The sequence below is a fragment of the Cololabis saira genome, chromosome 5 (genome assembly GCF_033807715.1).
Source record: "Cololabis saira isolate AMF1-May2022 chromosome 5, fColSai1.1, whole genome shotgun sequence".
NCBI classification, from domain to species: Eukaryota; Metazoa; Chordata; class Actinopteri; order Beloniformes; family Belonidae; genus Cololabis; species Cololabis saira.
Genome location: NC_084591.1, coordinates 29,409,331 through 29,527,910, shown reverse-complemented (window position 1 = coordinate 29,527,910; position 118,580 = coordinate 29,409,331). Strand labels below are relative to the sequence as shown.

General features: G+C 40.9%; 4 protein-coding genes across 6 annotated transcripts; 2 read left to right on the top strand and 2 right to left on the bottom strand.

Annotated features, from left to right (window-relative positions):
- The first annotated feature begins 6,918 nt into the window (after positions 1–6,918).
- On the top strand, positions 6,919–20,923 carry cd44b (CD44 molecule (Indian blood group) b). Its single transcript, XM_061721498.1, has 8 exons — positions 6,919–7,293; positions 13,578–13,743; positions 14,032–14,174; positions 14,317–14,376; positions 16,848–17,231; positions 18,635–18,706; positions 18,843–18,921; positions 19,044–20,923. Exons 1-8 carry the CDS (start codon positions 7,227–7,229, stop codon positions 19,252–19,254), a joined length of 1,182 nt encoding a protein of 393 aa, XP_061577482.1. The 5' UTR covers positions 6,919–7,226; the 3' UTR covers positions 19,255–20,923.
- A 3,522-nt stretch (positions 20,924–24,445) lies between these two features.
- On the bottom strand, positions 24,446–53,341 carry slc1a2b (solute carrier family 1 member 2b). Of its 3 annotated transcripts, none has more exons than XM_061721497.1 (11): positions 37,775–38,043; positions 35,306–35,445; positions 33,536–33,688; positions 33,123–33,373; positions 32,803–32,950; positions 32,256–32,382; positions 31,810–32,043; positions 31,525–31,719; positions 30,922–31,056; positions 30,513–30,774; positions 24,446–28,396 (listed from the first exon to the last, which is right to left on the bottom strand). In XM_061721497.1, the coding sequence occupies exons 1-11, from the start codon at positions 37,810–37,812 to the stop codon at positions 28,325–28,327; spliced, it is 1,755 nt and encodes a 584-aa protein (XP_061577481.1). In that variant the 5' UTR covers positions 37,813–38,043; the 3' UTR covers positions 24,446–28,324. The 3 variants fall into 3 exon arrangements, with proteins under 3 accessions (XP_061577481.1, XP_061577479.1, XP_061577480.1); XM_061721495.1 differs by having other exon boundaries at positions 30,589–30,774; XM_061721496.1 differs by lacking the exon at positions 37,775–38,043 and adding an exon at positions 53,126–53,341 and having other exon boundaries at positions 24,447–28,396; positions 30,589–30,774.
- A 13,503-nt stretch (positions 53,342–66,844) lies between these two features.
- pamr1b (peptidase domain containing associated with muscle regeneration 1b) lies at positions 66,845–89,243 on the bottom strand. Its single transcript, XM_061721493.1, has 14 exons — positions 89,042–89,243; positions 80,268–80,444; positions 78,989–79,114; positions 78,405–78,519; positions 76,014–76,231; positions 75,188–75,295; positions 72,636–72,806; positions 72,308–72,499; positions 71,287–72,162; positions 71,022–71,198; positions 70,649–70,715; positions 70,244–70,473; positions 68,830–69,188; positions 66,845–67,828 (listed from the first exon to the last, which is right to left on the bottom strand). Exons 1-14 carry the CDS (start codon positions 89,196–89,198, stop codon positions 67,262–67,264), a joined length of 3,540 nt encoding a protein of 1,179 aa, XP_061577477.1. The 5' UTR covers positions 89,199–89,243; the 3' UTR covers positions 66,845–67,261.
- An 18,681-nt stretch (positions 89,244–107,924) lies between these two features.
- fjx1 (four-jointed box kinase 1) lies at positions 107,925–110,786 on the top strand. The gene has a single exon (XM_061721492.1). It carries the CDS (start codon positions 108,268–108,270, stop codon positions 109,501–109,503), a length of 1,236 nt encoding a protein of 411 aa, XP_061577476.1. The 5' UTR covers positions 107,925–108,267; the 3' UTR covers positions 109,504–110,786.
- Positions 110,787–118,580: the final 7,794 nt, after the last annotated feature.

Sequence of the window (118,580 nt, the reverse complement as noted above, 5' to 3'; positions counted from 1 at the left end):
ACAAACTGTTCTGAGTACATGTTTTTTTAGAATCTTCAACATGGTTGTGTTGTTAAGTAAACCGGGTCAGATTATCAAATGACTGTGTCATCATAGACCCGGAGAAGAGTTGAGTTATCAAGCTTCCCCATCTTTAACCTCTCAACTTGAAACTGACACGTCAGAAGCTGGTGGTGGCCCAAAGTGGCCACACCAGTTTCACAGTCACACCCAACAGAAGCGAGAGTGGAGCAGAGGTGTGAACTTCTGCTCTTGAATCTGTGATGTAAAGATTTAAAAGTTAACTTTATTTTGTTTGGCTCAAGTATTCCCACCAAAGAACATGTCTGATATTTTACTATATGGCTGCCTTCACACTGATTATCACCCCCTCATTGTTTCAAGTTTGAGGAAAACAGCCCATAACCATCGGAGGACACGTTTGTTTTGAGCCTGAGATAAACTAATCTTCATCTCCATTTAACTCTTCCTCATTGAGGATGAATGTGTTATTGCTCTGTGAGCTGGCTTGTAATCCACCGGTGGATGAGCATTCAGTTTGGTGCACCATCAGTCGGGAGGTGATGGAGTGGTTCTGCAGATCAACCTGGGATCAAATCGGATTCAGAAACTGCCACAGCTGCTTGAGATGGTTAAACCAGTGCAGGAGCTGCTATGAAAACACCTGGAAAGTCAGAAAGTGAACAAAATTTTTGTTTAATTTAGCTAATATCAGATCCAGAAGTCTGATATGGTGCACAGGGCCGCCCCTCCCTAAACGCAGAACACGTGCTGTGGCCCCCTCATCTTCCAACGGGGGACACTTTTTGCGCGAGGGGATGCATTTGCATGGTAGCGCATATGTGCAATGGATGCGCATATGAGGGGGAGGAGAGAAAAGAGACCTTTAATCTGACCGAGCAATGGTGTGACTCGGATTTGTTTATTTATTTCAAGTTTTTTATTCAATATTTATTTATTATTTCAGGTTAAGGTTTTTTGTTTTAATATTAATTTATTTATTTCAGGTAGATTTTTTTATTAAATGAATCAAACAGTCAAACTACTGTATCTATACATACAGTAGCCTACATTTGTTATATATATATATTATATATATATATATTGTCAAGTTAAATAGCATGTGGTCATACGGTCATTTTCTACCTATGATACATTTGGGATGGGGAGAGGTGTGATGGTGGGGGGGGCATCCACATAACATTTCGCTCAGGGCCCCAATTCGGTCAGTCCTCTGAGTTCTGATGAACGCGTGTAAATTCTTAGACATGTTATTTTCAGCCACTCGGCTAAACTGATGTGTGTGTCCTTTGTGTTATTGCTATGCAATATCCCTTAGGCAGAAACTGTTTCAATAGACTTTTAACAGTTTTAAATCTCAGGGCAGTAGACTGATTTCTTTATTTCTTTTTTCCGTGATATCACATTTTGCTCTCCGATTGACGACTCCTTCATCTCTGAGAGCAGCTCGACAATGCCTTTCCAAATATTGCCCCAGCAAACGCAGCAAAATAGATTTTTGGCATTTCCCTTGCTTCTCTGTCACAGTGTGGCATTCACGCCCTATGGCCACATGCCGATCTCTGCCCAACAATCTTGTTACATGTAACAGCAGGAGCAGAGAGCTGCCTGATAGAAAGAGTCCGATTCGCTCCCGCCAGGGTTTTGATGAGCAGCATGCCGAGTGTTCACGGTGAAGCCGGTGCTCAGGCGGGCGTGTAGGTAGGCCTACCGGACACACAGCAGGGTGCGCAGAGATGGAGGCTGTTGCTATGGAGACCAAATGGGATGAATGTGTACCCCAGCTGTGTATGTCCTTCAGACTCGTAGTCTGGTGAATATGTCGGTCAAATAGCAGAAGTGGGACACATGACTAAATTCTGTGTTAATGGGTTTTTTTCGATTGCAAAACGGGCTCGCCCCCGTGGCCAAAAATGATCACAGGATGAACATATGCGATCCAGTTCTCCAGTCTGCCATCCATCACAACTCTACTCTTGTCAAGTCTCTAATTCGTCAACTGTAATACAGCCGACAAACACGTTTCTGCATTTCGGAGGCTGCAGTATTTTCAAGGACACAACAAGAACAAATGTAACTGAGCTCATTTCTCAACAAAGAAATTGGTTGTTGCTTTCATTGCTTCTCAGAAGTCCCTTCTTCCCCCCGGTGTCTCCAACACAGGGACATAAACTGTACAGTACGTCCCTGTGCGAGCAGGCTTTGTGAATGATGGGCCAGTGTTGCTGAGAGGCCTGTTACCATCCACACTGTCTCACGCTCAAGTTTGTTCAACCATTGTTGACAGGATTTCCTCTGCTCTGCTATTTTTCCCTCACTGCCAGCACTTTTCCATTCAGACACCTTTTAAACGAGCTTTCATTATTTACCCGGTTGCTGCTATTGTTCCTTAAACGTAAAGAGGGAATGCTTTCTTAGTTACGTTACATTCAGACGTCATTCAGATATCATTTCTCAGAAGGGTTTTCTTTGCTGCTCGACGGGAGGCATCCTGTATAAGTTCTCTAAAAGAAAGAAACGACCCAGAAAGCGAGCAGCATCTGCTCCCACTTCACCTGCGTGACCGTCATGCAAAACTTGGACTACAGATGACACAGGACATTCCATTTAGCTATACAGCACACTGTGACACTCTGTCCAAACACGCTCTCCCTGCTCTCCCAGCACCCAAACAGAAGGGAGGCCCTTGCTTTGTTGTTGTTGCAAAGCCCAGCCTTTTGAAGGAGTCCAGTCATGCTCCCATGACGGCGGGATGGCTCATTCAGCCCGAGACACAGCAGGGTGAGGCAGAGCTGGCCCAAAAGTACACAACCAGGACACGGCCCTAACAACGTCCCTCACCTCGGAGACCTCCGGCCGAGCCAGAAGCAAAAGACGCTCAGGCTTCTGGTGAAGTTCAGTAAACAGGAAGTGGTGAGAGGAAGCTCAAGAATCAGATGCATAAAAACATAATGAATACTAAAATCTATAGTGCTTTACTTCAGATGTATCAGGAAAACTTATTTACAAAAACGGATATTTCCCCCTCTAAAAAATCCTCGTTTACACGAAGCGGCATGAAAACGCTGTTAAGGTGCTATGAGCAGCCAAACCTGCAGGGGGCAGTACGGAGCGCGTCGCCGCGTACCCTACGCCGTAGGCTCTGCGTTGGTGTAACGCGGAACCATAAATCAGCCTTGACTGCCAGTTACTTCCAAGACTGAACGAGAGTCTTTCGTTTGGAGTGACAGAGAAGTGGAGTTAGACCCCGTCCACACGTAGCCGGGTATCTGCTAAACCGAAGATATTAAGATATTAACGTGGCAGCTCCGTGGCGGCTGGGACACGGGGGGAATCGGGCTCGTTAACTGCGGCTTACAGAGAAGGAGACGCAGATGATCTACAGGTTTAGAATGCTTATGAATGTGGTCAAAAACGCAGATCTTCGGTTATGTTTGGAAGGGTTTTTTTTTTTTAAAACGATGTAATGTGGATACAAATTATTTTATAAACGGAGGGGGGGAAATATTTGGTTTTAAAAATACCCGGCTGTGTGGACGGGGTCTTACTTTTTAAGTGTGACTTTAGAATATAAAATACAAGAAAATATTGATGGTGGCCAAACAAATTGTAAACACAGGTCGCACAAATGATGCTGGTGATGTTTCTGTGACGTTCTGAGCCTAAATCTCCATTTTCCTCCGTTTTCCTCTGTTTAGACGCAAACGTGAAAACTGAGTTTTTGAAAATCTCCACTTTGGCCGGCGTTTTCAGAAATGATCGTTTTTGGGGGCTTTGAGCTCCGTTTTCGTGTAAATGAATGGCCAAAACGCATGAAAACGCCTCAGTTTTTGCTCCGTGTAAACGGGGCCTTACACAAATGGTTGCCATGGAAATGGAAGCTTGTTGATAACCGCAGGCACCTGTGGGTTTTGGAAGCAGTGGTCAGCTTTGATTTTTTTTATTGGCTTATTGGCTATAGCCCATCAGGGAACCTGCACAGTCGGAGAAGACATCCACCCAACACAGCAACAACACAACAAACCCCGGAGGAGGCTCCGCAGCAACCACACTGTGCACCCTGCGCTTTCCATCATTAGCCTGCCCTGCACTTCGCACACACATTCGCTGCATGTTTATTGTTAGATTACAAAGCGCTGCCCTGCACATATAAAGACAATTCATCTTCTCCCTTTGCTATTACCTCACCAGTCAGAGGGAAAGGAGCATGTTGCCTGGGAGGAATGCTGAGGGGGTATCCTTAGTAGGCCATGACCACAAGGATTCCCGACCACAATGACGTCTGACGAAAGTGTTAATGGGTGTTTCCACTGAGCATCCACCATGGAAATGCCTTTTTTTTTTGTGGACTCAGCACTATGATATTTAATTTAGCCCACAGTCATCGGGAGTATACAGCTGTTTGCCTCCTGTGTTATTTGTTTTTGTGCTGATGTGGCATCATTCAGCAGAGCTACCCAGATATTAACCATGGAGCCATGGTTGTTTTTCAAACCATCATTTAGCCTCGTCTGTCTACAAATGGGCTTAATCCGTCTTATCTGTTTTACAATGTCTCCCTCTGAACTTCTCCAAACTGCTTTATGACTCAGTTAGTCATTACACTACATTCGTGTTCATGCAAGCTCCGAACAGCGCGGGTTCAACCAGGGCGAACGTTTATTTTACTCGGAGGTAGTCAGTGTTGACCAAGCTGCTGTCTGGACTAGAAGAGTGATTCACCAGATGAGGAGAAACACATTTGTTACCAGAGGCTCACTGATGTCCTGGAATAGTTGTTTCTTTCTTCCATCCCTTTGGGATTTCATTATATTCTCTGTCCGGTTTTAATCCTCACATTCCTCCTTTTTAAGAATGATCCATATTTCTTTTTCATATTGCCATATTTAGATTGACCTTTATGCTTCAGAAAATGTGTGAATCTACCCTGAAAAGAAGACTAAGCGTCACTTACGTTGCACATTTGTGGAAAGGGGAACAAAAAACTGTGTCATAAAAGTGGCTGTTTGTTGTATTTGTTTCTATGGTAACACTATGGTAACAATTTAAACAGGAAGTGACTTCTACCTGCAAATTAGGAGGTGTTAAACACTTGATGTAAATTTCAACTTCCCTTTTTTTCTTTTTTTCTTTTTAAAATCATGATTATGCAACCTTAACCAAATCACAATTCACACCATAAGTCTAACCTTAACCAGGACCCCAGTAATGACATCCTGCCTCGTTAGGACCGGGCTTTGGTCCTCACGAGGATAACCAGTTCCAATAAGGTCAGTAAAGCCCTGTTTGGACCATAAACTCTTTCCAACAACTGACTTGTACAACAGGAAAACGATCCCAGGCCTACCCACAGATCTAGAAGCAGAATGACGGAGAAAGACAATAAACTAATGCCAAGTTCAAGTTTATTTCATTATCACTGTTAAGAGTAAGTAACCCCATGGATCAAGAAGTGTTTTTAGTTCTTCATCTTTATTTTGGCTTTTTTGTTGAACAAATAATCACAGTAAAATACACCTTGGGTTGTTGTTAATTTAGCATCGCATTTATCTAATTTTAGACATTTACCATGTCCTAATACTTAAAACTCACCGCATACATATAATATAATATAATCATGTAAAGTAAGTTCCCCTGTGCTTTTATGAGATTTGGTCAGGGAGTTGTGACTTTCCCATCAGATGATACGTTAATCATACCAGCCTTGGAAAGAAAAGGTTCAAGATGGTATTTGTTACCAGGAATCTGTCTCTTATCAGTTAAACAAATAAACCACTTCGAACTAAATGCTGCAAGCGTCAGTTCAATAGGGGTGAGGGAACCCACTACAAATATTTAAAATGCAATCAAGCCTTTAAGTTGTTTGTTCTGATGATGTTGCACTTGCCACACAAATTATTGAAATACTAGAAACATGTATGACGAGAAATTAGCATGAAATTAGCCCCCATTTGTCATGCAGCTGCCCCCCACCTGCCCTTAATTCAAATGTACCTGTATATCAAAATGTCATATCAATAATATGCTCAACTTAAATGAGTGGCTAGGCCACTTGTTATTTGAGTGCCGTTCCCATGACTACAGTGATACAGGCTCCGCTTAGATCATCTTTGTGGCTGTTGGAGGGGAAGTCACAGGATTTCAGGGTAATAGTCTCACTTTCAGATTCAGATTTTTTTTGTTTTTATCTTTATTTTGTCAGATATTGCATGATCACAAACAGCACAAGATCTGTCGTCACTGGGGAGATTCCAGAAACCCAATGAGACCCCATCCATGAAAATTCAACCCAGAGTAAGAACTGAGGGAGGTTTTCCATAATGGAAGTGGAAACTGTGGTTGTTATATTTGAGATAGCATTAGAGCAAACCTCCAGAGCCGGGGAAGTCCCTGTAACAGGTTTTCATCAGAAAATGTCCATTTCCAATGAAAGCAAATACACTGGAATTAAACAACCTTTTACAGTTGGCTGATTTTGTGGCGTACTTCAGTTTCAGTTGGCAAGCATTCTGAGTTGTACATTTTTTGGACTGCTAAGCTTTGAAACCGTGAGCTATATTCTTGAGAAATTGATGAAACAGACATAAAATAAAAAAAGAGAGCAAAAATAAAAAAAAATCAGCCAAACTGACAACAGAGAGGAGACTGAACAAAAGACCACGTGGCCCACTGCTCACCGCAGGAACTAAGGAAGTGGGGTGGCATGCGACGGAGTAGAAACATATCTGGGATGGAAGGAGACATCACCGTCCTCTCAACCACTACATTGGCTACTGTAGACAGGAAGCGAGGGAGAGAAAGTGCATGAGAGGAAAAAAAAAAAAGCAGTCTGTGAGGTGGGGCGGGAGGGGAGGTGGGGCAAGTGTGGGAGAGGCAGAAGGGTGTGTGCTCACATGAACCACTCTTCCCCCTCCATGTGTGTGCCACTAGCCTCTGTGTCTCTCTAGCAGAGAATAGAAAAGTTGGGACAAAATCTGAAGCAGCTACAGGAGCTTCCAGGCAGCCAGAGCAACTCCTGATTTCCCTCTTTTTGGACTTCTCCCTCACCCATTTACTCTTTCTATTATTTTTTTTCTATTTTTTTTACACACACACACATACACACAGCAGCAGCTGTCACTCCTGCTACTAAACCAGGGGGAAACTGTTCCACACTTCTGCTTCCAGCTGCTCACCCCAGACCATCACCAGACGCTTTCCCCAGGATGTGGACTTTTCTCTTGGGGGTCATCTTTGGATTACTGGCCTCCTGCAGGTCGGATCAACTTCAAGGTGAGGATAGAGTGTGGATGGCTCTTTGTAAGAATTCCTTTTCTTTTCTTTCTTTTTTTTTTTAAAATGTGATTTTAGGAGCAGACGGTATCTTTCTTTTCCCTGGTGAGCATTGTTAAGCACCAGTGGGTGCTCGTGTAAAGAGAAACCGGTGAAAGAAAGAGGCTGCTCTCTGCTGAGGTTGCTGCTTGTAGAATGGATGAGTGGATGCCGGCGAGAGAGCATGTGCTGCGCCAGCCCAGACAGGCTTACGTCTGGCAGTCTGAGACGCCTGATAGACACAAAGAGCACAGGTGCTCTTTCTCACTCCGTTTTTCGTGCACGTTCTGGCAAATGAGCCTCATCTACTGAGGTTTTGATTGATATGCGTGCTTTTCTGGCTCAATTTGGAAGCAGAAATGAAGCGTTTTGTTCTCTTTTTGTTCTGTTCTGCCATGCTTAATGCTGTATTCTTTGACACAAAGGATGTTCCTCAGTCGCTCTGGCTCCCCCCCATTCATGTCTCTCTCCTACTCTTTGTCTCTTTTTTTTTTTCCTGATATTATTTTTAATTGAGCTTTTGATTGGATTTGTTGCTTGGAGCAGTGAGTCTCTGGAGGTGAACGGTTCTGAATCAGACAGGTCTGAGGTCTGTCTGGCTTGCCCCCTGAGAAGCCGGTGGTCAGATTGTTGATAAAGATTCCCTCTGGCACTGCGCCAAAGACAAATCAGCATCATGCTGTAAAATTAAAAGGCAAAAAAAGAGAGAATCTGGACAGCTCAGGTGCAGACTCTGTGGGAGAGAGGAGGGGGAGGATGTGGAGCCACTTTCACCCTGAATGTTTGAGTCTGTGTTTACCCCTTATAAGCTCCTTCTCCAGTGATCAGTGTGAGTGTTTACAGTAATTGGTGTCTAGCGACTGAAGTGTTCCTCAGAGGTTACTGCTCATCCAGGTTCAGACGTAGGTGTGGTTTACCTGAAGCACATCATTAAGAGCACAACTTGTGATCAGGTCAGACGTCCATGTAAACCAAAAGGAGATTCATAGAAATACATGGGCAATCTTTTTGTCTGGGGGACAAGAAAAAAAGAAAAGATGAACCCACATATGCATGGTATGTTTTTTAATGGTTGTGGAGCCTAAAACCACAGACGGCATTCACATAAATTATTTTCCACCAATTAATTAAATAGATTTCTGCTATTTTTGATAAATATGTTGATGGAAAAGCTTTACAAGAGATGGATTAAAGGCCTTATGGTCTAGGTGAAATTAGTTTTATAACAAAACCCTCTCGATTTAGCCATTTGTAAATGGTTTAAGTTTATCATTAGGAGCATCATCAGATGATATGATATGTAAAGCTCTCAATTCATCCGAAACTCTCAGTAAGTATATCAGAGGCGTACATCTGTGCTATTTTAATCTTTAAAGTTTCCTGTGTGATAAAAGATTAACCATGAATTTGAGGGTATTCTCTGTCTTTTATGTACGCATATGTGGAGCAACAGAAATACACATCATGTAAATGTTGTGTTATTAGCGTCCTTGCATGCCCCCGTGTCACGTTTTAAGTTGATGGGGGGTCAAAGGCTCCCCACAGACTCCCCTTGTACAGATAAAAAGCATGAAGTAAGATATGACGTTATTGTTGACTCATATTAACGAAAATGGTCATAAAAACCTCTGTTCTAATGGTCCTGCAGGTCAAGTTTAAAAATGAGAGAGTGTCATTTCCACTACGCTGCTTGGTCTTTATTTTCAGATTGAAATGTACTGAGAGGAAAAGTGTGGTTCCTTATCACAGATCATAAGTCCAGGCAAGTTAAAAACCTGTTATTTGAACCACTAGAGATGACATTCTGCTGTGGTGAAAAACCTCGCCTGCTGTCAAAAATGAACAGTGGGCGGAGGTGTTGAAAAAAAGGTGGTGACAAAGGAAGTTTAGAGAAAAAAACTCAGTTAGCCAGTGTCCTTGTGTGCCCTTCAAGGGTTTTGTTCTTGTGTTTGCAAGTGTGTGTATGTGTGCACAAATATTTTTTCCCCAGCTCTTATGTTGCGCCGGTCCCACTGGCCCAGTACACCTTTGTTGTGACCACTGGAGGGAAAAAGATGTGTCTGCTGACTGGACAAGTTCACTCAAGTGTGCTAATGCAGGACACTGAGCCATTGTAGGAGTTATGACTAAAAGTTCTTTACCAAACCAGCTGATGAACTATGACAAACAAGATGCTACAGTTGCGGTGGGACATAAACAGTGGGCTCTCTGTTGGAGCATGACATCTTTAACCCATGGCATTTTCAGAAGGCTTAAGTGAGAACATTTTCAGTAAACTATGTCTGGGAAAGATAAGAAAGAATGGAGATGGAGGGACTTCAAAACATTAGAAAAAAAATAGAAAGCCAGAGCTGTGTTTGATATTAATGTTGACATCAAGATGCTGCTGCTTGTTGTCCCGCTCTGCATGCTGGGGCACGTCTTTACAAAGCCGCAGAGAAATTATCAGCCAATCTCGTGTTTTTGTGAGCATGTGCTTCGATGAGCTGTCTTTCTCTTTGTGCACATGTGCGCAGGGGGTAAATGATACTTTATTGCTGGCACGGAATACACAAACAGAGAGTAATGAGAAAAAAACAAAATGAAAGACTGAGGGGAAAAGAGGTGAAGTAAGAACGACTAGTCCAGCTCGCCAGTTGCTTCCAGTACAGCTGGAGGTTTTTGGCACAATGCGGCGTTAAAGCTCCTTTTCTGCTCACGGTCTCCTTGGTTTCAACTCCATATGACAATAGAGCTTTTGGGAGAATCACTGCCTTGGCATAACGGGCTTCTGAACTCAATAAAGACACTCATGATCAATCCCTCTGCATACTAATGAATACTTCTCAGATTCATGTCAGCCTTCTTTTCAGCCCATTGATGGCGAGCTGTGCTCCCTTTGATCTCCCCGGGGCAGGTTTTCTAAGGCCAAGACTCTTGTCTGTTTTATTCCCCTTGCTCTGTCAGGGACAAAGTCCCAATGTGGCAACATGTGAGGTTCTTTCAGGTGTGTGCACCCGCCTGTGTGGTGTGGATAGGAAGAGTGAAAGAGACGGAAAAAAAGAAATGAAACTGCTTTGCAATACCTTTACTGGAAATGCCTGCTGTTGCCCAACCAGCGCAAACAGAAAAGAGCTTAACTTCCTGCAGTGTGCTGGGAGGGTTTTTGATCATATCTCCTGTTTGAGAAGTCGGCTTCATAGTCAGAAAAACAAAATGAAAAATCCTAGCTAAGCAAATGATTCATTTCTGAAATATTTCAGTGCATCCACCGAACACTCTGTTTGTATTCTAATACAAGATACGAGAATTGTATTCTGAGCTGAGGATGCAGTTTGAGAAATTTTAGCAGTGTTTTTGGTTTGTTTTAAGTAAATAAATCACGTTTATCTAAAACTCCTGCCTTTCCTGCATCTGGGTCCTACTCAGCCTCTCCGCTATGGGTTTAAAAAAAAAAAAAAACTAACTTCAAAACCACACAAAAGGTCTTGTGCAGTGCTTCCTCCCCCGATGTTGCAAAGTTAACTGCAAAATGATCTCTATAGAGAAAAATGTGAAGTTTCCATGTGTTAAGCGGCAAATGTGCCCACGAACAGCTGCCAACTCATCTGCTTGCCTCATGAGCAAATTTTGCATTTATATTTACATTTCCATATTCTGAAGGATCTAAGGCAAACTTAAACAAATGGGTTCACATGCCACTGTCAGTATGAGGCAATCTGTGCAGGAGGGAGCACAATGTATTTTGCTTATCTAATGTTACTTTAAGCAGCATGGTGACCAGGTGACCCACGGATGAGCTCCAGTAACGGCATGAAATGTTTGTACGAAAGACTAAAATTACTAAACTACATTTAAGAAAGGCATATCAAAGCCAGTTAACACTATATAAAGTGAGTCAGGACATTGATTTCTCACACCCAGTGTGGTTCCTTTAGCTATGCTTCTTAATGACTCCATAAATGACCCAAAACAATTTGTTGCAAGTTTGAAATATGACTTATTATAATGGGCTATTGTTGGCTGTCAACAGCTCAAGTTTACTTTGTTAGCTTTTCACACAAACAAACAGTCAGCACATGTTCAGACACTAATTAACCTCCGTTTCAACAAACCGCTAATGTTGTCCACCAGGGAAAAAAAGAAACTAAACTTGAAGCTAGACCCCGTTAAGTCAGTTAAGTGCTTTTACGTGGGCTTTGGTTCAGTAAATCAGCCGTTCATATGATGCAGATGTTCTGAACAGACTACAGTGAGATGCTTTCATTGCTGCCAGTCTGGGTCCATTTCTGAAAATTATGATCACTAAAGAGTCTTAGTCTTAGTGAATATATTGGTAGAAGGATGCTGAGTTTTGAACTGGCAGGCAGGAGGCTCAGAGGAACCAAAGAGGAGGTTTATAGATGTAGTGAAAGAGGACATGAAGGTAGCAGGGTTATAATAGTTTTGAATTTTTCACTTTAGTTTAGTTTTATTTCGTTTTGACTTTTTCTCCTCCAATTCAGTTAGTTTTAATTCGTTTTTAGTGTGGGTTTGCTAGTTTTTATTAGTTTTTATATTTTCAAAAATGCTTAGTTTTAGTTTAGTTTTTATTAGTTTTAGTTTTAGTTTTGACGTCACGGACCTGGAGGCGTTAAGGTGCCACAGCTGCCAGTTGGAGATAAACGACCAGAGCGGAATAAATTGATCATACCAAGAGGCTTATATTGACAGGGACGAAAACGGAAGACATATCTATGATTTCAGTTCGTTTTAGTTAGTTTTCTAAACACGCAATATAGTTTCAGTTAGTTATCGTTTTTGTCTTTTAATTTTCGTTTTTATTTAGTTCAGTTAACGAAATTGTTTTTTCAATTTTAGTTTTCGTTATTTCGTTAGTTTTCGTGAACAATAATAACTCTGGAAGGTAGTTGGGGTAAGAGAAGAGGATGCAGAAGACAGGCTGAGATAGAGGCAACTGATTCGCTGTGGCGACCCCTGAAGGGAAAAGCAGAAAGGAGAATAAGATGATCACTAAAGAGTCTTGATTATAACTTGTCTTCTTTGATAAATGTCAGACACTTCATTTCCAGGGGTAGATTTTACAATCGCTCTTTACAGTATAATTCACTGTTAAACACACTTCTGTGCTGATAACCACATGAATGAAGGATACACATAATTAGGATCATATACCTCACAGCTCAAATCATATTGGAGTTTTTGAGCCAGGGATCAGGTATTTTTCAGTAAATAAATCAGTCAAGTTTAACAACAGAAAAAAGGAGGGAAATTTAGAGCAAAAGAAAAAAAATACCTGAAGCGAGGAGCATAATTTCAACAGGTCAAATATTTAAATAATCTTGAAACAAAACAATCCCAAGTGCAAAAGATGTGTTAAAGATATATAGTACCTGCTTAAATTTGAACATTTTCAAACTTTGTTATCTCTTGATTTAAAACCTTGATTGTAAACAAAAAAAGTGCAATAAAAGTGCAACAAAGAGGCATTACACCTGCTTTCCATAGCGTTTCTTAACCACACTTAAGGAACATGTATTCATGACCATGGCTTTTCTTAAATTCCATCACATACCTACATAAAAGGTTGTTCTCTCCTGAATTGCACAGTCAGACAATTTCCTTTCATATCTCTCATCAAGCTCAACATATTGCCATGGTAATATGGGTCCCTTATCAATACGATGGTATGTTGGCAATACCAATTTTCCATCACCCTTAAATAAAACATTAGCCACCTAAGAGGGGATTTATGCACAATCCACTCTGCTTTGCCAAATCTTTTCTTCTTTTTTTTAGTAAAATATACTATGGAGTGATCCTGCACAATCAGCAGATCATATGAAACTGAATTAAGGAGACTGTTATTTTATTTTTATTTATTTATTTTTTTTTGGGGGGGGGCATTGTTGGTCTTTATCAACCCAAAAGCATATCAGTCAGAGAGATGCAGATATTGAGTACGGAACATTTTTGGTCCAGACATGCATGGCACCCGAGGAAAAGCTATGATACCTGCTCATTCAGACACAAAGTGTTAGTTGGAATTTTTTTACATCATTATCTAGTCAAGGTTTTCCTTTGTTGTGCTATATCTCAGCACCGTTACGCTGCCATCTTCAGATCAATATTTCAATTATTTAAAATCTTTCATTTATGATTAAATATTTTCAAAAGTTGAGCCTCATCATCAGCTGAGCAGTTTAGGTGCTGCAGTGTTCACAGTCACTGCTCATATTCCATATTTCTGTCTGTTTCATGTGCAGTGAATTCCCGAGGCTGCACCTTTGCTGGAGTGTTCAAGGCTGAGGGAGCAGACCGTCATTCTTTGAACTTCAGCATGGCGGAAAAGGTGTGTGAACAGCTGGACAGCGTCATGGCAAGTCAAGAGCAACTGCAGGAAGCTTATGACAACAAGATGGAAACCTGCAGGTGAAGTTACAACACTGTCTTGTCATCTTAACATGTAACTGAAAACATTTCTATCTTTTTATGGTGTTTTTGGAAACCACTGCCCACCCCGCCAAGCTAAATCCCTGTCAATGATAACACATATTTTATAAATGATGAAATAAATAATAATATGCTAAAACATAACATAAGCTATAATGATTTCAACTATTTCTACTTGACTGTGCAGGATTACTTCAGTCTCTTAAAGAGAAACAGCATTTAGATTCAAGAAATGTTTCTAAAAATGGCATTGTTGCTTCCTCTCAGGAATGGCTGGTTCAGCAATAAGAGCATAGCCATCCTCAGACACAGCCATCATGAAAGGTGTGCAAGGAACGCGACTGGATTCCTTATTTTTTCAAATGTATACCTCAGTGAGACCTTTGACGTCTACTGTTATGATAGCGAAGGTGACTATCATTTTACACTTTCTCTGTTCAAATATTTGGTGATGCATAAATTGTTATATGAAAGTACAGTTGGTACCGTATAAAACTTTTGATTTGCTTCTGCATGTTGGTAACGTCCTCTTCTTTGTTCTTTATGAGCCAGCTGGCCTTGAGAAGAACTGCACGAAATTCTTCACTTTGTTGCCTCCCTCACCTTCTCCAGGTCAGTACACCCATCCCCCTCCATTGCTTGTTGCTTGTTCGCAACAACAAAGTTAAAAAGAAAAAGAAATGTGTCTTACGCAGTTGCCCTTATAATTGGAATTAAACTTTTGTACCTCCTCTCAGTACATGATCATGAATAAAAAAGAGGAACTTTCTGAAAACGAAATGATTCCAACTCATGGGAAACAGTGTTCAGGCATTTACCACGTTGCTCAAGTTTAGTGTTTATGAGGAAATCTGCATGGCAGATCCTGGTGTAGTATTGCATATTTATTTTTGATCAGCAGTAAGTTTGAAAAACAAGAGCAAACCTACTTTCTTTCACCAGTATTATGACTCATCTTGTATTTGATACTGCATTCTGTTTGGTATGATGGTCTTTATTGTACAACTATTGGCCAACAGCAGGGCAGATATATCTAATTATTTATGTAGTGTTACTCAAATGTTACTCAAATCAATTTTCTGCTATCTGAGGCTGTTATAGGGTCAGCGGTTTGAGTGGAAATCCTCAAACTGTACTTGCACTGGAAATATCCTCCTGCTCTTCCTGGGGAACACTGAGGTGTTCCCAAGATTGATTGATTGATTGATTGATTGATTGATTGATTGATTGATTGATTGATTGAATTGTTTATTTCGAACACAAGGAAAAAAAATATAATAAAAAAAGCAACAACAACAAAAACGTAATACAAACAGGGAAAAAAAAACAGTGTCCGAAAAGGAGCAGGTAGAAGTAAAACGTATTTAACCCTGCCCCTTTGTTACCTTTATTATAAATTAAACATAAATATTAATAATAAATAGCTGCTAATTTACCTATTAGGCTACATATTTTCCCATTGGTTGTGCCTTTGCACCTAACCAGCTAACAAACACAATATTTCCTTAACATAACTCCTCCTCAATCAAATAACTTCCCAGAACTTCCTTTTTGTACCATTTTTTAAATTGATTTATATTTGTACATTGCTTCAACCCATCACCCAACCCATTCCATAGATCCACTCCAACAACTGAGATACACATGCTTTTCCTTTTAGAATGAACACATTGTTTTTTGAAATTACATTTTCCTCTTAAATTATAACTCCCCTCCCTCACAAAAACATTTTCTGTAAATTGCCTGGAAGTGAATCAGTTCTCGCTTTGAATATGATTTGTAGAGTTTTTAGTTTGACAATGTCCCAGAATTTCAACACATGCGACTTTAAAAACAGACCATAGAAACCTTTAACAATGCATCAGCAGCTAAAAATGCACTCACCTGGTGGCAGAAAATCTGAATTATCTCCCAACATTTGACAGTTTTTTAAATTGATTTATATTTGTACATTGCTTCATAGCAAGATAGCAGAGAGATACAATTTCTTCACTGAGAGGCACATTTTTTTTCTTTACAAGAAAATTGACATGTGTTGGGCAAACACTTTATTCTCTTTGCCTTCCGTACAACTTTGTACAATTACGTTAACAAACACAGATCAATATTCAGATTCTTAAACGACTGGGTGAATCTATGATCCTTCAGAGCCTTGCCATCACATAGTTGCATAAACTGCATGGGGAGTTCACCTATAATGAAAGGATAGTGTTGACAGTTTTGGTCTAACACCAATACCTTTTCCTGAGCTGATGGTGTGCCAGAATCGTTTGGGGGACAGATAAACTCATGCTCCATGAACACCAACCCACCAACAGGCTCATGGCTGCACCTACAGTACACACGTCCGACTTTGAGCTCAATGTTCTCAGTTGCCATAAGAATGTTACAAAAGATTAGTCAGAGATGAAAATTATATTAAATGGAAGATCTGCCAAATAATTCTGTCAAATCTATACAAAATGGTTGAGCGCATTAAGTTTTTCTATCATCCTCACCCAGCATGTGTGCCAGCTTATGATTCGCTAACCCTTCAGATCGTCCTTCAAAAAGCATCCATGACGTACTGTATGGTCGCAAATTTGATAGAGTCTCGAGGAGGTGCCCCACCTCTCACTCAGGTAGCACAACTCCAGGTAACTGGTTATCAAGCATCTCCCTACAGGCCTTGCTCCTAGGTGAAGCCCAAGGTTTCTGCATCTTGAGAATTAAAAAAAAAAAAAACTGGACTCTGACCTAGGATCAATTCACTTTTAGAAACCTTGCCAAGAGTATAACACCCATCAGAGCATAACTAGCGGAATCATTGGGTGCTCAAACCACTACACCAGAGTCAGATGGCAGTTAAGGGTGGGATACCGGTCAGATGCATTTATTGTTACCATCAATTAACATCCTCGATGAAAGATGGCTTATTCACTTAGGAATATTGTCATGTCCAGTAATGAAAAGTAATGCAATCACTATTGTGACTTTAGTTTGTTAAGAAGATTACATAACTATATAAAAAAATAATATCAAGATGTTTAAGAAAGTAACTCCTACAAAATATATCAAATGAATCCTTTGTGTTTTCCTGACAGGTGAGGAACAACCACAGTCTGATGAAGAGCCAGGGATGGCAATAACACCTGATGATGCTATTTATGGTGGGGCAGGTGTCTCCACGGTAGCCGGGGAGAAAGATGATCTGGAGGAGATGAATACATTTGCAACTATTTTTCATGCATCGCTGACTACAGTGGACCCAGAAGCTACGAATGAGGGTCCTGAAAGGAATGGTACCGGCAGTGGAGGTTCCAATTTCACTTTTGAATCCCTCGACTCAGCTCCTGGATCTGGGATGCCACCAAATTCCATTGAGGATGAAAGAGGTTCCCTAGTGACCCCTTTCGGTGTGCTGGAGAAAACACAGCCGCCCACAGAAGGGGGAAGTACTGGCAAACCAATAGAAGACAACATCAAACGTAAGGAAACCTCACAACTGTTTTCAGGATTATATTATACTAATATAAGAGAATATATGAAAGATAATCAGTGTGAATTAACTTTACAGTCAAACTGCATCAGATTTTAGATTGCTTGTCGTTTGGTCCCAGATCCACCTACTTGTGGGAAAAGCTATGTTAATAACTGTAAATATCTGTAAATATTTGTATCTATATGGCATGAAAACCTGCTTTAACAATAACAGCACATAGTGACATCACATGCAACAAGTTTCAGAGGATCTGAATTTTTAAGAACATAGGATGCCCTCTTGTGTCAGTTGAATGTTTTTAGATTTCAGAGTAAATTCAAAAATGAACCTTTTTATAAAACCAGATGGAGCAGTAAATTCCCCATTATCTAGTCCGTTACAGTCACTGTGACAGTCAGGTCCAGAAGTATCGGGACAGTGACAGGGTTTTTACTAGTTTTGCTCTTATACACCACCACCAGAGATTTGAAATTAAACCATCAAAATTGATCAAAGTGTTAAGTTTCAGCTTTAATTTAAGAGCATACTAAAAAAACATTTGCCGTTTAGTAATTACAGTTATTCTAATACCTAATACCTGGAAGAATCCTTTCATCCTTTCAAGGAGTGTCTGACCTAGACAGGTTTCCTCCCTGGACGAACGTAACTGTGGGCCTTTCTGCCGTCAGGTTTGTCTTCAGGAACTGAAAAGCTCGTCCTATTAGGCTGAGATCAGATGGCTGACTTGGCCACTGCAAAATATTTTCTTTGCTTTCAAAATCCTTAAGTTGCATTTGCTGTTTATTTAGGTTTATTATGTAGCATATGGCTGAATGTGAATAGAAATTATACAGCTACGCACGTTAAAATTCCTTTCACTTCATCTGTCAGCAATCACATCATCAATAAAGTTTAATTCAGCTTTATGTAATGTATATAGCGCCAAAACTGTAATCTCCAGCCACTTCAACAGCACAGTTCAACTCATTCCAAAAGAGTCCAATTAATACAAATCCAATAAAAAAAAGATAAATATTGCCTCACTTTGAAGTAAAGGTGATTTGAACGTGTTTTTTCTCACCAAGGGAAGGACTATTTAACACCTGAAGATGTGTCCAGTAATAAGTAATGAGGGAATGGACCATACCTGGCCAACTTATAATTTAGTCAACTGTCCAAATAGTTTTGAGCCCCTGAAAACAAAGTATTTTTCTTAAAATATCTTTTTCGTCAGCAATGAAATGTGTTTTTTGAAAGCTGGAAGACTACACTCGCATCTTAATTGCTTTGGGGATAAACACAAAGTTGAGAGGGAGATAACGTCTGGATTGAATATATTGGTGACTGGCCTTTATTTGGGGGATTTAAATGGACATATTTCTTCTTTTTTTTTTTTAAATTATTATGCAGTTGCACCACAAGGACCTAATGGGAAGGGACAGGCCCGGGCTCGGGATGATCCAGAAGACAACGGCAGTTCCAGTGAGTCACCCTTTCACATTTACTGCTTAAAAAGGAAACAATAGCAGCTTTTAGGAAGTACAGTTAAAAAGTTAAAAGTTCAAAAAGCATTTATTTCTTACAAATCCTGTCCTTATGTCCTTATTTCTCCTTCTAGACTGGCTGGTAGTCATCGGAGTGATTGTAGCAGTTGCTGCTATTCTTTTCGTATGCGCAGTTGTCGCCAAAAGAAAAAGGTGTGGATTCATACATGAGGTCCTTTTATGGCTGATGGTGCTCCAGTTTTCACGTGTCATATTGTGCTGAAGATTGAAGAATGGGAAACGCTAAAGTGATATGTCTAAATGTGCTTTTGCAGCTGGTGTGGCAGGCAAAAGACCCTGGTCATCACATCCAAAGAGGGAAGTGGTGGCAATGGGGCAGCGGCGGCTTCCAGCTCCCACAACCAGGACACGGAGCAGGAAATGGTCACCCTCATGAACAAGGAGAATATCCAGGAAAACGGCAACACTGAGGAGTTCACCGTCATCGCATTAGAGGAGTCACCAGATAAAGACCAGCAGGCGTGAGCTTCAGGTGCAGAAGAACATGGCGAGTGGCGGAGACAGTGTTGGGACGGTAGACGAGTTGCAGGCGGAGCGCTAAACGCTGGGTTTGTACACTGTTTTTGGTGGCCAGCATGGAGAGGACACTGAATAAGCGTGATTAAGTGTGTTTCTTTCCACAATCTTATCCTGAAGCGATTGCTTCTCGGTGGAACAAGCTTTTTCGAATCAGCATGTGCAGCATTTTGTTTGTCTAATGTGTGATTGTACTTAGGACTGAAATGTGTCCATTTATGCATTTCCTTGGTGGTTTGGCTGCGTAGTTGCAGACTTTAAGGGTGGGTGAGGGTTGATTCATGAAGAAAGTACCGGTTACAGATATACATATTTCCCATCCTTTATACTTTGATGGAATCTAAAACATTGGCTTGTTTATCCTATTTGGGAAATAATAGATCAACAATGATATTTTTTTCCCTTGGGTATATTTTGAGAGCAAGGCTTGGTGTTTCAATTTCAATCCCATTTGAGTTTGTCTAGCACAATTTTTACAAGAAAGGTCATCTCAAGGCAGTTTTCACAGGTTTTTTTCTGTGTTATTTGTATTAGATTATTGTTGTTGCGTCTGAATATTTCAGCCATCGCCTGCAGACTGAGTTTTGGACTTTCCATTTTGAAGAAAACTAGGGATGTAACTCTTAAATTATGACTCTTTCTTGTTGAACTCTGTACATAAAGCATATCTTTGAAAATAAAAAAGCTTCTTTTTGATATTTAGTAGGACGGGGCTTCGGTCCCCTCAATTGAAGGAATGCATCTAGCTTTGAGTCTTATTTAATTTTGACTTTTGAACTTTCAACTTTACCTCGGTGGTAAATGTTTCTGAAAGGATTTTGCAATAGTAAAAGTGAAGTGTATATAGTATGAATCAACTTCTTGTACAGTTTTCAAAATTGTGCAATTTGTGCACCACTGAAACTGGTTAATATTTTATTGGGTTGAGATATGATAATATATTGATGTTATCCTGAGGATAAAAACAATTATAACGATAATGTATACCTATGATATGCACGACTGTATACACTGAATAGTAAAAAAGAAGAAAGATAGAAAGGAAGAACTCAAACATTGATCATTTCTGAAAGCAAGCTAATGAATGACTGAGCTGTAGATACCAGAAGCATAACTGTAAATGTAAAGTAATGTCAAAAGCTTCTTCATGGGAAAAGAGACTTCGACAACACTGTCTGTATACTCACCGAGGGGCGGGGATGTAGTGAATGAAGCTCGTGTGCTTTGCATCTTGTGTATGAGCTGCTCTTGACATTCAAACATGTACAAAAATTGCTCCTGTTTATTTTTGGGTTGTTTTTTGTTGTTGTTTTTTTTTTGTACTGACTTTATCTTAGGTTGACTTTTCATTGCTTGTGTCATATCAATATTATTCCCTTTGTGTGAGTAATTTGACAACTTTATTTTATTTCTTTTGCATGATTCAGTGTTAAGCAGAATAATATAAAACAATTGCAAACACAGTTGTTTTTCTTTTTAACTTGTTCCTACCCCCATCTGCTCTGCTTTGAGGATAGTAGCAGCTGTACTAGTGTAGACTGGTTTGAAGATACATTAACAAATAACGTTGCTAAAAAGATTTGTGAAGTCATGACTGAAATAAATGTGTATAAACATTCTGGAGCATGGTGTGGTCTCAGTAATTACTCTGAAAATGTGAAGAAAAACTGGGATGAAATAAGTGACCTGACAGGAAATGCAAGTGGTGACGTTGCTCCCACAGCGAGAGGGAGTGAGGTTTCCATGGCAGTGGGGTCCGGATAGAAGAACACGTTTACACAGGAAACAGAATGAGATAAAGACAACCATTGTGTAAGACACAGACGGTACTTTTCAGTCATTAAGATGCACGCAATGACACCATCAAACTACCTAAAGATATCAACTGCTGCTATTATTATTATCATTATCATAGCCATTTATGATTTGAAAAAAAGTATTTCTATCATTCTTTTTACCTGTCCCTAAAGCTACATTAATCTGGGGACACAGGGGTCAGTTGGGATCTTCCAGAGTACAATTTGTATGTTCCAAGGTGTTCCACTCTCCTCCTGCACGTCTAACAACATACATGGTAAAAATACTGGTGTTTCTAAATGTGTTGTAGGTTTGAATTTGCAGGGTGGTTATATGTCTTTTCGTTTGTGACATGTAGGGCAGACAAGCCACCCAGTACACACTACAAAAGCTCATAAAGCAAAGTAAAAAGTATTTAGCTAGTTTTAAGAATTTTAGTCAAGATTATTTTTCTTACACCTTTGGTATACATACGTATATTGGCTTAAATTGAGATACGTTTGACCAGCTTTATGGATTGTTAGGCTTATTCATAGAGTTACTGTGTTTGCAGTGTGCTGAGTCATCCCCAACACCAATATGGATAGGCCTCAGCACCTCACAGAGCTTTGCTGGATAGATTGATTAATGCATGGATGGAAATCTTCTGTCTTCTCAATCTTTTCAGTACCATTTCCTCTGCCTCAGAAGTTATCTATGTCAGTAATAACTGGGAGATTTTAAAATAGGCCATGGCCAGCAAACAGTGAACGCACTAATGGAGCTTTGTAAAAGTAATCCATGATATCAAAAGTCCGGAATAAAAGGGCTCCCTCTTGAGAGAGAGCACCACGGTGTGGTTAGTCTGACTCCTTCACCGTCTCATCATCACAACGGACCAAAGAAGATGCCTACCCTCCGCAAACACAAGTCTGCCAGAAAAATTTGTTCAGTGGTAGAAGCCTGAGATTTCTTTCTGTTATGAATTGACTCTACGGATAAACTTAAAAGTATTTAAATAAAATATATTATTTATCTTCAGCGTTATAGTATTATATTATATAAAAAATGAAAGTAGTTTATGGGTCTAAAATGTGAAACAGAAGATAAAGCACATTAAACAGCCATAAGCAGCTGCCCCCAACATCTATACCTCCAGCAGACACACAGATAATTAGGGAGATATTAGGCCTCTAACATAAGTATTTGGTCCAATCAGGTTTCACATATTGCTCTACAGCCTCACCTGCCCTTGTGAAAACATGGTGAGTCCTAAAACTTCAAGGCAGCGACAGCCAAAGACTTCAAAACTGTTTCTACGTGGGCGATGTCACAGGCGCTGCCTTCACTTCTATAAACACTCGATAGGTCTTTTTAAATTGTCCAGTTTATGCATCCCCTTCTCTTCTGGTCTCCATCTTCCTGGCCATGACCCACAAACACTCAGGAAAATATTTCATCAGATGTCTCAAGTCCTAAAGTCACCTGGGGGTGAGCGGGGATAAAAGCAAGAATACATTAGTCCTTTCTGGAAGAAATTAGGAATATGCATATAAGTTAAAAAAGTAATGTTTATCTGATAAAAATTATAAAATCCAACAATACATGGTGGTTCGATGGAGTTGTGTCACACATAACATTTATGTTGGATTAAAATGAGCTATAATGCCAACAATGTATCAATTTTTGATGGGTTATTGGAGTTATTTGAACATTTATCAACATCTGTCCCTGAGGTATACAGGGAATTCTGCCAAATAGCACATACAATATTTGCATCTGTAAATCTAAATATAAGAGTTATAGGTAAAACCCTGAATGGTCAACTCTAGAAGACAGAACAGCCAGTCTCCATGGTTCTGCTTGTCTTTCTTCTTCCCTTATTTTGGCTTTAATTGTATAGGTTCCTGTACATTTTTACTTCCCATTATTTTTTTTAATTCTGTTGAGTTTTGCTTCCTGGGTCAAATTCCCACTTGGTGTCAGTTGTTAATGTTTTAAATTTGGAATTAGTTTTCTTCTGTAAATTAGCTGCGTGATTTGATGAATGTTTCATATCTGTGACGTGCCACCCAGGTCATCATCTCCATCATCTAACACTTCTTGCCTGTCCATTTGAATGAATGTTTGTACTTTTATATTGCTGTGGTGATGTTTGAAGATCTTTCTAGTGCAGCTGAAAACAGTAGCCAGAATGTTGGGAGATAATTCAGATTTTCTGCCACCAGTTGACTGCATTTTTAGCTGCTGATGCATTTTTAAAGGTTTCTATTGTCTTTTTGACGATATAATCGTGGGTTTATTCCAGAGACTGTTCAGTTCATGCAATCACAGACCAGCTGCTCCTTGGTGCAGCTCACACATCTCTTCACTACTTGCATAGAGCGGCCTGTGTGTAGCCTTATGCAAACATGTTCCACGTTCATCTGCCCTAACGTGAAGAGCTTTTTCAATTATCTTGCCACCTAGAGAAATTCACTAAGATTTGATTACTGCTCACTCCAAAAGCAAACATTGTTGATTTGTCTTCATTCACTTCTGACATCACCACAGCTGGCACAAGTCTTCAAGGGTCTGAACCAAATTTTGTTGGGGGGAGGGGCATCTCATCAATTCCATATACATTGCCAAATGCATCAGCACACCGACCGTAAGTTTTACATATTTATTTTCTTGTCTGTCATGACAAATATTATTTTAAATCTATGAGTGAGAACTTGGTATTTTAAGTAAATTACAATCTACAGGTGAAGTCTGATTAAGGAGTGGCCACAGAAGCTCATAAGAGTCACAAACTGCAGAAAATGTTGCAGCTATTATTTGGTGAGTCGCTCCCCTAGTGGCCACACAGAGAAACAGTACGTGAACTTTTTGGCTTCAGCGTAACCTTACCTAGGTCATTCTGTCTTCACCTGTTCCTCCTCTACTTGTTAGTAATTAGTTAATGGCAGCTGGTGTAGTGTTTTGTTTTCCCTTTTTTTTTTATTACTCACTACTACACATCTTTTATGAGTCTGTACTTGTAGGAAACGGCCTCAGGTGGCAAGGGATGAGCTCGGAGCCTGCGCACCATATTATATATATATATATATATATATATATATATATATATATATATATATATATATATATATATATATATATATATATATATATATATATACATTCCATATATATATATTCCTCATTGTGCAAGTTGACTGACACGGTGTACTACAGACAAATGTCCGAGCAGGTGGAGCCTCCACTTCTGTTCGTTTATTAACACCCTAACAGCAAACGTGATAAAAACTAACTTGGAGTGCAAATCTTTCCAAAACAAAACAAACAAAAAAAACTATCAGCCAGTATTTAGTTATGAATCAACATTTATTAGTTATATTTGTATATGTACACCAAAGGTACAACACTTATTGATATGTAGAAACAGATTTTTATGTATATGCCATAGACCAAAGACAGAATGTTTTTTCTCTTCTTTTCTTTCAGTAGTGTATTTTCCCACACAAACACACACACACAGGTTCTGCCCTTACATCAGGGTGACGACAGCTTTACTAGCAGGGCAGGTATAGAAAAGAAAGATCTAGAAAATACATAGTAGGCAGGCGTGAGGCAGGCTATCAGCTCTGTTCAGGAGTTTGATCAGTAAGACACGTTTCAGTAGAAAAGGACAAGCTTGAAGATATGCTGGCTCTTTGTTGTGTCAGTTTCCATGTCATCAGTACCATTTAGCTGAGCACTCTTCAGGTGCCTGTGTGTGCATATGGTTTCTGTGTACAAAGCAAAAAAAAGGCAAGTGGAGAAAAAGGCAGTTTACCAAGCGGGATGTCAACAGACCTCTTTTGATGTTGATGGCACAGCAGAGGTGGAATGTGTGAAGACGTGGCGTTTTGACAGGCTGACATGGATACTAGCAGTTCTAGATATCCACGTCTTGCAGCTTTAAATGCGCACGCACTGGGTAAACGAAGATGCCTGAGACTAAAGCCAGTTTTCGCCTTTGAAAAATGTTTCATGCGAGTCACCTGAGGATTGTTGCTCTATACTGTAATAGGCATCGTAACACCACAGATGCTTGTTCTTTCACTCATTTGAACTACTTGGTTTTGTTTGATTCCATACTCTATTATCCACACGGGGCAAATTTGACTTTTTTCCTCTATCACTCTTTCCAGTAGCATTTTAAACACTAATTGCGACCTAAAGTTGGCCTCCTTTTAAAACAAGAAACTTCCCCTTACTCTTTTAATTCCCATTCTTTCTCACCCTCTTTTCTTCCCCTCTTATTCATGCAAGCAGTGATGGTTTCAGGATCACTGTAATTTCAGGAAATTCTGCATTGCCACAGAACAGAACAATTATATATTTATGTATATACAATGACGATGAATTCACACTGATTATATCTTCATGGAGCAAACATTTAAACACTTACATTAGATACAAAAAAGATATTTATATATTGGTGTGTGACAGGTAAGTAAAATGACTAGTTAAGAGCAATTAGAAAATAAAGCATTTCATTACACAGGTTCCTCTATACATTTTGTCTAATCTAATTGTACTCAAGACATAGATATTTTTTCCCTAGAGAATTACATTAAAAATGTCACAGCAATGAGACTATATTCCTACATACCATTTCAATACCCCGTACCCCCAAAAGAAACCAACAAAAAAACATCTGTTACCTACAATATATACACAAAGTGCAAGGAGGCACTTCAGAATATCATGCTTTTAATATAGTGGTGCAAAAAAATAATTATAATTTCATTTAATTCATGCATCTAAAGTGGTGAGTTTGAACGTAATGGTGGTCCAACACTCAATTCCCATCGGTGACACCACGAACTCCATTGTCTCCTCGCGGAACAGATTTTTTTCATTTTTTTAATTTATGTTGTTTTCCTGAAAATCACGAAGGGTAAAAATGGGGCTCAAATAGCCTGCTAGGGTTCCAGTGCTGTGCTCTGCAGCTCACCAATTATCATTATAACTGTAGTAATCTTTGACATTTAAAAGTGTTTAATATGTGTATTTTGTTGCGAGTGAATGTCAGTTTTTCCGCTGTGTTCGGCAGAACACAAAGTGTGCACAATGATGTGTGAAAGCACACTTTCAGCACACCATCGGCTGAGCTTTAAAAGAAAAGATCTGCAAGTGTGTCGGGAGCTAAAGGACAGTGTGACTCTAAGTGCTGAGTTAGGTTTTTCTACTGTTACTTTAAATGGCATCTGTTTGAAGTGAACACCTTCAAGGCGATGTTTTCATTCAGCACAAATGAAAAGACACAGGAGAGGAGAAAAGGATGCAATGCAAAAGAAACCAAACACACAACCACATCGCAGCGGTCTCAGCCCTAGCTTGCGCAGCTTTAATGAGTAACATTATGTGTTTGCGCTCCTTGTAAGTCATTTTCTAACACAGGCAGATATTTATAATTTTACCTGATGGTTGAGCTCATCTTGGCGTCATGTGGAGTTGCTCATGGTTTTGTTCTGAGCCCCCTAAACTTCCCTCCCACTAACATGGACACACAGCTGCAGCATCTCTAGGGTTTGTAGAAACAGTCTTGAGCTATGGTGGTGAAAATAAATTATTTTCCGTTTAATGTCTGGCATCAACTTTCTTTAGTACCTTTTTTTTTTTGCTATTAAATGTTTGCGCTGCTTTTAAATGTGTGCTCCATCACTGTTATAAAACAATCACCTTTTCAGGTCGTACATTGGGAACATTCAACCACCGAGATACCTGTTTGTGCTCACTTCTTGTGCTGGGAGACCTCTGATTTCCATTATAAAGGCTTCCTTTCAGGAAGAACTATGCAGTAAACTGTCACCATTTTTCAGGGAGAAAACTTTCAAAAGTTGTGCTGTTCATAGACAATGATCATGAACTGGAATGCTCAAGTGAGAACGTAAACATTTTGGGGATTTAACAAGAAAGTTCATGTAAAAGAGTAAACATACAAGCCTGAGTCTCTGAAAAACTGAGAGAGAATTTACCTTGCAGGCATTTTGGCTTCATGTGTGCTTTCTTGCTCAATCTCTACATTTTATTCAGGAATCCCACATTTTTCACGAATTTTATTTTGAAAAACAAAAAAAAAACTTAATTTCATTGGCATCGAAAGGTTACTTTGGGGGGAAAAAAGAGAAAAAGTGCTCTGTGAAGTTTAATATTTAGGGAAATAATTTTCTGTGCATTCAATTTTAAGTGATCAGCTGTTGTGCTTGCCAGCTACAGCCGGACAATTTATCAAAACGTGAGCGTTTGTCACAGATCGGAGGCAGTTCAAAAGCCTCCCAGTTGATTGATTTTCTGCCTGTTTGGTCCCTATAGTTGGCTTGGTCATGTTTGAAAATCTATATCTCTCTATGTCTTACTCTGTCGAGCAAATAAATAACTTTTAAATCTCTTTCAACAAGTAAAATTAAGAAGAAAAAAAATCTTTCTTTCACAACAAAGAAAAAAAAGAAAAGAAAAAAGGGCCCCTTGGAGCAATTTGTGCTTCATAATTCCACTTTGACTGTGCTTGTAGGTTTCGAGGCTCAGTGTGGTCCTGACTACCATTCTTTGATCGCTTTGCTAGACCTCAGAGATAGCTGGCAATGCTTGACAATTTGCAAACAGGCGTAGTTTACAGACAGTCACGACTTCAGATGAGAGACTTGGCCTAAAAAAGGGAAATGGCCTCGCGCACATGTCGTAGTGGTGCTGACAAAGATGTAAAGCCAGGATGTGCAGTACAGATTGCATTGGAGTCATGATAAATGCGCTGATTCCCTCTTATCCTCTGATATTAATAAATCACCTTTATGAGACTTGGAGGAGGGTCTCAGTGCATCCGCGTTACACATCAACTTCGTCTCTCATCATATAACTGGGATGTAAGAATAGCTTATCTAACAATTATTCTCTCTTTCTTCTCTCCCTCTCCAGGCCTTGAAGTATGTTGTGCAAGTATTTGCTATGTAGGATATAACTGCGCTCTAACAGGTGAGGTATACCTCTGTTATCAGTTCACGGTTAAGTGAATTAGTATTACATATCAGTCAGATAGACAGTTACAAAAATCTTTAAAGGGACTAATTAAAAAAAAAGAAAAAAAAAGAAAACATAACTACATAAAAAAAACAATTAGTAGTTCTGTTCATGTGACTTTTCATTCACGTTTTTTCTATCACCAGATAGGAAAGCTTGTGGAGCCCAGGAGCAAGGGATCTCTGTGCTGCCATTATTCATGTTTCCATGGTTCCTCCTCGACAAGCGTGCACTCCGCAGCAGAGCCGTTAGTGGCTGAGGTTACCTGCAAGCAGTTAGCAGCGACATCTTAACAACAGATCCAAAGGCAAAACACACGTAAAAACACACACATCATTACACTTACAATGAAAAAAAACTCAAAATGAAAGTCAGTGTTTCCATTTCTTTCGACTAATGAACATTTCTGCCAAAGAATCTGATTGGTCAGTGGGATTTGAAAAGCTTCGAAAGCATGGTTGGTCATGGCTTATTTTTTGCTGTAAGAAAAGCGTCTTTACTCGTCTATCCTGCTGTACCGTTTTTTTCATGTATTGAGGTAAATATTTGATGATTCTAAATTCTAAATTTGATTATGAAAAACTCACTACAGCAACTATATAAAGGAGGCATTTTTACATTCTAGTGCAATGAAAGCTGATTTAAATAAGATGCTGCTGTCTCTGAACTATAATTTTGGTCAATTAACACAATATTAGGCTACTTAGAATTTTGCCATGACTCTTGTTACGAATTATGTCAGATCATCTCATCTCTTTTTCTCATAAGAGCAAAGATGAATGTAGGCCGTAACTGCCCTGAACTACCTTCCTGGTAAATGATTCTTGGACGGATCCCCGTTCCGGTGGGACGAGGGCAGCTGCCGCTCCCAAACCCACCTTCAGTCAAGTAGCATTTTCATCAAGAAAACATGTCCGTAAATGTAAAACCAACTTTAACAGCACATTGTGTCTTTATTAACTGCCCCCAAATCTATTTACTTTGTCCCTGAACTGTCCGAGTCGTTACTTTTAATCAGGGATAGTCTGTTATTCTGGTTCTCTGAGGTAGTCTGCATGCATTTGTTTTTCTTAAAAAAAAATTTAAGAAATTAAATCAACATCAACTTTTGAGCTGCTTTGGTATTTAAACTGAAGCGGAACCTGTTATCAGGTTGCAACGCCAAATGGAAATCCTGGAAAATCAGCAATGACCACTCATGCTTGTGGTAGTCCGAATGTGGGCTATGACCACTAATTTATGATGGCCACATATGTAAAACAAAAAAAAACAATGAATGACTTATAAATACAATACACACACACACACACACACACACACACACACACACACCCCGTTTAAAACTCAGTACATACAGAATATTACAAAATGAATGTATTGTTATATTATAGTTTCTTTTTGCAAGTCTTCTACAGAAGTTTGTAACTAAAAGGGGTTAAAAAGTTGCAAGTTACAGTATTTACATGCAAACAGAGTATAAAAGAAAACAAACATAAGCCAGTGTTAAATCTGGCAGTAGCAAGCCTGTGTGTCACATTTATTCATGCCCATGAATAAATGGAGATTAAAAGGGAGGATATAACTTCTTACTATGGACAGATTGCTTAAGTGAAGGGTGTCAGTGTTGCTAGGCAACACCCTTCACCCTTTAATAAATGAATAGGCTCATCAGCAGACCTTTTCCCCCCGGATGTGTGTGTCAAAGAACAGGGCTTTTGAGCCCTCACATAATCATACTATTAAAACCTGGAATGGATTCAGTTTTAGGATCCAAGATGCTTTTTGTTGTACATTATTGGAGATACTTTGCTGATCTTGATTTGACAGCATAATTCTTCCAGTGGGGAGAGACAGATGGTGTCAGATATAAAAAACCCAGAGGGGAATAACGCAGAGACACTGCGGTATAGAATACTGTGCAAGGAAACCATGAAGCACTAATTATCGGTAACTCTATATATCTGCAATCCTGAAGCAAATCCTATCATAAAACATAATAATTATAGAATTGTCTTGTTGGAAAGGCTTAGTTTTTCATATGTGGGGGGGTTGTTCAAATGTTCAAATACAATTCCAAAATATTAGTCATCAAATTGGTTTAACCTTAAGCGAACATTCTTGTTATATTTTAATCCATAGATGGTCAGGATGTTCATATGACACTGAAGCTGCTATTCCAAAGGGGTGAATACATACTGTACATGCACATGCAACTGGGGTTCTCTCACTTCACCTGTGACATAAACAGTGGGTGCATATACATCATTCTGTACAAAGGTGAAACGAAAAAACGAACAGAGTCAAGCAAATGTGCAGGGTGAGCATGCAACAGAGAGAAATAGTTATATAGAAGTCTCTACGGCTGAAAGTATTAATTGTACCTTGCACTCATCTACTAAGACAGAATTGTTAGCAGTGGTGGTAGCGGTAGTGGAAGCGGTCGGAGTTAAGACGCACTGGTTGGAATTGTTTTCGTGGTGGTTCTTCATGTCGTCGTAATAAGACTGGGTCTTTGTCATCTCAATGTCGTCAGATTTGGCCGCGTGCGCATCCAGCTCTTCCAACTCCGCCTTCGACAGGTGGTAGACAATGCCCGCACCGTAGGAGTCCCCAACCACATTCACAGAGGTCCTGAATCGATCCCTGGAGAGTGAAACCGGGCAACAGCGGTGGGTTTGTTGAACTTTTTCAGCAATGAGAACATTGTACTTTCTAGATGCTTAAAAATGAAGACCCCGATGCAGCAGCAGAGGGGAACCACAATGAACATTTTCCTCTTGTCAAACTCACAGCAGCCAGTCGACAGCAACCAGCAGACTGATATCTTGGGTCGGCAGGCCGACAGCAGTCAAGATCAACAGCATAGTTACCAGGCCAGCACTGGGAATACTGGCTGCCCCGACGCTGGCCAAGGTGGCGGTCAGACTGGAGGTTGAAAGAGAACAGAAGCAGTCCATCACATACTTCAGACACACTACACGTTACCTCAAATCCCTCAAAATGCCAGCCCTCTCAACACTACGACTTTTCAGCTACTAATGAACATTTCACAGGCGTATCGCACAGCTACAAATGATCTTCACTCGGTGGTGCTTATGTAAAAGGGAAGGGTTGAAGAGCACCAGAGTGGGCCCTTCACCATGAGAGATAGGATGTTGAATTTGAGAGTTCATGCACATATTGTGGTATAAAACTGTCACCTCAACCCATGCTATTATGAGAAGAGCAATGAGAAGGACTGTGGTGTAGCAACGGAATTGCAGTTGTGGACATCAAGGACATCAAGGTGACATTAAAAGTGTGTCCTTAGCTTACAGCCATCAGGTTTTAACTGTACAACCTGTGGAATCCTATACAGTACATTCTTGCTCCAAGTACAAGTGCTTTTCTTACCTGACTGTGACAATCTGACCAGGGTCAAGGTGAATTCCGTTCATTTGGGCAATGAAGATGGCAGCCACCGCTTCATACAGAGCAGTTCCATCCATGTTGATGGTGGCGCCGACTGGGAGCACGAAGCGGGTGACTCTTTTGTCAATCCCCAAATTCTCCTCCAGACAACGGAAGGTGACAGGCAGTGTGCCGGCACTGGAGCAAAAAGCAAAATGAAAAAGTATGATAAACTTTACGTGATATAATCGTCTGTATGAACTCCCATCCATTCACCCCGATGCTGACCTGGAGGCTGTCCCCAGAGCAGTGATCCAGGCCTGGAAGATGCCCAAAAAGAACTTGAAGGGGTTTTTCCTTGTGATGGCAAAGTAAATGCTGGGCAGGAAGATTGCTCCGTGGATGATGAGGCCAACAATCACAGTCACCATGTACATGCCAAGCTGCTTGCCTACCACCTCCAAGTCCTTGATGGAGATGATCTTGCCACAAATTAAACATGCAATACCGAAGGGAGAGTACCTGATGGGTTGAAAAGCTGTGTGTTAATCCATTCCACTTAAAATGCAAAAGAGTTCTCACTAAGACTCTGAAAGATTGAGTTTATTATAATCTTTTAAAATGTTATTATGGTTTGAGAAATAACTTTGCATCAAAAGAAAAAAGTTATTTCTAATTCAAATGACCTAAATGGGTTTTAAAATGAGTCAATGGGAATCATGAGTGATACTAACCACATGATCATGATGACAAGTTTCATCACAATCTCATTGAGGATATTGAAGAATTCAAGCATGAGTCTGGCCTTCTCGCCCATCTTTCCCATGCAGATGCCAAATGCAATAAAGAAACCAATCAGACCTGTGGCAAAAAAAAAATCATAAATGCATCAAACTAATAGCAGCGCTGAACGGCGAGTTGAGCTCAGCATGAAGGTTATGAAAGCAGCACGGCTCCAAGGTAGAGCTGAAATATTCCAAGCCTTTTAGACAAATTATTTCAGAAGCCAAGAAGATGGATCCTAATGAATTTGATGGCTACCTGACTTATTTTATTCAATGGAAATGTCTCAACAGCTAGAAACGTGGTGCATTTCCATCAGCACAAATCGTGCCTGAACGCTCTGTACGAGTAAGCAAATGAAAGAGAACCCAGAAGAGGACGAGGATTCTAAAAATATGAACTGTACCTGCAACTGGAACAGCAATCTAGAGTTTTTATTGCACAAGAATGTGCCAATAGTACAGATGTGGACTAATTATTTAATAAAGCATCACATACCCAAAACATTCATGCCACTTTTGAATTGGAGTGACTTTTTCATGATGTACTGAGGCTCCTTTGTGATATTAGCCACTAAACCCTCCATGGTGGTGGCATTGAGATCCTCTTCAACAGCTACTTCCACTTTCTTTGTGACCGTTTGGATCTAAAGGAAACAATAGTAATGATAAGCTGAAAAACCAATAAGAGGTCAGGCGGTGATCTACTGCCTCTTCACTGTGAACAACTCTGTTTGTTCTTCATTTTTTTGATGCATCTTATAATTTAACTCACTGACATGGCTTATATCAACTTTTGATGACCGTCCCCCCCATTACCTGTTGGAAACAAGCCTGCACCAGATTCTCTGGGAACAGGTTTCTGATCAGATCAAAGAAGGCGTCCAAGCTGGACACATCATCGTTTTTCTCGCCCTCGCCCAGATTTTGCTTCAGTTTGGGATTGCCAGGGTGGATAACTAAGACCAGGATGACTCCCAGGATAGCAGCGATAATAGTGGTGGTCATGTAGTAGACCATAGCTCTGGTGCCGAGGCGACCGCTGGATTTAGCATCAAGACCGGCCAGACCTGCACACAAAACCCCTAGTATTTACTTAATGAACAGAAGATGCTGACTCAATACTGTGGGGAATGAGAGATGAATGCAAAGATCATTAAAGGTTATGCAAGGATCCTCAGTTTACTTCTCCTCTTCCTCGATTGTGTAGATACAAAACACTCTCACTGCACCTGTGATTAAACTGGAGATGATGAGTGGCAGAATCAACATCTTCAGCATTCTCATCAGGATATCTCCAGGAAAAGCAATCACCATGACAATATCTGGGTGGATAGGCGAAGCAACACGAAGCAACATCCCTGCTACAGCTCCCAAGATCACACCTGAAGTGAAAGAAGTTAGAATGAGTTGAACAACAACATCAACAACAAGAAAAACAACATCTTATTTCACAAAATTGAAGCTCAGCTGGAATTAAATTATGGAATGGAATTAAAAGATCTGAATCATTTTGTGCTGGATCAACTGGAATTCCAGCTGTGAAGAACACTCAAAGACTCTCAAAGACTTCTGACAGCATCTCCTGCATGTTGTAAAGATAAAACCAAAACCTAAGATCAACTAAAACTCAGAGAGGATTTAGATTAAGATTATACTTCTTTGAAACAAGGCAGCTGGTTGGATCCCCTGGTGAAGCGCCTCTAATCTTGTTACACTTAAATGGTTTTTGAAGATTTATTTCACTTTCTCTTTGAGACCAGTAAAGTATATATTAAAAAAAAAGAAGAAAAATCGTTTTATGCCCACTTTGTACCTTGTTGGGCTATTTCAGCTCCTCCCACAAAACTCATATTGACCCCTGGAGACAAACGCCTCTTTAAACTAGCTGCTCTCTTCCTGCAGCAAGCTGTTATTGCCAGAAAATGAAGCTGACCTCTGTGTGCTCTGACCCCCCGTCTGACAGGCCCAGCGGTTGGCCTCTGTGTCTAAGTCCAGACAAAGCTCCAACATCTCCCTGGGGCTATACTTCCTCTGCCAAGGATAACACAGCCTAATATGTTGTTCATAACACACACACTAGTACCAAAAGCACTTTTCTGGAGACAAAGTTGTCGTCTGTATTCATTCTGTCCTTAAGTCCACCAACTTCCTGTGGATTCTGCACACCAAATGGTTTTGGATGCCACTCGACTTCCTGTGCCTTCTCTTTGGCCTGGATTTGACTTCCCTCAAACCCTTATCTGCCAAGTGACAGATGATTATTGATTATGCTGGCTTGCTCACTTAGAGAGGGCGCTGCCAACTAGTGTGAGATGTTGAAAACACATCCATATAAGAAGCAGCACACACAGGAATTAGAATAAGTTAAACATGCAGATGTAGGGGCGGATCGAATCTGCTAACAGTTTTCTGACTCAGAGAGAACACTTTGCTCTCAGACACAACAAATATAAAAATAGATGAGGCTAAAGAAGCCTAATTTAGGATCTAACCATAAATTGCATCACTATATTCATGCCTTTCGCTTTTCGTCATTAAACCTCCACCTGCAGCGCAGTGAGTCTACACTTTTTCATGCATCACCAGGGGCTTATTTGGTGTCCAAGGCTCAGCACAGAGCGTTTGATAGCAACAGGTGGCATGTGCTGGGGAAGGTCAGAACACCCAGTCATTCTTCTGCCTGGTACACTGAGCACAGATGGCATCTCCTCCTCGTGTTACAAGTAGGATGCAGGACGACGAAGGACTGAGCTAAATGTTTGTCACTGTCCATCTTTATCTTTATCTTTATATTACAGGGCAGCTGTGGCTACGAAACGTAGCTTACCACCACCAGTGAGAATGTGTATGAATGAATAATGGTCTAAGTGTAGCACTTTGAGATTCATTGAATGGAAAGTGCGTTACAAGTTAAATGCATTATTATTATTATTATTATCTCACAGCCCTGCCATTTGTGGAGACTTTGGGCCGGGGGGAGTGATGGTGCGAATACTTACCGAGGACGGTGAGTGTGAGCAGAAGGTTTTTGAACAGTTTGGAGCATATTTTGGCACATTTTGACTGGGGCCTGGCCTCAATGGGCTCCAGGTGGCTCTCGTGCATCCTCACCTCCACTTGTTTAGGCATACTGTTGGCACTGTGACAGAGAGAGATGACAAATAAGGATGACTGAGTAAATCAAAAACACAAAGTCCATTTGAAACACACCCATGGCCATCCAGAGTATGTGCCATTGTGCCATGTGTCATTATTATAATGTAATGTGTTTTAAAACAATGTAGAGCTAAACACAAAACAGCCCAAGATGAAAAGTGTGAAGCATTCAAGTGTCGCCGAGCTGTCACTCCATCTCTGTTCATGGCTGGAGCAGTGCAGCGTCACACAGATGGAAACTGACGGCAAGCTGCTGCTTGAAAACTGCAACCCTTTGAGATGATACTTCAGACATTTAGCATCTCAAGGCTGTTCATTAAAAGCTCTTTCACAAAGAATATTTTAACACATGTGGGAAGAGGTGCTCCATACGAGGAGGCGTTTATAGGTAGATGTCAGAGGCACTGCAGCACTACACAGATGAAGGAACAGTGGGACCGAAAAAGTGTTATGGTACAGACGTTTAATAAACAACAACAGAGGCAGGACATTCTGAATAAACATTTAACTCACTGATATCAAACAGTATTACATACAACCATGTCAATGTATTGTGTATAATTTAAAATGGTCGCACCATGACTGTGGTTAAATATCACTTCAGATGAATATCTGCATTCAGACCCCAGGTATGAAAAGGAAAAACTGGCAGAAAAAGTGCCAAATTCGCAAAGGTTTGATGAAACAAGTGAGCAAAATCTTTATCACAGATAAAAAATAATTGACAGAATCATGTAAAACATGACATTAAGCTGTAGGAAGAGGAACCATGGTATATTTAAGTGATTACACGCCACTTACAGGCAACAGAAAGCGCCACAGCAGCACCACTGAGGTGTGGATGAGTTGACAAAAGGGAACTGTGTCTGTCACTGTCAGTTAGACAGATGAGTCAGAAAATAACAGACAACGACAATAAAAAGAGGAAGTATAATTTTGTGTTTGCTAGAGGAAAGCCTCAACGTCCTCCTGGATGGGTCAGCTATGAATTGAAAACACAAATCAAGTATTTTGTTGTTTTTTTTTTGTTCTTTTGAGACTTGATCAAAGACAAGAGAGGGAGCTCAAATGAAAACATATTCTCATAACCAAAGGTTCTTTGTAGTTGTATCACTGTTCTTAAAGAGGTCACTGAGATTTCCGCAGCAAATGCACATTTTCACACTTATTCACACTTTCGCCAGCTTTGCGTATCACTGCGGTGAGAGCTATAGGAAGACCACCTGGCCAGCCTCCAGGCACACAGATGGACCAGCACTCCTATTTATTCCTATTAATTTCAGAGCATGGTGTGAAATACAGAAAATAGATGCAACCAGCAGTCAAATCCTGACATTCTACCTCGGCTATTTCATATTTCACACCAAAGCTGGAGGAATTTGTACAAAGCCCAGAAATAAAACACAGAAAAATATGCCTGTCAAAGAATCCCTACTCAATGCAGCAAGAGTGGTGAGAACTGTTAAATTATTGTCCCTTTTTGCTCTCCCCTTCGGTATTTTTAGCTCTAAGAGAGGAAACGGGCGATATTCTGTCATAATCCTCTCATTAGCACCTCTCTAAAGTCAGAGAAAGATGAGAAAGCAGGTCTGAACTGAAGAACATGAAAAATTACAGTCATTAGCTCCAGCAGTTGCTGCATTATTTAGCATCACTTCCCAACAGAGCGAAATAGTAATGTGTTTTTTTTTATTTTTTATGTTGTAGCAGAATTCAACATGCTGTACATAATTTTAGCTTTGATTAACATTTCACAAGCTGAGAACTTCTCCCCTAACAAGTCATTCAATGAAGCCTCTGGGTCTTGGCTGGGGCTTTTAGAAAGTGTGAATTGAAAAAGAAAGAAAACATGTCTTTGAGCTGTTAAAAGCTCTTAAAGTACAGTTCTTTGACTATAATTGGATTTGACAAAAATGTTCAACAAGAAATCATAATTCTGGGCATTTACAGTATTTTTTCTGCTGTTGCTTCTGACTGTAATGGGATCATCTTTTCAAACCGATTAACCCTGGCCAAGGGCTTAGTCAGATTAATTGTATTACAGGGCTTTAACACCATGCTGAATTAAAACAAAACTAATCCTAGTAAACCAAATTTAACATAAATATAAAAAATATGTTAAAATTCTCCAAAGTTATACATTTCTATGAATACGTAAAGTAACATATATTTTTTCTTATACAAACCTATTTTGCATAGAGAAGTGATATTTAGTCCTTAAGGTGATTGAAATAAATGACAAAAAAAAATAAAAAATCATTCAAGAAAGTATATTGTGTCTAAAACTGCTAACTGCTTCTAAAAGTACTTACTTCATTTCTGGGTAAGATGAGGTAAGTTCTATATACATTGACCAGAATCAGATCTCCAGACTTTGGTATTTAGGAGGAAAATCGCACGAGAAAGTTTCAGCAGGATCCAAACTGCTCCATGGGAAAACGTTGCCAGGTGTCAGCAGATAAGGTCCCGGGTACTGGAGACACCAGACTTCTGCTGACAGCTAGCTGCTTTCAGCCGCCCAACAACTTGTCCAAAGCATCCAGAGATGAGAGAGTCAGCGTAGTCCAGACAACAGCCAAAGCCGCTGCAACCCGAATAGCCTCATCCTGATGTCCACCAAGTCAGCCCCCCCTCCCTCCAACCACCCACCCAACTCCAAGCCCCCACCTTCTGACTCCAACTAGCCCACGCATACACTCAGACACAACCACACGCACACACATCCAATAAACCTATAAGTAAATGAATAACTTAAAGTAGAAATAAATGGAGGGGTTAGTATATGACCTTAATTGTGAAATCCCTCACGGACCCTCCAATGCCTGGGTTGTGTAATCTCCTAGAGAGCCCACTTCCCAACTCTCACTGCTTCTATGGATAGGATTGAGAGCAGCCAGGTTGCTGGAGATGAGCATGATAATCACTAATGGCACAGTGTGGACAGCAGTGCTTTTCAAGTAATGATTTCGCTGAGATGGGAATAAACAACAAAGGAATGATGGACAGAAGATTTGACATCCATAATCTGTCCAGGGCTTTGAGGTCCTGATGGACAACACATAAAAAGGTTAATGTTGGCTCTTCTCTAGACTAAAGAGAGCAGATATTAGGAAGAATATATACGTGAGCACACAGTAAAACCTTCCCGCGCATATATTTAAGACACATGCACGCTCTAGCATATAGCTTTATGTAATCTTACCATTCAATAAAACTTCCCAACTGCACTAATGCCCAAGAACGGACCGATGTGATTCATGTGAGGGTGGTGTCACGTTGATTTCCCACTAGTCTCCAAACAGCATGGGACTTCACATCGTATTGAGCACTATCACATTATTCTAATTAGGGAAATGTGTTGGAAAGCTATTTCCTCTTCAAACAAATGACCGGTCGCACAACAGAGGCCCAAGGAATGCCATCTCGGCCTGGAAAGTTGTCTCAAAAATCCCTTATCCTAAATCCCTTGACATGTCATACTTATTAAAAGGGCTCTCTGAGGGAAAGGGGTGCAATCGAGATGAGAGCGAGAGACATGGGACGGAGAAAAAGGGGTTAAGGGAGGGAGTAAGAGGGACACTAGCGAATAAGGGGTACTGGGGTCACCAGCACCTCTCAGCCAAAAAAGGGGCCTGATAGGGGGAAGGGTGAGGCAGCCATCACTGCTCTTGGCTGGTACCATGTGAAGCTCTCTGCTTCCTCTCTCTTCCTTCTGAGGGGCTTTGTTTCACATGCAAACAGTGGCAGTGGCCCCAACTCGTCCGGCCAAGTGCTGCATCCAAACTGGCAGCAGCAAGAAAAGACGGGAGGGGGGGGTTCAGACGGGAGGGGGAGCAAGGGCATAGCGAAGGGGTAGGGGGCAGTGGGCATATCCAGAATCCCAGATCTTTCAGGCCCCTGATGTCATGCCTGTGCCCACCGTGGGAGAGCGGCGAAGGGACCAAGGCGCCCCTTTCTCTTTCCCCCCTCCTCGGTCTTTTTTTTTTCCAGGATGAATGAATCTTTCAGAAGCGGCAGCCCATTGTCTCCCATAATCGACAGCGATTATCCCGATTTTATGGAGCCTTCCCAGAGCGAGGAGGTTCCCTGAGTGCTGGCATTCAGGGCCACTGCGAGGCAGCAAGGACCACGAGGGGTTGCCTTAGCAACGCTCTGTGGCTTAAAGAGAAGGGGAAAGAGGAAGCCTGCAGCCACACACATATCCAACACAAAAAACACTTACACATGATATATGGCTTGACAGATAGGCAAACAGTTACAATTCATCTTTACCACAATAGAGATTTTTTTATTAAATGGACAAGTTAGACAGAGCATTTAAACCATTTTACAAACCCTGCAAGGCAGGCTTTGATGTTGTGTTGCAGCATAATTAATGAGCTACTGTCATAAACTGTCTTTAATCACTGAACTATTCCCAACATTTGTTTACACAATAATCAACAAGTCGGAGTTAGTGGCCAGTTGTGTGTATTGACTTCAAATTCAATATTTTGTTGTCTATGCAATAATACAGGAGGACATGTTAATGACGATACAAAAATCCCATCGGTCTCTCGAGGGGCCCAATCCCAGTTCTCATGATTGGTGCATCACAGTATAATGTGAGGTAAAGACAACTGGATGTGAGCCAGGTTCCGGATATATCTGGCCCCTTTGGGCCTCACAGCCACTTGCATTACAGTGGGAAGAAATGGGCTCACACATACTAGCTACCCAGGAGCTGTGAGCAATCCCCTCTTCCCATCTCCACCACCACCATCACACATGAAAACAAAGCTCTCAGCAAACACTTCAGATGGTGCGGTGCATAGGAAGTGGCAGATAAATTCCAGCATCCAAAGAAAGGGATTTTTTGTCACTCTACACCCTCAATCCGGGTATCCCTTTGATGGTTGTTGAGACAAATGCATTCAGTCATAGACAGAGAGGTATCTAGAGCAAAAACTTGACCATAGGGGGATGTGAACTCAAAACTTTGTGTAGACTCAACACGAACACTTGCTCTTTCCCTACAACCATTAGATAAGCTCCTATGTGGTCACATGTAGTCTTCGACCTTCATGTGAATGTTTTCTTACATCTAAATTCATCCATTTCCTACACCAGCTACTGCAAGAAGCATTACCCATTCTAAACTTTTATCCTCTCGATTTGGTTAATTTAAGAGTGGCTGCACAGAGATACTCAGTGGTCCACTTTAAAGCTCTCTTGAACCATTTCCAAGTGGACCCTGGAGTGAGAGTAAAATCTGATCAAAGACTGGCTTGGGGCCAGGGAAACCGTACTCTGAATGAAGCAGATTTTTTCCTGATAAACATCCAAGTCAGTTTCATACCGACACTCATTGTTTTCAGAGAGAATTCAATGACCAACCAATGAATGGAGAGCAAGTGACACATTCCGAGGGACGTGAACAACCAACACTATGTCATTTCATGGTCCAAGGTTGCTGTGTTTAACAAAGCACTTACACACATCACATTATTATCTCACTGGCTGGACTTAAACTTAAAATTGAATATCATGTATTTAGCAGGAAATCACATTTTAAGCCATATTTTGCTTCCTTTTACTTTGTTAGTGCCTCATCACTGGGTCAGCTGCTAAGTCTTCTACTGTTTTTGACTTTATTCTGGAACATGTTGCTATGGTCGATGAATCATGTTTCACATATCAAGTTGCCATGGGTTTTACGTCCGGGGATTTAGTGCCCTTCCTGACACAGTCTTTGCTATTTATCCAGGTTTGGGACCAGCATCATAAAGAATACTGACTTGTAACTCCTCAGTGACTGGGTTTTTGCACTGTGGTTCGGTGTCCAACCCAAGGAAACACAAATATATGGTAAAATACCTAAACAGTTTGATTTGCTAGTTGATTTTCTGAGTGAGAAGCATTTGAAATATCTCCTAAACATATTTTTAGCTAATCTGCCTTTTCAGTAAGGTGGTTAACATAACTGTTACTGAGCATGTGTTGTTAACAGAATGGCATCAAAGCTAATCTTAAGGCAACCATGTGTTTTACTATGTTCTATTTTGCTTTGAGGTTGAAAAAAAGACTTCTTTTCAGGTTCTGACTCCCAACTTTTGGAGTAAATAGCATTAGAACAGATCAGACAGACTCTTTTAAGCACTGACAGTGCTGCTTTGTACATGGCAGACTGTGATAGTGACATGTGAGATCACTTCCAGCAATGCAGCTAACAGACTACCTTACAACTCATACACAGAAACGTTGCTTTATAGTGTTGCTTAATAAATGGTAGAAGTATGAAGTCGTCACATACTCGTAGAGCCCTTATTATCTTTAGGCCTCTGTGTGTTATTTGTAACAATTCATTTAATAGAAACCAATCTATTACTCTGTCACTTTCCTCACTGAGCCATACAATACAAAATAATTACTTTGTATGAAATAGCAGTGCCGTACAAACTTCAGTTTTCTTCATCTGGAAACCTTTCCCAAAATATTTAAGTCAGGGTGCATCACTATCCTGACAGTGAATAAATGAGCCATACGGGCCCATCTTTCAGCATCCCCCTAGATTTCCTTTTGTTTAGCACAACTCTTTGTGTCTATAATGAGGCAATCATTAGAGAGAGCCTCTGTGAGTCCTGAGGCGAGTGTGGTGGTCTGCATAGGTCTCTCAGATGTGACCAGTCCCATTGTAATTACATGCTAACAGCCTATTATGATGAGAAGTTTTCAAGGGACCGAATGAGATAATCCAAATTAATCTGGATAATTTCTCAGACATTTCTCATCAGCTTTTATAACTCTTATCTACAACATATTCGAAGAGTCTTAACTGCCCCTGCCCCTGCCCCCATCACTTCAGACAGCTCCTGAGACAAAAGGTCAGAAGAGAATTGATGATCAAACACGTGAGATTTTCCCATTGTACCATTATCAAACATTCTCCGTAAAATGGTGGGTTACACACCCGCTGCAGACACATTTATACCCCCTCTTTCTCCTCCTATAGCTTCTCTGATGTTCATGCTTGCTGCATTTGAAGCAACTATCATTAGCAAAGGCACATATGTTGTTTAACAGAACTTGCTATGTAGCAGCACACAGCTTTTGATGGCTTCAGTCCGAACCCCATAGGAGCTCATTAAATCAGCTAGTAAGGCAGAACCACCCCACCCCCTACAACAAATATCAATATTATACAGTGTGCCTACAATGTGGCTGAGAGCGGGTGACAAGGAAGGCTGTGAACAGTAAAATGGCAAGAAAGCAATATAGGGATACATATGGGGGAAGGGGGAAGGGAAAGGAAAGAAATGGTGATGGAAATGAATTAAACAGCACACAAATTAGGTTATAAGTGAAGGTGATCTGAAGGGATTAGAAAAAGGTCAGATGCTGGGGCTCAGTATTGTCAGTGTCAGGTAATCTGTGGATACATGAAAAGATGGCATCTGTGTTGGGCAGCTGGCCCTATAAAATGGGATTACAGCAGAAATCATATTTCATACATCACTTAACTCACCTGATGCACTCTCAAATTTAAATGCATGTAGATGATACAACACACTTCTTGTCCAAGTGTATACCCCCTTCTCACCCCAAATTCACCATCCTCGCATTTGTGTACAAATAAATGCAAATGCAGCCAAATAAAATATTACACCGTGAAGTTTGACTGTAAATATCGGCCTTATGGTATCTGAAGCAGGGTGGTGGAGGTAAAGTACCGGTACACTAAGAATTGTTGTTCAGCAGGAGGAAGGGCCATAAATGTTGTTTCTCTAATTAAATGCTATAGGGACAGACTACAGACATAGCCAGTGTCCGTGCCCTGCTTTCTGCACGCCACCCTAGAATGTTGACAGGAGCATTCCTGTAAACACTCATACAGCCCATTAGATCAGCCAGCTAAGCCTTCTAAACACACACACACACACACACACACACACACACACACACACACACACACACACACACACACACACACACACACACACACACACACACACACACACACGTGCAAATACAGGTCACGCAAACCTAAATGTGCTCCAGTTATGATAAGATATTTGATTATAGAACAAGGGAAGTCAAATCTGTTATTGAGGTTGAATATTAATATTAAAGCACAATTATTTCAATAATGATGAAACTAGTTCACACATGCAATGACATTATGCCAGAAACGATGAAGCAACTCAAGAAAGTAATAACAAAAGAGAAAACAAGAGAGTGACAAGCAAGAGACTGAACAAAGACATATATTGGACAGCATTGTAAAATACACTTAACCTCTACATCTACAGAGGGAGCCTCATGCCACCAAAAGTTACTTTAGATGATTTAAAATGTGTGAAATAGTAATGACATAATTCTAACATATGAATTTTCCTCTATACATTGCAGGTTCACTTTAGACAAACAAACATCAAGTTTAGCATCTACACATATCAGACAATCTCTTACCAATCTCAGCTATTCTACAGTTCTTGTTCAGAACTGTTTCGGGTCACATTTGAATAGACTTCAGACTATTTCTTATTTTCTACATGTTCCATGGTAAACGCCTGGCAAAACAAAAGCCGAACGAACACTCCTGACCACTCCTGACTAACTATGACAACAAGGAAAGTGGAAAGAAACTTGATGAATTTTAACATCAAAATTGTATTTTTTTTAATTATATTCCTTAACCATTCTGAAAATGATTCTAAAATGGAGACATGTGTGATAGTCTGAAAACCCATCCCGGGTGCACTGCTGTTTTTCGCCTGAAGAGAGCTGGGATAGGCTCCTGTACAGGGGTTTGCAACGGTGGTCCTCGTGGGCCACTGTTCTGCGTGTTTTAGATGTTTCCCTGCATCAGCACACCTTCGAATTAATGGATCATCATCAGCGTGTCATCAAGGTCTGCACAAGCCTATTAATGACATTGGCCCGGTTTCCCAGATCAGTTAAGTAGTTCTTAACAGCGAAAGACTTCTTTCACAGGCTCTTTAAGAAGGTTTGAAAGAAGTCTTTCGCTGTTAAGAACTACTTAACTGATCTGGGAAACCGGGCCATTGTCTTTTGTATCAGGGTGTGCTGAAGTTGGGAAACATTTAAAACATGCAGACCAGCGGCACTTGAGGTCTAGGGTTGTCTTCCCCCACTCCAGCAGATCCCAGGACCCTAAGTAGGAAAAAGGATGGACGGACGGATGGATAGATGAATGGATGGAGACTTATTGTATCACAAGGAGAATGTCTGGCTCATGAACCAATATAAAATACGTGGCATCTCGGGCAGCCGTCCATTGGCATCACTTAGAACAAAATGTTCTTATGCGTCTGCGTCTTAAACGTATCACATAATATCTACCAGCTGACATGCCATCTTTATTACTGGAAATGCAGCATGAAACATACGTAGATATGTCCAATATAATGGCAGTAACATGCAGAATTTTCTATGAGACGTGGCTTTTTTTTTCTTCTTTTGATTGAAAAGCTGTTGGTTTGGATTTTTTTTTTCAGTTAGATCTTTCCTAGTGTTTGTATCTGAGCTGAGGAAAGCACAGATCATCTGACCAGGGTAGCTACAATATGGAAGTATATCAGGAAGGCACGGAGGTGTGGCAGAGTTTTCAGTCTCTCATTTTCACCATCTCTTTTTTCTACAGAATGCACTTCTGTTTCTCATCACACTGTTCTCTCACACACACCGTCTTTCCTTCATTTCGTCTCTGCTTGGCTTTGCCCTTCTCTTTTTCACATCCATATCTGGCATATTGTTTCTAAATTACCCTGGTACATCATTGACAAGAACAACCTTTGTTTGCAATTCCGAAAGATGTTTGATTTTGCAATAGAAAAGTATCTAGTCATGTTTGGGCCTGTTTCTGGCAATTCAACACTTAGGATAAACAAACAGAACTAAGACTGATGATGCTGACAATAAAGCTCCAAAAGATATAGACTAAAAGATTTCTTAAAAATGTTTTAAATGTACGTGTGACTTAAGGTCTGAACCCTGCAAGGCTGTTCTCCTAAAAATAAGACTTCACAAACATCTACAGAAAAAGCAACATAAACAAGTATTTATCTCATATTCCTTAAATTCCCGTGAAATAACATGTGACTTTTTTCTATTACACACTATTATTATGAGAGTTGCCAAAGGAATAGCTCTGTCGCACCTCAATTCAATGTTTAACTTTCCACATAATTATTCGCTGAGCACTTTGTCAAACTATGTTACTGTAATATCCCTCAGTCACAGGCAGCACAGTAAGAGCGAGCAGAGAATGAACATGCCCACATCGGCTTGTTCTAATGCCTAATTATGTCAATCTGCATATGTTCACAATCATTAGCAGAAGCTCTTGGCAAAAGCATTTTCAGCGCGTTTCCACCGTTTGATCCCAGTCGCAGCAAAATCCCCGGAGCACACACATCGAGCATGGTAAACCTTCTTCAATCAAGGTTGAAGACGTAGAAAAACCCACAAAATCTTTGATAGCTGAAATCCATACACACATAAAGGATCCCTTTGATTCCCACTGAATGTATTTGTGCTGGCAGGATTGTGTGACAAATGAAAAATAAACCGATGGATGGATGGATGGATGGATGGATGGATGGATGGATGGATGGATGGATGGATGGATGGATGGATGGATGGATGGATGGATGGATGGATGGATGGATGGATGGATGGATGGGTGGTAGGAATGGGTGATATTTTACCGTTCACGATATACCGTCAAAAAAATTCCTCACGATAAGAATTTGTCATGTCGGTAAAAACGATAAATTCCCGTTGATGACGTTTTTGTGTAAAGCAGAAGGAAGGAAGGAAGGAAGGAAGGAAGGAAGGAAGGAAGGAAGGAAGGAAGGAAGGAAGGAAGGAAGGAAGGAAGGAAGGAAGGAAGGAAGGAAGGAAGGAAGGAAATGAGCCAGAAAGAAAGAAAGAAGGATAAATTCCCGTTGATGAGGTTTTTGTGTAACAAACATGGCAGATCTGAGAGCGAGATAGATTTATAGTTACAAAGGTGGAGTTAAATTGGTATTTTTTTTATCGTCATTTTTATCGTTATCGGGATAAGTGCCAGAAATTATCGTGATACATTTTTTAGTCCATACCGCCCATCCCTAATGGATGGATGGATGGATGGATGGATGGATGGATGGATGGATGGATGGATGGATGGATGGATGGATGGATGGATGGATGGATGGATGGATGGATGGATGGATGGATGGATGGATGGATGGATGGATAGATAGATAGATAGATAGATAGATAGATAGATAGATAGATAGATAGATAGATAGATAGATAGATAGATAGATAGATAGATAGATAGATAGATAGATAGATAGATAGATAGATAGATAGATAGATAGATAGATAGATAGATAGATAGATAGATAGAGCTCCTAATTAACCAGTGCATTATGTGGTGAGCCAAAAGCTCCTAACAAACCCCTCTCTGTGTTCATCGGCCATTGAGCAAGCCGCTCTTGGAACACGCCACCCCTACTAGAATAATGGGCCACTTTACAGGCCTCCAAGTTAGTTCACAGAATCTAGAGCTGGGAAATCGCTAGCATGGGGTTCATAGGGAGGAGGGGAAACTTAATTGTTTCCTCCCTTTTTGTTTTTGAACCCCATCCCTCCTCCTCTCTTTCTCTTCTTTTAGTTCTGAAAGGGGGACTGACAAACAGGCAATGAACAGGATTGTTGTGAGTTCCGCTGGACAAGTGGGTGAGGTAAACAAATCCACACTGTAGGGCCTATCAACTGGAGCGTCGTGATGCGATAGGCTGAGCCGTGGGGAGCAGTGCCCGTGCAAAGGGAGGATTGGTCAGGGATCTGTGTGAGTAGAAGGGGTGAGAGTCACTGCCGGTTTTTTAGAGGGAAAGTGGGTAGAAGGGGTGAGGGAGAAAGGTCCCCAGAGAATCAGAGGAAAGAGAGAGAGCGAGAGAGAGGAAAAAGGTTTATTCTGGAGGTGGACATGGGTGCTGAGGTCACTCCTCCAAGTGTGGGTATTGTATTGGGTGCTGAAGTTCTCATGCATGCCCTGTTTTGGCTTCCTAAAATGTCTGAAAGTGATGGAGTTCTCCGTGATTAAGCGGGCAATTGACAGCTCTGCTTTGCACTCCCACAGCTCAGGCTATTTACATACTCAAGAGGAACATTAATGCCGGTCGGTCCCCCAAGGCCAAACAAAGAAGCACACAAACTTGCCTCTGAGGCCCATTACGCACTTAATTGAGGATTTGTGGAATAGTAAAAAGGGAAAAAGGAAGAGGAAGGTGCGTGAGACTGGAGGGAGTGGGTGAAATGGGGAAAAAAAAAGTTTGATATCATTTTTGTTTCAACTTTATGCTTTCTCTGTGCCAACTTTCCTCCTTATTTATATATTTTACTTTTCCTGCCATCGTCTTCACAAGGAACCCGTAATAAAAGCACGACTCTAGAGAGATGCAGACAGCAGCTCTCTCAGAATACAGTTATATTACTTGATGTTTTAAACATCCTTTTACCTTTCTACAATATAGAGTGGGCCTGATTCTCGGATTGTTATGTATTTAGATTTCCATTAAATAGCTCTGTTGTTTGCAGTGAAAGTTAGGTAATTAACCACATGTTTAGATATCATTCTCTGCGTGACACATACGAACGTCAGACTTAAAGCTCACGGAGCCGTAGCATAAACAATAGTCTCCATCTGATAATCAGCATGCACCTGTCAAACTGAATCTTGTGACAATTGTTCACATGAAGTTTTCTGTTGGTTTCAAACAAATCTCTTAATGTGCTCTGATTATGATTACATTGTTGCTGTACAATGGGCTGATTATTCACAGTGGCATGGTCTTTGGTGCCAGGGGACAAAAACAAAAAAACGAGACCCCCCCCTTGAACCCCCGATTCTGCCTCATCTTCACTTTACCAATCTCTTCTGGAGCAATTCCGTGACTCCCCCTGTTGACCTGATTTACAGTGTGGCATGTGCCAATAGGATGTGGGTGGTTTGGTGATTTTAAGGGGGGGAAGGACAGTGGCGGTGGCAGAGGGGTGGGTGGGACAAGGCGCCCACTATACCAGTAAATACTGACTCAGTCCCCTCGGAGGCCCCCTTACAAGTCTGCAAATGCTTAATACAACTTATCAAAATCTTAAGAATCCGAGTAAGGGTGAAAATGGGACGTAAATACCATATATAGACTAACTCATTTAAGTTTGAGCAGAAATAAATATCCATGTTAAACCAGGTGGAACTTGTATGAACTCTCAGTACTGTGTGTTGGCCTACTTTGGTGGAAACCCTTCCAGCCTGCTGATTTAGCGGGTTTTTGTACACGTGCGGTTTACTTTGACAGTGACATTTGACCTGTATTGCCCATATGTGACCAAACAACAGAATTCCCACACGGGTTACCTACAAAAACATGCCTTGGAAAGCTCTACTCAAGTTTTATGCATGATTTAGGATTGCAAAATAATGATTTTCGTTTTCTTATTCACAGTTCTGTAACTGCAAAGCAATGTAACATCTTACAAGGAAAAAAAGCAGTACAAGATTTAAGTTAATATTCCCTACTTATTGTAATAGAACAACTTAGACTTGTTTATATTCAATTATTATGAACGACAGATGGCTTATTTTACCTGCTCAGTGATAACAGGGGGGCATTGACCACACTCCATAGTTATTCTCAGACTAAAGTGGGCTACAATATGTCATACAGAATACATTTTTCTTTATACACAGATTTTAACACTTGCACTTAAACTGAGTCCACACTGATTCCCCAACTCATTCATGCTGACTGTATAGGCTGTTCGGCCTCATCGCTGAACTGAAGAGGAGCTTCAACTGCGGCCAGACAAGATCTATCATTTTGCCGCCCAGCAGCAGTCTTGCTGGTAAATTCCTATGTTTCTGTTCCTGTGCAGTCATACAGAAGTGAAGGGAGCCAGGCTCTTTGTTTGGTCAGTCCATGGGAAAGGCTTCAATCTGTTCAGCTCTCTGAGAAACGAAACACTGATTCTATAGGCAGGACTAGAAGAGCATGAATCCCTTCATTGCAATGGGAAGATTCACAACCAGAATACACCGATGAGGAGGAGACCCGTCACAATCCACGGCCCTGAATGAATACGGGGGAAATAAAGAAACTGGATGATATTGATGTACAAAAAAGGAATAAAATGAGAGGAGGAGAGCGAAAAGAGGTGTTCTGAGAAAACGCAAAAAAAGTAAGATAGAGATTCAAAGATAGACAAGCATGAGGGCAGTAAAGAGTGAAAAGAGGAGCTGGATGATACTTTGGCAGCTTCTGTGTGTTCCCAGGAGGATTACTCAAACACTGGATGCCAAAGACTGCCTGCAAGACCACAGAGGATCTCCACGAATGGGCACGCATAACCACACACATGCACACAAACACGCATCTCTGTGGATGTCCAGTGTGTTTTCACCAGTCCTACTGTCCTATTCTACTTTTACTTCTTTATATTGACTCTGACTGTCTTTCTCTCGCCCTCCCTCGGCAACACAGATAGGAGAGGTTTTACTTGGCCAGCCACAGACAGGGAACATATGCTCCATCCTCTGGCTACTCGTGTAGCTCTATGAGCTGCTCACGCATGGGCAGAGCTCTTTATTCTCAGTCGAACGTCTCAAGGAGGAGAATCCACCTATCCATCTTAGTCCTCACCCACTCACTCCATCCTTTTGCCATTTATCTACATATAACTAAAGAAAGGGCTCTATGTTTTATTGCCCGTCCAACCAGCCTTTTTCTCTCTCTCTGACTCTCACTCCCACATATTAATGATTTTACGCTCTCACACTGTTGGCAGTGTAATATCTCAAATAAGGTAAAAAACTAAAGAACATGGATTTTTTTTAATTATTTGTTTATTTAGTAACTAAATTGGATTCAAGAACAAAGTGTATGAATCAGAGAATATGGGCCAGCATCTTCTGTTGTATCACCGTAAAAACATACTATTTGACCAGACTTCTAAATGCTATTTATTACATATGAATATTTAAATGTTCTACAGCATTCAACCATTCTGTTAGCTTGCATTTTTCTCACAATCACCTCATGCCTGCTTACTGGTGATATCCCATTTGCCATCTGGTCTAGTGTTCTGAATCAAATATGGGTATTTCTGGAAAATCCAGCCTTACTTTCTAAAAATAAATTAGTATCACCTAAACTACTGAACTAGTGAAGTCAATTCCCACTGAAAAGTGTCCCTTTTTTAAGTTTACTTCCCTACTTGCTATTCTAATCTAACGTTCCCTTCCCATCTTTTTTGACCGGGCATCTCCACAACGACCCTCCCCATTGCAAGTGTCTGTGTAATAAACATCTATCTTGCCACAAGAATCGTGCGTGTCGTCCACCTTAATTAAAGTAACAGCTTCACAGATGGTCAATAGAAAAGATATAGGATTTTGACTAATTTCACATTCAGCGGGTTTATTAGCGATGCTGCAGGGTCTTGCCTTGGCTTGCACATGTGAAAGTGTTAGTGCCTGCATGATTTTGCATGCGGGTTTCCTTGGACATGTGCCATACTCTTTACGTTTTCTGGAATTATAGTTCTTGGACTAAGTCACTCCAGACAGGTTCTTGTGTTGATGTGGACGAGCAGACACATTTTGGCTTCATATGACTAAATACATTTCCATTCTGTTGTAATTCCACCATGATTTGTGTGGATACTATGAATATTTCCACGGGTTATAAATAACATAAATAAAACATAACAGGCTGCAATAAATCGTACCTATTCAGGACATAATTCGTTTTCCTGTTATTTTCAGGCTATATTGATGTTCTGTGACGTTGAATATGTGCTGGATGGCTCATTTCACATTCCTCTGTATAGGACTTTTATTTATGCATACTGATTGCTGCAACAGTATTTCACAGCTTCTCTTATGAGCTTGAACATAGGAAGGGGAAAGAAAACAGCCTTGACAGATTGAGAATATGCATGTATGTTTCAAATGGCTCATTCTGACTTTGAGCTTGTCTGAGCATGCCTTGACAGTCTGTTGTGTTCATTCATGTAGGACAGAAAACGCCACAGCGCGGTAGTTTAGACAGCAGCCTCTGGGAAAAGGACAAAATGCGTTAACTGCATGGACACTTTCCTTTACAGACTCCCAAACAGTCACACCTGAGGCCGAGGCGTCCTGTGACCAGTGACGCTCGGCGCATGGTGCCATCAGTTCCGACGGCAGAAGATGCCCAATGAAATACAACATATTCATCTGACAGGATCCAGAAGGATCCACTCTTCCATTCCTGGTTCACAGACGCGTCGACAACGTGCCCATGCTTTCATGACAAGCCATGGGTAATGCAGACAGTGATCAACTGGGGGTTGCACGGAGATTTGGTTTCCATGGTGACATTGATGGTTCTATTGGAAGACTGTGTGCTCCTCTATGTGTATGTGCGCGTGTGAGCGCGCTTGCATGCGACTTCATATGGAAGAGAGAAAGGGCTACAATGATTGGCTCAAGGGGTAGGTGGTGTTACTGTGGGAAGAATTTAAATACTAATTAAAAAAAAGAATATTAAAAAAAAAGATCAGTGGTTGGATTTTCCTGGTTCTTTACAAAAGTAGAAGTGTGTTCCTAGAGTAAGGAAATGCGAGAATTCCCATGGATGTGGCTCACACACTTCATTCAAATACACAATGTTGTATGAGGATAGATTTTGGATGTAAGAATAAAAATCTCACACAGTCTGTGTAATATTAGAATTTTGTGACACAAAGCCAAATCTCAATATTAAAACAAAGCCTCAACTTTTTTCCTCTATTTTTTTTCTCAATGATAATTGTAAACACAGTGATGAGTGTAAACCACCTAACAATCAGCATCGACTGGTTTCTGACCAACTAAATGAACAGCTTGTACTTTCAAATTAACTGTCGCTCAAAGCAACTTACAACAACTAAAATACTGACAGAGAGGTTGTGCGAAATTAGCTGAAGCAACGCAAAGGGATTTAGTTCTACTTGGACTAAAACAATTAAACCTACAGGATTAAACACAAAGAACAGTTTGTCTCTCAGATTCATCATTGCAACCTCAAGGTCTGACCAACAGCTGGAATCTCAGCAAAGACATGTTTTAGGCGTTCCCTGTTATGTTGCTGTAACTGACCAGACAGAAATGTAAACACAGATTAGATCATTTATCATATTTACACATAGTAATCTGGCCTGTATGAATGAATACATCTTATTTAGTAGCATAAGTGTCGATCTCTTGATCAGTTGTGATGATGCAACCTTGTTGCTGGTCTCCGCTCCCAGTCTGCAGGTTGTTACCTCTCCATCAAATGCCAACATTTATGAATATGTGATTAATTTAAGAGATGAATGGAAATTACTGCTTTTCTTTGGATCTTCAAATTGTTCAAACAGCTCTTGTTTGTACCCGATGTATTTTTCTGTAAAAAGCCTTTATTCAAGTTTAACCTTTAATTCTTAACATATAATTAAGCTTTTGTCTGTAAATCAAAGTTAAAACAACCACCTCGTTATCACCTGTGCATCATCGCCTCCAGAAATGTGCGCTTATTCCCCTCTTTTGCAGGCTAAATGAAAAAAAAAATAATAATAATAATAAAAAATCCCAACCAGCACCTTACCTTTGTCACAAACCACGACGGAAAAAGTTTTTTGGTGCTGTCCCTGTCTTGCAGGATCGTCTCGCATCCGCTTCAGACTGGCTGAGCCGCGGCGAGCTGCAGAGCGCACAGCGGTCCGGGACAGGAGCGCTTCTCACCACACAGAGAGAGAGAGGGGGTTTGTGCCAGTAAAATCCGAGGTGCTCCGCAGCTCGACGTCCCCACTGAATGAGCTCTGCCTCACCTCGCTGCTCGGCGCTCTACTCCCCCACCACCCCACCCACTTCCCCGCTCTTTGTCTCGTCTGCATGGGAATGCCAACTCCCGTTGGTTGAAGATGCAGCCTACACCGACACAAGCATCCTTCTTCATTCGCTCTCTCGCGGTGACCCCTCTGCGTTTCTCTCTCACACACAAGCAGAATTCTAGGGAAGAGTATTAGGGCCAGGCAGGAGAAAAATAAAAATAATATTTTAGAGGAGGAAGATTTTTTTTTTTCATTATGAACTTCGAGAAAAAAGTCGAAATGTCGAGATTAATGTCGAAATGTCGAGAGAAAAGTCAAAATGTCGAGATTAATGTTGAAGTACAATTTCGAGAGAAAAGTCAAAATGTCGAGATTAATGTTGAAGTACAATTTCGAGAAAAAAGTCGAAATGTCGAGAAAAAAGTTGAAATTTCGAGATTAATGTTGAAGTACAATTTTGAGAAAAAATTCAAAATGTTGAAAAAAACGTTGAAATGTCGAGAATAATGTTGAAGTACAATTTTGAGAAAAAAGTCGAAATTTCATGAATAAAGTTGAAATGTTGAGAAAAAAGGTGGCTTAGTGGTTAGCACTGTTGCCTCACAGCAAGAAGGTCCCCGGTTCGACTCCCAGGCCCAGCAGGGGCCTTTCTGTGTGGAGTTTGCATGTTCTCCCCGTGCTTGCGTGGGTTTTCTCCGGGTACTCCGGCTTCCTCCCACAGTCCAAAAACATGCATGTTAGGTTAATTGATGATTATAAAATTGCCCGTAGGTGTGAGCGTGAGTGTGATTGTGAGCATGGTTTGTGTGTTTATATGTGGCCCTGTGATGGACTGGTGACCTGTCCAGGGTGTAACCCCCTGCCTCTCACCTGAAATGAGCTGGGTTAGGCTCCAGCAGACCCCCGTGACCCCGCAAGGGATAAAGCGGGTAAGATAATGGATGGATGGATGTTGAGAAAAAAGGCGAAATTTCAACTTTATTCAGGAAATTTTGACTTTTTTCTTTTTTCATTTCTGATTTTGCCACCAAAATGATCTCTAAAACAGGATACTCTGCTGGAAATGTTCGCTAGCAGCTCCACAGGTCCTCCGATGGATTGGCCGAAGGAGCTGGGAGCCTTGATTGACATAAGCCATGTTCTAGACTAGCCGGCTTTATTCGTTCCGCTCATTTGCAACATAGCACCACGCAGTATGGGAAAAAGAGACTGCAAACCCGCTCTTCAGAAAACCTATGGGTGATGTCAGAGGTAACCTGTCCAGTAATATTTACAGTTTATGATCTCCATTGACCACCAAGTTAAAATGTCCAGTTTTGCAGCATAAATAAACATTTACAGCCTGGTTAAAAAAAACAGTTTTGTTCTCCATAGCCAGGGGTCACATCCATGACAAGGGTAAACAAAATGAAAATGTATGTACCACATCAGGTTAATGTAAAGCAACAAAATTAAGATCCATTAGGGGCAGTGTATTTTGATTAACGGGCATAGCTGGTAGCTTGCTGTCATCCCTTTTGTTACTAGCGTGTATGAGCATATCTTGAAATGAGGACATTTAAACGGGTTTAATCAGAATCAATGTCAAGTATTTTTCATGATCGTTGAAGGCTAACATAAGTGTTGCGGAAATGCACAACAGAGGTGTGTCCGACACTTCTGGTCAATTTTGTCATGGCCTGGGTTTATCAATGCTTTCCACAGGTGATCTGCCAAACCTCCTTTTTGGATGCTTTCTGTTCGTCAGCGGTGCAGAACGAGAGGTGAATTTCTCACTTGAAAACAGTGATGATGTGTTTTTCCTACATTGACCTTCAATGTGGGTTCAAAATGTCCCATGTTTGTTTTTCGACCAGCTTCTGTCCACGGGTTCATTGGCTAGGCACTAGCTGTGTAGCAGCAACTTGATTGGCTGACACATGCGTTGAAGCGGTAAAAGTTCAAGGTTCAAGGTTCGAGGAGTTTTTATTGTCATTCCAGCACATGTTAGACATGCCAGATAGAGATTTGTTTACCTGGTCCAAGACCAAGCCCCCCTTCAGCCAGTCTGAAGCGATTCAAAAAGAAAAGTATATACAGTTAATAACATTTAAAAAAATAAATAAATAAATACTAAAATATTATAAATAGAAAAATATTCAAACAGTCAAAACAGCAGGATGACAATGATATGACAACAAGTTGAAAATCCCCCAACTTTTGAGGGAGGCAGTGCAATAAACACAATGCTCAACACACAATTAATTCCAGCAATGGGTGATGTCTCCCACATTTAAGTCTGCAGACGGGTGCAAAGGAAGCATGCAACGCTGCTTTGTGGATCAAATATGAAGGTGGGCGTGTTCCAGCCAACATCAGCGCTCAAGGCCTCAAAAGCATTCCTCAGAAAACCTATGGGCGACCTTACAGGGCGTTTGTCCCGTCAATACAGAACAGCATATCTTGGAGGTAGGAATTTGATTTACTTGATTTATTCATTGCAGATACTTTTAAAGTGTAAATAACATTTTTGGCATTAATATCAAATTTGGCATCATGTTTGACAAAGGAAAACTGAATATACTCTCAGTGAAGAAATGTTAATGTTATCTTGTCCAGGTGCTGAGACAGGAATCCACGATGTCAGTCAACTAACACGTTTGACAATCACAAAGCTATTTAGATTGTAATTGCTGCTATTTGTTTTTATGATACAAGCAGTTGAATTAATGTTAGATAATGGACACAAAAGTAAAGCTGTAGTTTTTACGTAGATTCATCCCAGTAGAGACAAATTACGGTGTCTGAAATAAAAGAAAAAATGCTGTGTAAATCGGTGATGCTCTCCCAAGCCTTCATTGCAGGATTAACTTTTTTTTTTGTAAAGATATTACCGTAAAGTTAAAACTCCTGCTGTAAATTCCCAGTGGATTGTTAGTTGTTTAAATTGCAGTAGATGACCAATTCATCAGCTGAAGACTTGTATTTTCAGTAAAGTATGGTCAAATATGCGTTCCGTTCTCAAAAAAACAAAAGTGCCCTGCTGTTTTGGAGAGGGCTCTTTTTCTGACACACTGACTTCATGTGGCAGTGAAAATGCAATGATTGGTAGGGATTGGATATACATTTCATTATAATGTACTGTAATATTTTTTATTTTTAAATGCAGCCTTTTAGACGATTTGTTTTGCAAGGTAACAGTGACACCGTCTTTGGGTTTTATTGCTAATGTGTTTCCGTAAGATTCTTCACAATGTAACGTGGGACAAAAATACAGCTTTATCCCTTCCAACTGTCAACTGTCACATTGGCATCAGCCTTTTCCTGGAGTGTCCATTCATCACTGACTTTTATTTACTTTCCCTTTTTTTTTTTGCCAAGATTATTATTATTCTGAATAATGAAATGTCATCCAATGAATTCTGATGCATCTGGCTGGATCTGAGCTCACACAATGCTCCTCCTGCACACCTTTGAATCCACTCCGTTTTATCAGCTTTGAAACCATCAATAAATACCACAGTGGCATTTCCACCAGTCCCCACACTCCCCAAAGCTATAGCAGACCACAATCACGTCTGATGCTTGGTTTCTGCTTGTGTCTAATATTGATGGACAGATTCACCTTAATATAAAAAGCAGCTCTCAGCCCTCAATATCCTCTTAGACGTGAGGGGTTTTGTTTTTTCCCAAATACATAAATGCTAAAAAACACAGTTGCTTAGAAAAAAACATTTATTTAAAGGAGCTTGAGGCCGGATTGTGGCAAGATTTATGAAAAAAATCCGTATACGTTTTTAGTTTTCTAGTAATAATGTCAGATGAAGCGTTCCAAACCCAAAAGAATGAGCCCTCTAGTGTATCTCTCCGTTGCCTTGAACAGGCTGTGTGCTGCAAAATGTGCTGCAATTCGGTCCCGAATTTCCCGCGCTGGGCTGCGGATGTGACGTCACATGACGCTGCATGCACGTTCTCCCCGTTCTCCCGTGCCGGCTTCACTGTTGGCTGCAGTACCCCCGACGGCCGTCGTGGTGAAGGGTGGCGCTAGAGAGTTTCATTTCTTAAAAGGAGCCTCAAGCTCCTTTAACCGTCATGATTTTGAAACATTGGGCCTTTCTCAATATGCGTTCTTGTCTGTTCTTGTGTCCTTGTGAAATGTCATCAGTCGCAGCCCAAGTACTGTCTTGAGTGTTCTTGACACGCCCCTTTTACAGAGGATGCATCCAAACTGCCATTTTAGTTACATAATTATCTTTTGCTACAATTTTATACAACATAAATCAGAGACTTGGCCTTTAAATAGCTACTATTTTCAGTGTAATCATGTGGTAGAGATATAATTTTTTTTGAACAACAATAGAGACACAAAGTGTCAGGGTTTGACCCTTCCTGTTTTATTTTGAAGCCTGTGTCTTTGTGTTTGAGTTCTGGTTTGACTTTCCTGTTTCCCATCTGCCCTGATTGTCTGCAGCTGTGTCTCGTTAACCCTTGTGTATATCTAGTCTTGTCTTTCCCCTGCTCCCGGCTGGTCCGTACTGTTTCCTCCCTCCGTGCTTTCCCTTGTGTTTAGTAGTTTTGGATTCTTGTTTTGGGTTTTTGCCATCCTGCAAAGCAGCGCTTTTTGTTTGCTTAAATAAATCTTGCTTTTTGGAACTCCTGCCTCCTGCTCTCTTCTACATCTGGGTCCGACAACAACCGTTTCACAACAACAAAGTTCAACATTCAGAGACCCACAAGAAAATGGCAGGTTCAAAATTCCTCGTTTTTTAAGGCAATCCGTCATTTGTTTAGATTCTAGTGTGTACACAAGTTGACCAGAAAAAAGACTTTTTGGTATAGTCTTAAAAGGGATACTGTATTTGTTTGCGCTGAGTTTCTTTTCATCAAACCTTTTCTAAACCTGAGATTCAGGAAATGACGCCCGCCCAGGTTTTAATAACATTAGCAGATGCCAAGCAGATTTAAAACATATCTCCTTTTTAATTTTCTTTCTTTGATTTTTTTCGTGTCATTTTGAAGACCAATCTCTGACAGGTTCAACATTTTTGTAAACTGGCAAACATAGGACATCAGAAAACGGCTATAATCATATACGTATTATCACATTGGCTAGTTCCATCTTTAGCTGTTGTGCAATATTTAAAGGAGCATGAGGCTCCTTTTAAGAAATGAGACTCTCTAGCGCCACCCTTTGCCACGACGGCCGTCGGGGGTACTGCAGCCAACAGTGAAGCCGGCACGGGAGAACGGGGAGAACGCGCATGCAGCATCATTTGACGTCACATCCGCAGGGCAGCGTGGGAAACTCGGCCCCAGCACTGCAGCACATTTTGCAGCACACAGCCTGTTCAAGGCAACGGAGAGATACACTAGAGGGCTCATTCGTTTTGGTTTGGAACGCTTCATCTGACATTATTACTAGAAAACTTAAAACGTTTACGAATTTTTTTCATAAATCCTGCCACAATCCTGCCTCAAGCTCCTTTAACTGATAAATAGTGAGGAGTCAAGCAGGGGAAATGGCCTGCGGGGGTCTTTGACAATCCAGGCTGTTCATGTAGAAACATGTTTTGAATGACAAAAAAATTAACCTCATACACAATGAGCCCTGTAATTAACCATATAATGCCCAATGTATTATATTTGATACATACATTTCAGAGACCTCTGCATCACCAGGTCTATATACTCAACATCAATGAAAACACACCAGGTTGTGCAAGCCACGTGTTTCTCGAGCAGTTTGAGTTGCCATCCGGAAGCTGTCTGACAAGTGTTGTATGCGGATATAGCGGCCTTGACCAGGGGTTGTGCCATGTTCCCGACCAGGACGAGGGTGATCAGCAACACTTTCGGTTTCAGCTTCACGTTGGTGCAGGTGCATAATAGTTGAGTGGTGACACCCAAGCCCAAGGCCAACTTTCCAGTAACTCACGCCAGCTTGCAGCATGCCTGAAGCAAGTCGTTTGTCACATGTGAGTTTTTTTTCACCACTCCTGATATAGGCATGCAGCCACACCCTAACAATCCATCAGAAACTACTGATGAATACTATTGGTGGACTTATGGCAAAATTTGCTCTCAACATGGCAAACTTAACTCCGGACTTGGATATTTTGCTCATAAGGTGCTAATTACATCATAATCATGATTTGCAATAATTATAGTTAATACCACACAATACCAATCCCATAAATAATATGATATATCTAGTAGTGCACTGTCATTGATGATGGGTATATATATATATATATATATATATATATATATATGTTTTTAATTTCAATGTGTTATAAACACTACAAATAAGAGGAATATTTTATATAATTTCACATCAGACTTGATTAAGAAGTTTTCAGTCAGAGTAGAATGGCTGAGTAAATGATCAGTAAATCAGTAAATGATAATGATAATACATTTCATTTATACTGCACTTAACATTTTACGTTTGCAGTATTAATACAGTTCTAGAAATAATTTCTCAAATAAATTCGTACAATTCCATCTATTTCACCAAAGTCACAGCAAAGCTTAGTTAAGAAGTTAAGAAACAGACAAAGGGTGGAAGCAGTTGTTGACAAGATTTCTGCTCTAAAACCGTTTTCACCTGTCTCCTAAAAGACTCGAGGGGCTGTGGCGTCCTCAGGTGATTTGGTAGCTAGTTCCCCAACCGAGGCGCAGGCGCCTGGAAGGCCTTGTCCCCCATTGTGTGGAGGTGGGTCTTTGGGACATGAAGGTGTTGGATACTGGCTGATTGCAGGCACCTTGTAGGTTTATGGAACCTGATCAGCTCTTCCAGGTACACTGGTGTGCTGCCTGATCCAGCGGGAGTCTTTCTGTGTGGAGTTTGCATGTTCTCCCCGTGCTTGCATGTGTTCCCTCCGGGTACTCCGGCTTCCTTCCATAGTCTAAAGACATGTATATTAGGTTAATTGATGATTCTAAATTGCCTTTAGGTGTGAGTGTGTCTGGTTGTCTGTCTGTATATGTGGCCCTGCGATGGACTGGCGACCTGTCCAGGGTTTACCCCTGCGTCTTGCCTGAAATTAGCTGTGATAGGCTCCAGCAGACCCCCGTGACCCTGCAAATGATACAGTGGGTATACTGTAGATGATGGATGGATCGATGGATCGATGGTGCGCTGCCATAGAGACACTGGTAGGTCAGCAGACTGATTTTATATTTGACCGGTTTTGGAGAATGGGCACAATGTGCTTGGTTTTCCGGACCCTCATCAGGATCCTGGCAGCACAGTTAAAAGCTTCATATTTGAATTGTGGAATTAAGTTGTTTGTGGTTTGAGGTTTTTATTTCCTATGTGTCATTTTTCAATAAGGAAATAACTTCAAGATGCTCTTCATTTTGTGTTTTTGGTCACAGCCTGTCCATCATATGTGAGCTTAGACTTCTACAGTCCTTCCCACTGCTTGGTAATTCATTCAGTTCCGTGAGCGAGTTGTTTCTAGACATCCTTGAAAGAGACTCTTATCCAACCGTAATTCCACTGTGATATTTATGTGATCCTCACTTAAATTTACCTCAGGGGATGTAGCTCTTTGGCAACCCCACTGGTAGGATTTAAAGTGAACAGAGGCATCTGCAGAGGCACATCTTACATTGTGAACCCTTTTTACATGCAGTGACAACCTTGAGCATGATTTTAGTCTATTTTCTATCAATTTACTCACACAAGTATAGCCACAGCACATATTTTTTGTGCTTGAAAGAGAACTGCAGCTGTGACTTGCTCTTTCCATACTGCTGATTAGCTGCTCTTGTTAAACAGACTGTTGAATGAGCATTACAGGATTTTTCCCCCCTCCTGTGTCCTTTTTCTCCCTATATTATAGTCTAAAGCCATTTAATGCCAGATGTATTGTACATTTCAGTTCTAGAAAATTACTTTCAAAGTAAAATTCTATTTTAAAGGAGCTTGAGGCCGGATTGTGGCAGGATTTATGAAAAAAATCCGTATACATTTTAAGTTTTCTAGTAATAATGTCAGATGAAGCGTTCCAAACCCAAAAGAATGAGCCCTCTAGTGTATCTCTCCTTTGCCTTGAACAGGCTGTGTGCTGCAAAATGTGCTGCAATTCGGTCCCGAATTTCCCGCGCTGGGCTGCGGATGTGACGTCACATGACGCTGCATGCAGGTTCTCCCCGTTCTCCCGTGCCGGCTTCACTGTTGGCTGCAGTACCCCCAACGGCCGTCGTGGTGAAGGGTGGCGCTAGAGAGTCTCATTTCTTAAAAGGAGCCTCAAGCTCCTTTAAGTCCCTGGTCTGTAGTTCATGCTCTGCCGGCCCTGTTGGTTGAATGTAATTTTGATGCTGTGTATTATAGTTATAAGATTATTGACACTGATGCATTATTGAAAAAGTACTATGTGTCTGAGACTGTTATAATTACTATGCCAGATATCCGTATGGACAAATAACATATCCTAGATGTGTAATCTGCATCAGCACTTTACAAACTCTTGCACTTAAGCACTTAGCACTTTAACTTTACGGTCACTTAATTACTGGTTTATCAATTGCAACTTGTTTTATTGCTTAATGATTTTTATCTAGTTCTGTCGTATCTTTTAATGTTGTGTTTTTGTTGGTATGGATGTCATATCTTGTCTCCTTTGTCTGCTGATGTCCGATTCTGTGTCTGGAATTAATTTGCCGCGGGGATGAATGGTGGAAATTAGCCTCTGGCAACTACATATTTACACTTGTGTCTATTAATATGTACAGTCCCTGTTTAACAAATAAAAGTGAATTGAATTGAAATTGAGTCATTTAAAAAAAATTATCTCCTCTTTATTTTTTAAACTTAATAAGAATACAGGCATCTTTACCATGTACGACCTGACTATTTGCTTGATCCTTTCAGGTATCTCCCGATTAATCATACATGATTGCAAAGTACAGGATTTTTCCCAGATGTGAAATACAGCAACAATTAGCATAATTAGCATCGGGCCTGTATGAAGGACGCATTGAAGTCCTTTATGCAGTGCTGGAGAGCATTTTCAGGACCAGAAAAACATTTTTCAAGGATCTTCCAGGGTGATAAACCTGGAAAATGTTAAGAAAACCCCTTACAGATAGGGAATTTCAGTGGGATGAGGAAGGTAATGCAAGTATTTTGCCCTGTAAGCCTGTTGGTATCATTCTTGGTACACGTTTGTGTGAATACCTAACTCAAGAGAATGGAATCGTCTGCCAAACAAAAGGACCACACAGTCTCTCAATTTACATTTCCTGCTACTACTTTCATTTACTCCCTCTGCGTTTAGCTTATTTTCCTGGCCCTCATTTGCTGTGACATCAGTTCAGGAGCAGCTCTGAGATTTTGGGCAGGCTTTTCACAGCAGCTGTATGAGGCAAACAATCACAGCTGCGATAAATCATATTGTTAATCCAGGTAGCGCAATTCAGAGGCAGAGTTGCATACAGATGAAAACACAGCTGGATATTTACATCAGTGTGGCAAAATTGCTTTGTGTGTTGAAACATGAGAGGCTGTGCACTCGTCAGTGGTTTACTAGGACATAAAAAAAAAAAAAAATTCTGTAAACAACCAATAACTCTAGCTTAATTTTTGTCAGAAGTGACCAAATTGGGCAAGTCATGGGAAAATGTGTTTGGAAATAGTTAAATACCTTGTAGCTAAACCTTGTCAACATAAAATTCCAAACAACTGAGGAAGTTCATCATCTGTGATTCATCTATGAGACATCACACCATTATCAGATTTTGACAATCCAGATAAATCCCAGCATTCATGCTAGAGACTAATCTTAAAACAAATACAGCAGAAACAATTTTGCAGTGGAAAAAAACCCCTCCATGGAGTCAAGAACAATTTTTAAAGCCACCCTCACTGAAAACAGTTTGTAATAGCTTCCACATATACAACTGACATCTCTACCATGCAAAGATAAGAAAGATCTAAAGAAGCTGTTGTCATCTGTGGTTTTGGACTAAAGGGATGAGGTGCAAAAGAAAACTGTTTTGTTGTCTATGAAATCAAGATTTAAAACTTTACAGAGAAAAAAACCCCAACAAAACCAAACTGCATTCTCAGGGCTTAGGGGGGATGGGACAAAGCCTTTCCATCAGTGTATATTTCAAAAGCAGCCTCCAGGGCTGTTTTACAATGCATTAGTGTTTATAGCATGGGTACCTTTCTGGGTTTTCTGTGGCCAACACCAATGCTGCATAAAATGTGAAAAGTTGAAGGATTTTTGGAGCAACAGCACTTCACAAAGCATTGTTGTGTAGTAAAAGAGCCCAGGTGCTAAACCTGCCTGTCTGCAGTTAAAAGCTGTCACCCACTGAAAAAATAAGCGAGGTATAAAATGTATAATATGACTTATAACGACGGGAACTGTAGACATTTAAAGTACTCCATCAAGCAAACTTGCCTTCAATCTCTTCAAATCCCAAAAGTTTATAAAGTGTTGTCAAATGAGGTGATGCAACACAGTCTGATATCTACAGCAATGAAATATAGTAGTTTCACAAACTGTGATGTAGAAATGTATCTATTTGCTCTTTTTTTTTTTTACAGTGGGGTAAAAATAAAACGCAGTGACATCTGTATTTTCTAAGAATCAGCATGTACCGTACCTTGTAACATGTAGCAACTCATGCAATGGCGATGTGGTCAAATAGTAGCATATATTGTAAATCTCCATATTTATAGAGAAATTAATCTAAAACTGCACTGCTGCACTGCATTGCTCTCAACAAGTGTCTCTTAGTGCATATGTGTATATATAATATAATATATATATATATATATATATATATATATATATATATATATATATATATATATATATATATATATATATATATATATATATATATATATATATGTGTGTGTGTGTGTGTGTGTGTATTTATATATGTATATGTAATTGTATTTTATATATAATTGTATTGTATGCTGTGTGGCGATGTAGGGGGGGGCTGAACTTGATAAGCTTTGCTTCCTTCAGCTCCTTCTCGAACTTGCACTGCATCGTAATGTGCTCTTTTTTATATTGTTATATGTACCGTTTGTTTTATGCTTGTGCATGTTTGAGACAAATAAAAATCAAATCAAATCAAATTGTGACATAATGAGTGTAAATACTTTGAAGAAAAGATTTAACATTTGGGGCATTTTTTCACATTTTATATATAGCTTGTTAAATTCTACAAGATTACAGATAAGTGTGTGGATCCAAATGATTTTTCCTCTAACAATGAGGCCCAAAGTCCGAGCTAGGAAACCGGATGGAAACCCAACCATTTTGTGTAATGGACATACACGTTTTCTCCATGCGTATCTCCGGTGTAGATTCTCATGGTAGTACTTTCTCACCATTATCCCGGCGCTCAGGGTTATATCTCTGTTCCCAGGGCCAGTTAACTCACTGTGAAGAGTTGCCCATCTCTCTCTATTGACGAGGCCCTGTGAGCCCACTAGAGCCTGTGAACCGGCAGTGTGTCGGCCCCAAGTGGATAGAGCTGTGCTCTGGGAAACACAGGTCTTCAGTGAGCTGTTGTTCAGCTTCGGTAAAATGTGTGGAGAAAAAAAAAACAAACATGAAGTGTTTGACTGACGGGAACAATAACTGAGAAAAAAATACTAAACTAAATGTGAAAGCCCATAATGCTCCAGCTCTAGTGAGTTCTGTATCTACATACACCAGTTTATACTGAATTAGGGGTCTAATACAATATAATAATATAATAACGAAATATTATTTTTCTACATTTTGAACTATTTCAGTATATCTCAATTTGAAAGAATATATAAAACAAAAATGATGAAATAGATAACATTTGTCAAAAAACAATAAGTCACATTAAACTTGCCATTACATGTAATCAAATCTAAATTGCAATAATGGGCGTAATTAACATCCTTAAAGTGACCATATTATTATTTTCTGTTTTTTCTGTCATATCTATAGCAATATTATAAGTTATCATCACGGACGTGAATACAGACTCAAAAGATGAAGTAAGTTTATGCTTAAAATATTCCTGAGTTCATAGTTCAAGGGGCTAAAAACCTTCCCTTCTGGAGATTTTTTTTTAAAAATTGGCTCTCTATGACATCATAGAGGACCGAATTTTCTTTTATGACCCCATAACGCTTGTCCCCAAGAGCTAAATTAGAAGTTTACCACTGTGCAGCAAGTATGTTTTGCATCTTGATGAAACTGGTACGTTTTTTGTTTTGTTTTGTTTTGTTTCCAAGATGTCTCCACTGAAATGCAATCATTGTTGTGAGCTAAATCTGATAATTACCGCACAGTGGATGTAATTTGTTTTTGTTAGCAACACAGCAAATGTATTTATTTATTTTTTCACTGCTGGATTTACAGAAAAACTGAGGCTGAAAGTTGGTGCTGTTCAAATGCTAGAAGATTCTGAACCACAAGCGTAAAGTAAACTGTGTCATTGGTTGTTGGCATGTGTGTGTACTTTCTAGTGCAAATATTATGGGTTCAGTGGTAATAGTTACCGAATCTCAAATGTTATGCTCTGTTCCAACCTAGCAAAAAGGAAAAAATAATAATGTGAAAAAGTGATCAGTGTCGTTGATTATCGCACAAAAACAGCCTTGACTGTAGTCAGCCATGATTGCTCAAGGGAAACATTTACACCAGGTGTTCTACAAATATGTCTGAGCTAAAGTAGTTCTCTAAAGATGTAGGGTAAAAAAAAAAAAAAAAAAAAAAAACCTACTGAATGTTGTGCAGGTCTGATCCAGAGATAAAAAAAGCTCTGACTCAGTAATCATTGCTAAAGGAGGTTCAACTATTCGTAAACTGGGTGGTTTCAATAAAAACAAGACTTAATTGTGTGAAACCAGCTTTGCCGCATTTAGTTTGTCTGTTACTGTGACATAGACAACCATCAGATCACATTTTCAATCCATCCATTCCCTTTCAGTTTTCACTGACCAGTCTCAGGGGGGTCTGCTGGAGTCTACCCCAGCTACCAAGGACTGAAGGGCGGTGTACGCCCTTGACAGCTCACCAGTCCATCACAAGGCCTTGATCACATTTTATATTAAATGAATGCAGAAACAAGGAAATACCAAATTCTTCTCTACACTTTTTTCTGTTTTTACTTATTTTATTTTTTAATCTAGGATACTTTAAAATGCTTCATCAATAAAGAATGATAATTCATTGTGCATCGCTCCTTGAAAAAGTACTAACTGCAGGTGTATGCAACCTTACTGCTGAATAACAGGGAGAAAAATCAAGCAATTGATTTGAGCACAGAGGAGGTTATTGATCTTTGATTAACAAGCTCCTCATGTGTTGAAAAATGGTTGCTGCTCTGATCTGGATTCTTCTGGTTTCAATGACTCGCTATATGTTTTATAGAACAAACTCAAGTTTTTTTTTACTTAGCTAAATGTAATGACACTGATATTCAAATTCATTATTGATATATTTGTATGCACAGAAATATTGAGGTTTCTACCACAAAGAAGATGACAGATCATCTATAACACACCAATGTTTAATTCAATTATAAATGTCATATTTATTGTATTACAGTACACTATGTACATCTTTTATTTCCTCAAAAAAATAAGTTGTGTAATAAATCAGCACATTGATACATATATACAAAACAATGAAAACAGTCCGCACCATCATAAGCTAGCCTGATGGTTTTCTGGTCATTTTCAAGTCTCTCAGGCGGATGAAGCTGAACACTAAATTCTTTGGATCAGAGGATGATGGTTCAGCACATCTAATGTGCCAGCACCCCCTTCAGTTAAAGCATAGCATTGCCCAGTGTTGCTTCTGCATTTACTTAGAAAATGCCCTTGTGCATTTGACGGTGGACAGAAAGAATACACCGAAAAAGACAAATAAAAGGGCAACAACTGTCAGATTTTTATTTTATATATTTTTTTACTTCATACTGCTCTCTATCCAGTCTTTGAATTTGGCTACATGAGTGTAAACGGTGTAAAGTTCAGGATCACACTCCCCTTGGTCATAGCCAAAGCTAACCAGTCCCAGGAGTCTCCACAGTCCTTGGCGTTCTCCTTGAACGTTCAGTGACTTTGGGTCATTGCTGGCCTGATCCTCAGAGAGGGCAGGAAGGACTAGGATTCCCCCGGTGTCAGAGGGACATATATTCGACGGATGGTAGGCAGGCTTTTGTCTGGCACAAAGCATATTGTCCGTAACGCTGACTGGCACGCCCTTACGCGCATACTGCTGCTCGCATGGGACAACATCAGCAAGGTGAACCACCCCGACCCTTGCCCTCTCATCTGAGCCTAAACTGGGACTAGGCAGGGGAGACCAGCCAGTGACAAGTCCTTGCCCAGAGACCTCTTCTTCCTTGCTTTCTGACAGACAGAGTGGGAGGACCTTTTCTCCAACTCTTGCTTTGTCCAGTAACTTGATCACAGCGATGTCAGAGTCAAGAATATTAGGATCGTAGTGTGGATGTACAACAATAGAAGCCACCTGAAAGAGAAGGTACAGACTTAATCCACAAGTTTCCTTAAGGGAAAGAAATCATTTTATTCTGCTTGAGAAGATGTATATTGAAGTTGAATAGCTGACCCCTATTACCAGTACTCGAGTTGTAAAAAAAGATCAGGGGGGATGGTGGATTTTATCATATGGGGACAGATAATTTGTGCTGATTACAAATAATATAATATATTACAAATAATAGCACTGACCAAAACACCAGCAGAAATACTGCAGGAATGACATAGCAGCAGTTAAATGCAGCCTTCTAAAGCTTTAAATATCTACTGGGCTTACATTAAATACATCAAAACACAACAATAAAAAACAGTTTTCTGAACTTATCAATATGACTCTGTCCTTCACAGGATAAGTAAAATGGATCACTGCAAAAACTCAAAATCTTAACAAGAATAATTGTCTTATTTCTAGTTAAAATGTCTTGTTTTAGTAAAAAAATCTCATTACACTTAAAACAAGACTCATCACTGGAAAAAACAACAATTTTCATCTGTTTCAAGTAGATTTTCACTTAAAATAAGTAGAAAAATCTGCATGTGGAACAATATTTTATTGCTTGTAATGAGAAGATAAATCTTGTCCCATTGGCAGATTTTTCTACTTATTTCAAGTGAAAATTTACTTGAAACAGGTGAAAATTGTCAAATAAGTTATTTTTCTGGTAATGACTCTAAATGTTTAAATAGCACATTCATTGATGAAATGACATAAGGGATGGAAAGGGGGGATGATTTTGACCGTTTTTATTTCAGGGGGGATGCCATCCCCCCTCATCCCCCCTCAACTCGAGTACTGCCTATTACTAGAACAAGCTGCTATGAACAGAGCTATAATAAAAAAGTTAAACATGTAGATTTTGTACTGTAACTTTGTGGTATTTTGACCATAAAATGTCACATTATTCCTTAAGATTCAGGAAAAAGTGTGAATTACGTCTTCTTTAAGACGTTCACACACATCTAAAGGCTTACCCTCACACGTTGGCGGCCTTTGTTTTCTCTGTGGTCATCCCTATAGTGCTTCCCCACGACCACACTGATGGTGGTTGTATCCACAGGATACACCTTGCCCAGCTCTGTCACACAGTGAGCTGCCACCACCACACTCCTCTGGTTAACCAGAGCCCCGCTGCAGACCAGCTGCCAGTCAGAATCCTGATTAAGGTTGCCAGTTCCCGCTCCATCCCCCTTCTTTGAGGAGCCCGCCTGGCTGTCTGCCTTGGTCACCTTAGTCTCCATTCCCTTAGTGGAGCGGCGGTAGATGGCTGCCAGCCAAGGCCAGTGAGCCTCTTCCGGCCTCTGTGGGTCAAAGGTGGGATGCTTCCCACATACTGTCAAAGACGAGGTGAGAGGATGAGAGGTGAGACCATAATTAAACCAGGAATGATAGAGCGTCACTGAGACTGAGTCAACACTGAGAACTGGAACATCTGATCGGAGATAAAATGCTCAAAACCCACATTGTTGTGAAAGAATGTGACTAGAGGAAAGGAATCATGTAAATCTTTAATTATAAAATTTACCCAGCATTTCACCATAAGTATACACTAATTTCAGTTAAAATGATCTAAAAGTCTTTCACACAGAATCCATTCATGGGTTTTCCATTTCCAAGCCACTCTAACGTCTTTGATGCACCACACCAAGGTGTCAACACCCTCTTCAAACAAATCCATCTGCAGTGTTGGTTGCTCACATGCAGGGCTGTTTTATTAAAACTGAACCGACCATAATTTCAACCTGTCCTTAAAGCTGGCACAGATCTTCCAACCCACAGAGGGGGAATAAAAGTGTCTTCAGACTGTAATAAAGAGCATGATGAAATGTTTCCTTGTGTGAAGGAAACCAATGGCATTATCAATATTGTGTTTAGTCTTCCCATAAGGCATTTATCTTCCCTTAAAACTTCATTTAGCTTTCATTGAAAATTAAAAACTTTATGATCCTTGCCAACAAATAGAAATGTTTGATTTAAAGACTTACAATTAACGTCCAATTTTTATATTTACATTTTGCCTTGTTGATTTCTTCAAATTCAATCGTATTTAAATGAAACACAGTAAGTCATCAAGAGGAAGATTTCTTTAAGATACTGATGTGTAAATCATGTCAGCAGGTGGTATTTTGCCTCGTTTGAAGCCTTCACATAATAGTGAAGACAAATGTTTGTCAACTACAGGTGGTCACACATGTGACCACAGTTAGAAAAAATGCTGCCCATTGTGATCTTTGTTAATATCGCTTCATTAGATACACTATCCCCAAGACTTTACATCTTTATATCTTACTCATCTAGTAATCTTATGTCTGATTTGGAAAAATTGGTGGTTCCATAAATGTGTCAAGTTGAAGTTATTGACAACCAGCTGTTCTCTGCTGCCCTCACCTGGTGAACAGGACACATGGCGTCCGCTCCATTTCCCTGTCTTCAAACAGGTACGACGAGCGCTGCCAGAGTGGTGGTAGAAAGGAGATGCACATTCATACTCTATATGTGTGTAAAGATGATGGAAGCCCTGCGGTAACGGGGAAAGCTCTGACGGGCTTCTGGGGGAGCTGTTGAACCAGATCTGCTGTCCCACTGCCGAGGAAAGCAGCTTGTGCAGAGGAGTCTTCCTGCAGGGAGAGGAAAGGATGTCCCCAGAGTTGAGTGAATACGTTTGAATCAAAGTCTTGACAAATGTTCTAAGTGATCAGTTCAATCCCACTAAACAGAAGAGCATTAACTGCAGAAAGCACTAGTGGATCTGTTCTAGCAATTATGTTTGATGTCATGCACTGATAAACATACCTGGATGGTACTTGAAGCGGCAGAACTCTCTGTTTAACCAGCTCTGATACTTTAGGCTCTCGGCATGCTGCAAACAAACACGTATAGAGTACAAACATGCAGCTTTAACACATACAACTCACACTTTTCAATAAACATCTATGATTCCTTGAAGAGGTTAATTGAACTAATCTGTTATGACTTAGCTGCACGCTGTGTTCATTTGTAAGCCACATGACTGGAAGATGAACACTTGACAACACAGACTTGAAACTATTGGTTTGATTACCATTTAAAGCTCAAGCATAAATAAAGATCACACTATTAACTATTTTACAGAATATGGTGTAAGTAATCTTTATTTTCATTAGAGCAAGTGTAAAGATAACGGTACCTCTGACACAAAGGGGTTGTTTGCCACTCCAGGTTCCATCTGGCTGGCAGCTCCGTCTCTCGTCCCCACTGAGCGCGTACGAGTGATTACACTTGAACTCCACCGTTTGAGGCTCCAGCCCTGCCACCAGGTGGTGGTTGCCATTGTACAAACGAGGCAGCGGAGGGCAACTCTTGTCTACAGAAGAACAGACGGTCGGTGAGGATGCTGGTTGAAAGAACCGGAACATACTGTATCAATCATTGCTTTTCTTTGAGTCTCTCACCTGTTAAGCTTTCGTTGACTTCCCTCTCCTTTTCCTTCTCCTCCTTCTCTTTTTTATCTCCCTCCAACTCCTTTGTTTTTTTTGAGGAATCCTCATCCGTCACATCAGTTTTAGTAGCTGATTTTTTCTTTGATTGCCCATTTTCCTCTCCTGCTCTGTATAAGGTGAACTGTGTCACGTTAACTCTAGAGGGAATAATTTTACTCCCTGGTATTGGCAGTTCAATGGTATTATTTTCTTTCTTTGAATCCTGTGATTCATGCGTTGCTGTTTTATTCTGTGTCACATCCAAATCAAATATCTCCACTGTGTTGTCACGTTCAGGTGTGACCGTCCTCTGTTTGGTGTCATTAGGACCGAATTTGTCTGGATCTCTTTTCCCATTCACCTGCTCCTCTTTTCTTTCCTTCTCTTCTTGTCCTTTGTTTTTAACAACTGTTTCTATGATGTCCTTTTTTTCTTGCTCCAGGTCCAAGTCCGATCCCTCTTCCTTTTCCTCAGGTTGCTTTGGTGCTTCTGGTTGCTTCTCTTCAGTTGCGTTCTGGCTGTTGCCTGAGTTTTTATCATCCAATTTATTTTCTCCGCCCTCAGTCGGCCTCTCTGACCCAGTGTTCCTCTCCTCCAGCTCACTCTCATTCTTACCCTTAGCCACAGTTTTATCTGGAATGATCCCCGTATATCTATCCTCTACGTCCACCACCGGTGTATTATCTAGTCCAGGGCTTGTATCCTTCCCACCAACACTTTCTTCAGTTGTGTTTTCCTGGTCTTTCTCTTTACTTTTGCTGATATCTTTGTCAGTGTAAATGTCTATTTCCTTCCCCTTTCCTGGTTCTTTTCCTTTGTCATTTTCTGATTCAGAAAGTGTGTTATTCACTGCAGATAAAACACAAGAAGATCACATTAACGTATCTGCCATCAACCGATCAGAAATTGCTTTGTTTAAAATTATCCCCTAAATATGTTTAAAAACTCATCCAATTTATCTCTGTTCTACAATATTTTCGAGAGGTTGCCACACCTTTAGTGCAAACAGGAGGAGTCCCGCTCCAGGTGTTGTTAGAAAGGCAGGTTCTCTGGGACAGCCCACTAAGCTCGTACGGTTGATGGCACAGATACTGCAGTGCAATGAGGACATCGTTGGGTCCATAAACCAAGAAGTGGTCCCCGTTCGCTGGCTTGAGTGGTAGAGTACAGAATCGTTCTACTGGCACTGAAGGACAGAGAATTTTCATGATCTGACGTATGAATGGCATCAAGAGACAAGTGACACACTTAAGGCTTTTATTTCAAACTGAGAGAAAGAGACAGAGAGAAGAAAAACAAAAAGGTTCTCATTTCAATCTTACCACACTCTGGGGCAGGTGCACTCCAGGTACCATCCTTTAGACAGATGGCGGTACGAAACCCCCGCAGCTCAAACCCAGGGTCACAACGGAAAACGATGCGTGCACCAGAGTGGTGAAACAGACCCTCTGTGGAACCATGGGTGGGCACCGGAGGCCTGTGGCACCCCACCACTGAGAGGAAATACAGGCATGCATACTTCATTTACAGGCATATGATGTCTCCTTTTGATTTTCCTCAACGAAATCCCAGATGTTTTACAATTACTTTAGGAGGCTCCTCAAAAATGAGTTTAATGCCTCGCCGTGCTGTAAAAGACCACACAAATAGACTCTGATAGAGGATTTGCTGCCTTCTGGTATTTGGAGACAGGTATCAGATGAACCAAATGAATAATTCAGTGCCCACTATTGTTCACTGAGAGAAGATTTACAGATTTAAGAGCACAGAGGGCAACCTCAGAGACTCTTTAACGAATGATTTCACCCATCATGGTAAAGTTTGAGGACTTCACAGCAAGACTCTAACACATGGTCTGTAAAAAAGGAAAAAATAGATGCAATAAAAGAGGTTAAGTCAAACTCTTCAGTTTTCCACTGTTGTAAAAAAGGGTTTTATGAAGTGCAGTAGCACAGATTGGTAATGTGTTGATTGAATAACAAAGCAGTGGCAAAATACAACTACTCGATGCAAAACAAAAACATGTCATGCAGATCTTTAGCATCTTGTTTTTGCATTTTGCAAAAGTGCATATGCAATGATAAAGAGCTGCATCTCCCGCTGGCAAAATGCACCAAACACTTTGCACTTAACTTTGCAGTTATACCATTACTGTACTCTGGCCAGATGATCCTTCAGGAATTGTTTTCGTGCTGTTGATTTAAGTTGGATCAGATACACAAAATGTGAAGTCTGAGGATTTACAGCTGCAAACCAACCAGCCCTCCACATAATCTGGGCGTTTTTAGCTGAAGGCATTTCCAACCTTCAGCCTCTGAGGGGATGGAGAATGCTGCCGGTCAACCAAACTTTGCAAAATAACCACTAGATGACCTCCTTTGAATATATATATTTAAACATGGCAAAGATGCCTGAGGGACTTTTGCTCCTCTTTCACTAAGCGATTAATTTTTCATGTCAGACTCTGCCCACAAACACGTGCAAATGAATTTGGAGTTATCAGGGTGGAATGCATTCTTTTCATAATGACACATAAAATGAGTCGTTGGCTCATCATTCCATTTGTTAATGCGTTGGAAACTATGTTGAGTACTGCACTCCAAAACAGATTTAACTCTGAGGGAAGGATTCAAATTTGCCAGATGGAGAAAGCAAAGAGGAGGCTCTGTATTTCCTTTCAAGAGTTTCTATGATTATATGTCACATTTTAGCTCAGACGGAGAAGACAGGTTGGTTATGAGAGGCAGAAAATGTGTCTGATGTAAGGCTCACACTTTAATATTCTGCATTTGACTCGAGGGCGGAAATGTAGACTACATTTCCTCTACAAAATGGGCCACATTAGTGTTAATATACCACTTTTCCATAACAATTAACAGATGAGATGAATGTTCGCTATGTGGAGTGAAACTATACTGGCATTTTAATGAGGATCTCCTCCAATGGAAAAGCTTGCTCCTGTTATAGTATAAAATATATAGGTTCGCCGGAGGTTTTATGGGCTCGAGTTTATCCTTGGTAAACAAAACCACAAGAAAAAAGTACATGGATGTCAGGATTTTTTTGAAAGATTCTAATGGTTAGGGTCCAAGTACCCATAAATAAAAGGAGCTTAAAGAGCTCCTTTTATTTTGCTTGTCCACATCTCTCTTTACTTTAATTGTTTTTGTCAGATGGTATCTTTGTCTTTTACCTTATTTATTTGTCTGCAGCAGTAAGAAATCATGCATTACATGCATCAACCCACTAATGACGCCACATTTCATGCAAACGCGTTTGTGAGTAGGTCATTTAGTTCGCGATTCTTCCCTTTAAACTCATATTACATTTCTTAAGAGTCACAGATGGCGAAGGCAGCTGGGCCCGGACTCGGTCCAGACCACAAAAGTTTCCCCGGGGAAAATGAATCACTACCTGCTTCAGACAGAAACACCAGCAAAGGGTTGGGATGGAGTGTGTGTGCGTGTGTGCGTGTGTGCGTGTGTGCGTGTGTGTGTGTGTGTGTGTGTGTGTGTGTGTGTGTGTGTGTGTGTGTGTGTGTGTGTGTGTGTGTGTGTGTGTGTGTGTGTGTGTGTGTGTGTGTGTGTGTGTGGAAGGGGGTGGGAGGTTCCGTTCTTGATACATTTTTCTGAAATTAGGTGTGTCTTATTGTTGTCTAATTCTGTTGGTATTTCTTGATTTTCCGCTTTCAGATGGGTCATGACATGGAAAATTAAAGTTATGACTGGTTTATTTTTCCCATAATCCATTTGCAATGTCAAGTCCCCCTAACATATTTACTTCTATGGAAGAGTAATACAATACAGTAGTATAAATACTAGCATTTTACTTGCCTGACCAAGCCGGAGAGGCTTCAATTTCATGACACACTCACCATTTTCACATCTTTTTCCCGTGTAGCCAGCCAGGCAGGCACACCGGTAGGTGTAAGAACTGTCCAGGATACAAGTCCCGTCATGCAGGCAAGGGGATGAGCTGCAAGCTGTAAACATGCAAATATGACATTGAGACACAAACAGGAGCACTGATGTATCAGCAGCTGGTGTGCTGATACATCCGTCTAAACCAGGTTACATGAAGGGTTTCATACTATAAGCTGAAGTCATTCGCTTTCCTTTCTAAATGCAAGGTGGAATTTCTACGCAAAAAACACCTTTTTTTTAAAAACTTTTACAAGTTCTGGCTTGGATGCTGGGGATGACTGAGTGTGTATATGTGTGTGTATGTGTGTGTGTGCATTATTGAGTTGTAGTCCTTGAGAACAAGGACATTTCTGAAAAGTGAGGACATTTTGGTTTCTCAGTGGACTAATAGCAGCTTCAACACCCCGTTGAAAGCTGCAGCCGCACGTACAGTAGGTGCCATTCATGGATCGCTAAAAACTTTTTATGATGCACTGAATGTTGATTGCCATGGAAACTTCTCTCCTGTTTGCATTTGTTGATGCCCATGACTCTAAAGAGCTTCTTTGTTCCTTAAGTATGATTTCACAAATGACCTTTTCTTTTTTTGCGTATAAAACATCAACACACAGCAGAATCAAGACCTGTTTTAAGATGAATTTAATCCCCTTCAATTTTTGAGGTCACATTTTAAGATTTGCAGATTTTCTTCAGATACACATGTAAATTACTTGCATTTAATTACTCGTACTAGTTGCTTTAGATAGTTTTTTTTTTTCCTTTTGTTTCATTACCTACCTGAGTTCTCCTGGAAAGTGGCGAAGAATCCGTCAAAATTCTTGTAACCATCCGACACAAAGACAATGTGCAAACTGTTGCCAGAGCTATGAAGTACAGCAGGTCTGTTGCTCCCGCAGAATCTACCAATAACCCGAGAGCTGATGCTGTCTCCATCCCGGACCTCTACGTAGTCATAACGACAAGAATGGTGAAACTCCAGACTCAGCATCATAAACCTGAAAGTACAGAAATCTGCACTGAAATCAGTACATTAACAGTGGCTGGGGGTGGTTCACCCACTTTAATACAGCTTCCTACTCTTTAAACGGAACTTGAAAACCTTATAATAGACACATACAACTTTTAGGTCCTTCATTAGGCACATTTATTTTGCAGTAATATTTCCCATGTAAACAGCATTCTTGATAAACTTTAGGATGAAATTAGTCAATATTTTGAGTATGCAGTAACAAATCAAGCAATCTGGAATACGCTGTTGTTTGATGTAGACATTTGTGCACCTTAATTACATTCTTCCATCCTACCAATTTTCACGGCCTCTTGCATAACACATAGCTAGTTAATTAGTCAACGAAAAACCCAAACTCCCTACTTCAGGGAAATTAGCTGAGAGTGACTTTAGAGTGTCTGACTGAAGTTGGAAAATCTTTGTGTCAAATCCAGAGAGATCCTTTCAAATCCTTCTCCGCTGTGCTTCCCCAAAGCACCTCTTGGCAGAGGAGAGGGAGCAACAATAAACTCCTCCAGGCCATGACTGACGATGATGATTTGCAAATTTCACTAGTGCTGTTAAGGGAAACCAGAAAATCCAGATTTAAATTCAAAGGCTGCCGCCTACATTTATTAATTGGTTATAATGGTATAGTGAGAAATTCAGAAAATAAACAAAATGTTAATTATGTTCAAACAATTGTTATTTTGCCCTTTATTGTATTCTTGGATGGGCAAATTATAGAAAATACTGCACTAAAAGATTAATGATTAGGGGTGGGTATTGCCAAGGACCTCACAATACGATACACATCATTATACTTGAGTCACGATATCATATTGTGACATCCAGATTTTGTGATATATTGCGATGTTATACATAGTTCACTGAAAACTGTAAAAGGCGTTATGTATCTTAAAATCCAAGTTGCACGTACATCAGATTACAGTAATAATTCATGGGACAAACTAAGTCAATACTGGATTTAAAATATGTCTGAAACAGGATTTATTATTTTAAAAAAAAGTTTTGATAAAAACTAAAATTGAAAAAAAAACTTTAATTGAAAAAAATCAATATTCAAATTTTTAATATCGACATTAAATCGGCCTGCAAAGTATCGCAATATTTTGCCATATTGATATTTCTGTCCACCCCTATTAACAAGGCCAACCTACTTTAAACCTACCTAGGTTTAAAGTTTATACACACACACACACACACACACACACACACACACACACACACACACACACACACACACACACACACACACACACACACACACACACACACACACACACACACACACACACACACACACACACACACACACACACACATAAATATATATTTATGTGTGCATGTAATGCAGCGTTAATTCAGTTTCTATACAGAAAAAACTGCATAATGTGTTTATGAAACTGCTGAAGAGTACAAATATATATGGAATTAGCTATAATTGTTTGTAATACTGCTAATACATTTAATAAGTTTGTTACTTTGTTTGTTGAAATGTATGCTGGTTAAACATTTACATGCATTTAAGTTAAACAATTTAGAGTAGAAATCCCATAAAAATGTAATTTCTCTGCTAATATGTACAGAAATGCATTTTTATTTTTTTCTATTTTACTGGTTTTAATTTAAAAACTAAGGATGGATTTTACATAAATCGAAATTTAGCCTGAGAGAATAATTTATCACTGGAATTCACTTTATGTATGTCACAGCCCTTGTGGTTTTTACATTTTATGACAACTTTATGTGTTCTAGGGAGAAAAAACGTGCTTCACATTAAATATCTTTAAGTATGCAACAAGCCAAAAGCCTTGATTTCTCCACATGAATTTAGATGTATGGGGCTTTTGTTAATCTGAAACATAGGCACAAATACATGCTCGTAAAATGCTGTATGTGTAATGGGTAAATACAACAGTTATCGCTCCACATAAAAGTAATTTCTTCCCTGTTTTAGTTTCCAGTCTCTGCTGTAGACTTGCCATCAGTCCACAAAATAAATCTTCCAGAAATTTCTTAGTGGAAATTGGAGTTGAGTTGGCCAGTCATTAATAGTTATCACAGATGGACAATGAGAACAGCTTTCCAAAATAACTCACAGAGGATATATGAGGATCAGTAAACGACTATAGATGAAGAAGGCCCTAAACACCTACCTGAGTTCTATGGTAAACGGCCTGTCCACCTGTATGGTCCACTCACAGCGAGCATTGTTGGGGTAGCTCTCTAGCACCAAGTGGCCCTGCCGTTTACGGATCACTCCTCCACATTCTGAGAAACACACATATCCTGTGCCGTAAGACTGTAAATGCATTGCAACTTGAATAATGGCTTTAACCTTTCCTGAGGATTCATATCCAGCTACTCTGGCTCCAATACAAATGCAGATTAATCATATGCAGGCTTTCAAAGCCACCCTGGAAGCAACAATGTACAGAAGAGTAAATACTACACACAAAAGCCTCAGAGGCATCCAGCAGCTTTTAAAGGCGTCTGCTTTTAATTAATTGTATGTTCGGTAGGTTGTGCCTCTTGGTGGAATATAATAGAAGCTAAAGTGAGTTTCTAACTCTCCCGGGGATATGGCAACCGTACAGCAGGCACTCTTTTCACAGATGGCCATAAATCAGCAGGGTCTAAAAGACTATACATGCCCTGTATTTATTTCACTTAAAGAAAAACACGTCATTTACATTAAAACCTTCTGCTAACTGGAAGGACTTACTCATGCAAGACTTACTCATGCAATCTCCACCAGTCCAGCCGGGACGACACTCAGCACAGTATTTGCCGTTAATGAAGAAGTCATCCCGGGGCCCCCATGTCCCGTTGTTACAGCGCTTACAGTTCTCAAATATACTGCAACCTGAAAGGCACAAGTAAAGCGGGTGCTCATTATGGTAAACATTTCAAAGGAGTTCTCATGTTATGTAAGTATAGGAAGATTTTATCTGGGGAGCCGGAGCTCTTTAACAGGCCCCTGAAACGTTGTCTTTGCAGCTCTGCTAAACTCATAAAGCTCTTCTTTCACTACAACAGGACAGAAAAACATACCGCTGCTTCCTGAAATAGAAGTGCGGAGAGAATGCATTGAAATGGTTTGCTTAAGGGGTGCATTTTCACTCAAGAAGCTGACCAGTCCTTCCAAAGGTAAGAAGAGAAATACAGTAGATGAGGTCACGGTGGATGTGGATTTTAACAATAAAGGGGCTGGAAATGTACACATGGAGAGAATTGCACACAGTTGCTGGAGAGCGTTTTTAAGAGTTCAATAGTAAAAAAAACAAAAAAAGTATTCATCAATTTATTTGAGAACAGCTGCTGTTTTTTTCTCATAAAAGACAAGAGCATTTTTTTGAGCATTTTATATAGATGTGAAGCAAACAGGACAGCTGTGCATGAACACATGAGCCGGAACACATTGAGGTTTTAATTGATTGCATTCTCATGCACAGAATATGTACTGGACAAGAAAGTGCACATCTCATAAGAATGTACATATTATAAGCTCTCCTCTGCACGTGTTTGCAAGCCAGAGCTTCCAGAGCTGCACGCTAACCTGCAGTCCCACCCTCTGACCTTCCCAGTGCCTTCTTTCATCTGTCTCTATAGATTTCTCTGCTGGATAGGCTTACCTACTGACATCCTGACCTGCAGCCACTGTTTGGCTTAAGGTTTTTCCTACTACTAGGGGAGTTTTTATCTGCCATGTCTCTGGAAAGCACCTACAAAAAAACAGCCTGTATTGTAATAGAAGCTATAAATAAAACTGAATTGAACTGAATCAACGAAAAATCTAAGTTTTACGGTCTACAAATTTGAGAGGCTTCTGTCAGCAACTCTAGAGAGGCCGGTGATACGATGTTGGTCAAGAAAAAATGAGAGTACGATTTAAATCAATTATATATTTTCAGTCTTTATATCATACAGTTTCACATGCTGCAATGCAAACATCGGTGCAGCCCAGTAAAGCACTTACACAAGCAACATAGCATTATCATTATTTACAGTGGCATTACCTGGGTGGATAATGCAGGGGTCGCACTCGTTGATGGCGTTGCGGCAGCAGGGCACCGCATAGCCCACCTTAGTCCCCTGGATGGGACACTTACAGCGGATTACGTCATATTCACAGCAACCTCTGCACATAACGTTCCACTCTGGACCTGGACAGTGGTTGTACAAGTACCTGTAATCTAAAGAAGACGACACGGCATGGTCAGCAACCCCAGAACACCTCTCAAATATATTAAAAACAACAAACAAAAATATTTTTATGCGATCATCTTTTAAAATGTGGTCATAAATAGGTAAAAAGGAGGCGTAATCCTGGAAAAAAAACATGTCAAACATAATGAGAGCTGTAACTTGGTTATTGTTATATAATCATAACATCGTGACAACTGTAAGTCATGTCTGCTCATGTCTGAGAGCAGACGGTACAGTCAAGTATGGAAAAAGCAGCAAAGACGGCCAAATAATTTGCAAACTCCTTTTCAGCAAAACCCTCAGTATTTCACCTCCTCTGTGTATTATTACGCCAGAAAACATGCTGGAATGATGAAGTCACAGTCATGGAAAACAGGTTCAAGCAATTAATCACAAAGTGCTTTATGAACAAAGGTAAACACTGGAATTCTGTGTGAAGCTATTATCCAATAAATGCAACGTTTAATTGGATTGGAAAATAGTAATTCAAAGACCTTTGAGCCTGAGTGGTTATATTAGCCAACTCTATATTTAAAATCTAAAACAGACAAGTAGGAATTCTCTTGTGGCAGGTATGGATGGGAAACAGAGGCTTCACTTCACACTTGGCACCATGTCGGTACAACATCTTGCATGTCCTTCCAGCTCCCCCGCAGTCACAACAGATTTTTTTTTGTTTGTTTTTTTAATCTCAATCATTCACCTCCCTCATTTGTAAAGCTCTGTTTGTTCATTATGCGATTTTTGTGAAGCTGGAAGTCTCAATAAAAAAAAGGCATCAACTACAGCTGATAAACCTCTCAAAGGACGACAGTGAGCTTGAGAGATTGCCCAGATGTCTTGGAATGTTGTGAGTCCTCCCCACTGGCCTTCCACATTAATGATATCATAAATTGTGACTCAATCCAGCTACAGACTGGCCCTCTTCTAAGCCATTTCTCCTTGAAAAGTATACTGACGTTAATCAGTCAGGCTGTACATTGTGCAATGCCACTGGGTCAATAATGCAGGCTTTCTGCAGCAATTATGAAGGATTTTCTGGATAATGTCATCTTTGTTAGCATTGCATCTTTGTTAGATGTTCCCTACAGTTGAGGTACATGGCCCTCAACAATGGCATTTTTTTTTTTTTGTGGTTACTAAATACTATATGTTTTGGGACGATTTAGGTGTAATTGGATAACCCCTCACAGCGCACTGGGGCGCCCAGCACAGTGGTTAAAGACCACCGATAGACACCAGTCTCTTACACAACTCTCATGCTGTCACACGAACCACCAGTAAACATTCCTTGTGGTACGAATTAGTGCAAATTCACAGCCCCTAAACATATGTTAAGACATTAAGACAAAGAGCAAAGAGAGCAATTAAGCAACCCCTCCATCCCTTTAAATTCATCACAGATGCCTTGTCAGAAACACTTGGTGTCATGTTGGTATGCACTGGGGAAGCTAAATGCCTTGTTTTCACACACCTTTGTTTCGGTGTTTTATGGACTGTGCTCCATAATGTTCTACCTAAAGAAAAACAGCCCTTCATAGATTAATGGAAACGTTCTGCAGCAATTGAGCCTCATTTTATTAGTTGTTTTTTCTTCCATCTCCTATAATGGAATATACACCAGAACGATCATACATGGCTACCGCCCGTCCAACTCATTGCAATTCAGGACAAACGATAGCACGCCATGACGTTTCAGTCTGCTCACTTATTAATGTGTTTTTTAGGCATTCGTTGAATACAACATACTTCACTTTTTGCAAGATATTAGTCAAAAGGCAATTTCTGGATTGCACAATAGAATATAAGGAGGAATCTTCCATTTGTTACGCCTCTCAGCAGCGTGACTGGCACGTCAACCTGGGGAAATGAGGCATTAGTGTCCATTTTCAATATGCAGTTGTGGTGCCTAAAGATAATGAACGTTCAAAATCAAATTCATAAAGAAACAGTAAAAGAGTGAAAGTTTTTAAAGTCTTGCATGTCACATGTATAAATGAGGTGCAAAGGTTTCTTTATAAACTAAAGATGCTGATGCTGTGCTGTGCTCATGTGACGTACCTCGAATGAGGAAGTGCTCCAAATAAATCAGTGGAGTTTCCTTTTAATTTAACAATTATTCGAAACGGTGCACGGTGGCGCAGCTGGTAGTGCAGCGGTCTCACAGCAAGAAGGTCCTGGGTTCGATTCCCGCCGGGGACGCTGTGGGCGCTGGAGTGCGTGTTAGTTCCCCCATGACTTCAGCGCCCACACCCTGGGTGGGGTTGGCGAAAGGATCTTTCTGTGTGGAGTTTGCATGTTCTCCCCGTGTTCCCTTGGGTAGCTAATGGGAGCTACCCTCACAAAAACATGCACACAGTCCTGGGCTACACATGCCCCCTCTGGCCAACCGGGGCTCCAGATGGGGTGGGGAGGATCTGTCCAGAATAACGTGATCCTTCCACGCGCTACGTTCGGCCGGAGAAACCCCACCCTGTCTGGTGAAAAGAAGCGGTCCATCTCTCCTCAGGATAAGAAGGAGACCTGAGCCCAGTGTAGGGCCCTCCCTGGGTTGGCAGAGGGGAGCAATGCCCAGGACTGTCTAGGTATGAGCACTGGGTGATGAAATGGGTAAAAAATCGGGGATAAAAAAAAAAATATAAAAAAAAAAAAAAAAAAACAATTATTCAAAAACACATAGGCAATAATTACAAGTTCAGAAAGAAAAGACTTAAAGAAACAGCTGATTGCTTGACATAGTCCATGCTGACACTCGTCTGCTTTCAATCGCATCAAAATGTAACTTGAAATGACTATTGTTTTGGTTGCCGTTTGAGCCAAGCCACATAAGTGAGAGGATGGATATTACCGAACAGAATATTATCGTGGACCAAAGCCATTGTCAACTGTGTTACTACCAAAGTTTTTTTTATTCAGCCTTTCTACCGCTGCCAACTGCGGGATAAGTTTTACCACAAGATGAAAACAGTGTGATCAGTGATGCTGGCCACATGATGACTAAAAGTTGCTGACACCATTATCTACTTCTGTGGTGCCTGTTCTGCTTCTTGGACGAGGCCGCGGGCCAGAAAGACATGAACAGGAAATAAACATGACAGGCTGTAAGTCAGAGTGATGCCATACTTTGAGCACTGCTGCAGGTTTTTGCATACCGGTATATATATTTCTACAAAAGTATATAGTGCACTTCTGGAAGACCTATGGATCATGACACCTCATTTTCTTACTGTATGGTGCTTGCATGTTTGTCTATCAGTTCAGACAGTCAAGGATTAGTTTGCAATTTTTTACTAAGCCATGTGCTTAATGGTCTTACTTGAAGTACTAAACAAACCCAGGCATCAGTATCTCCAGTGTTTATCCAATCTGACGGGATTTCATTTGTTGACCTCCAGCTCTGTTGATAAAGCTGTAAAGTTCCTCTCCAGAGCATGACTTTGAGGTTTCGCCCTCAGAGCTGGATATATACTGGAATGCATCTCTATTTTATCCCCTGGAGCTGCATGGTGTTGTGGTTGTTAGCACTGTCGCCTCACAGCGAGAAGGTTCCCAGTTTGCTGAAGTCTATCTGTGTGGATTTCTGCATGTTTTCCCTGTGCCTGCGTGGGTTTTTCTCTGGGTACTCCAGCTTCTTTGCAGACTCCAAAAAAACAAGCACTATCGAGTCTAAATTGACTGTGAGCTTGCATGGTTGATTCTCCTGGTGGCCCTGGCTACATGTCCAGGGTTTACCGCACCCCTCGGCCAGCGAAAGCTGACATAGACTCCAGCCCACCCATAACTTTAAAGAGTGGATTTAAAAAGCACTGGGTGAGATCCATTTTCTTTGATTAGCATTTACTGATGATATTTTTCAAATAGTTGCTTTTTCTGCTTGCTGATGATTTAGATTACAATTGCAACAATAATGTCCTGATACCAACACACCTGTGAGACTCATATAACTACAAGAAACTTTAGACTTTCATGTGAAGTTTTTGAAATGTCATAACAGGTGTGCCAGTGTGTGCCTAAGATGGAGTAAATTCCCTGTTTCAGCTTTGTCTTTGACAAGAGGATTTATTTTCATCAGATGTTGTTTTCATACACAATCTTGTATGTAACTAAGTATTATTTCCCTCCCTTTTTTTCATTTTACAAAGACACCCTTTGAAAGAAATGTGCAAACAATTTAAGCCAACATGCAAAGACCCCTGTAATTTAACTAGAGACTGTGGTTGTGCTACATGCCCGCTGGCTAATGTGCATCTAATCACAAACTGGCGCTGACGGTTGTCAGAAAGGTGGCATGACTATAAATTAATTCACCTAATTACAGAGTTTGCGCCTCCGTCGGGTGATATACTTCTGTTTTTGAAAGAATGATGGCATCTATAGTACATATTTCCCATGTGTGGACAGAACAGTATAGCTTGTGTGTGTGTGAGAGAGAATGATGGCTCCAAGCCTGGAAACACAACAGCAGGTCTGCAACACACACACAAACACACAAACACACACACACACACACACACACACACACACACACACACACACACACACACACACACACTTTCATATTATGTGTGTTGGTTGTTCAGCTTGTCTCATCTTAGGTAAGTGATGTCATATTTTACTTTTCCAAATGTATGTGGAACGTCTTAGATATGAAGCTAGTAATCGTGGACGATGTCATGTTGCCTGATGAAGAACTGTTGTCCAAACCGAAGATTTATAGACCAGGGTTTTAAGGCAGCCTGTTGTAACTGCAGACCATGAATGTGGATGTTAAAGATTCTCCACAGATATAAGGCTTTGCTATTACACCACATTCAAAGGTGCTGCAGATGTTATTTCTCACACATGTGTGTAAGATTACTTGACAAACCCTCCTTGACATCACAGGTTTTCTGAAGAGCAGTTTTGGAGTCTTCCTATCTCGTACTGTGCGGTGCCGGGTTGTAAATGGACAGAACCAACAGGCTCCGGAAGGAAAATTGGAACGCCACTACCTTATGTCAATCAAACAAGGAGCTGCAGAATTGCCGGCGAACGGTTGGAACGGAATATCCCGTTACAAATGTTGTTTCAGTGTCAAAATCTGAAATGACCCCTGACTTTAGCCAATACTGGGTTTAGCAGAGGCTGCCGGCTGCTTAGCTAAGCTTCATAGCAAAGGCTGTGACTGATGAGGAAGTGATAATAGCTAGCCATTCGCCAAGATGGTTGCCAGTCAAAAGTACACGCCCCCAATTACACATGAATTAATTGCTTTATATAATTTACCTGATGTGGTACAAAAGAAATTGCTGCCCCGGCAGCGGCGTCTGCTGTAGACTCTGTATCAGTTTGTTGTGGATAAGCGCGAGTTGAGCCAAAAAGCAAGGCTGATCTACGTTCCTACCCTCACCTATGGTCATGAGCTGTGAGGACTGACTGAAAGAGTAAGATCGTGGAAACACAAGGTGAAATGAGTTTCCTCCACAGGGTAGCTGGGCTCTCCCTTAGAAATAGAGCGAAAGTTCAGAGGATCTGAGGGACTCGGACTAGAGTCACTGCTCGTTCACATTGAGAGTAGACAGTTGAGGTGACGGCTCCCTCGGGAGGTGTTTTGGGCATGTCCCACCGGGAGGAGGCCACTGAGAAGGACCAGGACACCCTAGTTCCTGGAGGAGCTGGAGGAGCTGGAGGAGCTGGAGGAGCTGGAGGAGCTGGAGGAACCTGCTGGGGAGAGGGAGGCCTGGGCCTCTCTGCTTAAACTAGACTTTGGATATGTGGAAATGGATGGATGGATGGATGGATGGATGGATGGATGGATGGATGGATGGATGGATGGATGGATGGATGGATGGATGGATGGATGGATGGATGGATGGATGGATGGATGGATGGATGGATGGATGGATGGATGGATGGACATTTAAGCAAGTTTTTGACAAGTTTATATTTTTATTGCTTGCTCGAATCAGCTTGAGGGTGACATTATTGTACTTTGCTATTATTGCTTTTATTTGTAACTAACGTGCTACAAGATATATGAACAAACACCTGGTGGATCTTTAAAGATTTGAGTGAAGGCAAGCATCACTTATGCAACAACATTGGTCCTTCAAGACAAAAGCTGCAGTTGAATAGTGGTGATAGTCAAGCTGAATCCTCCAATTGCCAGGAGGAGCTACCTCCGGTGTTCTTATCGCCTGTAGCTCAGATGTACTAGACGAATCTTTACAAAAGGAGAGGAGATAACACCATCTTACAGTTTCCTGCAGGTGGAAGAGTCATGCTTATCTTGCAAATATTTAATTATTTCATGAGTCATGTAAGAGAGAGAAGAAAGATCCTGAGCAACCATTTACAATGTGGTGGCTATTTCTGTTCACTTTTTTCAACTAGTTGTTTCCCTCTCCTTTCTCTTTTTAACTACTAACCTCAGCACCAAAGGTGTATTTTTCAATAAAGGGTAGAATCTGCATCACACAAACAAATCAGGAAAACTCTTCCTTCGCCACAGCTGCCCCATATCAACAGGACTCCAGGTGTCCTTATACGTTCTTCTCCAAATCCATCTTCAAGGTCAGGATATTTTCCATGCAGGTCGTTTTTTAACCATCCCCCATACAAATACCATATTCCATTCCATGTAACTGTAAAACAACATGAACATACTGATTAAAAAGTAATCATAGGTGGGTTCTTTCATCTTTGGACAAATCCCCTGTACATGTTTTATGCTAATCTATTCTAATCAGTTTCTGACTGCAGTTTCACATTTCAAAGCGCATCTGAATTTTAACAAGAAAACACATGATCAGATTTAAACATGAGGTAACCTAAAGTCCAAAGACACAACATGCCTCCTTTTGGCATCCACAAATAGAGATGCAATCGTTTTCATTAGTCTGTGCAGCAGCATAACAGGAATCCCGTATTCCCTGCTGTGATCTGGAGATAATCTGTGTCTGATAAAGTTTTCTGCAAGTGACATTATTTGTAGCATTTACAAAGTAAAAGTAAAACTTATTTCCCAATGATATACAATGAAAACACAGCTGCTTTGACAGCTGCTGTGAGTAAAGGCATTGGACATGTACTGTATGCAAGTGTACGATACATTTCGCTTCCTGCCAGCAACAGCTGCCTGGTATTTTGAGGTCGGAGTGATTTGGCTAGAATGGAAAACGGAAACTCCCACAAGAGTCCTGTGGTCACTGAACCTATCCAGATCCCTGAGCGTTGCAGTGGTCATCCTTTAAATAAATTCTCTTAAAGTGGAAACTGCATTCCAGATGGAAAACCTTATCAATCACCCCGTGCCTGTAAGGTGCGGAGAACGTGCCAAAATGTCATTTTTAAACAGCCATAGATGTTTATTATTGTATTATCATTAAGCTACGGGGTTTGGATCTAAACATCGTAAAAATAAAGTGCTATTCTTTCAGAATCAGAGGCCAGGTTTTTTTTTTTTTTTAATCTTGTAAATACTGTAAAACATTGCCAAGACTTAAAATTTGTTTCATCTGTTAGCTTGAATCTGTTTCCCAACTGCCCATTGACCAGAAAATAAAAAAAATAAAAAATATTTCTGTGTGGGCTTTAATCTAAACTGTCAGAACAACAGGAGACCCTAAACAGGAAGTCTTACGGAGATCAGTAAGCCTCGGCGGGGACATTAAATAATTCAAAATTAGACACAGACACATGAACACACATATGTGTAAACAATCCAGAAAGATATCATTTTCATATGCTCAGGTTAAAAAAAAAAGCTAATTGATGCTGCTCGATAGAAATTGTATCGTCAGCTGATTATGAAAAGAAGCCGCGCAGCAAGTGGCTCAGCTGACAATAACACTGGTTAATCCACAGAAGGAGGCTCCCCCAGCGCTGCAGCTGAACACAGCTCTTTACCATTCACCAACTTTAAAAATTCATAGTATTATTTTATTGCACGAGAAACACACCAGACAGAGAGCACAGGTTTGGCTGGAAGACCTGGATACGGTGTTTAGTACACACATTACCACTACCGGCGTGATTGACTCAAACATGACTCATGTCTTCCAGCAGTTCAACTGGTCACAGTAAACAGGCAGCATCAAATCTCACGGAGAATCCACTCACAACACGCATAATCGTTTAAAGGGAAGAGGGAACGTGTGCCAAGTTTCAACTACCCCATTAGGACTGGGAGCGCTTCACTTCACCTCCAGGAATGTATGGCAACATCCAAGTGTTGTTTTGTTCTTGCTTCTTTCAGAAGAAAAACAAAAAAGGAGGATCAGAACATCAGAAAAGGAAGTGTTCTTTCACAAACTCGCATGACGATCCATCATCTTCTACAGCTGCACAAGAAATGTAAAGACTAAATGTTTTCTGCCTCTGCAAAAGAAAAACAAACTTTACATCTTTTTCTCTCTCTGAGTCTCCTTTTTCAAGGGCTGATGAGAGCTGCTGCTCTCCAAAGAGACAAAAGAGAAGAGGGGATCGCAAGAGTGCTGATGCCGGCTCCTTGAGAACAAAGAGCCTTGAAGCTGCATCAAACCCAGAGGTAGGCAGGAGGAGGGAAACAAGAGCGATAAAAGTCAAATCCCTGCAGTGCTCTTACCGTAGGGCCAGGCTGTCCCTAAGGGCAAGGAGATGAAAATAAAGAGGGGGACTAAGAGGGACCTGCCCTCCTCCCCAAAGATAAAGGTGCTGGTCCATGGAGTTGCACGGGGGCCCCGGTAGTGCCCCAGCTGTCGTCCCCGTCCCGCAGGCAGCATGCTGCAGTCTGGACCTCTGTTTACTTTCTGAACTCAGCTGACATCACCTTCTCTCTGCCCTTCATTCCTTCCCTCCTCCTTTTCTCTCTCACTGTCTTCCAGCCAGTTTCTCTCTCTCTCTCTCACTGCTCCCTGGCTTCAGGTTACAGCCCAGCCTTGAAGAGAGTTCCACTCAGTGGGCTCCCGAAAACGCCCCTCACTTCCCTCGGGCAGCAGCGACACTGCTTGTGAATGAAACGCACGGGCCGGTGTAGAGTGCTGACACACTTACGCACACACGTGCACACACACTCACACACACATGCACGTATGGGAGATTTGAACTGCTTTTATATAGTCTATGGTCTAGTTCCATTGTGTGGTGAAAGAAAGTATGTAATGTTTTAACTAATTTGTTCAGGACAAACTAATACATAAAACAAAAATACTGAGGTCAGCATTCATGTTGAGACTAGATTAGGTTCAGAGTTGTTTTTTAAAGCTGTATGTGTTTGAATAATATAGTCAAGTATTCAACGTGGGATTAACTGAAAGCGGTGGCGCTACAGGAGACCATTACAGGCTGGAAATGGTATAAAGATCTCATGGAAAAGGATTAAAAAAAGGGAGCTAGTGTAAATGTGTCAAGCTTGGCGGCTCTCTTCAGCTTCACATTAGCAACACAATTTAGGAAAAAAGCATAAATCAAAAGAAATATAAGGACAACATATGAATCATACAAACAATGCTCATATTAAACTTTATTCAAGCATGTGCACCAGTGTGTTGGATCACCTCCTTATTTGACAGCATCCTGTAACTGTTGAGGAGGTGAGAACAGTCCGTGCTCAGTAGTCTCATACTACTAACACCAGATGTTTTTTTTTTTTTTTTTTTTTATTAACTGACACATTTGGACTGTAAGATTGCTAGTTTAGCACCTGAACTGTTTTACATCACAGAGTCCCAGTGGTATTAATGCAGAATGTACTTTGCCGGTATCTTTAGAATAAAAAAAAGAAAGAGAAAGGTGTGTATTGTTCAGTATTAACCATGCCTTGACAGTTGTAAAAATTAGCCGTGTCACATTTGCTATTGACCCCCGTACTAAGACTCTAAATCAAGCTATTGGGAACAATCTAGCTAAGGATTAAACTGGAGTTTTAGAAAAATCTGATACATGCGCGAGAAGACGATTATTGAGTGAGGTGCATTCGACTCCGCAACGCTAGGTGGTGCAGCAGCTCTGTAAATTTCGTACATACTAAGGCCGATCATGTTGCAGGCAAGATGCACACAAAGTCCCCCTCTTCTTGTTCTGTTACTGTGTTGTTGTGATGCCGTGACTGTTGTTATTCCTGCTCCCACGGCTCGTCACTTCCAGAAGGGGGAGTCCCGGAGCAGTCAGTAGCTCTGCCAAGCGTGGGTTGTGTATACATGCTGGAATAACTCGAATTAGGACCGCATTATCTGGCACTAAAAGCTCGATCTCAAGAGCTTCAGTTTGGTTCGACTACTTAATTTAACGCAACAATTCAACTTTCTGTTAGTGCATGTAAACATACTTACTCATGATGACAAAGCATGCCAAAACTCAGCCCGTCTAAGATGACCTTTCTCCTCCCAATCATGATACTGACCATAATTAACATAACATTTTTGTCCAAATGCACACACGTGGGGTTACGGGGCGATCTAGTTGTCGGTGCGAGCCTCTGTGTTAGCCCCGTGACAGTCTTTTCCTTTCTTCTTCTGGTACTTGTTGCTGGTATTCAGCTGAAAATTAGCATTTCCTACATTGTTAAAAACAATATTTCTTATATCACATTCAGACAAAAAACACTAAATATGTGATTGATAATGCATTGCATTCTTTTTTATTTCCATTTAACTTTGCATCACAATGTTCCTGGGAGGCTTCCTTCATCCCTTCTGACCCCGTGGAAGCACCGCAGCCTTTCATTCATTTAAGATGCTTGTTATTTTCTACAAACACAAAACTCCTGGGTGTATTTCATTTCATCTGGATGCAGCAAAACTTTTACTTTTCATTTGTTGCCTGTTGTCCACTGGGATTTCAAGCGGTATGTAACAGAGCATACAGATCAAACGTCTCAGAGCAGAGGAATCAAATATCCAGAGCAGTTTACCAAAACAACAGGGTTCTCTCTTTTCTTTTTTTTTGAGACCGAAGGCAGTGCTACAGTCTAAATGTGTGATTGGTAGGGAAACAGAACAACTGAGTTAAGGCAAAAGAATTTAGGAACTCAAACAAAATAAAACACAGCTGGATAACAATGTGGGAGAATTTAGGGATGGAAAAAAAGGAAAGAAAACTGAGGGAGACTGGGGGGAAAGCATCATATTTGCCTCACTGTACTTTCTATTTATCTCTCATCAGTCATCTGTTCAGATGCCAAATACCAATAGTTTATGAAGTTTTGAGGTTAGTGTACACTAGCTACCACTGCGTGCCCTGTCCTGCCTTCTTGTTTCAAAGCATGCTTTGTTATACAGTTAAACACCATTTCATCACTGGATTTAAAAGGACAAACTAAAAACAAAACGTTTATTTCCAAAAACACAAGCACTGAGTTGAACTTGAATGAACTTTGAGACCACGTAGCCTGACCTCCTCAACACATGTTCAGGGGAATTCCAGCCCACTCCCAAGTCAAAACATTTGCTGCAATCAGAGTGCTAACCCGCAGAGAAAGAGGTGACATAAAAGCTTGAAAGATTAGGAGATGTTTTTACAGTGGGCATTTCACTGACACGGGACACCACTGTCACCATTTTTACTTCACGAGTCACTTTGTGAAATGTGCTGAAAGACTGTATTTCAACCTTACCAGACTTTTTGTCACTCTCTTTTTCTTTAGCTAAACATGAAGAGACAAACCTAATATAGAGAATCAGTTAGTAATAAGAGAAACCACCTAAACAGCTTGAAAGTAATTTAAATCTATACAAGCATAATGGGACCAGATGGGAAACAAACCGCTTTCTTGTGGAACAAAAAGTTGTGACTTATACCATAGTCAACACACCCATCATAAGGACTTTGGCTTTTTATCTCCACAGAAGTAAATCGATAGCAATATTTACGTGGGCTACATGACAAGTAGTCATGTAAAAGCCGTAGTGATGACTGGGCTACCGCTGCAAGACCTTGGCCCTCTCAGTTATGCCGTTGACCACGATGTGACGTGATCAACTGAAATTTGCTCATGCAACAGGACAATGGTCCCAAACCCACCAGAAATGGAGGGCTGCATGTGTGAAACAGAAAAGAATCGACGCATTATATCTCTGACTCGTCCGGTCAAAGTCGCAAACAGAAGCCAGTTGACCCAATGAAGTGAAGATGAAGTAAAGAAATAACAGAAAGATTGAGCCAAAATTCCTTCTAACTGATTTGAGAAGCTGATAATGTGATACAGAAAACAATTACTTAGAAGTTATTGCTGGCAAAAGGGGGTTCTACTGATTCACTTGGGTGCATTTTCATTTTGCATTTTTGCTCAGTTTGTGTTAAACACGTAATAACACGGTGTAATGTGTCACGTTCTGCTGTGTATCCAATGCTGTATTTTCCTCGTTATGAGATCTGGTAAGGATGTTTTAATAGCTTGCTCTGGTATAAAATTGAAAGAGGGTGTATTCTTTTTATGCTGTTCTTGTTGTTTTGCACAACAGTTCAGTATCTCCGTCTGTGCCAAGCCTGGAATAAAATACTTGTTCCATTGTGTTGGTTGTGAAATTATCCCAAAAGAATTTTTTTTTTTTATATATAGTAAATTGGTAACAGGATTGGGGCTGGGTCTTACTTAAACAATCCACAATATTGTTTGGCAATTGTTGCCACATGGGGAGTGCATTACAAAAACCATAAAAGCTGTAATGTCATCCAGTTGTTGCTTTTGTATGTTCAGTGCACTGGACAATAAAGATGATTATTTTGCTTACATATTCAGGCAAACAGAAGCCTGCCGATTCCTTACATCCCTCATGAAACTGTAACAAAGCATCACACCAAATGTTTTCATGACCCAAATATTATGTTTCGTCAAATCAGCCTTTTGGAAGCTCCTTAGCTGACAACACCAAAACTGGTCGTAGTGAGTGGACCTCCAGCCCACAGTTCATTAGAAAATCCCATTACCAAGCACATGAAGTGGTTGCATCACCAAAGGGGCCATTTCACTTAATGAGGGCAGGGAGAACTCTGCAAGACATTTGTTACAGATGTTTTTCAGGGGGCATTTTTAAATCCCGTGGAGTCTGATAAGCATATCGCCAGCAGCTTTACTTTGCACTTGGTTGTGTTTGAGGTGCCACAGTTATCACAAGTTCAGACAAAACAAAGGTGTAACCATGGTGCCATGTGGTTTCCATATCAGGGAATTTATTCCTGGCATCACGTCTCATTTTTCTGGTTACACGGTGGACACAGAGTAAACACTGATGCCTTTTTTCCCCTCGACGTCCCTCTACGCCTCGACCCCGGTCTGCCTTCTCCATTAGGTCTGGTGGATGGAAACTGGGATGTCTGTTTCCCTGGTAAGACAGATAGCTGCTGCAGTTTTTTATTTCTTATTTTATCATATCCAAGATACAGTTTTAGTAACTTAATCAGGCGAGACAGCCTCAAAGTGAATGCTTGATAGGCTTTCATTTATGTGCTGCACTCTAAAGTGAACGATCCATTTGTGAAGATATTTTTTATTTTAATGAACTCTTTTGAGGTTAACTTCACTACTCTGCACTCCCACTAGTTTCATGCATAACTATCCTTAAAAATGATAGCAGTGCCTCCTTTTTTATCTCACTAGTCATTTTCTCTAATACAAACATGCTGCTAAAAGGATGTAGGAGGTAAAAAGACTTGCTGATTAAGACCCGACTTTAAATGACACAGTTAGAGACAGAAGATGAGATCGGTCATGTTTATTTTATGAATTCTTAGTCACCCTGTTAGCATAAGACTTACACTCCTACAGTATGTGTTAGCATTTTAACATTTCAAATACACCTACAGTCACACTAGGTTAAGTGAAATAAAATGACCTAAGTAAATTAACTTTACATTTACATATCAAAGTGTTCTCAGAGGTCAAAATGCATATAACATTCATGTAATCTGGTCCTAGTCATCTTTCTTTGTCTACTCTTGCTTTTAAGCAGTGGTGGACAGTAACGGAGTAAATTTACTTGAGTACTGTACTTAAGTACATATCCAGAGGATTTGTACTTTACTTGAGTATTAGATTTCTTTGGTACTTATTACTCTTACTTGAATACATTTCCAAGACAAATATTTTTACTTTTACTCGAGTACATTTCTAGGAAGGCTGAAAAGTACTGAGTAAAAAACGAGGGCACAGACAAACCACAGACATTTATTTTCAAATGTTTATTGTGTCTGCCGAAGCAGAACTACCTCTCTGCTTTCAACAACTCAACATCGAATTTGAAGAAACACGTGGACGTAAGTTAACCAGACTTTTCACCATGTTATTTTCTGTTTGTCTCGGTCAATTTGTGAGAATGTGAGTGTGTGTTGTTGAACACAAAAACTACATGCGAGTGTGTGTGTGTTTTAAACAATGACCCAATGACACGCTCTCTTAACGTAACGTTATTTGTTATTAGTTAGCCATTTGCTATACTGAGACATGCTGTTCGAGTAGGCTAATCCTGGAGGAATGCTGCTTTTGGGTTGATCAAGTGTATTATAGGCTACTTGTCATACAACATCCTTGCATGCCTGATTAACAGGCAGGCCCATAGCAGACGTGATGTGTTTGTGAGCTTGTAGATGGGCTATTTGATGCAGCATCGAACATAGCTACTACAGTGCAGTTTCCTTGGCAATATTATACCGTAAGATACATTAACAGTTAGGCCTACCGTATGTTAATCTAGTCATGCTGTTATATGTATTGTACTATATTTTACTTATCTTGTACAGTAAAATAGCGTATATCAGTGTGTTTGGTATTACTGGTGGTGCAGGAAGACATGAACCCATTCATTTTCCCACAAAGTCTTTTTTACAAAAATATTTGTTAAGCATAGAACCAAGTGAAAAATGATCATAAAAGACAGAAATTGGGAGACGGATATTGGGAGACAGGCACGGAGACAGACAAGACAGACATTGGGAGACAGACAAGACAGACATTGGGAAACAGTTTGTTATGCTCTATATTGCTATATTGTACTGGTACATGTCCTTCCTGTAAAGTTAAGTGACTTCAACATTGAGTTATTGAAAGCAGAGATGTAGTTTTTTGTAAAGCAGTGGTCTTTGAGGGGGATCCAGACTTAGTTGGATGGTGCAGGTTCATTTGGTTTCAGTTCATGATTGTTAATAAACTCTGCATCATCTGCTGTCCTCTTATGATCCCATTCATTTGATTTGTTTTTGGTGTTTCTGCAGGTTTTATATAACATTGTGGTTCTAAAAGCAGCACATCAGTGCAGCTGGTTTCAAAGAGTTAATTCTCAGAGACAAGAGTTAAAAGATCCTTAAATTAATTTAGAAAAAATATAGTAATTTACTGATGTGGAAAATAAGACATTTACTCTTACTCTTACTCTTACTTTTACTTAAAGTAAATTTAAAAGCATTTACTTTTGGATACTTAAGTACCTTTAAAAGCAAGTACTTTTCTACTCTTACTCGAGTAATATTTTTTACTTTTACTTGTAACGGAGTAAATTTTGACCAGTAGTATTTGTACTCTTACTCAAGTACTGGGGTCGAGTACTCTGTCCACCTCTGCTTTTAAGTCAGAATTGTTCTCATTTGTTTTTGTTTTATGATAATCCATAAATCAGGAACGAAGCTCTAAATCTGTGCTCTGGAGCCTCCACCCAGTGACGCTATGCGTCTATGGCTGGAAATGACAAAGACTTGGATTTCACATCGCACTGCACCCTCTTAATCCCGTAGTGAATGATTGGAACCACAATGATGTCATGATGGCTATGGATACCCCAAGCGCACCTATACATGAAACGCTAGAGATTAAGAGCAGATATCTGAGTATAAACAAAGGCCTTGTACGACCTGGTGAGTGTCACACCCAAATAATATCCAGCACACAGTTGGAACCGTCTCAGGAGGGTGGTGTGGAGCCCAGGTAGTCTCTATTAGCCACGGTGTGAGCGTAATGTGGAGCTGGAACTTTCCCTTGAATTGACTTCTTCTAATAGTTGAAAATAAAAAAGTTGTACAAATTACAGCACGATCATGTTGTGTACACATGTGCACCCCTTACTATTCCTACTTTTTTCATCTATCTATGAACCTCATCGTCTTAGTTTCCTCCCTCTGTCCAGATGTCACCCCAAACATCTTCCTACCTGTTTGGTTTATAGCATTTGCTGTAGTTGTCCAGTCATCTGGCATACTTAGCCATTTCCTCTTCATCCCATCAGCTTCTTTCACCAACAACTGAAATCTCTTCCAAACACATCTCTCTTGCCTCTGGGAATGATCTCCATCACTTCATCTACAGCAGGAGTGTCAAACTCATTTTCACCGAGGGCCACATCAGCATGATGGCTGTCCTCAAAGGGCCAGATGTAACTTACAAATGTAACTAAATGTAATCGAATGTAATGTAAAATAAATTTAACTAGTGTAGCCGTATATACCTGCTACACTAGTCATTAATGTTAAATACAGTAACTCATTATGTATTATAACTTATTCAACTGACCAGTTACAGTGGCATACAAAACATGTTTGCTTGTTGCTCTAACATAAATCAGTCAAATTAAAACAAAAAAAGGCTGCACAGCCTTGCATCCAACTGATGGTTTGATAACAACAATTTGTCTGCATACACACACAAGACCTGCAAACATTAAATTATTACAACATCAGCTACACATACATAATATGTAATCAACTAAAAATACCAAAATAAAGGTTGACTCAGTTCACAACTATATTGGTCAAGTTTATTGGTTAGTCTTTGATGAGGAGATGCTGCCTGTCCTTGAACACACCAAGTGGATTCTCTCTCTACTATCCGTTGATCATGTTCTGAAAATGATAAACACAAAACAAAATGCAAGCACAATCATTAAATTGCACACAGTTTAACTGTTCTTCTTGGTTGAATTAATTTTATTAGGTTTTAATTAAGTTTTTAAAAAAATGCAAATTTCTATGCTTTTTAGACGTTTTGGGGATGTCCCTTTTTTTAGCGCTCGCGCGGCTGAAATCGGGACGTCCCTTATTTCTATTTCTGAAAGGTGGCAACCCTACTCTTCCCACTCCCGTCAATGTTTTTGCTGACGTTTCCTCTTTTTAGGATGAGGTGGAGTGTCTGGAGCTTCTGGAGACATCTTGACTTGACTTGTTTTTAAAAGGCGTGTGTGGTGGTGCAGTGAGCAGCAGTGAGAGGTAACTAGGCAAGCGTAAAGGGGCGGGCCGTCTGCAGGGCCGTCTGCAGGGCCGTCTACAGGGCCGTCTACAGGGCAGGCAGAGAGCGCAGGCAGAGAGCGTACCGACATATGTTGCTCTCTTTAATATATCCTGTCCTTTATTTTGTTCATTATTGTTAGTTCGTTGACAGACGTGCATGGGACAATTGTCAAATACGGAATCAACTGCGTTCCGTGTTAGTTCAATACGGAATGCAACTTTTAATTCCCAATTATGTCACAATTCTGTATTTCAAAGGGCAGGTGGCAAGCCTACGCGGGCCGCATAAATGACATGGCGGGCCACATCTGGCCCGCGGGCCTTGAGTTTGACACATGTGATCTACAGTATCTCACTCCAGAAATGTTCTCTCCTTTCCAACTCAACTCTACTTTGTGGGGTGTAAGCACTGACAATGTTCATCATCACCCCAATTATCTGGCCAATGAGAACACTGGCTTGTCACCCTTAGTAGCTGATTCCCTCTGTTTCAAAAACTACCAATAAAAAAAGGATTTCTTTTGAAAAAATACATCTCAGGCCACCTAAATTCCACTTCTTGTTCAGAACAGTGAGAAGGAGTAGTCTCAAAATAGACCAAAGCTGCAAAAGATCATGAATCTAATCCAGTCCATCCGAGTTTATTGAAAGATTAACTTTACAGGGAGACTTGTGAAATCCAATACATGATCTCATGAGCATGGCAACAAACTCTGACACTCAAACTGCTGGAAGAACAACGCGGTGCCCACCTAACTGGGAAAAAACCACTCCCATGCCAGAAACCTCAGAAGGGCATGGAAGGAGACAGAGACGAAAAGTACGGAAGTATGCAGGAGGAAAGAATCTGCCCTGGTTTCCAAAAGAAAGTCACAAGGTCTTTGACATGAAACACAGCATCGCACCCTGCTCTGCTTATTTTATAACCGCATTTCCTTCTTTCCATCTGTGTTTTAATAAGTTGACTCGGGTTGTGCCATTGCCTCTTGTAAAATAGCCACAAGGACAGTGACCCAGAAAGCCGTCTCACGTGGACCGTTTGTTTGGGTGTACCATGGAAACTGAGTTTTGTTTAGGACAGTTTTTTTGTTTTTTTTCGGCATGCCCTTCCTGTCACTGTGCTCAGTTGCGCACCATGGCTGTGACTTTGTGGTGGGAATCATTTGGTCAGAGAGATATAGGGGAGGCAGAGGAAAGAAAAATATAAGTGAAAAAGTTGGGCTGGGTGAGGTCACTGTTTAAAAACCGCAAATGGGACAATTAAGCTGCTTTAGTGCAGAATATAGCGGCTGAAAGAAAATTAACAGAACCCAACATTTTATGACACATTGCTGCAATGGATACTTGCTCACGCTATTAACAGGAAACCAGTGGTTCTGCATGTTGAAAATGATGTATTTAAAATCTTGATTTTTTACACATTTTAATAATGTCAACATATGCTTCATTAATACGATTCCTTTAGCCTTCTGTATCTTTTTTGAATTTGCACCTGGCAGAGAAGTGTCTCCTCTTGGGTTTCTTGGGTTTTGGTATTTGTTTCTGCTGGTTAAAAATCTCAAGATGTGCCCAGACAGGAGCCGGTGATCTCTACATGTTTTAGGTATCATATGTGGTATTTTGATTGAGAAATAGTTGCTTTAGACCCCTCTGTATTCTCAGTGGTTTTGCAGTGGATAGTGAAGTAAAAAAAAAACCCTTCTCCCCCCCAATTCTATGTGTCAGTCCATGAATGAAGTTCTAACAGTAATACGTGACTTTACAGTTTTACAGTATGGAAGCCTTCAGTAAGACATAAAATGGAAAACAAACAAGGGAAGGATTCAGCTCCACCCTCACAACATTTGATCTGCTGGGTGTATTTGTAGTCATATTAACTTTGGATGTAGTTTCATGGGAGGGTCTGTTCCTCCACGGGCGTCACAATAACATTAAACTTGGGTGGTATCCACTTTTGCTCTGCCAAATATTAACCATGACATGTTGCATTTCAATGCATATTTAAGTTGTCCTTATTCTTTCCTATTCTTTACAGAAACAGCAACATTTATCACCTGGGCGTTATGGCAGATGGCGTTTCCCAGGAGAGATGACATGTGTGTAGCACACTCTTGTGGAAAAATATGGAAATGCACGAACTAAACAAATGTCCTGCACCAGTGGAAACAAAACATCTGTGTAGAATTTACAACCACATTACATGCATGCTTATACCCATATGCAGTTTATACTGCTAAAGAAACTCAGTGACTTTAATTGCAGTTGGCGGCGGCAGGAAAAAAGAAGGCATATTAAAAATTTGTGGAAAGAGAAAACTTGTCTTAAACTATAATTCCTAGAAAATAAAAAAACAGTCCCTGTAGCAATTTTCATAACTCTGCCCTTTTAATTTTTGATGCAATATTACCACTTAATCAGTAACATCAAGGTCTTTTTGATCCTCAGATCTGCGCCTTTCACTCCAAATCTTCCAGAGCAAAAAGCCATTAGTTGGAACAACCAGATCAAGCATGGAGTTAGCCAGCGTCTATAACATTATGTAACATTATGTCAGTGTAAGTATGAACAAAGACTTAATGCCTTCCATATGACTCCTAACCACCAACTTAGCAATGTGGATGAGCGTATATATATATATATATATATACACACACACATATATATATTTTACAATTACAAATCTAATTTGGATTAAGAACATGATGAAGGACATCAGCCAACAACAGCCCACGGATCCCTCAGCATTATGTGCTAGCTTCCTGTCTGTTGGTTTAACTTTCATTTGTTATTTGCCAGTATGATCTAAAACAGGGGTATTCAACTAGAGTCGGCCGGGGGCCACATCTGCAAAAGGACTGTATGGAGAGGGCCGCACAATTTGAAAATGTGGGGGTTTTCAAAATGTATTTTGCACTCAAAGACGAAGACTTATGTAAATATAATACATTTGTATTATACATTTGAATATATCTAGTTTACATATGAATTATGTATTAATTGTCTCCAGATTTAGTAATTGTGAATGTTAAATATAATATTCAGATAAAGAAATATTATTTTGAATGCAAGTTCATTTTGAAACCATGCATTGTGCAAACTTAATGAAATTGATATTGACCTACTTTTAATAAAACACGCCATAATGACAAAGCACCACTTTCCACCAAGATTTCCTTATTTGAATATTATATTAAGCATTGAGCACAACCATTTTAGTCCATAGTAGCCAGTTATAAAAATATTATCTTTTTTTTTTTTTTTTTTAACAAACACCCCCTTTTTTGAAATATGACCAGGGGCAACATAAAAGCTCCTGGCCTGGCACGCCAATTGAATATCCCTGATCTAAAAGTTCATGTGTATGAAGTGGTTTATCATGTGCTGTTATTGATATAACCACTAGAGGGAACTAGAGCCTACGAAACAGCAAATGATTTCAAACGAGGTATAAGGTGAATTTGTACACTGTCACCACTTCATTAGACAAACCAGGTGTACCTAATGAAGTGGACGGGGAGTGCATGCGCCCCTGAGGGATATGGAGGCCTCAGCTGGGAGAGATGGGATTTTTTCTTTTTCTTGGAACTTGTAATACCAAGTTACCAAAAACTAAGATAAAAGGAGGAAATAACTCTTTTATTGCAATGCCTGTCTTTTCCAAACAGCTCTCATCCCTCTTACCTCCATGGATTATAGAAAGTATAGATTTGCCATTACAAACACTCATAACCTGAGTGTGAGAGGAGTGGGAGCTGGGGACACTTGATTGGAGTCGGGTACCAGAACTAATCACTTTGATCCTATTTTATAATTTATATCAGCATGGCTGAGTGAGGCCTGGCTGTTTGATCAATTCTCAAAGTCTTTCAACGGCAACGAGCCACTGCCATGGCGACCCAGCACGTTAAATTATTCAATTGGGGCTCCTTTGTTCTTAATAGCAGTGATCATTCATGCTTAAACGGCATAATTTATGCGCTGACAGCTAACAGTAATGCAAACCTGTCCCGCGGGACACAAATCTATCAATAGTGAGTCCATATCTGCTGTACCGGTAGTTCCAAGCATTAGTGAGGGACTGGCACATACAAAACACTCAACCTCAAGGAATGAGGAAAAGGCTCACTCCGTAAGGCCACAGCCATATTTGATGAAGCTTTCCTTCAATAGCCTACTTCCAGTGACATAAAGCTGATATTTAATGACCACATATATGCGGTTTAGAGTGATGGGAGAGTGTAACTTACATATTGACTCTGTTTTATTATCAAGCTCAGCACGGGGGACTGCGTCAATGTGAAGGGTCGATGCAATCCACTGCTTTCCTTTGCTTGGCTGCTTTTTATGAAATGGCATTTTATGAATACAATCATAACAAAATGGATTTCATCGGAATACAGTTTGATTGTAATTAGACTCAATTTTACTGTACTTCACTGGACTTGTATTGAACTGGTTTAATTTTTCTGCAAAGTGCCCTTGAGATGTTTATTTCCCGCTCACAAATTCAGGCTGATTATATTTGCACAGATCAGCTCGGCCAAAAGACCAGTGATGTTGATGAACTAGATGTAAAGAGTTCATTTCAGAATACTGTGCCAAGAAAACGAGAAGTTATACTGGACAAATCAATCCCGGGACTCAACCCACAATAATTTTCTATCTACCTGGGATTCAGCTCATTAAATCAGTCTGTATTTTGTGTTCAAATTTAGCAAAAGGGCTGTGGCAGCTTTAGGGAAGGTTTCCTATTTCTTTTTTTTTCTGCTGGTCTTGCAGTGTTTGCTTAGAAATCTTTTCCGTGTGACTTGTTTGCTCGCTTGCCCTTCCCCCCACCATGAGTCCTGTCAACACCACTGGCCTCATGGGTGGAAAAAGGTCAGGATGCCAAGAGGTCCCTTTTGTGTGCAGTATAGTTTGGCCTTTTCCCTCCCTTCAAGCCCCAATGTGACTATTACTCCTGCTGAAGAATCATAAGAAAGGCTTGCCGCTGGGAAACATACATTTTAGGGTTTAAATAACAGAAAATTGTCAAAATGGCAACAAACGCTAGACCTAAATGTAACCGGTGTATAGGTTATGCATTTAACTATCAACAGAAGTACCCCTGAAAGAGCTGTCAAACTCTGAAAGTGGAGTGCATCTCTCACTTCAATTAATGTCCTGCTTTTAACTGTATAGGGTATTTTAATGTAGTTAGAGCCTGAATGAATGTATAACAAAACCACTGGAGCGGCACTTCCCTGTCAACTACCATGTGTTTACAGTTTTGTGCCATATGGTAATAAAAAATATTATTATAAAACTGTAAGACAGCTGATATTGTCATTTCAAATATGTCTTTATTCCTCCCATCAAAACCACAGACCAATTTGCTACAATTACAATAAATTGTGATGATATCCTTATAATCTGTTCCGAATATGGCTGAATTTCCTCTTCTTGAAAGGCTCTGTGGCTTAAAATAAATGAATAAATAAAAAGGAGGGGTTTACATGTGCTTTTTAACCAACTTGTTCAGAGACAAGATGCAGGGCAGAGAGAGGAGTAGCACTACAGCGGGCCAAGATTGGAACAAAGACCTTCGGCCGCTACAGATGGGGCGCCTGCTTAAGCAGTCCAGCAACCCAAACTCCCCTCAAAGGCTCCAAGCTTTTAATTAGTAGCCCCTTAAACTGCTTCAGGAGTTGGGAAAGACGATCCGCGTAAATCGCCGTGTTCTTGGCTTGCACATAACTGACAGAGGACTCATACCAATATGATATGAGAGCGAGCGCTTCACGCCGTTCGGCCGTTAAACCTGAAGCTGCTACATTTTTCTATGAAATGTTAAGCGGACATTTAACCTCCATCTCTAATCCTAACTGCCCGTATGAACCCCACAAAAGCTCAGCCAAAAGCCATGCCACATGCTGCATTTCATATGTGAATGTATGAAGGAATGAGTGAGTGAGTGAGTGAGTGAGTGAGTGAGTGAGTGAGTGAGTGAGTGAGTGAGTGAGTGAATGAATGAATGAGTGAGTGAGTGAGTGAATGAATGAATGAATGAATGAATGAATGAATGAATGAATGAATGAATGAATGAATGAATGAATGAATGAATACTCTGAGGCTTTTGCCCTGACTTTCCAAATATGATCAGATGTTCCTAATCGCTCTCTTTAGCTTATTTAAAGGGGAATGTCACCGAGAAGCACTGGGCGCACGTCAGTCAGTAAGCCAGTTAGCAGAAAGGAAGAAAAAAATAATTCAATTCCTGACTTATTTAATAGGGGATTTGGTGTGGGAGGTCAGGGGGTGCAATCCCAGAGACTGGGCACTGATTGTTTAATCAAGTGCCTCCACAGTACATCTCCTTCTCCCCCTCCTGATTTTCCTCTCGCAAGAAAGTCCTCCTTGTTTAACGCGGAATATCAATGGGCCACAACTCTTATAGTTCCACCCACCACCCTCCACCCTTTCCCCCATCCTCTGCTGCATTGAAACCAGATGGGGATGGAGTGTACAGCACATCAAAAAACCGAGACCTCTGATTTCTCTCCACGCATGTGAGAAAAATTCAGCAATAACCTGTTTATTAAACCACAACCAGCCGTCTTTATAAAAACCGAGAGCCTGTGTACTAGGAAACTGGCAAAAGCAGACAAGTGGAACTGCAGTAAATGGTGGAAAAAAGGCAGCTGTTCAGTGGCTGCGTGCCACGCTCACATCTCAGCAGTGCAGTGGATCTCTTGTTGTAGCAACTGCTTTGGCTTGATTTTGCAGAGGCTGGTTATTGCCGCACACAGCCTATATTTCTGTCATGATTAAACCAGGAACTGAATGGCTCTTAAGAACCACGTCATCCTGGGAACACTCGGACTGAGTGCGCGACCTCTCACATTTCCCATCAACACCATCTGCCCGCTAACTGACACCAAGAAAGGAGTGTGCAGACCATAAAATACATTCTGTGTAATTTATGTACTATTCCAAAGCACTCTTGGAGATAGGTACCACAAATTCGGGATTCTTTAGCCACTGGAACTGGCTTATCTTCGTCTGGGATATTTATTATAATGGCACATCTTCAACTACAAGTGCCTTATAGCCAACTTATATCTCTGTGTGGAGAGTGAAGCACAGCCTGGATGACTTGAAGAGATGGCAGGATCCCAGTTCCTGGATCCAGTTTACACACCGGCAGTTCATTTAGTATATTTAAAAGCCATACTGAATGAATACTAAATCAAACTGGCATATCTTCTCTCTTTTTAAAAAAAAACTCAACACAAGTTCAGACCTGTCCCAAGAACCCCCTGTCACATGCCGTATTTATTACCAACATAAACCAGGAAAACAGATTCATTCCCGTGAAGCTCCCCTTCTCGTCCCAAAGTATGAGTGATTGGGAGGTATTGTCAGACCCTCTCAAATGATCGTAGCTTTCAGCGCTAATGGAAGCCTTGCACATTCATTATTCAGTCCAGGAAACAGAGTGCTGCAAAGTGTCAAGGGACCTCTGAGTTATTACCCCGCATGAACTAACCTTAGGTGGCACAAGCCCACTGCACTTTCTCCTCCTATGTCTCCACGTCTTTATGTCTGGAGCCCCTGCCTGCGTCCATCTGCGCTGGCAGACGGAATCCACACAGAGAAAGCGAGATTGTATCACAGCTGTGGTGTTGTCAGACAGCTCATGATGGGTGTACTATGTCACCGCAGACAGAATGGCAGACGTTCTCTTGTTTCCCTGTGGCGCATGACTGGGGGCAGCCATGACTGGTGGAGAGGAGCGTTCCCCATGTTACAGCCCCACCAGGGCTATACGGGAGGAATGCATCGGACGGGGTTACAGGAGTGCTGAGAGGAGGTGGGGGGGGGGCTCGGAGGTTGGCTGGCCAGCTGATAACGCGGGTCATGAAACAGATACCTTTGATATGTGAATGTGCCCACACTTGTGCTGATGGAAAGGGATACCGCAGGGCCCACCACCACAGACTGAGACGGTCAATACAATTCCACCCTCCTAAAAAGCAACACACGCCGGACAGAATTCCAGCAATGCGCTGAGGTCAAATTTAATATCCACGACTAGACTTCAGATTTCTGCAGTCTCGCATTAGTCTCAAAGCGAGGGTGAGTGAAAGTAGTTATTTTCATTTCAGGGCAGCAGATACAGAGTGAAAGCAGCAAGGCCTAATTTGCTTTTAGCATCAGACTGAAAAACTCCACCTCCAGAGCAGCTCACTCTTCCTATCTGATCTTTAAAAAAAAAAAAAAAACACTCAGCCATGCACCAACACACAAACCATGTATGGAGATTCTTGCACATAACCCAGAGATTCTGAGTTCCGGACCTGTGCAGGGACAGCTGCCAATCTACAACGCAGGATAAAACGCAGGCTCGAATGAAACAGATCACTGTAGACTGCAAAAAAAGAGAAAAACATTAGACACAATTAACTCTTGTTTCTATATGAAGTGCTGAATAGCCACGCAACAAATGAGCATAGCTGTTTTCTATGTTAGTTAAAATGTATCTCCTGAAGCTGTGAAGTAACACAAATAGCTGCATGGAGATAAGGCTTTTTGAGCTTAAGGGGATCGCCGCATACATTAGCAGACCTGTAGCTCACTGGTACTAATTCTTGTCTGCTGCTGTCTTTTTGTTTGAGGCGATTTACTAGTCCGGGATGTTGGTTTATAAAAAGACCCAATTAATTTGATTAGGAAACTACGGTTCAAGATACAGTTTCAATACATGAGTGGAATCACAAAGCCTGTGGAAAAATATTAATGAGAAATAATTGCATGTGGAAAATGTGTTTAAGTATATTTGCGTGCATGTTGCTTTTTTCGGTAAAAACTTTGATCAGTAATGAAATGAGCATTTCTCGGCTGTCATGCACAGCAGGTGAGTGGGTGAATGTGATCAAATCCTTGTCAGTTCTTGTTGATCTATGTAATCTTCAACATAAATTAGAGTTGTGAACGATTACCCTTTCCAAAGAAAAAGTAATGCAATAAATGTCTGTCAAGACAATGAAATGTGGCTGAAAGCACAAAAGTTTGATGTATTAGAACAAGTTGTTACCGGATCTTAAAATGAGGTTAATACTACACCAGATGAGCACTACTGTCATTACTTATTGAACAAAAGCAACGCGGAAAGAAAATGCAAAAACAAAGACTACAAAGCTCATAAAGTAGCTTACTCTCCACTGCTTTTAGATATTTATGTCCTGGTGCATAAAACCCATGAGTTAAGAGAGAGGGTACTAACTTCTGAACATGACTTGATGTGAACCGGTTCTTGTCAGATAAATTAAGAGTTCGAAGCTACAGGCAGAGCCAAAATAACAAACACAAGTGTTGCAGCGCTGCAGGCTGTTTTTCTGTGAGTCAACAGTGCCCAAGAGTGGACAAGCTTTAAAATCTACAGAATAATGCATTTGGATGAAGTGAATCAAAGCAGGCCAGAGCTTCATTCCACCCGTGTGCTCATCCTCCCTGACACAGATATCCATCTTGTATCATTCGCTCTGCAGAGAAGGTGATTGGCTGCAACCTTCCCTCTCTCCAGGACCTGCACGCCTCCAGGACCCTGAAGCATGCAGGAAAGATTGCGGCAGACACCTCCCACCCCGGACACAAACTGTTTCAGACTCTTCCCTCTGGCAGGAGGCTGCGCTCCATCAGGACCAAAACCCCATGCCACAAAAACAGTTTTTTCCCGACTGCAGCTGTCCTCATCAACAAGGCCCCGGACCCCCTTCTCCCCCGTCTACCACAGACTATCCCCCCACCCCACTCTACGTTACATTAACGTAAAGACTCCAATCCTGACCCTATGCGTTACATTAACGCACATCCTACTGTAGGTCAACTTTGCACAGACTCATATCCGGCACTTTAAAACCTCATGTTGTACATTTTCTCTTTTCTCTTTCCATTATATATTTGCTCTTTGTATTGCACCAATCACCCCAACAAATTCCTTGTGTGTGTTTAACAAACTTGGCATTACACTTATTTCTGATTCTGATTCTGATACAGAGGCGCGGAATACGATTTGCTTAAAACGGTGAGATTAATTCCAAAGTAGGCTGCCTATGCTCAAGGTATTAATTATCATAATGACTGCTTGAACGAATACCACACCATCCTCTCATCATCGTGCACGGTGCACTTGCTTGCTCCTCTGTGAACCCTCCTTCCCACGACCCGCCCACCACCTCGGGACTGAGTCACGTGATTCCGCCTAGTGTCTCTGCAAGTCCTCGCCACCACAAATCAGGCTCAGTCAGCGCCCGGCACAAGGCAAGGGAAGGGAAGGGAGGGAGGATGATCGGCGCGGGGGGCGTGCAGACAGAAAGCCCCCGCGATGCCACTGCCAGTGGGGCTGTAAGGGAGAATTAAAGATGATATCTGCTCTTTCTGCTCCCCGATTGCGCTTGAAGGCGACGGTGAGATGAGATCCACGCAGAGTAAGAGGCTGTCTTCTCGCTGCGCTCTCAAACGGTCTGTGTTTTGCGCCGTGGTGCGTCGGGGGCGCGCGGCTCACCGCTGCACCAGCTCCAGCTCCAGCGGGGACTAAAGAGAGCTGCTCCTCATCACACCGCATCAAAATAAAAAGGGGAAAGCCGGGGCCAATTCACCACGATGAGGGCCGTTTGGGCAAACTTGTTCGCGGTGCTCTTGCTGTGCGCCCTGGGGAGCGTCTTCTACGCCTGGAACGCGCTGGAGGACCGCGTGGGCCGACACAAGCGCCGGGTGTCCGCGTCCCCGCACCGGGCTCTCCCAGTCCCCGAGGACCTCTCAGCCAAAACTTTCAGAGCTCTGCTGGCCGTTCCAGCTCCAGGGAGGAGAGCCGGGGCGCACAACCTCTCCAGCCATTTCCATGTGGACGGGGATAACAAGAGGTCAGCAGCGCGGGGGGAGGCTGCGGCCAGGTCTCCGGTGGAGAATGGGATATTCTGGAGCGAGTGGCTGGAAGATCTCCTCCCCGCGGGCTTCACGGAGGAACACGCCCGGGCTTGGAGAGCCAGAGCCAGGTCATCCCGCGTGGTGAAGCTGGAGCGCGGATGCGGCAGGAGATCCAACCAGCTGGCCACGTTGGCGGACGGGACTAAAGCGTGCGTGCGTTATGGGATAAACCCGGACCAGGTGCAAGGAGAAACTTTGACTTATTACCTGGCCAGTCTGCTGGGCATCACCAACCTGCCCCCGCTGGCGCTGTCTCGGGTGAGCGCTTACAGCGAGCAGTGGGCGGCGGTGCGGACGCGCAGCGCCGGCTTGCAGTGGAGCGACGGCACCGTGGTTTCCCTCACGGAGTGGATCTCCAACCTGAGCGGGGTGGTCACCCCTGCCCCCCTCAGGCAGGAGAGCCTGGGCCTGCACCCGCAGCTGCCGGGGCTCCGGGACAAGAGCCCCCCGGAGCTGCTGGAGCTGCTGCAGTGGAGCGACCTGATCCTGCTCGACTACCTGAGCGCAAACTTCGACAGGCTCGTCAGCAATCTGTTCAGCCTGCAGTGGGACTCCCGCGTGATGGAGAGAGACACGAACAACCTCCTCAGAACGCCCGCGGGGCGGCTGGTGTTCATAGACAACGAGGCCGGGCTCGTGCACGGCTTTCGGGTGCTGAACATGTGGGAGAAATACCACAGCTCCGTGCTGAACTCTGTGTGCGTGTTCAGGAGAAGCACGACGCGGCGGCTGGCGGAGCTGCACAGGCGCGGGGACTCCAGGCGGAGGCTGCTGGAGCTCTACAGAGACAGCGAGCCTTTGTCTCAGGAATTAGGATTTCTCTCAGACGAGCACGCGGGTGTTCTCCAGGACAGAATAGACAGATTACACGAACACGTTTTGCGTTGCAAAGAAAAGTACAGCACGCCGTGACGCGGCGCCACGCACGGTAGATGGATGCGTTTGTCCGCCTTTCAAACGTTACACCCAGTACTCGAGTTGTAAAAAAAGTCAGGGGGGATGGTGGATTTTATCATATGGGGACAGATCATTTGTGCTGATTACAAATAATATAATATATTACAAATAATAACACTGACCAAAACACCTGCAGAAATACTGCAGGAATGACATAGCAGCAGTTAAATGCAGCCTTCTGTAAGCTTTAAATATCCACTGGGCTTACATCAAATACATCAAAACACAAAAATAAAAACAGTTTTCTGAACTTATCAATATGCCTCTGTCCTTCACAGGATAGGTATAATGGATCACTGCAAAAACTCAAAATCTTAACAAGAATATTGGTCTTATTTCTAGTTAAAATGTCTCATTTTAGTAAAACAATCTCATTACACTTAAAACAAGACTCATCACTGGAAAAAACACCTGTTTCAAGTAGATTTTCACTTGAAATAAGTAGAAAAATCTGCCATTTTCCTTTTTATTTCAAGTGAAAATATACTTGAAACAGGTGAAAATTGTCAGATAAGTTATTTTTCTGGTGTTATTTTTGGTGATGACTCTAAATGTTGAAATAGCAGTAAAACCACATTCATTGATGAAATGACATAAGGGATGGAAAGGGGGGATGGCAGTTTTACAGGGGGATGATTTTGACCGTTTTTATTTCAGGGGGGATGCCATCCCCCCTCATCCCCCCTCAACTCGAGTACTGGTTACACCTGCGCTAAACTGATGCGATTTACACAAAAAAACTGTCTTGAATATCCATCTGAACTACCTCTTGTGAATAATGCGCTGCCTCCTTTATAAATAAGTACATTTGACACGTGTTTATAATCTGCTGACTGAATATTTGTGGCCTCACATAGGGGAGACAAGATGACACCTTGTCTGTTTCACCCCACGTACGCTAAACTTAATAATAAGAACAAATGTAAAGAGTAGGATGGAGTCTGTGTTCAGTAATAATCCCAATGATACCCCGTTAAGCCTTAACCTAAGTTGACTCTTCTCGAGTACCACATTTCTGTTGACATCCCTCAATAATTTGCACATATTGTAATAAGTAGCACTTGCACTCTTGTACATTTGTTTGCATAGTCAGCCTTAAACTCACAGCTGTGTCATATCTATCCTGTATTTGTTCAGTGTATTGTTAATATTGTCTGACGAAGCAGTTTTGAGTCTAAAAGTGATTAATTTGTATTGTAACATTCCAAAACCTTCCCATGTTTTGATAAATACACAGTAATATAATTTGGGTGTTGGTAGTCTTTGTGCTGCGTGTGTGGTCTGCACTTAGCTGCCTTATCAAAGACAGTATTTCCATAATTTGTGTGGAGGCTGAGGAGAGTCTGAAGCCTCCACAGTCTGTGCTTGCTCGTACAGTGCTCACATTGTGTTGGAGGAATATCATGTGCGAGCACACAGTTCCCAAAAAGCCTCCCTGTCAGCAACAGGCATGCTACAACAGGAATCCTTCTAATCCCCTTTATAATCTCACACAGAGTGATGCACTCAAGGAGACAGGTGACGTTTTCTTGGCGTGGTTTGAAATGAGCTGTTCTGTTCTATTCTAACGTCATTCTTTCACATTGAAGAGCATTGCAATAATTCATAGAGTATAAACTGGGTCTGCGTTAGGTGGGCACACATGATGGACAGATGTTGTCGTACCGATGCGAGACCGGCCCCGCAAGACAGCTTTATTGCAAGCCATTTTGTTTTTTTCTCTGATTGATAAGTGGTTTCCAAGATGAAAAAGAAAAATGAGGTAAAAAGCCCTTCGGTTTAAGAATCATTTTGTTTTATAGTTCACGCTTTCAGATCGCTTAATCACTTTTTAATGTGACCCCTCTGCAAGCACCCTGTCTTTATTCGTTCCACTGCAGGTCCAGTTCTGTGTCTGATTTCCCTTTCTAACATTACAGGCACATCAGCGGAAAATTCCTCAAACCCTTTGAAGGCTTAATTCTTTCCAGCCTTTAGCTATCCCACACCTCACATACTTGTTTTTTTTATCATTTCACGAAGTCAACAGATACAGCTCTAGCAGTTGCTACACTTGCAAAAATGAGGGCAAATATGAGTTACATTTTGGTATTTTCAGTTTATTCCACATAGCTAACGACCCCTGTGTCTGTGTTTTTTGTTCTTCAGCACCACAAAGGTGTGAGTAGCAGTGACTGGAGGTTTTCTACAGCCTTAGGCGTAATAGGGTGTTGGGGATCAGGATTTGCACTGACTGTTATGTGGGTGAAAGCAGGCCATGTTAATAAGGTAAGAGCTCAGTTATACATTCGTGCCTGAAGGGGGTTGTTAAGGCTGCACCTGCACCTGGACAGTGTTCTCAAAGCACGCCCGGTCATGCGCTGTAGGGAGATTTGCGACAAGCCGCAGACACCGGGGATTAAAAACAATTCTAAAACAAGGTCTCCAAGTCCAAACCAGACTCGTAACCTTATTTCTTTCCTGCCTCGCCTGATTTCCCCCATCTGTACATCATCAACATTTCGCCCTCTCTGCTGCACATCTGCGCACATTACTAACATCACTGTCAACTCGGTTTATTGCTTAAATGCAAAATTAAAGTTTCATTTTCTTAATTAGCTTCTTTTTTTTTTAAATCCTCTGAACAAGAAAGTACTTGTAACTCAGGACTGTGCCAGTGGCAATAACACTAATGGGGGGAAATCAAAGAGTTTGTTGAATCCCTCTATAATTGTTCACATGTGTTCTTCATTCACTCTTCCTGCCTGGCCTTTATCAGCCGTTTCCAGCCCCAGCAGCAACAAAGTCTTTATGTACACAATTTTGTAATGTGGATTCATACTCGTCTTCGCTCATGGCACCGGTGGCAGTAGGTTGTTGTGCCTTTACTTTCTACATATCTGCGTTTCGCTGGTTTCTACAAATGTGCTTGTTTTCATAAGAGAGTGAATCGAGGCTCAGATAGTCATGCAGCTAGGGGCCCCAGCCAGGCAGGCCCAGGCAGAAACCCCAGGTACTTGAGCCGATCTTCTTCTTTGTGCACATTGCAAACATTCCAGAGGAGCTGCGGGAGGATCATCTCCATGGACACATCAGCACACAGATACGGCTGGGGCGGCTAATGAAAAGAGTACCAGCTGTGCGCATAAACTATTGTTAACTTGGTTTTTTTCCCATAAAAAAAAAAAGTATCTCCAGTCAGGATTATCAGTAGGTCATTATAGGAGAATCTTGTTCAAGTGAATGCAGCAATTTATCAGCAGCGGTGCAACATTTTAGAAACGTCTATATGTTCTTTTCCAATCAGCACCGTTGTGACTGCATAGATTCTCCAGTTTTAAAACTGATTAGGGTCAACTATCAAACCTGCGCTCCAACAGATAAACCGCTCTTTAATTAGGACATTTTTCTTGTTCGCTGAATCGCTACAGAAAGTGAAGGGTAAAAACAGCATTATTGCATTGTAGAACAATGCTCGCGATGAGAAAGTTTTAGAGCTGAATATTTCTAACGACAGCCGAGACATGAGAGAACAATGTCACCATTTTGCAGTAACTGATTCTCAACTTTCTTTTGTACATCCTGTGGAAAGAAGAATGCACAAAGCGTGCTCTCATGCTCTATGTAGAGTGAGGGCACGCCTTGTTAATATTTAACCTCAGCTGATCTTTGTTTCCAGTATGGGGCCATTGTCTTTTCGACTTAGCTTGCAACTTGGTCATTTTTGCATTTTGGAAGTAAGAGGACACAGACTTTTCTAATGTTTGTACTGCACTAAGCTGGTCTAGCCATACCCCCTCCACTTCCTTCCTCAGTGTGAGGCGAGCTAAATTAACACCCTGGTGGCCATTGCCTTGTTTAAACAAAAAAAAAAAAGATCTGATGTGAAATTCAAGCCTGAAAAAAATGCATTTGAGGTCAGAGCACTAATTTATTGACTCATTTCAAATTTTGCGGGTGCTTTTGCCAGACGTCAGGTGATGAATACCGCCACGTGCAAGTGGACGGACATAACTGGCATTCTTTCACGACTGCACAGTGCAAGGAACTTCCTGCGCATGACTGAATGATTTCATTATGAAACATTGGGAGTCACTTAGTCACAGCTGAATGCATACAAGCCATGGTGGGCAAACTGGGGGTGCTGAATAAATGACTGGAGGGGCTTTTGACAGTGTGGAGGTTGTACATTCACGCTGTGGTGTGCCTGCAGAGGTGGCACAAAGCACGTCTTTGTTCAAAACGCTGTTGTAAGTATAAGGACAAAAGCGTTGTACATGGTTAGGCGGGACAATGGAGGAGGTGGAGGCATTCAGAGGCTGACTGGAAGGATGAGACGGGGGCGAGATGTTTCCATATCAACTTAAGCAAAAATATGTGTAAAGATGTCTAAAGATTGTACTCGATTTACTTTTTATTTCAAAAAGTGTGTTTTACGCCGTTGTGATATCACAAGCAGAGAATTTAACACTTGGAAACAGAAGTCAGTGCTCTTCTGACTTCAGACACGATAGTCAGAGGTGATCGCACGCACACCGCACTGCGTGTTGCTCTTAAAAAAGAAATCAATACCTGCTTCCCATCTGTAGGTTACCTGGGGCTGGCAGGTCAGTCGCTGCCCGCTGCTTCGAGTCTTAACGCTGAACAAATCCTAGAAGCTTGTGTTGCAATGTTTATCACTGTCATCTAACTCCAATTGTTAGAAAACAAGAGGTGATTTTGTTAAAGGTTACATGTCAGCGAGTTGAGTCCTGCGTATGCGAGATATTTCCCAAATCGCAATGTTTTCATCCAATTAACTGACATCTCCAAGTGTGGAATTGGCTTGAGCAACCTTCATCACAGCAAATCACAATGTGGTTAAAAGTCTAATCAGATGTTGTCGCTGTCATACTTTTAGAAGGTAAACTAATCTGCTACTTCAACGGCAATAGAACTCTTTTACATAGCCAAAAAACATCAGATAACACAGTGGGATTATTTTGGGTTCCTTGTTAAATGATTTTATTATATTAGTAGGTTTAAAGCAACACACACAAACAGAAACGGTGATCTGCGCATAATCCATTAAACTGTTTCAGAAACAAGTACGATTTAACCTTGATTTGAATTCCCTTTATTTGTCCTTAATACGATTTGCCTCGTGCACGTCATAGGATAGATAAAAATAAGTCCCGATTAATTTCATCACTTAATTCTATCCCATTTGTCATGCACTGTCCCTCAGACAAGGTCTGCAAAATGTCAGATCATAGACAGCAGACACTCGTAGCCTCACAATAATTTGAGTTCATGTTCAACATTTGCATTTTTATGCAGACGACAGATTAGTTCCTCTGTCTTTTTTTTTTGTCTAGAACATACCAAACCATTCTTTTTAATTTGGTAACTTTCGATTATGATGTGCAATGAGTGATATAAGTGGGAGAAACTGGTCATGACGGTGAGGAAAGAGGGCTCTAAGCAAATTTGAATGAAGCATTTTATTGCTGTTATGAAGTTAAGGACATCCATTTTAGTTTGAATTCCAATCACGTCATCCAGGATTACTCAAGCCCGAACCCTTATGTCTGAATGTTTGCTCTCTTTCTACGTATTTTCTCTGTAATGTTGCACATCTCTTGATTGACATGCTTGATAGATTTGATCATTCTTCGGGGTGATTCCCGTTGATGCCTTGGTACAGCCAGGGGACCTGTTTCAAGCACATGCTGTTTTGCAGTCATCTCTATGTAAATGTGAATCAGTATGCTTATGCAAATTTGACGGGATTTTTTCTGTCTTTTGCAGGAACGAATAACTGATCATACACTTGGGGAGATAATCTATCATTTACTGTTGAATGCGTCTTTCTCTTTCCATCTGCGTTGAGCTCAGATTGTGGTAGTAATTAAGCTACTTTTATGCAAATGTTATGAGAGAGACTGGGATTGAGTAGTTGGTGGTTGTCAATAAACCCTTGAATCCAGCAGAGAGCTGAATAGCCTTAAGAGGCTGTAAATGTGGCCATGACTGCCAAGCCAGTATGAAGGGATGCCGGCGCATTTAAATGGGGTGTCAGTTCACAAACTCAGCCTCTACATCTGAAAACATTCTCTCTGTCTTCTAAATCAGCATTTAGGGGAACTTTATCTTGCATGAAAACGCATGTTGTCAGTAGCAGTGTCTTTTTCCTCTTACTCTTTATGTGCTGCGCGTGTTGCTGATGGTTTTATCCTCTTCTCGCCTGAAGCGCGGTGGGAATCGATACGCAGAAGGGCAAGAGGACGTGTGATACTTTGTGACCAAGTAGGTGATTTATTTTCGTCACCACTCGTCACTCCATCCTCCACAATACATTTCATCTTTACATGTGTTTAATTTGCTTTAATTTGCTGTTGCAGTAGTGCTTCACTGGGTTTGCTCGTGGTGGCATTATGCAGAAATCGATATCAAAGTATTTATGTAGATGAAATCAAACACACAATGTTAGTTTAAGTTATAGTTATTTAGTTATAGGTTGAATATTGTATTGATTATACTTGCAATTTGTGTGATCCTTTTCTACGACTCACCATGCAGGTATAATGTTTGGGAGGGGGCGGGTCCAGCATTTCATAACTTTGGTGATGTCATTGATCGAATTAATGGGTGAGACCAAGTGGAGGGGTTTTTTCAGCATTTTTCTTTTGTTAGTTTGACTTCTTTTTTGTTAGATGTTTTGTCATTGTAGGAGCCATTATTTGTCTGCTTATTTCAGTCTTTTTGTTTACTTACAAGTTGTCACTAGGTGGCAGTTCAGATGGTGGTTTGGGTCCATGTCACTACTGGTGCAATTGGTATTTAGGCGCAGGTGTACTGGGCGGCCAATTAATGCATGGGTGACAGGGAAGACCGCACGGTTTTTTACCGCTCTGTAAGACAACTTTTCTACCAGCCAGAACCATCACAATTATTCAGATCACTCCATAAACAGTTTTGCCATAATATAAACTTTGCTTTGAAATTAACGATAATAAATGGGATCCTCACCCGACAGTGGACGTCGCTGTGGACATTCGTTCGTTCATTCATTCATTCATTCATTCATTCATTCATTCATTCATTCATTCATTCATTCATTCATTCATTCATTCATTCATTCATTCACTCATCCATCCAGCTGAGCGTGTCAAAAAAGCAGTCCCGTCCTGCACCCAGCCGAGTGGCTAATTGTTTGCCAGGATAGTCGCTATAGCCGTAATATTATTTAAAGTACGTGAACTTATTAATCAATTTGAGAGTGTACATTTAAATAGTTGGGCTAAAGTGTTGTGTAGTTTGACCTGTTTTAAGATAATGTTTTAGTTGGAATCTAATTCTTTTAGTGTGACTTGCTGTACATACCGTGGGGCAAAAAAGTATTTAGTCAGCCACCAATTGTGCAAGTTCTCCTACTTTAAAAGAGGAAAGAGGCCTGTAATTTTCATCATAGGTTCACTTCAACTATGAGAGACAGAATGGGGGGAAAGAAACCAGGAAATCCCATTGTAGGATTTTTACTGATTTAATTGGTAAATTCCTTGGTAAAATAAGTATTTGGTCACATACAAACAAGCAAGATTTCTGGCTTTCACAGACCTGTAACTTCTTCTCTAAGAGGCTCCTCTGTCCTCCACTCGTTACTTGTATTAATGGCACCTGTTTTAACTGGTTATTAGTATAAAAGACACTGGTCCACAACCTCAAACAGTCACACTCCAAACTCCACTATGGCCAAGACCAAAGAGCTGTCAAAGGACGGGAGAAACAAAATTGTAGACCTGCACCAGGCTGGGGAGACTGAATCTGCAATAGTTAAGCAGCTTGGTGTGAAATAAACTGTGGGAGCAATTATTAGAAAATGGAAGACATACAAGACCACTGATAATCTCCCTCGATCCGGGGCTCCACGCAAGATGCAAAATGATCACAAGAAGGGTGAGTAAAAATCCCAGAACCACAGGGGGACCTAGTGAATGACCTGCAGAGAGCTGGGACCAAAGTAACAAAGTACCATCAGTAACACACTACGCCACCAGGGACTCAGATCCTGCAGGGCCAGACGTGTCCCCCTGCTGAAGCCAGTACATGTCCAGGTCTGAAGTTTGCTAGAGAGCATTTGGATGATGCAGAAGAGGATTGGGAAAATGTTATATGGTCAGATGAAACCAAAATAGAACTTTTTGGTAGAAACACAACTTGTCGTGTTTGAAGGAGAAAGAAAGCTGAGTTGCATCCGAAGAACACCATACCTACTGTGAAGCATGGGGGTGGGAAACATCATGCTTTGGGGATGTTTTTCTGCAAAGGGACCAGGACGACTGATCCATGTAAGGGAGAGAATGAATGGGGCCATGCATCGTGAGACTTTGAGTGAAAACCTCCTTCCATCAGCAAAGGCATTGAAGATGAAACATGGCTGGGTCTTTCAACATGACAATAATCCCAAACACACCACCCGGGCAACGAAGGAGGGGCTTCGTAAGAAACATTTCCAGGTCCTGGAGTGGCCTAGGCAGTCTCCAGATCTCAACCCCATAGAAAATCTTTGGAGGGAGTTGAAAGTCTGTGTTGCCCAGCGACAGCCCCAAAACATCACTGCTCTAGAGGAGATCTGCTTGGAGGAACGGACCAAAATACCAGCAACAGTGGAGAAAACCTTGTGAAGACTTACAGAAAACGTTTGACCTCTGTCATTGCCAACAAAGGGTATATAACAAAGTATTGAGATGAACTTTTGTTATTGACCAAATACTTATTTTTCACTATAATTTGCAAATACATTCTTTAAAAATCAGAAAATGTGATTTTCTGGGTTTTTTTTTCATTTCATTTCCCATAGTTGAGATATACCTGTGATCAAAATTACAGGCCTCAGTCATCTTTTAAAGTGGGAGAACTTGCACAATTGGTGGCTGTCTAAATATGTTTTTGCCCCACTGTAAGTAGTGTGGACGTGGATTCAGGGCAGGTGACTTCAGATGATGTTGTCAAAATTGCGGTGCATTGGTGGTTTCTGTGTGAAAAATGACAATAAATCATCAGACTGAGAA

What these genes read in the sequence shown, in the direction of transcription:
- pamr1b (XM_061721493.1), bottom strand. Translation starts at nt 89,198, where the DNA reads ATGCTGCCTGCGGGACGGGGACGACAGCTGGGGCACTACCGGGGCCCC. An exon ending in CACTTTCCAGGAGAACTCAG is followed by an intron (nt 75,296 to 76,013) that starts GTAGGTAATGAA and finishes GCATGTTTACAG; the next exon opens with CTTGCAGCTCATCCCCTTGC. An exon ending in CCGCTTCAAGTACCATCCAG is followed by an intron (nt 70,474 to 70,648) that starts GTATGTTTATCA and finishes CTCTCCCTGCAG; the next exon opens with GAAGACTCCTCTGCACAAGC.
- slc1a2b (XM_061721497.1), bottom strand. Translation starts at nt 37,812, where the DNA reads ATGTATATAGAACTTACCTCATCTTACCCAGAAATGAA. An exon ending in GCTCTGGGGACAGCCTCCAG is followed by an intron (nt 31,720 to 31,809) that starts GTCAGCATCGGG and finishes TTTTTGCTCCAG; the next exon opens with TGCCGGCACACTGCCTGTCA. An exon ending in GTTGCTGTCGACTGGCTGCT is followed by an intron (nt 30,775 to 30,921) that starts GTGAGTTTGACA and finishes TTCACTCTCCAG; the next exon opens with GGATCGATTCAGGACCTCTG.
- cd44b (XM_061721498.1), top strand. Translation starts at nt 7,227, where the DNA reads ATGTGGACTTTTCTCTTGGGGGTCATCTTTGGATTACTGGCCTCCTGC. An exon ending in CAGGTCGGATCAACTTCAAG is followed by an intron (nt 7,294 to 13,577) that starts GTGAGGATAGAG and finishes TTTCATGTGCAG; the next exon opens with TGAATTCCCGAGGCTGCACC. An exon ending in GCCTCCCTCACCTTCTCCAG is followed by an intron (nt 14,377 to 16,847) that starts GTCAGTACACCC and finishes TTTTCCTGACAG; the next exon opens with GTGAGGAACAACCACAGTCT.
- fjx1 (XM_061721492.1), top strand. Translation starts at nt 108,268, where the DNA reads ATGAGGGCCGTTTGGGCAAACTTGTTCGCGGTGCTCTTGCTGTGCGCC.